At 35.4% G+C, this 144,179-nt stretch overlaps 7 protein-coding genes and 4 pseudogenes across 7 annotated transcripts; 1 reads left to right on the top strand and 10 right to left on the bottom strand.

The window, feature by feature from the left end:
* Nucleotides 1–20,486: 20,486 nt before the first annotated feature.
* LOC101081818 (olfactory receptor 6C2-like) lies at nt 20,487–21,497 on the bottom strand. Its single transcript, XM_011284056.2, has one exon. The coding sequence runs from the start codon at nt 21,423–21,425 to the stop codon at nt 20,487–20,489; it is 939 nt and encodes a 312-aa protein (XP_011282358.1). The 5' UTR covers nt 21,426–21,497.
* A 16,364-nt stretch (nt 21,498–37,861) lies between these two features.
* Nucleotides 37,862–38,341, bottom strand: LOC101087495 (annotated as a pseudogene).
* A 7,137-nt stretch (nt 38,342–45,478) lies between these two features.
* LOC101081560 (olfactory receptor 6C2-like) lies at nt 45,479–46,426 on the bottom strand. Its single transcript, XM_003988900.1, has one exon. The coding sequence runs from the start codon at nt 46,424–46,426 to the stop codon at nt 45,479–45,481; it is 948 nt and encodes a 315-aa protein (XP_003988949.1).
* An 899-nt stretch (nt 46,427–47,325) lies between these two features.
* On the bottom strand, nt 47,326–47,410 carry LOC111561606 (annotated as a pseudogene).
* Nucleotides 47,411–65,917: 18,507 nt separating this feature from the next.
* LOC101087244 lies at nt 65,918–66,879 on the top strand (annotated as a pseudogene).
* A 7,041-nt stretch (nt 66,880–73,920) lies between these two features.
* LOC101086987 (olfactory receptor 6C76-like) lies at nt 73,921–74,856 on the bottom strand. Its single transcript, XM_003988844.1, has one exon. It carries the CDS (start codon nt 74,854–74,856, stop codon nt 73,921–73,923), a length of 936 nt encoding a protein of 311 aa, XP_003988893.1.
* A 14,898-nt stretch (nt 74,857–89,754) lies between these two features.
* On the bottom strand, nt 89,755–90,693 carry LOC101086734 (olfactory receptor 6C75). The gene has a single exon (XM_011284048.1). It carries the CDS (start codon nt 90,691–90,693, stop codon nt 89,755–89,757), a length of 939 nt encoding a protein of 312 aa, XP_011282350.1.
* A 13,855-nt stretch (nt 90,694–104,548) lies between these two features.
* LOC101081313 (olfactory receptor 6C3-like) lies at nt 104,549–105,736 on the bottom strand. Its single transcript, XM_011284057.3, has one exon. The coding sequence runs from the start codon at nt 105,734–105,736 to the stop codon at nt 104,798–104,800; it is 939 nt and encodes a 312-aa protein (XP_011282359.1). The 3' UTR covers nt 104,549–104,797.
* A 6,566-nt stretch (nt 105,737–112,302) lies between these two features.
* Nucleotides 112,303–113,258, bottom strand: LOC105260756 (olfactory receptor 6C1-like). Its single transcript, XM_011284058.2, has one exon. The coding sequence runs from the start codon at nt 113,239–113,241 to the stop codon at nt 112,303–112,305; it is 939 nt and encodes a 312-aa protein (XP_011282360.1). The 5' UTR covers nt 113,242–113,258.
* An 8,703-nt stretch (nt 113,259–121,961) lies between these two features.
* On the bottom strand, nt 121,962–122,897 carry LOC105260751 (olfactory receptor 6C3). The gene has a single exon (XM_011284049.1). The coding sequence runs from the start codon at nt 122,895–122,897 to the stop codon at nt 121,962–121,964; it is 936 nt and encodes a 311-aa protein (XP_011282351.1).
* An 8,073-nt stretch (nt 122,898–130,970) lies between these two features.
* LOC105260752 lies at nt 130,971–131,967 on the bottom strand (annotated as a pseudogene).
* Nucleotides 131,968–144,179: the final 12,212 nt, after the last annotated feature.

Genomic DNA, 144,179 nt, shown 5'->3' with positions numbered 1-144,179 from the left:
TGTAGACTTTGTCCCATGTTCCCCAGCTTAACTGAGTAAGCCTAATTATCATTGATTTCCAGTTGAAGTACCACTTCCCCTGGCAAGTTTTTTGCAATTCTTACGGCTATTTTAGCCTACACACCTACTCTTGTGCTCATATAACAAGCAAAACTTGCTACTATGTTAATGTTTGGTGGGAGAATATATTTGTTGAGATTGTCTTTTTTACTGTGATAGCAGTGACATCTAGCACAGTTCCACATACATTGTAAATCTCTGAAGAATATTTTCTGAGTAAATTTATCCCAAATTTTTGGCACACACCAACAAAACTATTTTTTTCATACTTGGACTTAAATTGATATTGCTCTGATGCTTAATATGCTTATTAAATTTTCTATATTTCTGACTCTAGAAATCTTTTTTCTTTTATTTTTAAAGAGGACTATTTTTATTAAGTCACATTGTGAGGTGATCTTTAGAATTGTGATGAAAGTAATAACTGCCTTCCCTTCCTTTTGGTTTTTCAAAAAAGTAGATGTATTTTTATTGATACTGTGTTTCTATCATCATTGTTATCCATTAATGCAATGTTAAATCTAGAGACCATGATTTTTTTTTGATGCTGAGTTTATGTCAAAAGCTGCTCCACAGTAATTTTCTCAGGCATTGAGAAATAATTACTAAAGTGGAGGCTTGAATGTTTCCAATTTTTAATCAGTGTTTCAATGCTTATAATCTCACATCAGTGAGTGAAACCAATTCCACTTGGGACCACAGTTTATTTCTTTGTAAACAATTGTTCTTCATTTTTAAAAAGTAATCACATCATTAAAGTTATGCTTTTGCTTTTATTTTACAATATGAGGTCGATTGTATAGCTGATGTTATTTCTGGATATTTTATTCATACTGAGATAGGCAAAAAGTCCCATCTGGAGGTTTGCCATTACATACTGTTAAATCCACAGGGTGATGGTCACCAATCCAATAAAGAAATGGTAAAGATGAAGTCAAGCTTTCACTTTTTCCAGATGACCTGATATTATACATGGAAAATCTGATAGACTCCACCAAAAGTCTGCTAGACCTGATACATGAATTTAGCAAAGTTGCAGGATACAAAATCAATGTACAGAAATCAGTTGCATTCTTATACACTAATAAGGAAGCAACAGAAAGACAAATAAAGAAACTGATCCCATTCACAATTGCACCAAGAAGCATAAAATACCTAGGAATAAATCTAACCAAAGATGTACAAGATCTGTATGCTGAAAACTATAGAAAGCTTATGAAGGAAATTGAAGAAGATATAAAGAAATGGAAAAACATTCCATGCTCATGGGTTGGAAGAATGAATATTGTCAAAATGTCAATACTACCCAAAGCTATCTACACATTCAATGCAATCCCAATCAAAATTGCACCAGCATTCTTCTCGAAGCTAGAACAAGCAATCCTAAAATTCATATGGAACCACAAAAGGCCCCGAATAGCCAAAGGAATTTTGAAGAAGACCAAAGCAGGAGGCATCACAATCCCAGACTTTAGCCTCTACTACAAAGCTGTCATCATCAAGACAGCATGGTACTGGCACAAAAACAGACACATAGACCAATGGAATAGAATAGAAACCCCAGAACTAGACCCACAAAAGTATGGCCAACTCATCTTTGACAAAGCAGGAAAATATCCAATGGAAAAAAGACAGTCTCTTTAACAAATGGTGCTGGGAGAACTGGACAGCAACATGCAGAAGGTTGAAACTAGACCACTTTCTCACACCATTCACAAAAATAAACTCACAATGGATAAAGGACCTGAATGTGAGACAGGAAACCATCAAAACCCTAGAGGAGAAAGCAGGAAAAGACCTCTCTGACCTCAGCCACAACAGTTTCTTACTTGACACATCCCCAAAAGCAAGGGAATTAAAAGCAAAAATGAATTACTGGGTCTTTATGAAGATAAAAAGCTTCTGCACAGCAAAGGAAACAATCAAGAAAACTAAAAGGCAACCAACGGAATGGGAAAAGATATTTGCAAGTGACATATCAGACAAAGGGCTAGTATCCAAAATCTATAAAGAGCTCACCAAACTCCACACCCGAAAAACAAAAAACCCAGTGAAGAAACGGGCGGAAAACATGAATAGACACTTCTCTAAAGAAGACATCCGGATGGCCAACAGGCACATGAAAAGATGCTCAACATCGCTCCTCATCAGGGAAATGCAAATCAAAACCACACTCATATCACCTCACGCCAGTCAGAGTGGCCAAAATGAACAAATCAGGAGACTATAGATGCTGGTGAGGATGTGGAGAAACGGGAACCCTCTTGCACAGTCAGTGGGAATGCAAATTGGTGCAGCCGCTCTGGAAAGCAGTGTGGAGGTTCCTCAGAAAATTAAAAATAGACCTACCCTATGACCCAGCCATAGCACTGCTAGGAATTTACCCAAGGGATACAGGAGTACTGATGCATAGGGGCACTTGTACCCCAATGTTTATAGCAGCACTCTCAACAATAGCCAAATTATGGAGAGAGCCTAAATGTCCATCAACTGATGAATGGATAAAGAAATTGTGGTTTATATACAAAATGGAGTTCTACGTGGCAATGAGAAAGAATGAAATATGGCCCTTTGTAGCAACATGGATGGAACTGGAGAGTGTGATGCTAAGTGAAATGAGCCATACAGAGAAAGACAGATACCATATGTTTTTACTCTTATGTGGATCCTGAGAAACTTAACAGAAACCCATGGGAGAGGGGAAGGAAAAAAAAAAAAAGAGGTTAGAGTGGGAGAGAGCCAAAGCATAAGAGACTCTTAAAAACTGAGAACAAACTAAGGGTTGATGGGGAGGTGGGAGGGAGAGGAGGGTATGTGATGGGTATTGAAGAGGGTATGTGATGCTCATCTTTTGGGATGAGCACTGGGTGTTGTATGGAAACCAATTTGACAATAAATTTCATATATTAAAAAAATTAAAAAATTAAAAAATTAAAAAAAATAGCACATTAAAAAAAAAAGAAATGCTGACTCAGGCTCATGGTTTGCTTGAAAACTAGAACACTTCCAGAGAATCTGGGGACATAGTCAACAAATGTATAAGATTAAATTCAGCAGTAGTGGAGAATGATTGCTGCATTCTACCTACTTCTCTCTCATCCTTTCTGTTCATCTCTCAGGCTACATATACATCACTATATACCCTTAGCTCAACATGCTATAGGCATTAATGCTCAAAACATTTTTTTTCTCATAAGATATTACACAGCATTAAAAATGGAATCCAGAAACTGAGAGTGAGATATAACCAATTGATTTCAGTTTATCTTTCAATAAATATTTGAAAGGAGGCAGAGATTTTTATTGAGTGATATTTCTGTACCCAGATTTAGAGTGATAAAAGGAGAAATACACACACACACACACACACACACACACACACACACACTGGGTGTTTTAATTTTACAATATGAGGTTGATAGTATAGCTGATGTTATTTCTGGATATTTCTTATATTAGGATTTTATTTATATATCCACCAATTTACTCTTGAAAAATCTCATATTTTTGGAGGCTTTATAAAATATATGTTATAACTTACATATTTGATTTTAATACAGGCAAGTGAAAAATTTTCTTCTCAGAAAAATATGGCCAAATTTTCACAAAGGGAAATATTACTAATTTTGCAAAATTTATCAAACTTTTATGTCAGATGATAATAATTTAAGTTGTTTGAATATGGTAATTCTTAAAGACACTTAGTTGAAATGGTAGGTTTGATGAAGATTTTCTTGGGAACTTTTCATTTTTGCTAATGCATCCACATTTACTCTCATGGGTTCTGTGAATATGTAGGAAAATGAGGTTGCTTTGTCCAACAAATTGGATTGGCTTTCTCATAGAAGGCCTAAGAAATACTATCTTTTACATTTTAACATTTAAAAGAGGGATAATGATCTTAATGGTAGTGCAATGCTAGAAGCTCTCACCTCTTTTGAAAGAGTTGGTATTTCAATATCCCTGGACAGGGACAGATACCTTGATGCATGCCCCCCAACCTTTTTTTTGCTCTATCTGCAAATAAATGAATAAACAGAAGGTCTTTGGTGATTTGCCCTGAAAAGTCCCTAATGGATCTTTGGAATAATTTTATTTAGTGAAAACAAATAACTAACAAGGGCTGCTTTGACTCCAGTGTCCTTAGAGACAAGAGGACAAGCATCAGGTTATTTAGTTCATTTTCTTAGCTTTCTTAGTAGCTTTATTGAAGGAAACTAAATATATAATAAATTGCACATATTTGCAGTGTACAACTTGATAAGTTTTGTGAAAACATTAAGAATCAAAAGAGTGAACATGTCCATCTCCCCTAAAAATGTTCTTGCTCGTCTTTGTAATCCCTTGTGCCTTCTGTGTGTTCCTCCAGGTCTTAGGCAACCACTGATAAGTTGTCTGTAACTACAGATTAGTTTGATTTCTTGTAGAAGTTTAAGTAAATACAATAATGCAAGATTGTCTCTGAGAGAATGAATATACTGAGAATGAATTTAATAATCCCTGTGTTTATGTGTTAATTTTTCTTTCCTTTTTATTTTTGAGCAGTATTTCAATGTTGTTGGATCTGTAGGGTCTTTCAGTTTGTGAATATTACAAATAAAGCTACTGGAAATAATTGTGTAATAGTAGATTAGTAGTATGGAAATATACTTTCATTTCTCTTCAGTAAATACTTTGGAATGAAGTAGGATGGTTCGTTAGTTTATAAGTTAGGCGTGCATTTAACTTTTAAAGAATCTGTCAAACTTTTCTAATATTCCTTTAGCATTTTACATTCCCTTTATTTGTATGAGAGTTCCAGTTGCTTTACATTAATGCCAACCCTTAGCGTGATGAGTCTTTTTATTTTTATTTTTTAAATGTTTATTATTTTTGAAAGAGAGAGAGAGAGAGACAAAGTATGAGTGGCGGAGGGGCAGAGAGAGAGGGAGACACAGAATCTGAGGAGGCTCCAGGCTCTGAGCTGTCAGCACAGAGACCAATGTGGGGCTCAAATTCACAGATGTTGGAGGCTTAACTGAACCACCCAGGTGCCCTGATGAGTCTTTAATTTTGGCCATTTTAGTAGGTGTGTAGTAACATCTCACTGTTGTTTTGATTTATAATTCCTTAATTACATAAGATGTTGTACATTTTAATATGCTTATTTGACATTTGCCTATCTTCTTTTTTTTATTTTAATTTTTTAAAATTTACATCCAAATTAGCATACAGTGAAACAATGATTTCAGGAGTAGAGTCCTTAATGCCCCTTACCCATTTAGCCCATCTCCCTTCCCACAAGCCCTCCAGCAACCCTCAGTTTGTTCTCCATATTTATGAGTCTCTTCTGTTTTGTCCCCCTCCCTGTTTTTATATTATTTTTGTTTCCCTTCCCTTATGTTCATCTGTTTTGTCTCTTAAAGTCCTCATATGAGTGAAGTCATATGATTTTTGTCTTTCTCTGATTATTAATTTCACATAGCATAATCCTCCAGTTCCATCCATGTAGTTACAAATGGCAAGATTTCATTATTTTTGATTGCCAAGTAATACTCAATTGTGTATATATACCACATCTTTATCCATTCATCCATCGATGGACATTTGGGCTCTTTCTATACTTTGGCTATTGTTGATAGTGCTGCTATAAACATGGGGTGCATGTGTCCCTTCGAAACAGCACACCTGTATCCCTTGGATAAATGCCTAGTAGTGCAATTGCTGGGTCATAGGGTAGTTCTATTTTTAGTTTTTTGAGGAACCTTCATACTGTTTTGCAGAGTGGCTGCACCAGCTTGCATTCCCACCAACAATGCAAAAGAGATCCTCTTTCTCCACATCCTCGCCAACATCTGTTGTTGCCTGAGTTGTTAATGTTAGCCATTCTAACAGGTGTAAGGTGGTATCTCATTGTGGTTTTGATTTGTATTTCCCTGTTGATGAGTGATGCTGAGCATTTTTTCATGTGTTGGTTGGCCATCTGGATGTCTTCCTTGGCGAAGTGTCTAGTCATGTCTTTTGCCCATTTCTTCACTAGATTATTTGTTTTTTTGGGTGTTGAGTTTGATAAGTTCTTTATAGATTTTGGATACTGACCCTTTATCTGATATGTCATTTGCAAATATCTTCTCTCATTCTGTCAGTTGCCTTTGAGTTTTGCTGATTGTTTCCTTCGCTGTGCAGAAGCTTTTTATTTTGATGAGGTCCCAATAGTTCATTTTCGCTTTTGTTTCCCTTGCCTCCAGAGACGTGTTGAGTAAGAAGTTCCTGTGGCCAAGATCAAAGAGGTTTTAGTCTGCTTTCTCCTCGAGGATTTTGATGGCTTCCTGTCTTACATTAAGGTCTTTCATCCATTTTGAGTTTATTTTGTGTATGGAGTAAGAAAGTGGTCCAGGTTCATTCTTCTGTGTGTCGTTATCCAGTTTTCCCAGCACCACTTGCTGAAGAGACTGTTTTTATTCCATTGGGTATTCTTTCCTGCTTTGTCAAAGATTAGTTGGCCATATGTTTGTGGGTCCATTTCTGGGTTCTCTATTCTGTTCCATTGATCTGAGTGTCTGTTTTTGTAACAGTACCAAACTGCATTGATGATTACAGCTTTGTAATACAGCTTGAAGTCTGGGATTATTATACCTCCAGCTTTGGTTTTCTTTTTCAAGATTGCTTTGGCTATTCACAGTCTTTTCTGGTTCCATACAAATTTTAGGATTATTTGTTGTAGCTCTGTGAAGAATGCTGGTGTTACTTTGATAGGGATTGCATTGAATATGTAGATTGCTTTGGGTAGTATTGACATTTTAACAATATTTGTTCTTCCTATCCAGGAGCATGGAATCTTTTTCCATTTCTTTGTGTCGTCTTCAATTTCTTTCATCAGCTTTCTACAGTTTTCAGTGTATACATTTTCCAGCTCTTTGGTTAGATTTATTCCTAGGTATTTTAGGGTTTCTTGTGCAACTGTAAATGGGATTGATTCCTTGATTTCTCTTTCTGTTGTTTCATTGTTGGTGTAAAGGAATGCAACCGATTTCTGTGCATTGATTTTATATCCTGCAACTTTGCTGAATTCATGAGTCAGTTCTAGCAGTTTTTGGTGGAATCTTTTGGGTTTTCCATATAGAGTATCATGTCATCTGCAAAGAGTGAAAGCTTGACCTCCTCTTGGCTGATTTGGATGCCTTTTATTTCTTTGTGTTGTCTGATTGCAGAGGCTAAGACTTCCAATACTATGTTGAATAACAGTGGTGAGAGTGGACATCCCTGTCTTGTTCCTGACCTTAGGGGAAAGCTCTCAGTTTTTCCCCATTGTGGATGATATTAACGTTGGGTCATTCATATATGGGTTTTATGATCTCGAAGTATGCTCCTTCTATCCCTACTTGTTGAGCGTTTTTATCAAGAAAGGATGCTGTATTTTGTCAAATGCTTTCTCTGCATCTATTGAGAGGATCATATAGTTCTTGTCCTTTCTTTTATTGATGTGATGAATCACGTTAATTGTTTTGCAGATATTGAACCAGCCCTACATCTCAGGTATAAACCCCGCTTGGTCGTGGTGAATAATTTTTTTAATGTATTGTTGGATCCGGGTGACATTTGCCTATCTTTTTTGGTCGGGTATTCGTGTATGTCCTTTGCCCATTCTTAGATTGGCTTCTTTTCCTATTATGGAGTTGTAACAGTTCTTTATATACTCTGGATATAGTCTCCTATCAAATATGATTTTTGAATATTTTCTTCCATCGAATGGGTTTTCCAGTTTCTGAATGATGTCCCTTCAACAACAGAAAAAATTAATTTGGATGTTGTCAAATTGATTTATGCTCATATCAGTTGTGCTTTTGGTGTTATATCTAAGAAACCATTTTTAACACAAGGTCACAAGGATTTACTCTGTTTTCTTCTAAGAGTTTTAAAATTTTAGCTTGCTTTATTTATTTATTTATTTGAGAGAGAGAGACAGCACAAGAATGGGAGAGGAGCAGAGGGAAGGAGGGAGGGAGGGAGAGAGAGGGAGAGAGAATCCCAAGCAGGTTCCATGCTGAGTGTGGAGCCCAATGTGGGGATTGATCCCACGACCCTGGGATCATGACCTGAGCCGAAATCAGGAGGTGGACACTCAAATGAGTCACAAAAGTGCCCTTAGAATTTTAGCTTTTACATTTAATCTATGACTCGTTTTGAGTAAATTTTATATATGCATGAGAAAGATGTCTGAATTCTTTTTTTTTTTTTTTTGGCATATGGATATCCAGTTGTCTAGCATCATTTGTTGCAAATACTATTTTTTTTAAATGATTTGTCATGGTACCTTGTTGTAAATCAGTTGACCATTATAGTGGATTGAATAGTGCTCTTGAAAAAGAGTTGTCCAAGTTCTAATCTGCAGAACCTGCAGTTGTGACCTTCTTTGGAGAAAGCTCTTTGAAGATGCAATTAAGCTAGAAATTTTGAGAAGACTCTAGTTCCAATGATTCCAATAATAACAAAAGAATACACAAAGATACATAGGGAAGGAAGCCATGTGAAGATGGAGGCAGAGGTTAGAAACTATGCTGCTATAAGTGAAAGAATTCCAGGGGCTACCAGAAGCTGAAAGCAGTATGGAAGTATTCTCTCCTTTTTTTTTTCTTCCTTGGGGCACAGTCTTTGCATGGGGAGGTTTTTTTTAGTTATTAGACAGTATTTTAGAATAAATTAAATTTTGCATAAAGATACATTATGGGAAGAGCATGAAAGGAGTAGTACAAGAACACACCGGAGGGGCGCCTGGGTGGCTTGGTCGGTTAAGCATCCGACTTCGGCTCAGGTCATGATCTCACAGTCCGTGAGTTCAAGCCCCGCGTCGGGCTCTGTGATGACCGCTCGGGGCCTGGAGCCTGCTTTGGATTCTGGGTCTCCCTCTGTCTCTGCTCCTCCCCTGTTCATGCTCTGTCTCTCTCTGTCTCAAAAATAAATAAACGTTAAAAAAAATTAAAAAAAAAAAAAAAAAGAACACACCGGAAAGATATGATAGCCAGGATTCCTGCAGAATGTGTGCGGGGGACATTTAAGATATTTTTGGTGTCTATTTTACTTATGTTGCTTAGAGGACAATCTTTCTTATTTGTTCTGGATCCCTGCTTTTATCTTAACTTTTATATAATTTTATATTATTGTGGGAAAAAGTGGAAGCAAAGAAGGGCCAGGAACTCCTGGGAGGGGGAAATAGGCCATAGAACACTCTTTACTGCCGATTAAAGTAGGGCAAACGGAAGAACATTTGCCAAACACCAGACATTTAGGAGTCACTTTTATTTGCCTTATAGATCTTTGGGAGCTTGACGTGATCTGACTAATCACTTTCAATGTTAATGGTCTAATATATCAATAAAAGATAGAGATTGTAAGAGTGAATGAAAAAACACGACCCCTGTGAGAAACTTCAAAGTCTTCTGTTCCATTCTTTCTTCCCCTTCACATATTCCTATATGTTGTTTACAAGGAACCAACTGTACATATACATTCAGATGAAGAGTAGGGGGCAAAGAAAACTATATCATGTTACCACTAATCAAAAGTAAGCTGGAGTGGCTATATTAACTTCTGCCCTAATTATTATTATTTCCTTCCATTTGCTTGCTTTGGTTTTGGTTCTTAAAGTGGAAGTTTAGGTTGTTGATATGAGATCTTTCTTATTTTTTAATATAGGTGTTTATTGCTATAAACTTCTCTGCAAGCCTGCTTGAACTATATCCTGTAAGTTTTGATATGTTGTGTTTTTGCTTTCATTCATCTCAAAAAGTATTCTCTCATTTCTCATGTGATTTATTCTTTAATCTATTGGCTATTTAGGAATGTGTTGTTTACTAATTGTAATTTTTTCAAATTTTATTCATTTGTTGATTTATAATTTTATTACATTGTAGTTGGAGAACATAATTTGTGTCATTTAATCCTTTTTTTAATTCTTGTGATATTGCTTAGTATATGATCTGTCCTAGAGAATTTCCATATGTGTTTGAGAAGAACGTGTATCTTGATGTTTGGTGGGTGTTAGGTTTAGTTGTTGTATAGTGTTACTCATATCTTCGATTTACTTGATAATCTTTTGCCTTGTTCTATCCATTATTGAAAGTGGAGTATTGAGGTTTCTAACAATTATTTTTGAATTGTCGATTTCTTCTTTCATTTTGTGAGCTTTTGCTTCATGTATTTTGGGGCTTTTTTGCTAAAGGTATGTTCATAAATATCATGTCTTTCTGAAAGGATTTTGTCATTATGAAATGTCATTGTTTGACTCTAGTAATAATTTTCATCATAGAGCCTCTTTTGTTTGATATTTAATATAGCCATGCCAGCTCTCTTTCAGGTGGTATATGTTTTTTCAGTCTCTTACTTAAATCTTACTTGGGCTTTGAATCTAAAGTTTGTGTCTTGTAGACAGTATTGAGTTAGATAATTTTTAAAAATGCATTCTGTCAATTTCTGCCTGTTGATTAAGGTTTTATTCCATTATATTGAATATAATTAATGATAAGGCAGGATTTATGTTTATAATTTTACTATTATGTGTCTAATGTCTTTTTTCTTCCTTAATTTGTTCATTAGTCTCTTTTTGCTTTAAATCAATATTTCTCTAAATATGTATATGTCTATATATATGTATATATTATATATAATATGTATATACATATACATATACATATGTATACATATACATATTATATATATGTATATACATATATACATATATACATATTATATATGTATATATACATACATATACACATATATACATATATACATATATATGTATACACATGTATATACATATGTATATACATATGTATATAATATACATATATATACATATGTATAATATATACATATATATGATATGTATATATTATACATATGTATATATACGTATTTATATATTATATATATTATATAATATATATTATACAGATATAATATGTATATATCTATGTGTACATATATATATATGTATATATCTCACATCTTTATCCATTCATCAGTCAGTCAATGGACATTATTGTAGATATTCCTGCTATAAACGTTAGGGTACATGTATCCCTTTGAATTAGTATTTTTTTATTCTTTGGGCAAATGCCTAGTGCAATTGCTTTTTGATGAACCTCCATACTGTTTTCCAAAGTGGATTCACCAGTTTCATTCCTACCAACAGTGCAAGAGACTTGCCCTTTCTCCACATCGTCACCAACACACCTGTTGTTTCTTGTGTTGGTTGATTTTAGCCATTCTGACAGGTATGAGGTGATATTTCATTGTTTTTAAAAAATCTTTAATGTTTATTTTTGACAGAGAGAGAGATTGATTGATTCAGAGCATGAGTGGGGAGGGGCAGAGAGAGAGAGGGAGACACAGAATCCAAAGCAGGCTCCAGGCTCTGAGCTGTCAGCACAGAGTCCGACATGGGACTTGAACTCACGAATTGTGCGATCATGACCTGAGCTGAAGTCCTATGCTTAACTGACTGAGCCACCCAGGCACCCCTCATTGTAGTTTTGATTTGTATTACTCTGATGATCAGCCATAAAAAAGAATGAACTCTTGACATTTGCAATGACATGAATGGAGGTAGAGAGTATTATGCTAAATGAAATAAGTCAGTCAAAGACAAATAGCATACAATTTCACTCATGTGGAACTTAAGAAACAAAACAAATGAGCGTAGGGGAAAGAGAGAGAGAGAGAGAGGGAGAGCCAGGCAAACCAAGCAAAAGATTCTTAACCGTGGAGAACAAACTGATGGTTATCAGAGGGTAGGTGAGTGGGCGATGGGTTAAATGGATGATGGGGATTAAGAAGTATATTTGTTGTGATGAGCACTGGGTGTTGTATTGAAGGGTGAATCACTATATTGTACATTTGAAACTAATATGACACTTATGTTAACTAACTGGACTTTGAATAAAAACTTAAAAAATAAATATTTTTCTAGTATTCCCTTTTAATTCTTTTTTTTTTCATTATATGTTTTAGATTTATTTTCTTAGTTGTCATCCTGGGAATTACAATGAGCATCTTAACTTTTGCACTCTAATTCCAGTAAACGAAATTAATTTCAATAGTATGCAAAACTGTTCAATACAGCTCAATACATCTTACCTCAGTACTACTATTATCCTAACATCATATCTTCAGGCATAAGAAGCTTAGAATGCAATTTCATTATTGCTTTATGCAATTGTCTTCATTAAGATAGAAAAGAACTATAAACAAACATAATTTATACTATCCTTTTTATTTCCCTATGTATTTACCATTACTAGTGCTCTTCATTTCTTTGGATTAGTTATTGTCTAATGTCTTCATTTCAACTGGAAGATTTCCTTTTAGTGTTTCTTTTGGGCAGTTCTGTTAGCTACAAATTTTCGGGTTCTGTTTATCTGGGAAATTTCTTTAGATTTGTTGGGAACACATCTCAGCTTTCCTTTGAGAATGTCTATACAGGAATTCAGAGTGTAATTACAGTATAATGTCTTTTGCCAATTTTGGGAAGTTTCCAGCCTTATTTCTTCAAGTATTCTTTCAGTTCTACACTCATTCTCCTCTTTTGGAAATCTGATTGTAGGGATTTAACTGTTTTATTATTACCCTAACGGTCCCTGAGACTCTCTTCAGTTATTTTTCTGTGTTCTCTTCCTATTTTTCAAATTGAGTAAATTATATCAGTCTGTCCTCAGATCTCCGGTTCTCACCTCTGTGATCACTACTCTAGAATTAAGCCCATCCAGCAAGTTTTTCACCTTGACTATTTATAATACTGTAATTTACATTTGATTTAAAGAGATTTAAAAAAATTTTTTTGTGTGTTTGGTTGTAGAGAATTCGTTATTGCTTGTTGAGGTAATTTCATGATGGCTTTTTAAAAATTATTGTCAGATAAATCCACATCTGACTCATTTCAATGTTAATATTTGCTGCCTCTTCACATTTGTGTTGTAATTTTCCTGGTTGTTGGTATGACAAGTGATTTTCTTGTTATATCCTGGACATATTGGGTATTGTATTATAAGACCCTGGAGCCATTTTATTCTTTCTTTCTTTCTTTCTTTCTTTCTTTCTTTCTTTCTTTCTTTCCTTTTCTTTTCTTTTCTTTTCTTTTCTTTTCTTTTCTTTTCTTTTCTTTTCTTTCTTTCTTTCTTTCTTTCTTTCTTTCTTTCTTTCTCTCTCTCTCTCTCTCTCTCTCTCTCTCTCTCTCTCTCTCTCTCTTTCTTTCTTTCTTTCTTTCTTTCTTTCTTTCTTTCCAGGCAGTTTCCTTGTTGAAGTGTAGCATGAGGGCTGGGTGGATGTTCGTGTAGTTTCACATGAAGCCCTGCCAGCACCAACCTGGTAAAATTGGTGCATTGAGTCATATTGCCTTACTGCTGACAAGTGGAGTGGAATTTCAGGTCCCATCAGCCCCACTGACACCTTCCCATTGGAAGAAGGGCAATGACTCTCATAGCCTCATTGCCTGAGTAAGGGTTTATGATTACCTCCCTGCTGGGCCTCACTGCCACCAGGGAAGTGAATGGGAGGTATAGTTCATAACCACTTTGTTGCTATAGCCTGTGGAGAATCCGCTCTTAGTGGGGTTCTGCTGATCAGAGAAAGCTTTTTTTTTTTTTAAGTTTATTTACTTTGAGAGAGAGCAAGCAGGGGAGAGGCAGAGAGAGCAAGAGAGAGAATCCCAAACAGGCTCTACGTTGTTAGAGTGAAGACCAGTGCGCGGCTCCAACTCACAAATTGTGAGATCATGACCTGAGCCCAAACCAAGAGTCAGATGCTTAACTGGCTGAGCCACCAGGCACCTCCAGAGAAAGCTTTTTATAGGCATTATCTCATAGCTCTATGCCACAGTTATAATTGTTATCACTGTTTGCAGATCAAGAAATCAAATTATAGTTGTGCAAATTGTGTAATGTCGTGCATCTAGAAATTGGTGAAGTTTGGATTGAAATTAAGGATCCCTGACTCTAGTGGTTGTGCTCTAGTTTTCATAATTGTATAGTTGTATTTCATGAGTGTATATGCAAGATGCTGAATGCAAATCCTGTGTGTTTTCTGACTGCTCTACCACTGGCCATTTCACCATCTCTCTCCCTCTCCACTGTCCCCACCCCCAGTCCCTGAGACACAATATTGAAATAAACCAGTTAATAACCCTACAGTGGCCTCAAGGAGTTCAAGTAAAAGGAAGAGTCACACGTTTCATTATGAATCAAAAGCTAAAAATGATTAAGCTAAGTAAGGAAGGACTGTCAAAAGCCAAGATAAGCTGAAAGCTAAGCCTCTTGTACCAAATATTTAGTCACGCTGTGAAAGCAGAGAAAAGTTCTTGAAGAAAACTAAAGTGCTATTCCAAATGAACATACAAATGATAAGAAAGAAACAGGTTTATAGCTGATATGGAGAAAGTTTTAGTGGTTTGGATAGAAGGTGAAACCAGCCACAACATTTCCTTAAACCAAAGCATAATCAGAGCAAGGCCCTAATTGTCTTCAATTCCTTGAAGGCTAAGAGGTGAGGAAGCTACAGAAGAAAATGTAGCTAGTTAGTTCACGTTAGAAAATGTAGACGTTAGTTCATGAAGTTTAGGAAAAGAAGCCATTTCCATAACATAAAAGTACAGGGTGAAGCAGCAACTACTGATGTGGAATCTTCAGCAAGTTATCCAGAAGGTCTAGCGAAGATCATTAATGAAGGTGGCTACACTAAACATCAGATTTTCAATGTAGATGAAATAGCCTTATATTGAAAGAAGATACTGTCTAGGATTTTCATAACTAGAGAGGAGAAGCCAATGTCTGGATTTATTTATTTATTTATTTAATTTTTTTTTTCTTTTTTTCAACGTTTTTATTTATTTTTGGGACAGAGAGAGAGCATGAATGGGGGAAGGATTTAAAACTTGAAAGGACAGGCTGATTTTCTCTTGTTAGGGGCTAATGTAGCTGGTGACTTGAAGGCTAAGCCAATGATCCGTGACCATTCTGAAAATCTTAGGGCTTTTAAGGGTTATGCTAAGTCTACTCTGCCTGTGCTCTATGAATGGAACAACAAAGCCTGGATGACGGCACATGTGTTTATGACATGGTTTATGGAATATTTTGAACCCCACTGTTGAGACCTAGGTCTCAGAAAAAAGTTTTCTTTCATAATATTATTGCTCATTGACAATGTATCCAAGGGTTCTGATGGAGATTTACTATAAGATTAATATTGTTTTCATGCCTTCTAACACAACATACATTTTGAAACCCATGGATCAAGGAGTAATTTTGACTTTCAAGTTTTATCATTCAATACATTTCATAAGGCTTGAGCTGCCATAGAGAATGATTCTTTTTTTTAATTAAAAATTTTTTTAATGTTTATTTTTGAGAGAGAGAGTGAGAGCGAATGAGCATGAGCAGGGGAGGGGCAGAGAGAGAGAGAGAATCTGAATCTGAAGCAGGTTCCATGCTCTGAGCTGATGCAGCGCTTGAACTCACAAATGGTGAGATCATGACCTGAGCCAAAGTTGGATGCTTTACTGACTGAACCACCCACCTGCCACAAGAATGATTCTTCTTATGGATCTGGGCAAATTGAAAACCTTCTGGAAAGGATTCACCATTCTAGATGCCATTAAGAACATTCATGATTTGTGGGAAGACGTCAAAATATCAACATGAATAGGAATTTGGATAAAGTTGATTCTAATCCTCATGGGTGTCTTTGAGAGGTATGAGACTTCAGTGGAGGAAGTAACTATAGTTGTAGTGGAAATAACAAGAAAACAAGAATAAGTAGAGCCTGAAGACATAACTAAGTTTCTACAATCTCATGATAAAACTTTCCTGGATGTAGTTATTTCTTATGGATGAGCAAGGAAAGTGGTTTCTTGAGTGGTTTCTCCAACTCCTTATAAAGATGCTGTGAAGATCATTGAAATAAAAAGATTTAGAATATTACATAAACTTATTGATAAAGCAGTGGCAAAGTTTGAGAGGATTGACTGTAGTTTTGAAAGTTATACTGTGGGTAAAGTGCTATCAAACAGCATCACATGCCACAGAGAATTGTTTGTGAAAAGAATTAACTGATGTGGCAAACTTCATTTCTTATTGTAAGGAATTGCAATAGTCACCCCAACCATCAGCAACCACCACCCCTATCAGTTAACAGTTATCAATATCAAGGTGAGGCCCTCCAGCAGCAAAAAGATTATGACTCGCTGAAAGCTTAGATGATGGTTAGCTTTTCTTAAAAGCAATAATGTATTTTTATTTATTAAATTTTTTATGAAAATATTTTATGTAAATATAGTTGACATACAATATTATGTCGGTTTCAGGTGTACAACATAGTGATTCAATTATTTGAAATTCTTTGTTTGGGTCAATAAGTATTACATATTTGGTCCTCTCTCTGATCTGATTACTTACATAGCAGCTAGCTCAAATATTTCCTATCTTCAATCACTGCATACTTTGTCATTTTCCAACATTGTTGAATTAAAAGGTTTTTGCTGTAGAGGTCCCAATTAGATGGTTACATGAAGTTTCACTTTGTTACTTTAAAAAGTTTCTTTCTTCATAATTAGGAAAGGCAGGTATCAGTTCCCACTTTGTATCTAGTCCTGTAGCTTAGTTTAAAGAATATAGAAAAGCAAAATGAGGGAAAGAACAGGTCACAGTTTGTCTAAAAGTTAACCTTGGCACTTCAATACCAGGTTAGGGGACGTAGGCACAACACGGCATTTCCGGTGGTGGTATAGAAAGGGATTGTGTCTGCAGCCTAGACATGTTGCCTCAGTTCCTGTCACTACAATTCCAAATAAATCACTCCTTCCAAGTCACCTCATTCAGCCTGCATGTACTGAGGATGGTATCTTTTCTTCAAGAAATACCACCATTTTCTCCCAGCTGTTAATATTTCACACTATTAAGAACACTTTCATGATATTGACATTGATATTATGACATAGAGATTAAAAATTGAATTTACATGAAAATGTGAGTTAGAGGGCAGGGTCACCCAATGATAAAACGTCAGCAAATAAGTCTCTCAATGGAGATAAAATTTACATGTTTTAGGCATAGTTTTTGTTTAAAATGAGGGCGAGATTGTGGTAGAGGATGCTTAGGAGGGTTGCCCCAAATTCTATGATGGGTAGACAATGTTCATTGTCTTAATACATAAAAATAGGTTGTCAGTGACTGTCATATATTTGTCACTCATGTTGAAAGGCACACTTCATAAATGGTTGTTGAAACCTTTCATAAAATTCACCTTCTGTGAATACAGACTCACACATAGAGCTCACCAGTGTTTCACCACCCACAGAAGATGAACATTTTTTCAGCAGAAAGCCTGCCTCCTCATGAGCCCAGGAAGTATTTCTCTACCCTCCTAACCACAAAGCTTATAATAGTTTAAATGGGTAGGTAAATATCTCTGTTTTGGAAAAATTGATATTCTGATATTTCTAGCAGAGATAAATTTTTCTAAATTGACAAAATTGACCTAATTTTCAGTTCAGTGAAAGAAACAAACATGTTCTTGGTAGTTCTGTCCTAAATATTACTAATAAATCTCTTATGTAAGACCGGGAATCTAGAGGGGGAAGAAACAGAACTGGGGAAAATGTCCTGAGAGACACATATACAAATAACGTTAACATCAGAGGTAGGCCATGTCTATACTAATAAGTAACAGATTGCAAGGCAAAAGTCAACTTTCTTTTATTTTATTTCAATATCATGTTAAATATTTTTAAGATGATAAGGATAGTTTTTCTGATTTATTAATCTTGCAAAATGTGTAATGCTTAGTGTAACATATTCAGATAATAAAAAAGAAAAATCTTCTAATGAAAGAAAAGGCAAAGTGATAAATATGTTGATAGTTTTAAGAAATACCTCTCAGATTTTTATGATTCTTTTGTTTTTATATCTCATGGGCCTTTCTATTTCTATTTTTATAATTAATTGATAAATTATTTTTTTGTATACATGTCTGTTTTTTTCCTGATATATTAGGAATAATTGGCAATAAAATATATAAAGTGCTTAACTTGATAATTTGATACATATGTATGTTGTAGATGGTTACCAAAATCAAGTTAATTAACACATCCATCACCTTATATAGTTAATCTTTGCGGTGAGAATGCTTAAGATCTACTCTCAGCCAATTTTAAGTGTATGATACAGTATTATTAAATATTATCTATACTATGCATTAGATCCTCGCAACTTATTTATCCTTTTTAAAATAATTGTTTTGAATTCTGTTTAACAGACCTCGTAGATTTTCATTTCTTTGGTCTCAGTTACTGGAAAATTACTGCGCTCCCTTGATGGTGTCCTATTTCTTTGCCTTTTCATGTTTCTACTGGCTTTGCACTGATGTCTACAAATCTGAGGGAGCAGCTGCCACTTGGAACCTTTTAAACTGGCTTTGGTGGGAAAAGACTTGCTCCTCCAAATGGCCATGAGGGTGCCAGCTAGGTGTGTGCAGTGTTTCCACATCCAGGGAGGGTGCAGCAGTGCCTCAGAGGGCTGGACACAGAGCAGTCTAGTCATAGCTGCATCTGAGGCCCCAGGGTGTGGGGTGCAGAGCAGTGACAGTCTGACCTTGGTGGTGTTGGTTCAAACTGTGACCTAGGACTCAGGGGGCAGAGTATGTGGTAGCAGAAAGGAAGACATGACCTGGTGAAGTCCTTTAAAAGGGATTAATTAAAGACAGACTTTCAGAGAAACATACTTTTGAAGAGTAAGATGAAAAAGAGATCAATTATAGGATGTCCCTAAAGAATTAAGAGTGAAATATCAGTTGTAATGTGTGAGAAAGCTACTTTAACTCCACATGCACATCTTAAAATACTCATTCAGATTTATTCAACTTATCCAAGCTTGTAAGCGTTTCAAATGTAGTGAGGGTTGTGACTTAGAATGGTAAATTTTTGTACAGGGGGCTAAATTTACTCCTTCAGTTAAGCTTATGGTCTCTGCAAGTGATTGAAGGACCAACATCTACTTGCACAATCCCTTGTAGGGTATCTTGAATATATTTCTTCTGATACAGTTACATTACTTCTACCAATGTACATAAAAAGTCAAGAAAAAGAAAATATTACATAGACATATTATATTCCATAATGCCCTCAATGCAATGGACTCCTTGAAAATGGGAGACGGCAATTTAAACACCAGTCATTCAAAAAAAGTGCTTGACAAACATTAAAAGGCTGGAATTTTATTTAAATGATTGCCCCCTCACAGTAGGTATGAGAGGAAGTAACACAGGCACTTTGCTGGAAAGGTTTATAGGACCAGAAGATGTGAAAGAGGGGTGGGTAGTATTAAAACTTCACAACTTTGTGTATATTATTTTTAATACTGTTTCCCTCATATGGTTGTTTTGGGCTAGATTTGAGTTTATGAGTGTCTGAGGAGGAAGATGCCAATAGTCAAGATAGTATCTATACCATTAAATTTAACAGTACATACTTCTAATGGTACTTTAAGGTGGGTCATCATTTCACTCATTTAACCAGAATAGACCTAAGCTGTGAATATGGCCCCCTTGCTAAGTACCAGGGATATTTCTGTGATACTTCACCTGTCAAATCTAGTGACAACTGAGTGGAGGTGGGGGCAGAGGAAAAGATTTATCAGGCTTGCTGTGACTGTCTGTGCTTTGGATGGAGACTTATAGCTGAGATGGAGAATCAACCTCATTCATTACCAATGCAAAGCTTACAAAAGTCATTTAAACATGGGCATCTGACTGATAGGTGGGGAAAAGGCATGAATGGTGAGTCACATATTGTATGTTTTACAGGCCAGGTCTAGAAATGGTGCTCATCACTTCCATAGCCATTCTGGTAACTATAACTTGGGTACTTAGACACACCTAACAGTGTAGAACTATGGCAGAAAAATGTGGTCTACTGTGTTGCTAGGGATAACAACCAGCATGTTTGGCAAACATCAATATCTGTCAGATAGTAAGAGTAAATATCTTCAGAGTTTAGTTTTTTTTTTTAATTTTTTAACATTTATTAATTTTTGAGGGAGAGACAGACAGAGTGTGAGCAGGGGAGGGGCAGAGAGAGAGGGAGACACATGATCTGAAGCAGGCTCCAGGCTCTGAGCTGTCAGCACAGAGCCCGAAATGGGGCTTGAACTCACAAGCCGTGAGATCATGACCTGAGCTGAAGTCAGACGCTTAACTGACTGAGCCACCCAGGTGCCCCCAGAGTTTAGTTTTAGTGGAGAGTGAAAAATGGAATAGGGTTCACAGTCAGCAAGCTTAAAAAGAAAGTGAGAGTGTCAGTATGACTGGAGAATAAGTGATACAGAGACAAATAGTATATATATAAAGCTTCAGGTTTTGTGTGTATTCACCTTCCCTTTTGGATTCATTGACTCATTTCTCCTTTACATCTTTGAGAGGAATGCAATTTTTTTAATTGAGTCATGAAAAGCTTGCTTCACTTGCTTGTTTCTCAGTGTGTAAATAAAGGGATTCAGCATTGGTGAGATAGAAGTAATAAGGAGTGAAATCCCTTTATTAATAGCCACCTCATCCTTGGCTGAAGGTTTGACATAAATGAAGATGCAGCTACCATAAGTAATGGAAACAACAATCATGTGGGAAGAACAAGTGGAAAAGGCCTTTTTTCTTTGTTGGGCAGAGGAAAACTTTAGAATGCTCCTGATGATATATATGTAGGAAAGAACTACACACATGAGGGTGATGATGAATGTAAACACAGCACATACTATAACCATCTGCTCTATCAACCATGTATCTGAGCAAGAGATCTTCAGGATAGGAGATGGATCACAGCAAAAATGATCAATGATGTTTGAATCACAGAATTCCAGGTCCAAACCTAGACTGAGTGGTGGGAGAATGATGATCAGTGCTGCTACCCAACAGAAGAGGATGAAGTTCTTGCAGACTCTGCTGTTCATAATGGTCATGTAATGCAGTGGTTTGCAGATGGCCACATAGCGATCATAGGACATGGTGGCCAGGAGAAAAAACTCTGTTACTGCAAAGAGGTCTGTAAACAACAGTTGACTGACACAAGCATTATAGGTAATGGACTTGTCACCAGATGATATGCTATATAAGAACCTGGGGATACAAGCAGTTGTGAATGAAATTTCTAAGAAGGAGAAATTTTGGAGGAAAAGATACATCGGTGTTTTAAGGTGAGAATCAATCAGAGTGAGGGTGATGATGGTTAGGTTTCCAGATGCACTCAATATGTAGGAAAGAAATAGAAAGATAAAAAGCAAAATTTTCAGTCGAGTGTCATCTGTCAGTCCCAGCAAGATGAAAGTCGTAAGCGTGGTTTGGTTTCTCATCTTTGATTATTTCTTGTCTCTTGCCCAATCTGCTTGAAACAATAAAGAGGACTATATGAAGAGCTCCAAAGTCCTGGCCAACTTCTAACCTCAAGAGAAGTACATCTAAGAGTGATTCCTATACACTTGGTTAATGGAGAAGTGAGCACATAACACATGGTGATGTTTGAGTGCCTCTTTGTGTCACACAACTATTCATATTTAAATCACATATTTCCTACTGCTGCTTCTAATAAATCTACAACTTAGCTAGACCTGGTGTCAGTTGAACATATCATCTTATAAACATCATTAAAAAAATTCCTCTCTTTATAAGTTGCTTTTGGATCAACAATTCTGCCCTACACCATATTTTCCATCTGCAGACATGCTTCTAGCAGAGAAGACTTGAAAACTAACAATGATCATTGGTCAAATAATCCCAGTACTAAAATTTACATATGTATTAGTTATTAAACTGGCAATGAATATTTATCACATAGTTTATCCTGTGTCAGCTTATTTAGTTCATCTTGGAAGTGTGTTTTTGTTGGATATATTTTCTTAAAGATTCATTTAAGTGTGTTAACAGTCCAATTTTTTTGAGGTTTTCCCCATAGAAATTTTACTTTAAATGTACATATTTAATATTTTTAATATTTACCTTTGGCTGTATTTTCTTTCTACTTTTAGAATATATTATCTACTTAATATATATTGTAGGATATCCTTGTTCTCCAAAGAATTTCTTCTCCAGTTACAAGCTGAAGTCTGGATTTGTATCATCTCATTCATTACTTCTAGGTTTCTTCAACAGTGATGGCCCTAAAGCACTCAAGCTGCTACAGTTTCATATTCTCTAGATCTTAAGAGCTTTTATTCCTCTTTCCCCATCAATGGTTTCTCATTTAGAACAGATTCTTGATATTAAAATTTGAAACTGAATTTCCATTGTTTCTTTCTAAACACATTTGACAGTGACAAATCACTCCTTGCATGTATTGAACAGTAATGTGTTTGATTCAAAATTATTACAGAGAAGTTAGGGAACATTAGGAATATGTTTATAGAGCTGAAGAGCCATAGCCCCAATTTTTTTGTTTTTGCCTACCTTGTTTCAGCTAGAAATAACTTATGGTAAATCACATGTACCAATATCACATGTACAAAGAAGTTTTAGCCTTTTAATTATACTTCCACGTTGTCATTTAAATTTCACCTATGTGATGTCTCCTCTGTCTTATCAACCGTTTATACATCAACTCATCTGATTTTTGCACCATTTAAACTACTCTAGTCAAGGTCAACACTAGCTTCCCTCTTGTTTCACTCATTAAACACAATTCAGCCTTCATTTAGCTCAAACTCTTTGCTGCATATGAGACTATAAACTGCTACCTTATGAAAGTCATTACAGCTTAATTCCTGCCAACTCATATTTCCTTGAATTTCTTCCTGCTACTTTGTCTATTCTTTTTCATTCTCTCTCGTGGCTTCCTTTCCTTCTCCAATCCGTTTGGTTATTGATCCATCTGAAATCTCTTTTCTAGAAAATCCTTTCTCTCACTCTGTCTCTTATGAATAAGTTGAATCTTATAAAAAGGTGACTTCAAATAGACTGATGATTCCCAACTTTGTATCTGCAGGGAAAATATATCTTAGGTGTTTTGACTTCAACATTCAGTTTATTCTTGGACATCTAGATCAGATTTGGAGGGTTTGAATTTAGACTTTTTCTTTTTCCTTTTTGAGTATCCTTGAGTGATTTGCTTAACGTCTTTATCTTGTGCTTTTTTTTTCATGTGCAAAATTCAGGTAAAAATAATATTTACATCTTAGGGTTATACTGATAAATTTAGATACTATAGATAAAATATCTATAACTGCGTTTGGAATATGGCAAACAGTCATTACTATTAACTATATTGAGCATTCTTATTTTGTTATTTTATTGTGTCTTATTGAGAGTCCTGTGGATGTGCACATTTCAAGATTTTAAATGTGCCTCTCACTATTGCATTTACTTCCCTGTCATTCCTAAGTCTCATCCAAGGACAATCTTCATTGTTCCTTTTTTCCTTACTCCCATTTTCAGTTTATCACTAGGTCTTGCCATTTTGGCTATCTTCGGAATTTGTTTCTTTTATTCTTTCACTCACAATACTAATTTTACTCTGGGTGTTTTTATCTCATTGAAACATTGCAAAAGCATATTAATATATACTTAACATATATCTTTGCATTCAAAATTTAAAATCAATATAATCAGAATCATTTTTTAAAACTCCCAAATATGATTAATTCTCCCTTATGTGTTGTAGAAAAATGTTTCTGAAAGATTAACTGACATTAACCCTATACTAGATATTTCCTTAAAACTCTTGATCTGTCTCTCAATTATATGAAAGTTAATTTATTTTGGCTTTAGGTAAGAATTATGAAGGGTAGAAGAAGGAACATATTTAGGGATTTTGAGTTTCAAATGCATCAAGCATTTAGATTAATGGAATCTTTTCATGCAATAAAGATTTTATTCCATGCGTAATGAGTAAGGACAAGGCTTCTCATACTTAGAGAATTTAGGAAATTTGTTTAGCAGGGGATAAAAGAGTTAGGGGATAGGTTAGAGAATTTGATGGTTCTGAATGAGATCTCTATGTTTGGGGCTCTCTGCTATCTTCCACTGATATGAAGCCAGAATAACAGAAGGAAAGAAAATGAGATAAACTTCTGCAGGGTTTTTTCCTTGAAGAGTTCTCAGGAAGAAAATAATAGGAAATAATTAGTTGCTCCTTGAACACAGGCTATAAGGGCATTAGAAAGTCACATGGTATTCCCAGTCTCAAGATGGTGTAGAATTAGAAGAAGGGTGTTCCTATGCTTAATAGTGGCAGGAAACTAAAAAAGAACGTTCAGTCCTTCATAAATTTTCCTGTATTGCAATTTGCTGTAGAGATATAAAAGTGTATTAAGGCTTATACAGAGAACCACTGAACCGTAAGAGTTCTATGGGAAGAGGGACAAGAGATCCCACAGCAGAAAAGCACAGAATAGGTATTTGAGGATATGAAGAGATGATGGATATTTTGATAATGTCAACTCTGATGGATACTGACATTTCTTTACCTCTTAATACACTCAAAGTGCACAGATGTACCAGAATTAGGATGAAGCTGGGTTGAGGGTGACAGCACAGATATATGTTAATGATTCACTAGAATGAGGTGGTGGAGTTAGGTAGGGAGGGAAGACACTGATATTAAGTTGAATTAAAAAAATGAATTTTTATTTTTTTCAGAGTTTGCAAGTAGAATTTTTGCTATCTCAAATAATTAAAATTACTCAAGCCATAATTTTAATCCTTTCTATCACTCCCTTTTACCTTCATCATAAAATTTAAGCTTCTCAGTGAGCATATGGAGATCTTTCTAATATTTCCAGTATTAATACAATTTACTTAATTTCTTCTATTCTTCTAGTGTACTTTTACTGGATGCTGTCTTACTCCCCATAGTATGTATATACCTCTATGATATACAATGGAATATTACTCGGGCATAAAAATGAAATCTTGACATTTGCAGCAACATGGATGTACCTACAGGGTATAATGTTAAGTGAAATAAGTCAGTCACAGGAAATCAAATTACCATATGATTTCACTCATATGTGGAATTTAAGAAACAATAAGTGAATAAACAAAGAAAAAAGAAGCAAAAAAAGTCTTAAATACAGAGACCAAACTGGTGATTGCCAGAGGAAAGGTGGGTGAGGCCTGGGTGAAGTAGGTAAAAGGGATTAAGAGTTACAGTTACCTTGATGGGCACTGAGAAATGTATAGAATTGTGGAATCATTATATTGTAAAACTGAAGCCAACATGGCACTGCTAATTATACTTTAATGAAAAAAAAAAAAAGGATAGTATATCATAGTGATAAAGAGTACAGTCTATAGAGTCAGGCTGCTGGTTTCACATTTCCCGATTCAATTTGCTTCACTTATTTACTAGCAGTTCCCATAAAAGGCCATGCTTAAAATTATCTGTGGAAATTTCCATATGCTGATCCTTTTCTCTTTAGTGATCTCTATACTTGCAGTCTCTAACCTTCCTATCCCTCTTTCAATTTTTGGTTTAGGTATAAATTTCACTAGGAATCTATCTATAACCCTTTAAGTAGAAGTAGCTTTTCCTTGTAGTCTATGACTATTCTTATGATAAGTCTTATGACTAACTTGTCAAATAGGGTAGACAAATTTTATTTTGGACATTATTGTGTCTCCAGCAGCAAACTTATCTCCAGGGGCATAGTAAGTGTTCTTTAAAAGTTTGTAGAAATAAAGAATGACTGTCATATTTGCCTTAAACAACAAAACAAGGTATTTTCTTTAAACTGAGCAGGTTTTAAAATGATTTTATATATAAGATCATTAACATATAAGCTGATTGGGGTAAAAATTAACTGATTTTTTTGAGACTGCCTTTAACATTATGCAGGTGTGACTGATTCTGTTGTCTTCCTGTGGGCTAATGTCTAGTAAGAGGAAGTTTGCTTCCTGTGCTTTATACACTGTCTTTGAAATAAGAGTATGCTGTTCCCCCTTCTCCTTTCCTTTATAGCTTTAGTTTCCTCCATAATACCTACTTTCATGGAATTATTGTGCGTACTGATTGAGATAATTCATGCAGAGTGCCTGGCAGATAATAAGTTAAAGCCACTACCTCTTTTCTCTCCTTCATTTTCTTCCTCCTCCTCTTTTTTTTGTTCCATAACTTCCTCTACTTATGCGAATGTGTGAGGGCACTAATCAATGGCATTACAACTATTGTGTTTTCTTTTCTGAATTCTTTATAAAGCTTGTGAGTTTTGGTGCCTCTGATAACCTGTTCAATGTTCTGTAAAGAAATACTAAGAGCAGAGTTCAGAGAGGCTGCAATTTTGGACATAAGGTAACAGGTATTTCACATTTCTTTCTCAACTATCATTAGGTAATTAATTAAATGAGCAGTTATTTTCTAAATAGAGTCTATATCTTTTGTTTTCCCTCTATTCCAAGGACGAAAAGGATTTCCTAGGTAAAAATTTGTTGATGAATGTTTTTACTTATTCTAGCAATCTGTACCCAATGAGAAACCTAGAGGTGTGCTTTTCTAAGGTCTGGTGAATTGAAGCATGGTATTTCTATTAAGACAGTAACAAATAACAGCATCAGACTCCTACAGATAGGAAATGACCTTGAATTATATGCATCTCTGCAGAAAAGAAGCACTAATCATGCTCAGGGGGAGAAATAACTGATAATCAAGTACCCTTTTAGACAGAATCATATAGGAATTGACCCTTTTGAACCAAACTGAGAACATTCTTAAAGCTCTCAGTGCTTCACTGTGGCATGCTAACTCAGAGCATTGTCCCAGATTCCCAAACTCTCCTTTCATTCTAATCACCAATTTATTTTCTGTGATCTTGGAATGTTAAGTGAGTGTTCTGGTAAACCACTTTAATTTAGGTGTATTTTCAATTTAGTGTAGTTCAAAGAATATTTGTACTTATAAATTTTTTTTTTCTTTCAATGTTTGTTTATTTTTGAGAGACAGAGCATGAGTGGGGGAGGAGCAGAGAGAGAGGGAGACAGAGAATCCGAAACAGGCTCCAGGCTCTGAGCTGCCAGCACAGAGCCCAATGCGGGGCTCAAACCCATGAACTGTGAGATCATGATCTGAGCGAAGTTGGATGCTTAACCGACTGAGCCACCCAGGCACCCTGGAATATTTGTATTTATAATTAGCTCATTGATCACTATAGACAACATTGCTAATAATTTGGCACTGTGATGAAGGCACAATTACAACTTGGTATAATATATATTTGTTGGTAAGTGTGATGTTGTGGGTCAGGTCACTTCTGTTTGCTCCTACTGTTTTTATGACTACTCATGAATTAATTAAAAACATGTACTGAGAACCTATGGTATGATTGATACTGTTATAAGCACTAAGGCTAAAATGAGTGAAAAAGTACTGACTCATCTCTACTGATGTGTGTATTAAATATTTCCAGTGAGTTCAATCCCTTAAAATTTAATTTTTCTAAAATAAAATAATATTACAAATAACTACTTATAACATTATAAATAACTATTTGGTTTTTTTCAGAGATATCCAAATTAATTTATTTCCATCTCATATTTCAATAGATAAGTCTGATATTTTTGCAGAGACCAAGGAGCTAGAATGTTAATTGAAGAAAAACTGAAATTCCCAAATAAGAATATACTTACTCTTGTGGAAGGTAATCATGACTTTAGATGACTCTATGATCCTGATGGTTCCAAAGATGAAACTGAAAGCATAAGTGGAGTCGAATGTGTGCACAAAGGCCCCTCTCATGGAAACATACACATTCACAGACAGTGTTTTACTGCAGGCAGTGTTCTCTGAGTTGCCCAGAAACTCTTGTTAAAAATTCTATCCCACTTTAGTGACACCTGGGTGACTCAGTCGGTTGAGCGTCCTACATTGGCTCAGGTCATGATCTCAAGGTTGGTGAGTTCAAGCCCCACATGGGGCTTGCTATTGTCAGCACAGAGCCCACTTCAGATTCTCCACTTCTTTTTGCCTGTCCCCCACGTATTCTCTCTTAAAAATAAATAAAAACATTAAAAAAAAAAGACCAAAAGAAAATATTCTATTCCACGTTAAACCTAGGAAAAAATTTCTTATATAGCAAACCTGAAAGAAAAGTCATTTATTTTAAATGATGAGAAATCTAAGGTGATTTTTAGAAGATTTTGGTGGATGATTTCTGATTTCTCTGGGCAAAAATAGACTTTTACACAGTGAAGTAACATAGATGTTTTATTATCTCAGACTCATATGGATGTGCAGGAGCTCTCTATGTGGGTAAATAAAGGGTCCTAGGTAACCAAGGTTCAAATATGACTAATGATTATAATATATGCTGAATTTTGGCAAAATACCTAATAGAGGCAGCAGTGGGAATCATGTCCTTGGAGACAATAAGGTGAAACAATTTTATTAGATACATTCTGAGTGCAAAACAATACTTTTCTGATGAAACGGTATTTCTGGCTACTCTTCAACTCATAGATAACAAAATGTTAACAAAAGACAGCAAAATTGCTTTAGGTCTGTACTTTAAGTGGAAAAATGTATAAATATACTTGAAAGTAGTATATATATAATCAATTTCTCAATTTATTGTTAATACTTTTGCATGGTAAAAATATAGATTTGCATCACAATATATTCTTTATGGACAAAACTTTATTTGAGAAAGCTTCCCATATTTAACTATTATAAAGTTATATGTTAAAAATCTTATTTAAAAAAATAAAAATCTTATTGTATATAAATATCATCTATTTCTTTAATTACCAGCATTATTATCAGAAGAGGAATTTCTGAGGCAAAGGCCACTTATATTTTAGAGTTTTGAGAGGCACCTGGGTGGCTCGGTTAAGTGTCCAGCTTTGGCTCAGGTCATGATCTCACGGTTTGTGGGTTCGAGCCTTGCATCGAGCTCTGTGCTGATAGCTCAGAGCCTGGAGCCTGCTTCAGATTCTGTGTCTCCCTCTCTCTCTGCTCCTCCCTGACTCACTTGCTGTCTCTCAAAAATGAATAAACATGAAACAAAATTAGAATTTTGAAGTGTATTGTCACACTTTGCTTCCAATGTGTAATGCCACATGATATTCACAAAAGTGTATGGGTCCCTTGCCACTGTTGGGACCGTAAGGGAATCCCATCCTTATTTTGGTTGATTTCTGAGTCAATTAGAGAAAGTAGGCAATTAAATGGTTATTAAAGTATCAGTTTTGTTACAGATAGAGATGTTAAAAATATGACTTTGGACATTCCAATAAGCATACCTATCAGGTATTGCTAGATCCAAATCTGTCCCATCAACCAGCGTGGGTAACTTATTGAATGACTTCAAGCAGTCTGAAATCTAGTTGTAGAAAAGACAACTTAAAAGAGGAAAGGGAATAGGATAGATCTAGCATACCCAGATCCTTGTTCAAGATCTACTTGTCAGATAAGTCTTGTCAACAACAGGCAAGGATAGGTATGAGACAGGCCAAGAGAATTGCACACATGAATTATTGAAAAAAATCTTCAAACTTTAGAAATAAGGCAGGAAAATGCCTGTCTTTGCAATGTCATTTTATAGACTCATCTAAAAATTATTTAATTATTCAGGAAAATATACTTTGTTATTTACTCTTTGCTTAAAGTCCACATACCTTGAAATGACACATTGACTATAGATTTCTGTTCAGTGGAAAAGATATTCCAAAGATTGCAGTTTTATGGCACTATAGGATATTAATCTGTTCAGTATCTAGTAGATACTAAACAGTAGTCTTTTTTTTTTTAATTTTTTTAAACATTTATTTATTTTTGAGACAGAGAGAGACAGAGCATGAACGGGGGAGGGGCAGAGAGAGAGGGAGACACAGAATCGGAAGCAGGCTCCAGGCTCTGGGCCATTAGCCCAGAGCCTGACGCGGGGCTTGAACTCACGGACCGCAAGATCGTGACCTGAGCTGAAGTCGGACGCTCGACCGACTGAGCCACCCAGGCGCCCCATGAACAGTAGTCTTGATTATAGTGTTTATTCCTTTAAAATATTTTTTAATGTTTATTTATTTCGAGGGAGAGAGAGAGTACAAGCAGGGGAGGGGCAGAGAGGGAGACACAGAATCTGAAGCAGGCTCCAGGTTCTGAGCTGTCAGCACAGAGCCTGATGTGGGGTGACAACTCACAAACTGTGAGATCATAACCTGAGCTTAAGTCGGATGCTTAACTGACTGAGTCACCCAGGCGCTCTTTAAGTTCTCCTTTTAAACAAAGTTACTATCTTACTGGTTTAACTAGTTGAATAAAATATTTTGCAAGTGTTTGTTGAATAATTGTATGAATCATGTATTTTTTAAGTTTTTGAGAATTATTCTTAATGCATCTCCACATGAAGATAATTATGAAGAGTAGGGAGTATATATTTCTTCCTAATATTCACCATATTCACTATATTTCTAAGATTTTCTTTTAACCAATTGACTTAACATTAAACCTCTGGTTAACAAAGCATATGCTTATACTTCTTAAGACAGAAATCAGCTCTCTTTAAGGCAGAACAGTCCACCTTCCCAGTTATACTTTCCCATTGCCAGTTCCTTTGAATATCTTTCTGGGCCTATGTCGAACATTTTGGAATTGACTTCAAGTTAGAGTACCAAATAAATATATTAGTAAGGCCACTCTAAACCTATAATTGAAAACTTACCTTCTAACATTTTCCCTGTATCAAGTATTTAGATATGTTATCTTTTTTCTTTTTAATTAATTAAATGTAAGACAGGAAATCATCAAATCATTTTAGTCAATTAATTAATTTAGATTCAAGTTAGTTAACATATAGTATAGTATTGGTTTCCGGAGTAGAATTTAGTGATTCATCACTTACATATAACACGCAGTGCTCATCACAAGTGCCCTCTTTAATGCCCATTACCCATTTAGCCCATATCCCCACCTACCTTCCTTCCAGCAACTTTGTTTGTTCTCTATAATTAAGAGGCTCTTATGGTTTGCCTTTCTCTCTATGTTTTTGTCTTATTTTTGCATCTGTGTTCATCAAGGATATTGGCCTGTCGTTCTCTTTTTATGTGGACTCTATTTGGTTTTAGGATCAGGGTAGTGCTGGCCTCATAGAATGTGTTTTAGGAAGTTTTCCTTCTATTTCTATTTTTGGAAGAGTTTGAGAAGAATAGGCATTAATTCTTCTTTAAATGTTTGGTAGAATTTGCCTGTGAAGACATGCGGCCCTGGACTTTTATTGGTTGGGAGTTTTTTGATTACTGATTCAATTTCTTTGTTGGTTACTAGTGTGCTCAAGTTTTCTGTTTCTTCTTGTTTCAGTTTTGGTAGTTTATATGTTTTGAAGAATTTGTACGTTTCTTCCAGGTTTTCCAATTTGTTGACATGTGATTTTTACATTCTGTTATAATTGTTTGCATTTCTGTGGTGTTGGTTGTTATTTCTCCTCTCTCACGTGGCTTTATTTGGATCCTTTCTCTTTTCTTTTTTGATGAATCTGGCTAGAGGTTTATCAATTTTATTAATTTTTTCAAAGAACCAGCTGCTGGTTGCATTGATCTGTTCTGTTGGTGTGTGTGTGTGTGTGTGTGTGTGTGTGTGTGTTTTATTTTCGAGATCATTTATTTCTGCTCTAATTTTTATTATTTCCTTTCTTCTGCTGGATTTCAACCTTGTTGTTGTTCTTCTAGCTCCTTTAGGTGTAAAGTTAGGTTGTTAATTGAGATTTTTCTTCCTTCCTGAGGTAGGCATGTATTGCTATATACTTCCCTCTTAGGACCGTGTTTGGTGTTCCCAAAACTGTTGTGGACTGTTGTGTTTTTTTTTTTGTTTCCTTGTATTTTTAAGTTATTTCTTTGTTTTCCTGGTTGACCAATTCATTGTTTAGTAGCAGTTCTTTACCCTCCAGTGTATTTGTGGCTTTTCCAAATCTTTTCTTGTGGTTAACTTCTAGATTCATAGCATTATGGTCAGAAAAGTTGTGTGGTATGATTTCAATATATTTGTATTTTTTGAGGCCTGTTTTGTGACCTAATGTGTGAACTCTTCTGGAGAATGTTCCATGTGCACTTAAAAGAAAGTATTTTGCTGTTTTAGAATGGAATGGAATGGAATTTTAGAATGGAATGGAATGGAATGTTTTAGAATTTAGAATGGAATGTTCTGAATGCAATACACACATCAGTAGAAATGGGTCAGTACCTGTTTACTCTTTTTGATCTTAGTACTCATAGCAATATCGATCATATCATAGGTTCTCAATACATATGTTTTGAATTAATTCATGAGTAGTCATAGAAACCAGAACAAACAGAAGTGACCTGCCCCACAACATCACACTTACCAACAAATATATATTTATACCAAGTTGTAACTGTGCCTTCATTAGAATGCCAAATTTTTAGCATTTTATAAGTCCATCTGGTCCAGTGTGTCATTCAAAGCCATTGTTTCCTTGTTGATTTCCTGCTTAGATGAAATGTCCACTGATGTAAGTGGAATATTAAAGTCCTTTACTATTACTGTGTTTTATCAATTACTTCCTTTTTGTTTGTTTATATATTTTAGTGCTCCATGTTGGATGCATAAATATTTACTATTGTTATGTCTTCTTGTTGGATTGTCTCCTGTATGATTATATAATGCCCTTCTTTGTCTCTTTTTACAGTCTTTGTTTTAAAGTCTAGTTTGTCTGGGGGTGCCTGGGTGGTTCAGTCAGTTAAGTGACCGACTTCGGCTGAGGTCATGATCTCATAGTTTGTGGGTTTGTGCCCTGCGTCGGGCTCTGTGCAGACAGCTCAGAGCCTAGAGCCTGCTTCAGATTCTGTGTCTCCCTCTCTCTCTGCCCCTCCCCTGCTTGTGCTCTGTCTCTCTCTCTCTCAAAAAAATAAATAAATAAAAATGTTAAAAAAAATTAAAGTCTAGTTTGTCTGATATAAGTTTTGCTATTTGGACTTTCTTTTGACCTACGTTTGCATGATAAGTGTTTCCCTGCTCCCTCTCTTTCAATTTGCAGGTATCTTTAGGTCTAAAATGAGCCTTGTAGGGAGTACCTAGATGGGGCTTCCTGCATTTTGACATGCTATGTCTTTTTATTGGAGCATTTAATCCATTTACATTCAAAGTAATTATTGATAATACATTTGTTGACATTTTATTACTTGTTTTGCCATTGTTTCTGGAGGTTTTCTGTAATCTTTTCTAGTCTTTGTCACTTTTAGTCTCTCCTTTCCCTTAAGCCAAGGCCTAATTCAGAGTAAGGTCCTAACTGTCTTCAATTCTCTGATGGCTGAAAGAGGTGAGGAAGCTGCAAAGAAAAAGTTTGACCCTAGCAGAGGTTAGTTCATGAAGTTTAGGAAAGGAAGCCATCTCTATGACATAAAAGTGCAGGGTGAAGCAGCAACTACTGATGTGGAAGCTTCAGCAAGTTATCGAGAAGGTCTAGCTAAGATAATTAATGAAGGTGGCTACACTAAACATCAGATTTTCAATGTAGATGAAACAGCCTCATATTGAAAGAAGATGCTGCCTAGGATTTTCAAAACTAGAAAGGAAAAGCGAATGTCTGGGTTCAAAGCTTTGAAGGACAGGTTGACTCTTTTATTAGGGGCTAATGAAGGTGGTAACTTGAAGTCAAAGGCAATGATCACTGACCATTCTGAAAATCCTAAGGCCCTTAAGAATTATGCTAAATGTACTCTGCGTGTACTCTATAAATGGTACAATAAAGCCTGGATGAGAGCACATGGATTTGCAATACGTTTTACTGAATATTTTGAACATATTGTTGAAACCTAATGCTCAGAAAAAAAAGGTTTCTTTTAAAATATTACTGCTCATTGACAGTGTATCTGGTCACCCAAAAACTCTAATGGACATTTCCAGTGAGATTAATACTGTTTTCATGCCTGCTAACACAATATCCATTTTGCAGCCCATGGATCAGGGAGTAATTTTAACTTTCAAGTCTTCAAGAAATACATCTCATGAAGCTTGGGCTGCCATAGAGAATGATTCTTCTGATGGATCTTGCCAAATTGAAAACCTTCTGGAAAGGATTCACCATTCTAGATGCCATTAAGAACATTTGTGCTTCATGGTAAAAGGTCAAGATATCAACATGAACAAAAGTTTTAATAGATGTTGATTGTCTTGAGGGGTGTGAGCCTTCAGTAGAGGAAATAACTGCAGATGTGGTGGAAATAACAAGAGAACTATAATTAGAAGTGGAACCTGAAGATGTTTCACGGTTGCTGCAATCTGATGATAAAACTTACCTAGACATAGAGTTGCTTCTTATGGATGAGCAAAGAAAGTGTTTGTTTGTTTGTTTACTTGAGAGAGAGAGAGAGAGAGAGAGCGCGCAAGCAGGGGAGGGGCAGAGAGAGTGAGAGGGAGAGAGAGAGAATCCCAAGCAGGTTCCACACTGACAGCACAGAGCCAGACGTGGGGTTCAAACTCAAGAACTGTGAGATCGTGACCTGAGCCAAAACCAAGAGCTGGAGGCTTAACCAACTGAGCCATCCAGATACCCCAAAAGTGGTTTTTGAGATGGAAGCTACTCCTAAGGATGATGCTGTAAGGATAGTTGAAATGAGAACAAAGGATTTAGAATATTACATAAACTTAAGTGATAAAGCAATGGCGGATTTTGAGAGTATTGACTCCCAATTTTGAAAGAAGTTATGGGTGAAAAGTGCTATCAAATAACATCACATGCTATAGAGAAATTATGAAAGGAAAAAAGTCATTGATGTGGCAAACTTTATTGTTGTTCTACTTTAAGAAATTGCAACAGCCACCCCAACCTTCAACAACCACCACCCTGATCAGTCAGCTGCCATCAACACTGAGGTAAGACTCTCTATCAGCAAAAAGATTATGACTCTCTGGGAGCAGTGATGATCGTTAGCATTTTTTAGCAATAAAGTATTTTTAAATTAAGGCATATACAGTGTTTTTTAGACCTAATGCTATTGCACACTTAATAGACCAGAGGATAATGTAAACATAACTCTAATGTACACTGGGAAACCAAAAATTCATCTGACTCACTTTATTATGGTACTTGCTTTATACAGTGGTCTGGAACTGAATCCACAATATCTCCAAGGTATCCCTGTATATTACCTTTACCAGAGACCTTTACAATTTCAACTTGGAGGATTCCCTGTAGTATTTTTTTGTAGGGGAGATCAAGTGGTAATGATTTTTCTTATGTTATGCTCATTTGGAAAGTCTTAATTTCTCTTTGATTTTTCAAAGGACACTTTTGCTGAATATAGTATCATTGTTGCCAGTTTTTTCTTTCACAATTTTGAATATATAGTCCCACTCCCTTCTGGCCTGCAAAGTTTCTGCTGAGAAATGCCTCGATAATCTGATAGGAGCTCCCTTGTGTCTGACAGTATTTTGCTCTTGCTGCTCTCTAGATTCTCTCTTTATCTTTAACTTTTGACAGTTTGTTTATAATGTCTGTCAGGGTGGGTCTCTTTGAGTATCTTATGTAGACTTCTTCAACCTTCTAAAATTTGTGTGCCCATTTCTTTTTTTCAGATTTGGAAAGTTTTCAGCCATTATTTCTTCAAATTTGCTCTCTGCCCCTTCATCTCTCTTCTCCTTCTGGGACTCTCATAACGTATGTATTTGTCCACCCGATGGTGTCTCATAAATCCTTTGGGCTCTCTTCACTTTTCTTCATTCTATTTTCATTTTTGCTCGCTGACTCAAAAAATTTTTATTGCAGTATATTGACACACAATGTTACATTAATTTCAAGTGTACAACATAGTCATTCAACAAGTCTATATATTGTGCTATGCTCACCACAAGGGTAGCTACCATCTGTCACCATATAATGCTATTATAATGCCATTCACTATATTCCCTATACTGTGCCTTTTATCCCTGTGATTTATTCATTCTGTAGCTTGAAGTCTGTATCTCCAAGTTCACTGATTCATTCTTCTGCTTGAATAAGATTACTATTTAACCTCCCTAGATAATTTTTTAAAATTCAGTTGTTATATTATTCAGGTCCAAAATTTCTGTTTGGCTCTTTTTATAGTTTCTGTCTTTTTGTTGATATTTTCACTGTTGTTCATGAATCCTTTCCTGATTTCATTTACTTGTCCATATTCTTATTCAGCATCTCAACACTGTTATTTTGAATTGTTAGGTAATTCAGCATGTTTCCTTAGGGTAACTTGTTGGAGATTTAGTTTGGTCTTTGAGCCATCATTCCCTGTTTTTTATTTACTTGCTTACTTGTTTATTTAGTATTGTGCTCTTAAAATTTGGACGTTTGATGTTTATTTATTTTTGACAGAGAGAGGGGAGAGGGAGAGAAGCAGAGAGAGATGGAGACAGAATCAGAAGCAGGGTTCAGGTTCTGAGCTGTCAGCACAGAACCTGATGCAGGGCTTGAACCCATGAACCGTGAGATCATGACCTAGGCCGAAGTTGGACAGTTAATTGACTGAGCTACCCAACTGCCCCAAACTTGGGCGTTTGAAAAAGAATGGAGTTTGGATGAAAGATGCTAACATTTTTGTATATGTATAAAATGTCTATGGAAGGACATATAAAAGGACACATAGTGAATGGCTCTATGGCAGACTGAATAGCAGGGGAAAATGGTGAAGAAGAGACTTATGCCATACTGTTTATAATTTTATTTAAAATTTTATTTTATTAACACTTGCATGTAGTCCATGTGAAAAAAGAAGGATGAAGTAAAATGTATACCATAAAAAGAATGAAATTATCTCCAGCAATACAGATCAATATCAACTATTTTAAGTAACTTCATTCAGATATAATTCATATGATACATGACTACTAGAGGAAATAGGAAATGAAGATCAGAGTGGTGTGTGACTGATCAAGGAAAATTTACTGAAAGAAATCATTTCTAGCTTGTTCTTGGAAGACATTTTGCTAGTCATAATTATCAACTTAAAAATAATGATGCCTAGGAGTGCCTGAGTGGCTCAGTTGGTTGGGTGTCTGACTGTGGCTCAGGTCATGGTCTTGTGGTTCATGAGTTCGAGCCCTGTGCTGGGCTCTATGCTGACAGCTCAGAGCCTGGAGTCTGCTTCAGATTCTCTTGTCTCCCTCCCACTCGTGCTATGTCTCTCTCAAAAAAATAAATTAATTAAAAAAAATGATGCCTCAAATGTACATGTATTTCATTCACATTCATATTACCTGTTGGTGGGAACCAGAGGAAATATACAATGATAAACAAGTGAAAGACTAATACACTGAAAATAATATGACATTTGATGAAGGACATTAAGGAAAGTACAAATAAATGGAAAGATATCTTATGTTCATGGACTGGAAATCTTAATAATGTTAAAATTTCCATACTATGAATGGACAGTGATCTGTAGTGATCTACAGAGTCACTGGAATCCCTATCAAAATCTCAATGGGACTTTTCTAAACATAAAAAAAGAAGAAAATTGTCATTAAAAAAATCTCCTATGGAATGGGAGAAAATACTTGCAAACCTAGTATCTGATAAAGGGTTAATCTCCAAAATATGTAGGGGACTCTTACAACTCAGTTGCCAAAAACTCATTATATTACTTTAATGAGGAAAGGCACATATTTATTGTCTTTCATACAATAAAAGGGAAGGTAATGATATGAGGGTAGATTTCATAATGAACGTTAAAATTTTTTTGAAAGAAGCCTACACTGACAAATTTTGGATGCAGCCAAGTTGACTATTAAGAGGAAGTATTTCTGAGTGTCTTCATTCTTACTTTGATAGGGATTTCATTCTTTTGATTGAATTCTTGAAACCTTGCTTCACTTGCTCATTTCTCAGGATATAAATAAAAGGACCACAGAATTAATGAGTACTGATACTCCTTTATTAATGGTCACTCCTTCTTTTGCTGAAAACAATCTAGATGAAGGTATAGCCGCCACTGGTGATAGAAATTGCAATTATGTAGGAAGAGCAGATGGAAAAGTTTTTTTGTTTTTTCTGATGAGAAGGAAACCTGAAGATAGTCTGGATGATGTAAATGTAAAGCTGCACCACAGAAATGAGGGCCATGATTAATGTTAGTGAAGCACAGGTAATGATCATTTTCTCTATGTACCGTGTATCTTAACATGAAGTTTTTAGGAGAGAGGATGCATCAGAGCCAAAATGATCAATGACAGTGGAGTCACAAAATTCTACCTGAAAGCCCACACAACATCGAGTAAACACAACAATAAATCAGTCAGCCAACAGCCAAGGATAAGGATAGTACAGACCCTTTGGTTCATGATGGTCACATAATGCAGGGGTATACATTAACCACAAAATGATGTATGACATGGCAACCGGGAGAAAAAATTATATTGCTCCAAAAATTATGACAAATATATTTGAGTAGCACAAGCATTGTAAGTAGTGGTATTATCACCAGTGGATATGCTATAAAGGAATCTGGGAACATAAACACTTGTGAGTGAGACTTCTAAGAATGAGAAATTTCTGAGATAAAATACATGGGAATTTTAAAATGAGAATCAATAAATGAAAGCATGATGATAGTCCAATTCCCTATTATTCTCAACATGTATGTGATAAGTAGAAAAATAAAAAGAACCTTCATCTCTGAATTATTAGTCAATCCCAAAAGGATGAATTGGTTTCAGCATGGTGTATAGTTTCTCATTACTAACTTCTGACTTCTCTCCAATCTGCAAGGACAATTTGAGAAATTGAATTTGATGAGAGAGGGGTCTCTCAATATCACGTGGTAATGAATAATGGGTGAAACATAAAGGCATGCCAGATGATATGTGATTTTTTTTTTTTTTACTTCTTTCACTTAATCATGTACATTGTCAGTATAATTTTGGCCCTGTCTTTGTTGCAATTAGCAAAAAAAGATTTGCTTAATAACCCTTGCTATCGAATTACATATGAAGCACAGCATTCTTCCACTTCTTTCGTTGTTTTTTCTTTCTAGGAAGAGTGAGCTAGATTAAATGAACACTCTAAGGCAACCTGTTCGCTTTTTCTTCACCTTTCATTATTTTACTTCATCTGATTGACTTACCTGATTGGTACAATTGGGCAAAGACAGAAGAATATTTCTGGCTCAGGTCCCCACTTCACCTAACGGAATGGGTATCCTTCAGTCTCTTTTTAACTTCTCCAGGACAGTTTTCATACTTGTGGACACTGCCCTAACCCAGTGTGGTCTTCATAGTACTGTAATTACTATTAGAATTTAAACCTGATGGCAAATATAAGTGTTGTTCGTCAATCCTCAAATTTATTCACATTTGAAATGCAGATACTGAGATGGTAGTGATGTTTTCATAATTTGGATCATCACCTTATCTAGAATTTGCCTTCTCTCACCATTATTTCAGTTGGACACATTTTTTTCTGTTTTTCTGTTTTCTCACTTAAAGTGATCCAGAAGAGATTCTTCCAGTTAAAAGTCATCTCTTGGCTTTGGACCCTTTCTCTTGGATCTTGAAACTTTTCTACAAGTATTGATACTTCACAACATATCCTAGGAATCTTTGCACATGTAGATTATTTTGATTCTCATCCAGGAAGAAATGTTGGATCCAGGCTAAAAGTATCGTCACAGAAATTGCATACTTTCAGATAGCTTGCCTCAAATTGAAATTTAATGTTACTTTAGTTTTAGTGTCACTGAGGCAAAAATCATAAGCACATTATTTTTTTTATTCTCTCTTAAGCTCCATCCAGTCTACCCATTACAGTCTCCACTTCAATGCCACCGTCTCAATCTCTCATTCACTGCCCTATTCACAACAATAAGGTTCACTGTAATAGCAGAGATTTATGACTATATTTCCTCTTTTTCATGTCTGTACTCTGATTACCTAAACTTTAAGCATCTCTAAGATTACTAATTTCGGTGTCCTATTTTCCTCTCCTCATACAGGTAAGTAGAATTCTAAGAAAATATATTTACCACAGAAAGACGATTAATCATAAAGATGAGCATAATTGATCACACCAGTGCATGATAAAAATTCCATCATGTTGCCGATAATCACTTTTCTGTTCCTTGGTTATTCCATTTTCCTATCCTTCTCCAGCCATACTACCTATAGCATCTGTTCTCTAGGTTTTTACAACCAGTATGCCTATGCTCTTAAAAATATAATCATATTTTATATCCATTACATTTTAAGAAATTTAATAAGATTCGGTGAAGGAAGATAATAGTATTATTAATTACATGCTATTAAGAAATGAGTGGATTGATAGTTATGAATCAAAGACAGTCTTTACATTTTGAATAATTTGACTTGGGGGTCTGTTGTGTACAACTCTTTGGCTTTTAAGTATGGTTGTCTGTATCCATCCATCCATCTTTTTTTTTTTTTTTTTTTTCTATTCTGAGTGAGTAATACTGCCACTTCATCTTTCATGATTACTCAGCAAACCCCTTTACTGGTTTCTGGTGAAAACTTGCCTCCAAAGGCAGTAAGATTAATTTGGATAGTGAGATAATTTAAGCTTGCATAATTTTGAATTAGGCCAAGTAAGCCCCTTGTATTTTCAGTCAACCCCTTTCTGTAACTTTTTTTCACTTTGCTTGTTTGGCCTGAGACAGGGAACTTCACTGGGGATCATGCTTTTTAATCTTCCTTTACCATATTTATTTGGGGGTTTCATTTTTTCGTACTAACCCAGATGCAGAATAAAAATAAACAACAAGCTTACTAAATTGTATGTCCTGCTTTATTTTTGCTAATGCCATTTTTGACTGCTTAGTGTTTCTTTAGAGAAGAAAGGAAGCCAGATGTTGGGGACTCTAACATACACAAAGTGGGATAATAACTGATACACAGCTTTCCTCAGCTATTGCTAACTCATTTGTATTAGTAGCTATTCAGATGTTTCCAATGTTCAATCAGTGGTCCCGGGACTGTAGATTTTTCTTTATGAAGACAATCACTCATCCTATAGCCCTGGGATTTATTGGCTTGATCACAAAAGGGAGGGGGTATGGGACTTGACTCATGGAAAAGACTGCATGTTAGGATAATTATACCCTAGAATTTATTGCTGAGCCACTCAAGGAATGATAAAAAGGCTAATTTGTGTTGTAGGATAGGATTATCTCTCTATTCCATCCATCAACTATTTGGCAATCTCCTGAATCTGCTCAACATCCAAGGATTCACAATAATTATTAGGAGGAAATACAGGCAAATATGATGCTCAGAGTGATGAGTAATTTGTTGTTTATCATTCCAATTTTGCATTTTTTTGGTAAAAGATAAGATTTTTGACCTTTTATCAGCTGTTGTGATATATACTGAAGGACTGAAGAATTTTCATTCACTCCAGCAAGATTTTATTCTAAAGTGTTCTTCCCCATTCCTCTGCTCAGTCCAAATCTACCAACCAATAGCTACTAAACCATGGCTCCAGGCTTGCAACCCCTTCATTCTATCCCATGATTAACACAGATCAGTTTACTCGTACTTTGTGAGAATTTGAGTGGCAAAAACTTTTCAGTAAATAGGTGAACTTTGAGCCATTTCAAAAATCTTCCCTGTAAATCTTTAACCTTCTTTCTCATCTCATAACGGTTGTCTTGAGTTGTCCTTATGTTAAAACCTTTAAATAGAAGTGTAGGCTAATAAGTTTTGATTTTTTCTTTCTTCATATTGTTTGGCGATAAGGAGGTGGGAAGAAAGTTAATGCTGGTAATCTTATATTTACTAATAGGCAAAGCCAGCTTTGCTCATAATGTAACTTACTTACAGGTCAAGTGCCATTTGGAAATAGCTTAAAAGTACTGTGAATTCACCTCATGAAATTTCCAAATTTCTACACAAAAATTAAAGGACAAGCACAAAATATGCCCCCAAATGAATGCTACTCCAGCCTAGCAACATTTATTTTTCAATGTTTATTTATTTTTGGGACAGAGAGAGACAGAGCATGAACGGGGGAGGGGCAGAGAGACAGGGAGACACAGAATCAGAAACAGGCTCCAGGCTCTGAGCCATCAGCCCAGAGCCTGACGCGGGGCTCGAACTCACGGACCGCGAGATCGTGACCTGGCTGAAGCCGGACGCTTAACCGACTGCGCCACCCAGGCGCCCCAAGCAACATTTAATCATTTTTTTCTTCCTGAAAATTTTCAAAGTAGTTATTAAAACTTAAAGTGTAATACTGTTTTCTGACAGTAATTCATAGCTTCTGTTGAAAGTTTCACCCAAAATGACCTTGGGACCTGAGTGCAAGTAAAAGTTACAATGAAAGGTTTTTAGTAGAGGTGTATACATACAGTGACTATGTGTTTTCAGAAAACTACATTCGCAAAAGCCCTAAGAATGCAGAGATCTTAAAAATGTTTTATTCAGGTACCGTCACTGGAAATTGTTTCCCATTGCAAAGTTAGGAAATAACTTTTTACATTTAGTAGGTTACGGGGAAGTAAAACTGACACAGAGGGAAAGGAATATCAAAAATGGATTATGGAAGATTTGATGGCCTGATCTTTTCTGAACATGGAGATAGGGTATCTGTAATTTTTAAACTATCAGTGACTTCTATTATATTTGTTCAATATGCTATGGGTGCATAAGAATCAAGTGAAAAATAAACAAGAGTGCCCTTTGTGATTACTATATTAGAGCTGGTAATGAATCTTCTAATGAACTTGGACACACACAAAAATACATGTAGTAGTGGGACCATTTCCTAAGAGACATAGTAGCATACCATAGCATTTAATATATAAAGAACCACAACAATAATATTAAAACAAAGTAAATGCCTGACTTCTCTTCTAAGGCAATCGGATGTAAGAATTTATTATAAATAGTGCTTCTATGATCATTCAAGTATATATTATGTTTTCCTCCTTGATTTTGGTATGGTGGATTTTTTCTTTTTTTAATTAAAAGTTTACTTTGATATAGTTATAGATTCACATGCACTTATAATAGATAACACAGAATAAATCATGCATGTTCTTTCCGGTTTCTTGCAATGGTCACATCTTATGAGACACATCAGGACGTTGGCAATCGCACAATCTAAGTATAAAAAAGTTTCATTATCACAGTGTCCCTCATTTTGCTCTTTTGTAGTCATTGAAACCTCCATTTTCCTTACTCATTCCATCACTGGCATGCACTAATTTGTTCTCCATTTCTGTAATTTTGGTGTTATATAAGCAAGTTAATAGAATACATGACTGTTGGGATTGGCTTTTTCACTTGGCAGAATTCCCTGGAGATTAATCCAAGCTGTTGTATCAGTAACTTGTTTCTTTATACTACTATGTATGATGTCCTTCTGGAGAGAACAAACAGTCCTGGTGGCCTTCCGTCCTGGGAATGAAACTGCTTTCAGTTCCTTACTGCTCCATCCGTTTCCTTCAGGACATTCTTATGGCGCCTCTGGCTTCTTCTCCAACACTGTGGCTTGATTTTCAATTGCACATATAGAACTTGGGGAGTTGTGAATAAGGATTTTTTTTTTCAGGGGAAGTTGAGGTGAGGTTGAAGATTTATAGGAATTGGTGGGCTGAACAAAATTTTCTATTAAATGGCAAATAAGTGAATTCCCCATTTGTTATAAAACATTGATGTAGTTCTAACTTGAGTTGTTAGTGTGAGATATAGGTGGACAGAATGCACAGGCTTCTTCACATTTTCATCCTTTCAAGTACAGTCACGGACAAAGAGGGAAATTGTAGAGGGATGGACGAATTCGATTTTCCTGGCTGGCCAACAAGTTTAAAAGTTACCTTCTAGAGACATCTGGGTAGATGAAGACAATGTAGCTGCATAGCAACCTGCCTCTCATTATTTCTTCCCAAATGATACAAAAAATAGAAAAGTAAATTCTACACCAGAGGTGGGCAAACTTTTTCTGTAAAAGGCTAGATAGTAAATATTTTTGGCTTTTGGGGCCATGAGGTCTCTGTTAAGCTACTCAAATATGCCATTAAGAGCAGCCATAGATAACATGCAGATGAGTGGGGGTGGACATGTTTCAATAAAGGTTTATTTACTAGACCCAGTGGTGGATAGATTTTACCCTCAGCTCTTATTTTTCTCACTCTTGCTCTAAACTGTGGCCCTTACTGTTGAGGTATTCCTAAGTGGCTTTCCTGGTGTTCAGCTAGAAGTCTGTGGTTTGAAGAGATATTAACAAGGTCTTTTCACTTTCTCTGGGCCCAGACTCCAAGCCCACAGACTACTCAGCCTCTAGTATCTTTGTTGAACTCTCAGCCTTATTACTCATGTGCAAACACGGACTATACTTGTTCCTCAGCCAAGGCATAAATGGGGAACTTCTGTCCAGATTCCAGCTCAGTGTAGTCTTGACCTGAGGGTAGTAACCACTTCAGCTGATTTGATCTTTGCCAACTCAATTCAGAGAGACTATCATGTTGAGGTTAGTCTCTGTGTCACACTGTAGACTAAGCTAGTGTTAATTGTGGATACGTTTATTGAAATCTCTCTTTCTAAAAAGATACAGTTTTGAGTTTCTTGTCAAATTTCTTCATAAAATTGATTCAGTTTCATGATGACTTAAAGCAGAGAACATGGGCTCAAATTAGTTACTCTGACAGAGCTGGAAGCAAAAGTCTTCTTTTTAATCTTGTTTTATTTTGTGTGTGTGTGCATGTGGGTATGAGTGCTTGCATGTTGTCAAGCAGTTGTGATCTAAACTTTTCTCCTCTTTCTTGATGAAAATCTAAATATTCTAGCTTGCTTATGTCTTTAGTATATCATATTTGTTTCCAGATTCCTAGTATTTATTTTCTTACTTTGGTTGCAATATGTTTTAATTTTACTTGATAGGCCCATTTTGAGTTCTTTTATTTTAGAGTTTATCTTAATACCTTAAAACATAGATGGGGGCGCCTGGGTGGCGCAGTCGGTTAAGTGTCCAACTTTAGCCAGGTCACGATCTCGCGGTCCGTGAGTTCAAGCCCCGCGTCAGGCTCTGGGCTGATGGCTCAGAGCCTGGAGCCTGTTTCTGATTCTGTGTCTCCCTCTCTCTCTGCCCCTCCCCTGCTCATGCTCTGTCTCTCTCTGTCCCAAAAATAAATAAACGTTGAAAAAAAAAATTAAAAAAAACAAAAAACAAAAAACAAAAACATAGATGAAACATTTTTTTTATATTTCAAATGTTTCCTTTGGCATATTTACATATGCAAATTGAAGGAGTTTAGAAAAGCTATTGATCCAAAGATTTCTCAGGACTCATAGACACTATATTTCACATTTCATATAATCAATCTCTTTTTGAATAATATTAGAAAAGCTTAGAAATGGAAGAAGATTTTATTTCTTGGAAACAAAATCTCATGTTCCTTCAATTGAAGAAGTAAGTCAACCTGACTGAACTAGTTAGGACTTCCAGAAAAAAATGCTAAGGAACAAATCATTGTTTTCATTAATTTTTCAAATTCAATGTGCTCTTACTTGTAAGGTAAATGCAATTTTTTTTATTGTGTCATTGAAAGCTTGTTTCACTTGCTTGTTCCTCAAAGTATAAATGAACGGGTTCAACAAAGGAGCAACAGATGTAGTAAGCACGGATACCCCTTTATTGATGCCCACCTGTTCTTTGGCTGAAGGCTTGATATAGATGAAAATACAGCTGCCATATGTGATGGAAATAACAATCATGTGAGATGAACAAGTGGAGAAAGCTTTTTTCCTTTGGGAAGCAGAAGGGAATCTTAGAATTGTCCTGATGATATATATGTAGGAAAGAATGACACCAATCAGTGTAATAATGAATATCAATACTGCACAGATTATAACTGTCTGTTCTATAAGCCACGTATCTGAGCATGAAATCTTAAAAAGAGGAAATGGGTCGCAGCCAAAATGGTCAATGGCATTGGAGTCACAGAATTCCAGCTGGAGGCCCATACTGAGTGGTGTGACGATGATCATCAACCCAGAGATCCAGCAACAGAAGACAAAGATGGTACATAATTTGTTGTTCATGATGGTCATGTAATGAAGGGGTTTGCAGATGGCCACGTAGCGGTCATAGGACATGGCTGCCAGGAGAAAAAATTCTGTGGCCCCCAAAACCCCAATAAAAAATACTTGACTAACACAAGCATTATAAGTAATCGTTTTATCTCCAGTTGATAAGCTGTACAAGAACCTGGGAATACATACCGTTGTGAATAAGATTTCTAAAATGGAGAAATTTCGAAGAAAAACATACATAGGTGTTTTAAGATGAAAATCCATGAATGTAAGAATGATAATGGTCAGATTTCCAGTCATGCTCAGCACATAGGTGAGAAATAAGAAGATAAAAAGGAGAACTTGCAGCTGTGGGTCCTCTGTAAGTCCCAACAGGATGAATGTTGTTATTGCTGTGTGATTTCTCATTGCTACCTTTGATGTTTTAAGCAATCTACGTGTAAAACTGAAACGTCAAAGAGGAAGTGTCTGAACAGAAAACAAGACAGAAATCAATGAAACAGAAAACAAAAAGCAAGAGTGAAGTTTAAAGGAATCAAGAGCTGATTTTTAGAAAGGATAAATAACATTCATACAACTGTCATGAAAAAAAAGGAAAAGATAAGATTTATCAGGAATGAGAGCAATGATAACATTACATGTTATAAAGTGTTAAGATAAAAATGAAATATTTCGAAAACATCTGCAGAGTAGATTTGATAACTTAAATGAATGAATTCTTTGAAAGGTACAATTTACAAAGCTAACTCAAGATGAAATATGTAACCTAGATAGTCCTGTATCTATTGAAGTAAACAACCATATAGTTAAATCATCTGACAAAGAGAACTCCAGGCTCAGGTGGCTTAATTGTAGATTTCTACTGAAAATTTAAGACAAAAACACCAGTTCTGTATAATTCCTTTCATAAAATTGATTGTTGAAAGCAAAAATTATAACATTATCTAATGGAGTTTCTGATGTATATAAACATAATATAAATGATAATCACAATAAAAAGGGAAGAGTACAGGGTCCTATATAGTAATATATTTTCCAAATTCTACCTCCATTGGTAAGATATTGATTCAAGTTTGTGAAATGTTTACTGTTTATATTATAAGTCACAAACTTTTAAGAAATGATACAGTCAAAAACATATAAGTTAAAATGACTACACTAAAGTGGTTAATTTTAGTCCAGAAAATAGGAAACAAAAGAAAGAACAACAATGGGGACAAACAAAAATCAAGTAACAAAATGATAAACAGAAGTCGAAACATAAATGATTACATTATATAAAATAATCAAAACATACCACACTGATTAAAAGGTAGAGATTATAAGATTTGTTTTTTAAATTGATAAGAACAGATACTACACTTGATCTTAGCCAAAAGGCCAAGAAGCAATAAGATGTGTTTAAAAATCACCCACCTAGATGCTATATTTAAACACCTCACTTCAAATATTACTTCTGTAAAGAATAAAACAATGAGTACCATGTGAACCATAATCAAGAGAATGTTGGAGTAGCTATGTTAGTATCACCACCAAAGAAAATTAACAAGCATATAGAGGAAATTACATATTATCTGATAAATAAGCCAATTCACTAAGAACACCAAGAGATTCTAATTATTTGTGTATTTAACAGAGCATCAAAATATAAAAAGAATAAACTGGCATAAATGAAAGAAGAAACAGGTAAATTGGCAATTATAGTTGGAGATTGTCTTACTAATTGATGGAACTAGTTGGTTTTAAGTCAATAAAGGCTTAGAAAAACTATACAATTTATTTATTTTGAGAGGTGGGGAGAGGAATAGAGAGAGAGAGGGAGAGGGAATCCCAAGCAGGGTCTGCACTGTCAGTGCAGAGCCTGACGTGGGACTCAATCTCAGGAACTGCAAGATTATGACCTGAGTCAAAATCAAGACTGAGATGCTTAACCAAGTCAGCCACCCAGGTACTCCTCCATCTCCTTTTATTAGGCAAGTATTACTATGATAGCAAAACCAAACAAAGACATTACATAAAAAGGAAAACTACTGAATGATATCGTCTACACATAAGATAGAAATTTTCCACAAAAGAATAGTAAATCAAGCTCATTATACTCAATAACTTTATAAGAATAATACATCATGAGAAGGTGACATTTATCGCAGGAATTCAATGTTGGTTCAATATTTATGTATGTATGTATGTTTATTTATTTTCAAGACAGAGACAGTGCATGAGCAGGGGAGGGGCAGAGAGAGAGAGGGAGACACAGAATCTGAAGCAGGCTCCAGGCTCTGAGCTGTCAGCATAGAGCCCGACATGGGGCTCGACCCCACAAATGGTGAGACCATGACCTGAACTGAAGTCGGACACTCAGCCAACTGAGCCACCCAGGCGCCCTTTTATTTATTTATTTTTTAAGTTTTTATTTAAATCCTAGTTAACATAAGTGTAATATTAGTTTCAGGAGTAGAATTTAGTGATTCATTACTTACATATAACAACTAGTGCTCATCACAAGTTCCCTCCTTAATATCCATCACCCATCTAGCCCATCCCCTGCCCATGGTTCAATATATTTTAAATCAATGTATTCTCCATAATAACAGAAAAAGGGAGAATGAATAATTTCTTCTGAATAGTTTCAGGAAAAAAATCTTTGACAAAATTCTACACTTATTTAGGTTAAAAATTTCTTGGAGCAGCTGGGTGGAGCAGTTGGTTAAGTATCCAACTCTTGGATCTCAGCTCAGGTCATGATCTCATAATTCATGAGCCCAAGCCTCACTTGAGATTCTCTTTCTCCTTCTCTCTGACAATCCCCCACTTGGGATCTCTCAATCAAAAATAAAGAAACTTAAAAAAAATTAAAAAATTTCTCAGTAAAGTAGAAGCAGAGAAAACTATCTCAATGTGAAAAGGACACCTACTTATAAAAAAACAAAACAAAACTTCTGCTAATATCAAATATAAGGAGAAAAAACTAAAAGCTTTCCTCTAAAATCATGAACTGTGCAAAGATGACTACTTCATAGTTCATATTCAACAATGTGCTGGAGTTCCTAGCCAATAAAATAAGGTGAGAAAAAATGGTAACATTGTGATTAGAAATAAAGGAGTTAAATCATGTTCTCTTGATAACATGATTGGGTAGATATAGAATCCTAAGTAATCTACAAAATATCCTTTAATGAGTAAGTGAGTTTAGCAAAAGCAAAAGATAAGAGGGTCAATATAAGTGTGTATATATCTGTATTTATGTATATGAACAATAAGCATTTGACCTTGACATTTTTTTTTGTTTTTTGAACTCGAAAATATTTAAAGATGTCATTTATAGCACCATTTAAACATGAAATACTTGGGCATAATATGAACAAATTATAATATAGCAATACAATGGAAATTTTAAAACACTGACATTGAGATATGAATAAACATAGAACTCATTGGAATAGAACAATGTATATTGAAATAGAGTATCGTAAGGCAAACTGAGGAGAAAAATAATGTCTTCTCACAAATGGTGCTACTACAATAAGATATACATATGGATAAAAATGAACACAATGAAAAATAAACTTGAAATAGATTATAGACTTAATAAAAAATGATTTTTCAAAATATACTGTTAAAAAATGAAAAGAAATGCCCTGTACTAAGAGAAGAAATTTATAAAACATACATCTGACAAAGGTCATGTATTTAGTGTGTGTATATATAATATATATATAGAAAACATATATGCAAAAATATTATGGGTATATTTTATATATATGAAATGTATATTATTTTAATATATGTATGCATAATATAGATACAAAATAACATCTATATGCACATACTCATATACACATACTTAACTAATAAAAAATGGTCATATTTGAACATATACTTCACATAGGAAGATTCACGAATATCAAATGTGCACATGAAAAGATGCTCAACATCATTAGTCATTAAGGAAATAAAAACTAAATGATAATAAGACATTACTAAACATTGGTTAGAATAGTAAAAATTAAACGTACTAACAATAGCAAGTGTGGTAAAAATGAGGTAATTGAAATTTTTGTGTATTTCTGGTGGAAATATAAAATAGTAAAACTACTTTTTTAGTTTTATAGTTTATTATAAAATTTAAAATGTATCTATTATATAATACGGTAAACCCATCCCTAAGAATTTACCTAAGAGGAAAAAAAAAATATGTTCTTAGACTTAATAATTGCAACTTTATTCATAATAACCAAAAGAGGAATGTAATACAAGTAAACATCGAGAAGTGGAAAAATGGTATATTTTTACATGGAATGCTACATAGCAATAAAAAGAATAAAGAATTCGTGTATGTGATAATGTGGATAAATCTCAAAGTAGTATGCCAAGGGAAAATATGTACACATTAAAGAGAAAATACTTTAAGATTTAATTTAATCAGAAAAGACAAACCAAATCTATTATGAAGGATTAACTGGGAAAGAGCACAAACATTTACAAGTGATAGAAATTTGTGTATCTTGATTGCATTAGTAGTTATAAGGAGGTATATATACATTTGTCAAAACTCAATGGAATGCTACACTTAAGTGCATTTTATTGTATATATGTACGTTATACTTGAATAAAAGTGATTTAAATAAGACCAGTCACACAGTGGGGGAAGATATTTGTAATAATCATTAAGGACTGTAATAAGAATTTATAAAATTTATTATAAACCAATAGGAAAACAAAACCCAATCTAATAACAATTAGACTAATTTCTTCACTAAAAAGCATATCTAAAGGCCAGTGAACATGTGAAATGTGAACTTTCTAGTACTTAGGGAAAAGGAAATTAAATTCACAGCTACTGCACAACCATGAGAATAAGTGACATTAAACAGATGGACCATACCAAGTACCTTGAAGATTAGAGTGTACATTCATATAAACACTATGAGAACTTTTTGAATATATTTATTATGCTGCTGTCCAGATAACTGTGAAACAGGAAATTATGATCCTAGGTATTTACCCAATCAAAATGTATACATATGTATGCAAAATATATGCATGTTTAAGAAAGGTTTAGCCTCATTCTCAATAATCCAAAAACTTGAAATATAAAAATGTCCATTAATGATATGAATCAGTTTTTAAATTGTGATGTATTCATAAAATGGACGAGTATAGTAATGAAGATAAAACTAATATTGCTACATGCAATAGCATGAAAAGTTCTCACAAACATAATTTTGAATGAAGATACGAGACACAAAAGAATATGTAGAGTATGATCATTTACGTGAATTTCACAAATAAGCAAAACTTATCTCTGGAGTTAGAAATCAGGATAGTGTCTCTATTCAGTGAGGATTGTGAGGGTATGGACTAGGTCTAGGCTTAGGTTATAAGGCTTAAATGATGCCATTCGTGTGCTATATACAGAACTGTGCCATTATGATTTGTTCACTTTTCTGTAATGTTAAACTATTGCAAAATTTAACAATTAAAAAAAAGACAAACCCTGAGATTTTACCATTTTATCTGACACTTTAGTGTTCTATAATAGTTCCTTATTTCTATACTTCTTAGTAATGCACCAAACCCTTTTACATACGTTCAGCTTATTAAAATATGAGGCAATGCTTGTCACAAGTTGTATTCATTAGCATAGCTCAGGTTAACATCCAGCCAATCACTGAATTTCAAAGACCATGCCATTTAAGTGAATTAATATATCTGTGTGTGTGTGTGTGTGTGTGTGTGTGTGTGTGTGTGTGTGTACACATCTTTATTCAGTCTCCTCTCCTCTACCCCCCTATCTTTCATTCATTACTCAGGCTGCCAAAACCTGGCATATTTATCCACTAATGTACTATCACCACTCTTGCTCAATTCATTATTATTACTCTGCTTTTAGAAGGCCTCCTTCCATCCTATTGCTCACATCTGGCTAAGGCTATTTAGACTCTACATCCTTAATATGTTATTAAAAAAAAAGTTCATGTCTTCCATTCCTACTTTAGATCACTTTGATCTCATATTCGATATGAAGCATTCATACTCTAATTGGACTTCCTGTCTCCTGTTTTGATCATTTTAATTCTCACTGCACCTAGAGTAAGTTCTGAGACACCATCTCAATTCCTATAGACTAGGCTGGCTACATCTCCACCGTATTCCTATATCCATCATCCCTACATCAGAGCTGTATTGAATGACTTATTTACTGTTTGTCATCCTATTAGACTGTGACACTCTTGACAGAGCCCATCTTATTCTTAGTAGTAGACTCAGATCTTATCACATTTCCTGGAATATAATAGTTTCTCTGTATATTAATTAAACACATAGATATCTACAAAGACCAGGATATATCCTCTACTTATATTTTAAGGTTCTACTTGACAGAAGTCCTTTAATTCCTGTGGTTCATATAGAAGATACTACACTAATGTTGAAAGATCTTCCTTCCATATAAGAATTGGTATCATGCTCCCCTAACCCTTCAGTGCCCCATTTTTTGAGTATTAGAATATAGTCTCTCAGGCTGGGCGTTTCATCGACTCTGCCTGGTCAGAGTTCCATGGGACATTTCATTTAAATTCTAATGTAGACCATGTGAAAAAAAATAGACATCATAAAAAAATAAGGATAAGGTAATGAGGTCTTTAAAAAGTTCTAGATATGAGCTAATGATAGTTTTCTATAATATTCTATTTACCTGAACTTGTTGCTAGGAAGTCCCTTAATTGTATGGGGTTACTCTTTGATTTCACTGACTATATATAGGGCAAACTACTCAGACTGTAGTTCAGTTAGAATGGACTTAGCATTTCTGTTGTATGGTGTGGTCTGAGATAGCTAGTTTCAACCAAAGCCTGCTCCTGGGTTCCTTCTTTGACAAAACGGTCTTGGATGGACCTATGTAACCAAAAGTAGCATTCAGATTCTCTAGACACTATCAGAGAGGATGAATGCTGAATTATGCTTATGGGCAAAAAACTTTGTCTAAATGCTGTTATTCTATTCTCTTCTGCAGAGGCACACCTGAAACATCTGTAGTAGCTCAAATAAGCAGCACAGAATTGTTACCCAGAGCCCACCTTCCTTTCTTCTTCCAGTCATGCTTCCTTCATTCCCTATTGTAGCCTCCAGTAAAAGTCCCTGCTGATCCTGGATATCATCCTAGGATGCAGAATAACCCTTTGCCTTCTATTTACCTGCTTCAGAAACATGCCTCAGAAACATTCTGACAAATTAATTATATTGCAGATGTAACTTATTAATTTTTAACATGCCTAGACATCAAAACTGTTTAAAAAAACAAGATCTTTTTTAGTTGAAGAGATGTATTTGTACAATTGAGATTGCGTGTGTGTGTGTGTGTGTGTGTGTGTATGTGTGTGTGTGAGTGTGTGTGTGTGTGTGAGTGTGTGTATGTGCATGTGTTGGCAGTTAGGGCAATAGATACTGCATTATATGCTTATCAAATGTGACCATTTTATTGCTCACATATTTAACCAATTCATAAAGCAGGCTTAGAAATCTCTTCATTTGCTTCCATGATTAATATTCTCGAGAAAGAAATAACATTCAAGAGATGAAATTAATTTCTCATACCCTTATGAACTATCCAAAATTTTCAACGTTTTTTTTTTTAATTTTATTTATTTTTGGGACAGAGAGAGACAGAGCATGAACGGGGGAGGGGCAGAGAGAGAGGGAGACATAGAATCGGAAACAGGCTCCAGGCTCTGAGCCATCAGCCCAGAGCCTGACGTGGGGCTCGAACTCACGGACCGCGAGATCGTGACCTGGCTGAAGTCGGACGCTTAACCGACTGCGCGGCCCAGGCGCCCCTGAACTATCCAAATTTTTAATACACACATGCATTTATAAAAATGAATGTTTGTATATAAATGTGTATATATGGAAATATATATATATACACACATGCACACACACACACTTAGGAAAGTGACAGGAAATATTTTAATTACTTTTTCAAATTTCATAATAGAAAAAATTGATTTGAGAAATATGAACATACTTACAGTTTAGTCTCTCATTCAGGCCTCAGTTTTCTTTCCACACAGATCCTCAGTGGAACTCACAATTAAATAAGAATTATCAGTAGTGACATGGGTATAATGTAGTCATGCTTTCTCACTTTCACTCAAAGGTAACAGTAGAAACGCATACACAACCTATATCAATTTTTATATCCTTAGGTCTAACATTTATCACAAATTACAGTATCTGCCTAAATTAGAAAAGGAGCTATTTCTGCATAATCTGATTAGCTATATAGAAGGAAAGACTAGTAAACAGGCAAGGAAAACCAGAAATTCTTTGATTTTTGAAGTCGATGATGTGACCAATTTTAGTGTGGGGTGGTTTCCTTAAAGTTTCACCAAGAAATGATTGAAGATGCTTTACATAGGCAACCTGTTATGTAGGTAAGATCACCTAAGTTAAAAAAAAAAACACAAAAAACAAGTATCCTTGGTGAGCCTACTTTGAAGTCACTAATGAATGGACAATGTAATTGGTATAGAAAAGTAAAAGAAAACAAAAGCTGACTGATTCACCTAGGAATAGGGACATGTCCTTGGAGATTGGAAGATGCATTAATAACACAAGGTCAGGGTGTATTATCAGTGTATTAAGTCTTTGCCAAAATTATGATCTGAATAATATTATGTTCTTTTGTTCACTTTAATTCACATTTTGTTGACTGCTCATGATATATAGCAATTTTCAAATGTTTATTGGCAATTTATGCTTTATTTATGAGTATAATACTACTATTCTTTCAATGTTATTTTAACAAAAGTGATACCTTATTCTTTTCTAAGATATTTTTATATATTCAGGATATTAAGTTTATGCATGTCTTAATGTGTTACAAATCCTATTTAATGGTTTGTTATTTAACATTTAATATAATTTAGGGTGTTGCTGGTATAAATAAAATTGGGTTAATATGTAGTAAAATATATATCTTTTGTTTTATTATTTTTGAATCTGTTGCCATTACTTGAGAGGCTTTACTGATTCTGATTTTATCATATGTTTACTTATATTTTCTTCCAGTAGCTTTATGACCTATTTACATTAGCTTCTATAATGTGTCTGGATTATATGAGGATATAAAATTTTCCCCCAAATGATTAAACAGTTTTTTTAATGCCATTTTAGGGGTTGAGAAAGATACAATCTGGCAGAAAAACCTGTGGTAATATTTTGCACATAAAATGCTAATTTTTATCAGTATGTTAATAATGTGTATGTGTATTTTGTATTTTTTAATATTTATTTATTTTTGAGAGAGAGGGAGAGAGAAGGAGTGGGAGAGGGGAAGAGAGAGAGGGAGACACAGAATCTAAGCTGTCAGCACAGAGCCCAATGCGGGGCTCGAACCCATGGACCATGAGATCATGACCTGAGCTGAAGTTGGACATTTAACCATCCGAGCCACCCAGGTGCCCCAGTATGTTAATAATATATTAACTAAGGTTGAAGAATTTGAAAAAACAGCATATCATGAATTGATGTTCAACACTCTTTTCTCATATGCTAGAAATTTAATGTCAGCATCTTTGCTTACTAAAATAGTTAGTAAAATGTAAAAATTAAAAAAAAGGTGGTTTTAACCAGAAAAGTGGCAATGTAAATAGTGAGATGTAGTTAAATTCCACCAAATAGATGGAACATGAGACTGAATAAGAGAACTTTGGGAATAAGTGTAGAAAGAAAAGAGAAAAGATCAAAAGATTGAATGAACCTTGGGCCAATCCAACATGCAGAAGTCAGAAAAAGAAGGACGGATCCATAGAGAATTTGTCCTTCAAGAAGTCTCCTGTGTCATTTGTAATGTACCACTTGGTTTTGAACATAATCTGTCAGAATGCTTTCTAGGATCTTTTAAAGGACAAAGCCAGGGTAAAAAACACACGAAGAAATCATTAGTTGACATTGCTGCCTGTAATTCTAATCCAACACTGCTGAATTATTTTCCCATTCATATTTGATTCTTCTACCCCCTTTTTTCTACAGTAAGATTCCTAGTTGTCAACATCAACATATTTATTAATTTGCCCAGTGCTAAAATTTTTATAAGATGAAATCAGAATTTCTCCCTCAGTACCACCAATGATAACAAAGATTCATTCGTTAATTCTTTTACTCTTTAGAACATATCCCATGGACAGTCAAGGATCAGAGCATGATATTTTAAAGAGTTACACACTAAATTATTTTTGTTTCTTTGCATTTTACCCCTGTGGTTTGTTCAATGTAAATTACTGTTAACTTCATTTGTTTCTGTTTTGTTCAATTATAATTTTCCCCATAATATGGTCCCTTAAACTTTAAAATATAGTTGAAAAATTAAAATTTTATTTAAAAGGTATACTCAAAAGAGCTTCATGAGTTCATTTCATTTCTTGAAAAAGTTTTTTGGATTTATGGTATAAGGATGTCAATTTTTCAATCATGTATCTATTCATTCAAAAAAAGGTTCAGTACTCATATCCTAGGTATGGAATCAGGCATTAGATTATTGATTATTTTCCAAATTCTCATCTATCTATCTATTATCTATCTATATATCTATCATCTATCATCTATTATCTATCTATTTTCATCTATCCATCTAATCATCCATCCATCTATCTGTCTATCATCATCATCTATCATTATCTGCCTGTCATCTAACTATCCATTAACCTAATTGGAAATATTGCATAATGGTTAAAAAACTACACTTGGAATTAAAGCTCTAATTGCACTCCTGTCTCTATAATTTCTAAACTTTGTAATGAGTGTGAGCAAGTAAAACGATTTCCCTAATTCTCAGTTTTTTCAACAACCAAAAAAATTCATTATTATGTATACTTTGCCTCTTACCATGATTACATTGAAAACGTATATACAATTAGCATAGTACTTCTGCATAGTAGAAATTCAATAAATGATAGGTGCTACAATGATTAGTAACTCTACAAAAAGTTTGAACTTAAAAAAAAAACAAGTTTGAACTTAGGTGTACATTGTCAAGTCACTGAAGAAAATATTCATTCTCAAATTACAATGTGCAAAACCCTATTTCTTTTCTTAATATTGAACACAATTGCTTGTTAAAAAAAGATAAGTAGGAGTAGTATTTGAGTTAGGTACCCATATGCTGCTCTTCTAGTGATAGATTTACATGTTCGAAAAGAAAAGACTCAAAAAGCAATTAATTTAGCACATATTATTGCTATTTTGGCACATATTACTATGTATGATCCAAAATAATCTGCTAGTTTACAGCCTGATTGTCTTGATGATTGTCTACATGATTGTTTTAATGTGACAACTCAAACAGTTGTCTATCATCATGCTTGAAACAATAAAGACAAAGGCCATCTGGTGTTTTGTAGGCTCTTCTGAGTATTTTTTCATCTTTCTTATTTCTCCTTAGAGACACTCTCCCCTTAGATTTCCTGTAGAAATGTGTTCATTCCTTTTAGATCATTTGAAACTAATAAGTATTTCCCAAGTTTCAAGCTAATCATCTCAGCTATTGTAATCTTCATGAATGATTGCCAAGTGGAATTAGTTTTATTGTCAAAATGGTTTCCATACAACACCCAGTGCTCATCCCAAAAGGTGCCCTCCTCAATACCCATCACCCACCCTCCCCTCCCTCCCACCCCCCATCAACCCTCAGTACTCAGTTTTTAAGAGTCTCTTATGCTTTGGCTCTCTCCCACTCTAACCTCTTTTTTTTTCCTTCCCCTCCCCCATGGGTTTCTGTTAAGTTTCTCAGGATCCACATAAGAGTGAACACATATGGTATCTGTCTTTCTCTGTATGGCTCATTTCACTTAGCATCACACTCTCCAGTTCCATCCACGTTGCTACAAAGGGCCATATTTAGTTCTTTCTCATTGCCCTGTAGTACTCCATTGTGTATATAAACCACAATTTCTTCATCCATTCATCAGTTGATGGACATTTAGGCTCTTTCCATAATTTGGCTATTGTTGAGAGTGCTGCTATAAACATTGGGGTACAAGTGCCCCTATGCATCAGCACTCCAGTATCCCTTGGGTAAATTCCTAGCAGTGCTATTGCTGGGTCATAGGGTAGGTCTATTTCTAATTTTTTGAGGAACCTCCACACTGTTTTCCAGAGCGGCTGCACCAATTTGCATTCCCACCAACAGTGCAAGAGGGTTCCAGTTTCTCCACATCCTCGCCAGCATCTATAGTCTCGTGATTTGTTCATTTTGGCCACTCTGGTGTGAGGTGATATCTGAGTGTGGTTTTGATTTGTATTTCCCTGATAAGGAGCGACGTTGAGCATCTTTTCATGTGCCTGTTGGCCATCCGGATGTCCTCTTTAGAGAAGTGTCTATTCATGTTTTCTGCCCATTTCTTCACTGGGTTATTTGTTTTTCAGGTGTGGAGTTTGGTGAGCTCTTTATTAGATTTTAGATACTAGCCCTTTGTCTGATATGTCATTTGCAAATATCTTTTCCCATTCCGTTGGTTGCCTTTTAGTTTTGTTGGTTGTTTCCTTTGCTGTGCAGAAGGTTTTTATCTTCATAACGTCCCAGGATTCATTTTTGCTTTTAATTCCCTTGCCTTTGGGGATGTGTTGAGTAAGAGATTGCTACGGCTGAGGTCAGAGAGGTCTTTTCCTGCTTTCTCCTCTAGGGTTTTGATGGTTTCCTGTTTCACATTCAGGTCCTTTATCCATTGTGAGTTTATTTTTGTGAATGGTGTGAGAAAGTGGTCTAGTTTCAACCTTCTGCATGTTGCTGTCCAGTTCTCCCAGCACCATTTGATAAAGAGACTGTCTTTTTTCCATTGGATGTTCTTTCCTGCTTTGTCAAAGATTAGTTGGCCATACGTTTGTGGGTCTAGTTCTGGGGTTTCTATTCTATTCCATTGGTCTATGTGTCTGTTTTTGTGCCAATACCATGCTGTCTTGATGATGACAGCTTTGTAGTAGAGGCTAAAGTCTGGGATTGTGATGCCTCCTGCTTTGGTCTTCTTCAAAATTACTTTGGCTATTCGGGGCCTTTTGTGGTTCCATATGAATTTTAGGATTGCTTGTTCTACTTTTGAGAAGAATGCTGGTGCAATTTTGATTGGGATTGCATTGAATGTGTAGATAGCTTTGGGTAGTATTGACATTTTGACAATATTTATTCTTCCAATCCATGAGCAGGGAATGTCTTTCCATTTCTTTATATCTTCTTCAATTACCTTCATAAGCTTTCTATAGTTTTCAGCATACAGATCTTGTACATCTTTGGTTAGATTTATTCCTAGGTATTTTATGCTTCCTGGTGCAATTGTGAATGGGATCAGTTTCTTTATTTGTCTTTCTGTTGCTTCATTGTTAGCGTATAAGAATGCAACTGATTTCTGTACATTGATTTTGTATCCTGCAACTTTGCTAAATTCATGTATCAGTTCTAGCAGACTTTTGGTGGAGTCTATCGGATTTTCCATGTATAATATCATGTCATCTGCAAAAAGTGAAAGCTTGACTTCATCTTTGCCAATTTGGATGCTTTTGATTTCCTTTTGTTGTCTGATTGCTGATGCTAGAACTTCCAACCTATGTTAAACAACAGCGGTGAGAGTGGACATCCCTGTTGTGTTCCTGATCTCAGGGAAAAAGCTCTCAGTTTTTCCCCATTGAGGATGATGTTAGCTGTGGGCTTTTCATAAATGGCTTTTATGATGTTTAAGTATGTTCCTTCTATCCCGACTTTCTTGAGGGTTTTTATTAAGAAAGGGTGCTGAATTTTGTCAAAGGCCTTTTCTGCATCGATTGACAGGATCGTATGGTTCTTATCTTTTTTTTTATTAATGTGATGTATCACGTTGATTGATTTGCGAATGTTGAACCAGCCCTGCATCCCAGGAATGAATCCCACTTGATCATGGTGAATAATTCTTTTTATATGCTGTTGAATTCGATTTGCTAATATCTTATTGAGAATTTTTGCATCCATATTCATCACGGATATTGGCCTGTAGTTCTCTTTTTTTACTGGGTCTCTGGTTTGGGAATCAAAGTAATACTGGCTTCATAGAATGAGTCTGGAAGTTTTCCTTCCCTTTCTATTTCTTGGAATAGCTTGAGAAGGATAGGTATTATCTCTGCTTTAAACGTCTGGTAGAACTCCCCTGGGAATCCATCTGGTCCTGGACTCTTATTTGTTGGGAGATTTTTGACAACCGATTCAATTTCTTCGCTGGTTATGGGTCTGTTCAAGCTTTCTATTTCCTCCTGATTGAGTTTTGGAAGAGTGTGGGTGTTTAGGAATTTGTCCATATCTTCCAGGTTGTCCAATTTGATGGCATATAATTTTTCATAGTATTCCCTGATAATTGTTTGTATCTCTGAGGGATTGGTTGTAATAATTCCATTTTCATTCATGATTTTATCTATTTGGGTCATCTCCCTTTTCTTTTTGAGAAGTCTGGCTAGAGGTTTATCAATTTTTTTTTTTTTCAAAAAACCAGCTCTTGGTTTCGTTGATCTGCTCTACAGTTTTTTCAGATTCTTTATTGTTTATTTCTGCTCTGATCTTTATTATTTCTCTTCTTCTGCTGGGTTTAGGCTGCCTTTGCTGTTCTGCTTCTATTTCCTTTCGGTGTGCTGTTAGATTTTGTATTTGGTATTTTTCTTGTTTCTTGAGATAGGCCTGGATTGCAATGTATTTTCCTCTCAGGACTGCCTTCGCTGCATCCCAAAGCGTTTGGATTGTTGTAGTTTCATTTTCGTTTGTTTCCATATATTTTTTAATTTCTTCTCTAATTGCCTGGTTGACCCACTCGTTCTTTAGTAGAGTGTTTTTTAACCTCCATGCTTTTGGAGGTTTTCCAGACTTTTTCCTGTGGTTGATTTCAAGCTTCATAGCATTGTGGTCTGAAAGTATGCATGGTATAATTTCAATTCTTGTATACTTATGAAGGGCTGTTTTGTGACCCAGTATATGATCTATCTTGGAGAATGTTCCATGTGCACTTGAGGAGAAAGTATATTCTGTTGTTTTGGGATGCAGAGTTCTAAATATATCTGTCAAGTCCATCTGATCCAATGTATCATTCAGGGCCCTTGTTTCTTTATTGACCGTGTGTCTAGATGATCTATCCATTTCTGTAAGTGGCTTATTAAAGTCCCCTGCAATTACCACATTCTTATCAATAATGTTGCTTATGTTTATGAGTAGTTGTTTTATATATTTGGGGACTCCCGTATTCGGCGCATGGACATTTATAACTGTTAGCTCTTCCTGATGGATAGACCCTGTAATTATTATATAATGCCCTTCTTCATCTCTTGTTACAGCCTTTAATTTAAAGTCCAGTTTGTCTGATATAAGTATGGCTACTCCAGCTTTCTTTTGGCTTCCAGTAGCATGATAAATAGTTCTCCATCCCCTTACTCTCAATCTAAATGTGTCCTCAGGTCTAAAATGAGTCTCTTGTAGACAGCAAATACATGGGTCTTGTTTTTTTATCCATTCTGATACCCTATGTCTTTTGGTTGGTGCATTTAATCCATTTACATTCAGTGTTATTATAGAAAGATACGGGTTTAGAGTCATTGTGATGTCTGTATGTTTTATGCTTGTAGCAATGTCTCTGGTACTTTGTCTCACTGGATCCCCCTTAGGATCTCTTGCAGGGCTGGTTTAGTGGTGACGAATTCCTTCAGTTTTTGTTTGTTTGGGAAGACCTTTATCTCTCCTTCTATTCTAAATGACAGACTTGCTGGATAAGGAGTCTCGGCTACGTATTTTTTCTGTTCATCACATTGAAGATCTCCTGCCATGCCTTTCTGGCCTGCCAAGTTTCAAAAGAGAGATCAGTCACGAGTCTTATAGGTCTCCCTTTATATGTTAGGGCATGTTTATCCCTTGCTGCTTTCAGAATTTTCTCTTTATCTTTGTATTTTGCCAGTTTCACTGTGATATGTCATGCAGAAGATCGATTCAAGTTATGTCTGAAGGGAGTTCTCTGTGCCTCTTGGATTCAATGCCTTTTTCTTTCCCCAGTTCAGGGAAGTTCTCAGCTATTATTTCTTCAAGTACCACTTCAGCACCTTTCCCTCTCTCTTCCTCCTCTGGGATACCAATTATGCGTATATTATTTCTTTTTAGTGTATCACTTAGTTCTCTAATTTTCCCCTCATACTCCTGGATTTTTTTATCTCTCTTTTTCTCAGCTTCCTCTTTTTCCATAATTTTATCTTCTAGTTCACGTATTCTCTCCTCTGCCTCTTTAACCGAGCCGTGGTCGTTTCCATTTTATTTTGCATGTCGTTTAAAGCGTTTTTCAGTTCCTCGTGACTGTTCCTTAGTCCCTTGATCTCTGTAGCAAGAGATTCTCTGCTGTCCTCTATACTGTTTTCAAGCCCAGCGATTAATTTATGACTATTATTCTAAATTTACTTCCTGTTATATTATTTAAATCCTTTTTGATCAGTTCATTAGCTGTTGTTATTTCCTGGAGATTCTTTTGAGGAGAATTCTTCTGTTTGGTCATTTTGGATAGTCTCTGGGGTGGTGGGGACCTGCAGGGCACTTCCCCTGTGCTGTGGTGTATAACTGGAGTTGGTGGGCGGGGTCACAGTCAGACCTGATGTCTGCCCCCAGCCCACTGCTGGGGTCATAGTCAGACTGGTGTGTGCCTTCTCTTCCCCTCTTCTAGGGGCGGGATTCACTGTGGGGTGGCGTGGCCCATCTGGGCTACTTGCACACTGCCAGGCTTGTGGTGCTGGGGATCTGGCGTATTAGCTGGGGTGGGTAGGCAAGGTGCACGGGGGCAGGAGGGGCAGGCTTAGCTCACCTCTCCTTAGGCGATCCACTTCAGGAGGGGCCCTGTGGCAGCGGGAGGGAGTCAGACCCGCTGCCGGGGGGGTGGTTCCACAGAAGCACAGCGTTGGGTGTTTGTGTGGAGCAAGCAAGTTCCCTGGCAGGAACCGGTTCCCTTTGGGATTTTGGTTGGGGGATGGGCGAGGGAGATGGTGCTGGCGAGCGCTTTTGTTCCCCCCCAAACTGAGCTCTGTCCTCCTGGGCTCAGCAACTCTCCCTCCCTTTGTCCTCCAGCCTTCCTGCTTTCTGAGCAGAGCTGTTAACTTATGACCTCCCAGATGCTAAGTCCCGCTTGCTTTCGGAACACACTCCATTTGGCCCCTCCACTTTTCAAGCCACACTCAGGGGCTCTGCTTGGCCGGCAGGCTGCCCCTCCGGCCCGGCTCCCTCCCGCCAGTCCGTGGAGCGCGTACCGCCTCGCTGCCCTTCCCACCCTCTTCCGTGGGCCTCTCGTCTGCGTTTGGCTCCGGAGACTCTGTTCTGCTAATCCTCCGGCGCTTTTCTGGGTTATTTAGGCAGGTGTAGGTGGAATCTAAGTGATCAGCAGGGCGCGCGGTAAGCCCAGCGTCCTCCTAAGCCGCCATCTTCCTCCAATCTCTTTGCATGATATTTAAAAAGAGGAGTATACAAAAATCTTTATTACCCAGGGCATAGTACCATATGTTTAGATGTACTGACAGTGCAGAAAAATCACATTCTTAAAATATTCGCACTATATCTCTCTGCTTTGAATCAATATGAGGATATTTTATATTAATTTTTCTGCCTACAAAATGAAATATCATTTCCCAGTGAGTATGTTTGCCTTTCATTATGGTCGATACCATAGTAGTTTCCAGAAAAAAGAGACCAACATGTACTGCTTATGGTAAGTAAAATAATGGTGTTTCTTTCAAAAATAGAAGAATAATTACAAATACTATGTAAGTTACATACAAATAAGAAGCAATGATTTAAAAGTGATATTTTGTTATTACTCCTTGTATAAAGCATTATTTATTCCTCATTTTCTAAACCCATAAATACAAGAGCTTGACATTTGATTTATGTGCTTGCACCTGCATTTCTAATACTCTAGTGATATAAACCAGACACTGTACTACAATATTGTAGAGGGATTGAAGAGTATCCTAGTGTTCTCTAGAGAAAGAGTGCCTGAACAACTCTACAAGTCAGTCAAATGTAACAGAGTTGGAGGATATTTTTCTTCGAGAATTGGCTTCACATATGTTAATATGCTTTTTTTAAATAGGAAAAATAGCTCTTTTGGAGGTGCTAATTCTGATGAACACTTTGAGCAATGAAAACTTATCATTGATAATTAGTGGGGTTTGTGAATTTTTATATGAGGTAATTGGCAAAATCACGTAAAAGGAAAAATATTATGTATTCAATAATAAAAAGAATGACTTCAGAACAGGTAAAGATATTGATTGGCAGAATTAAGAAGGATGTAGTTTGAATATTTTTATTTAAAATAAAGAATACATATGATATAGTTTTTTTTTTCCTCTCTGCCAGTGCTTATGTTCTAAGTTTATTTGGGAATAGCTTACTTATTTAGCAATTATTTAGCAAGTTGATAACAAAGATTTCCTCGGGTTAAGAGGAATGTAAAATGCATCACTAGATTTATTTTAATTGAAATATGGCTCTAAAATAAGTAACCAATTAGTGTTTTGAATTCACAGTACTTTTTATTTTGCTTTTATAAAATAATAAATTAGAGAAGTTTGAAAAAAACATGTTTTTTGTATGGTTTTTATGGTAGGATGTGTTACTAAGAATGACTGAATTCTTGATGAAAAATATAAATGCCCTATAATTTAACAACTTACTGAAATTCCTTTATTTTTAATTACTATTATTTTTGTATATGTTTGCAGAAATCATACTTTCATGTATCCTATATAGACATTTATAAAAATGGGGTCAATTTGTATAGACTTTTTTGCAATTTTGCATCTAAAATTACATTTAGAATATTTGTAAAGGGATTATATTCGTCAATGCCCTCACTTCAAAATGAAATTATCTGCATGAATAAAATTATTTAAAGAATTGATTATTTTAAAATATTTAGATCGCTTTCTACTTGTCACTCAAACTCCGCCATGACATATGGCTTATATGTAAGATGGAAATTGAATTGCCTTTTGAGAGAGGTGAATATCCCATTATATATTCTCAATATTTTTTTGCTTTTTAGAAATTTGTGTTTTTTTCACATTGCTGAACTTGTAATAGTTTCAATTTATTATTTTGGATATTCTTTAAATATTCATTTTTTTAAAAATAAATGTTTATTTATTTTTGAGAATGAGAGAGCAGGGGTGGGGCAGAGAGAGAGAGGGAGACAAAGAATCTGAAGCAGGCTCCAGGTTCCAAGCTGTCAGCACAGAGCCCCATGTGGGGCTTGAACCTATGAATCCTGAGATCATGACCTGAGTCAAAGTCTCATGCTTAACCGACTGAGCGACCAGGCACCCCTTACTTTCTTTTTCTTTTGTCATTTTCTATGTCTTTATCAGTAGTTCATAGAAAAGTTGAAAGAGGTGATAATGGGGCTCTAAGCAAATACAACTTTTAATATGAAATCTAAAATTTCAGAATTTAACTGTAGGTCTTAATTCATTATACTGGCATATTTTATACCTACAAAGTCAATAATTAAAAATGAATGAATGAATTTTGAATCTGGAACCAAGATTGTATCTAATGTATTTAAAGAAATGGATGAATTTGGAATTAGTTACAACTGAGTTGGAAGTTTGTAAGTAAGGGCGAAAAAGTATTATGGATTTTGCAGGTCAATTTTCAAAACTGAGTTGACTTCTATAGTGCTTTTTAAAAATAGTTTCTGTTGCATGGTTCTAGATTGTATCTTCAGCCTCTTAGAGTTTTACCTCATAAGTGGGTATATTTGTGAATATGGAACCTTTCATATATCATTGTCTACGTATAAAGCTAGATAGTATAAAGCTATGTATAAAACTCAGATAGTTTCTTATTATTGTACCTTTTTGTTTCTAGAATTTGTTTGACATCACAAAAGAGAAATGAAGCACCATACAAAACAGATAAAGTTTATCCTTCTGGGACTGACAGATTATTCTCAGTTAAAGATTGTAATTTTTTTATTTCTACTTCTAAATTACATGTTGAGTATGATAGGAAACTTAACCATCATTGCCCTCACACTACTGGATTCTCATCTCAAGACCCCAATGTATTTCTTCCTATGTAATTTCTCTTTCCTGGAAATTTCATTCACAAGTGCTTGTTTCCCCAGATTCCTAATCACCATTGTAACCAGAGAAAAGACCATTTCCTATAATGATTGTATATCTCAGTTATTTTTCTGCATATTATTGGGGATTATAGAATTTTTCCTTCTGGCAGCTATGTCCTATGACCGCTATGTTGCCATCTGTAAACCTTTGCATTATACATCTATCATGAACAGCAGAATTTGTCATTAGCTTGTACTCAGTTCTTGGGTAACTGAATTCCTGGTGATTTTCCCTCCACTGATCTTAATTCTTAACCTGGATTTCTGTGCCTCAAACATCATTGATCATTTCATTTGTGACATTTCTCCTGTCCTGCAACTTTCTTGCTCAGACACACATTTCCTAGACCTGATTGCTTTTTTCTTAGCTGTGATGATCCTTACTGTCACATTGTTCTTAGTAATCCTTTCTTACTCTTATATCATCAAGAAAATTCTAAAATTCCCTTCAATTAAGCAAAAGAAAAAAGCCCTTTCTACCTGTTCTTCTCACATGATTATTGTATCCATCAGTTATGGTAGTTGTATATTCATGTACATAAAGCCATCTGCAAATGAGTTACTTCAAGCAAAGGAGTAGCTGTGCTCAATACTTCAGTTGCCCCTTTGTTGAATCCATTCATTTATACTCTGAGAAACCAGTAAGTTAAACAAACCTTCAGAGACATATTTAGAAAGATACTCTCTGCTTCAGACAAGTAATACTGTTTTTGAAATAATTAATATGAAAACATCAAAAAAAAAAAACAGTGAACAAAAACTGTTTAGACACTTCTAGTTTAAGAAATGATCTTTTGGCACAAAAACAGACACTCAGATCAATGGAACAGAATAGAGAATAGAGAACCTTTCTTCCCCCTACCCCCACCCCCATGTTCATTTGTTTCTTAAATTCTACATATGAGTGAAATCATATGGTATTTGTCTTTCTCTGACAGACTTATTTTGCTTAGTATAATACTCTCTAGGTCCATCCACATTGTTGCAAATGGCAAGTTTTCATTCTTTTTTATGGCTGAGTAATATTCCATTCTACATATATACCACAACTTCCTTATCCATTCATCAGCTGTTGGACATTTGGGCTGTCTATGTAATTTGGCTATGTTGATAATGCTGCTATAAACAAACATCAGGGTGCATATATCCCCTTGAATTAGTATTTTTGTATCCTTAAGAAACCATTATTCTAGAATTATGGAGAAGCTTAAAAAAGAGTATATGTTATTGAGCTTTTATAGGTCTTTTCTATAATCTGACTTCTCCCTGCTAGTGTACATTAAAAGTAATTATAACTCAAGCAGAACAGTTTAGTATCTAAACCATGTAGTTTTGAATACTGGCTCAACTACCTGAAAACTGATTCTTTAAGATAAGTGTATGAGACAGTTTCACTGTTGGCTTTGCAACAGAAGTATTCCTCAGGGGCTAAGTTGATATAATTATATTTGACTCTATAAGATAGAGAATTATTGATCAGTGCCCTTCACAATTACGTTAAAACCTATGAGCTAGTCATAAATAAAGTAACGATGATGTCTATGTAATTTAAATTCTCTTTAATTAATAAGGAATTAACAGGCATGTCTGAATAAGAGGGAGATGTTGTAGCTGCTTAATTGTAGTATGGAGATCATGCACCTTAGTTTTCTCCAATCTGTGGAATTCCTAAGTCTTTCCTTGTTTTTCATGACCTTAATGTATTTGAAGAGTACTGATCAGGTATTTGGTAGAAAGCTTGCCAATTTGGTTTGTCTAATGTTTTCTCATGTTTATATTGAGGCTGTACATTTTTGTGGAGAATGCCATGGAGGTGGTATCCCCTTTTTAGGGTATTGTATCAGGGAGTATATGATATCTACGTCTTATTACTGATGTTAAATTTGTTAACTTGGTTAATGAGTGTCTTCCAGTTCTTCCTATCATAAAGTTCTCCTTTGAAATTATTAAGTATTTTGGTGGAGAAACTTTGATATGTGTTGCTGTGGTTGTAAATTGTGGCAGAGGGACAACATTCTATAATTTTATGATTAAATCTCAGTCTTTTAGTGGGCCTGTGTTCTTTGGCCTTCGTAAGTGTTTCTCATAAAAATCTTTTCCCTTGGAGTACAGGCCTTTGTGTGAAGAGTATTCTGGGATTATTTCAGAATAGTTACTCTTCCCTATCCTTGCCTGAGTCAGGGGGAGATCCTTGGTTTTTCAGCTTGAGAAACTGGTGGGATTAGTTGGAGGCAAAACCTAAACAAATGTGGGGACCCCCTTTCACAATGATCTTCAGTATCTTCTAATTCTCATGGTGGTAAACACTCCATCTCCAGCAATTTGCCAAAATGACTATTAGTGGAACCATTACCTACATGTAGTTCCAGTGATTTATATTCTATGAAAGTAGATCTCACCTGTGACTCTGGACTTTCCAGTCTCTTCAGATTTCAGGGTGTTGTTTCTGTGCAATTTCACTTCTACAATGGGTAAAGTTCAAGTAAGTTATTGACTTTGATAAAGCAGAAGTGATGACTTTCAAACGCTAAGTGATGGAACTGAAGCAGGAAGTCCATAGGGTTTTCTATAAAGGTGCTTATGTTGTCTGCATAAATAAAGTCAGTTTTGCTTCTTCCTATTTAATATGAATACTTTCTTCCTTTTATTTTACTTTACTACATAAATTAGAATCTACAGTACAATGTAGCAAGAGTGACCATCTTGATCTTACTCATTTTCTTAGGATGAGATCATTCAGACTTTCACAATGAAGTAGTATGTTAGCTATAGTATTTCTTTCCTTTTTCTTTTGTTTTTTACTATATTTTGGATGTCCTTTGGTATCGTAGACTCTGGGTCTAGAGTTCTTTCTTGTCTAGCAAGAAAGTGGGACACAGGATTAAAATCAGGGAGATGGCTAATGTCCAAGAGAAGACAAGAGCCCAGGTTAAGGGTCTTTGCTCTGTTTTTATTATCAGAAGGTTCACAAAACATGGTGATGGATATGCACAAAGAGACAATGAAACTGTAAACATTAACTCATGGATGTGAAGAAAAGGGGGTTTTGAAGAAATGTGGGGTTAGGGATTTGGGTTAATATAAAACAAAATCCTGACGCCAGGTAGATGGTTGTTAAGGGCAGACATGAGGCTCTGCCTCGGTTTACCTAAAATGGCCTAGGGGACAGGGAGGGGGACAAAACAGAAGAGACTCATAAATATGGAGAACAAACTGAGGGTTACTGTGGGAGGGTTACTGTGGGAGGGTGATGGGCTAAATGGGTAAGGGGCACTAAGGAATCTAATCCTGATATCATTGTTGCACTATATGCTAACTAATTTGGTTGTAAATTAAAAAAATAAAATAAAACAAGGTAAATTAAAAAAACAAAAAACAGAAAACAAAACATGCTACCGCAGGGTCAACGAGGCACCTTTCTTTTGCTAATAACTGCCACTCCAGGCAACTTCACCCTGCTGTGGTCTATAGCCCTGTTTACCTGTTTACCTAATTTGGTCCTTCCTTCCTGTGAAAGCAGCTTTCAGCTATAGTACTAAATTGGGGGGTGTTTCAGCCTTGAATACCTAATCTCGTTTACCTCATTTATCTTTGTTCTATTTTGGGGCCTTTGCCCCGCCCTCTCTATACTTATTTACCTAATCTTGTTTTCCCAAACTTGGGTGTGAGCATTCTATGGTTTTGTAATTCTTTATGCCTTGTTAACTCCATCAGTGCAGGCTCACGGAATTCCTAAGCTTGTTCCCCACAGTTTGGTATTTGTCATTCATTAGATCTACTCGCTGAGAGGTTTTTGTTTTTTGTTTTTTTTTGTTTTTTTTACATTTTAACATTAGTTTAAGGTGTACAATGTAATGATTCAACACTTATATACAACACCCAGTACTCATCACAAGAAATACACTCTAAGAGTTTTTATTAGATATGCATACTGACCATTTCAATTGTTCTTCTGCAACTATTGAGAAAAATTCCACTTGACCAAAATTAAACTTTTTATATATTGCTAGGCTTATATGCCATTTATTTTTAAATATTTACAACTTACTCATGTGTGAGATTAGTTATCTATAATGTCTATTTTCTGATTTTTCTCTTAGGATAAGGATAATTTATTTTCATAGGATGAGTTGGAAAGTATTCCCTACTCTAATATATCCTGGGGGAGCAGTGTGTAATTATTAGTATTGCTTCCTTAAATATTTTGTGGAAATTACTGGTGAATAAGGAATTTTCTTTATGGAATATTTCTTTTCTTTCTTAATGTTTATTTATTTTTGAGAGAGAGAGCATGAGCAGGGGAGGAGCAGACAGAGAGGGAGACACAGAATTTGAAGCAGGCTCCAGGCTCTGAGCTGTCAGCACAGAGCCTGACACAGGGCTTGAACTGCAAGATCATGACCTGAGCTGAAGTCAGTCACTTAACCTACTAAGCCACTCAGATGCCCCATCTTTGTGGAATATTTCTTAATTATAAGTTCAATTTCTACAACAGATATAGACCTATCATATCTTTTTTCCCCCCCTTGACTGACATTTTATTGTGATTGTCTTTCAAGGGATTTTCCATTTCTTTAATATTTTTTAATTAGTTGACCTAAATCTGTTCAAAAATCTCCATGTTATTGTTCACTAAGAATGTCTGATAGTGGTCTTCTCTGATACTGACTTCTCTGATACTGGTAATTTGTATCTTTTCTGTGTTTTTCATCTTCAATCTCCCTATAAATTTATCAATTTTGATGATATTTTTTGGGAATCATATTTAGTTTTATTGATATTTTCTTATTTTTTTGTTTTCTATTTCACTGAGTTTCACATTGATCTTTATTATTCCCTTTCATCTGCCTACTCTGAATTTTCTCTACTATTTTGATAGTTGATTGAAATGGATACTGGGGTTATTGATCTGAGAATTTTGTCCTTTTCTTTTTTTTTCTTTAATGTTTATTTTTGAGAGAGAGAGAGAGAGAGGGAGAGAGAGAGAGCACAAGCAGGGGAGGAGCAGAGAGAGAGGGAGACACAGAATCTGAAACAGGCTCCAGGCTCTGAGCTGTCAGCACATCGCCCGACATGGGGCTCGAACTCACAAACCGTGAGCTCATGACCTGAGCCAAAGCTGGATGTTCAACCGACTGAGCCACCCAGGCGCCTCATGTTCTTTTCTAATTTTAGAGTCTTAAGTTTCTTTTTAAGTTATGCTTTAGCTGCATCCCACAAATTTTGTCATAATTTTGTTTACATGGCATTTTTTCTTTGATTTCCTTCAACCCATGGGTCATATATGTGTTATTCAGTTTCCAAATAATAGTGGGTTTTCCAGATATCTTACCATAATTGATTTCTAAGTTAATTACATAGTGTTCAGTAAATATACTATGCATGACTTGAATATTGTAAACTTATTATGACTTTTTTGTCACTCAGATTATGATCTATTATGGTAATGTTTTGTGTAATACTGGAAAGAATATTCTGTTGATGTTGGATGGAGCATTCTGAATATGTCAATTTGGTCAATTTCATTGATAAGGTTGTTCAAGATTTCCATAACCTTCAACCTTTTCTATCAATTACTGAGTGTGTAGAAACTTCTGACTGTAATTGTGCATTTGAGTGCTACAGTGTTAAATCAGCTGCATTTGTCAAACTATGGCTGATTTGCAAACTTAGATTATTATGGAGATGAGTTTGGTAAAAATTTCTGAAATCATTCTGTGAAAATCAATTGGTTACATAGAATTTCCAATGAAGTTCATTGTATGTTTCATTATTATTTGTAAATTATATTAGTAAAATTTATAATATGTCTGTGTATTTTTTTTCTGATAATTTGTTTTAAATACAAACACACTAGTTCTCTCTCTGCCTGTGTGCATTGAATGATCTGGACTTTATTGAGCACCACACTGATTGAGTCATATCTGCATCAATAGATGCAAATTAAGTATTTAGATTTACATAGAATCCAACTCCAAAGCAACAACTGAAAAATGAAAAGCTTTGTAAAGCAAAGAGGGAAACAAGAACATAATTCTGGAATAGCTGGATAATTCACATTTCTGATGCCTAAGAAGAGAGTCCACTGTACTTTCAAATTTAATTAAAGTTACTATCAAATTGAGTAAAACAGTTTTTACCAGCAGATGTAGTAAATGTTTTTGTTGAGACACAATTGTAAATATTATACAGATGTTTTAGACATTCATGCTTTCAGGTAGAATTTAGTTTTCAACTGTTTTTGATTATGTGTAACTCTGTTTCTATAAACACTTATTAGAAGAACTCATTCTTTTTATGGTGAGAAAAGGGAACTCAAGCATTGAAAATTCAAATAAACAGTGAGGAAAAGTGTTCTGATGGTAAGTTAAATGATTTCATGTGTTCATGCATTGCTTGAGGAAGAAGAGAGGAAGGAAGCAGATAGACAAATATTAATTTAAGTTTTCTTAAAATATAGAGCAATAATTAAAAATTTCTTAAAGGAAAGATTTCTTGTAAGGTTTGGATGGTGCAAGCATGCTTAAATCCATATCCTTCAATGTCTGCAAAAATTCTGAAAGAGATATATTTTTATATTTTTTATTTTAAAATTATTTTTAAATTATTATTTTTTAATGTTTATTTTTGAGAGAGAGAGAGCACAAGCAGGGGAGGGGCAGAGAGACAGGGAGACACAGCATCTAAAGCAGGCTTCAGGCTCTGAGCTGTCATCATAGAGCCTGATGCAGGGCTCAAACCCACAAATTGTGTGAGATCATGACCTGAACTGAAGTCGGATGCCACCCAGGTGCCCCTATATTTTTCATTTTTAAAAGAATGAAAGCATATGAACACTGGAAAACATTTTGGGGTACCATCATTGTACCAGAAATTTTGAGAACTACCTGAGAGAAAGAAAGCATATGGTTTAATTTCCAAAAAAAACAAAACAAAAGAGACATTGGATCATAGGAAACCAAAGGCATGCCTGACTCTTTCTAAGAGAGCCTCAGATAAGCTCCAGACTCAGCATTAGCAAATTAAAAGAACATAATGGGCTGTGTAACAATCATCAGGGTAGTTCATTCAAGATGCTTTGTGGTGAAAATATTGAGATCTTACAGAAATGGCAATGCCATACTTCTAGTAACTTTCAAATTTAGTCCAAAAAGGACATTATCAATGCTTATGCACTGGGAGAAATAACTTTTTAGAATTGCTTAGGGGTGCCTGGGTGGCTCAGTCTGTTAAACATCCGACTGCTGACTGGCTCCGGTCATGATCTCAAGGTTGGTCGAGCCCCATGTCAGGCTCTGTGCTGACAGCAGGAAGCCTATTTGGGATTCTCTGTCTCCCTCTCTCTCTGACCCACCCCCACTCACGCTCATGTGTGTGCATTATCTCTCTCTCTTTCTCTCTCTCTCTCTCTCTCAAAGGAAAAAAAAAAGAACTGCTTAGAATTTTATTTAGCATCTGTTTGGTGTGCAAAGGGAAAGTTCTTCAATGATTAAAACTAAATATTGGCATTGTTAAATGTTATTCACATTCATGTGACATCAAATCACTCATCCTCAGAAAATTTTCAGGGCATGTAAATGTAAAAAGATAGTCGAACCACGTAAGGTCAAAATAGGATAAATGGAGAACAAAAGCTGAAGGAAAGGAAGTTGAATATTGTAGTGGGTGGAGAAATGTAACAGTGTTAATATTGTGTTAGTCATAAGATTCCATTTAAAGTTCAAGTCATGAATTTCTTAATGATTAAGGTTTATTTGAGAAGCATTTGTTGACTAAGTTCTTGAAGGACTGCTTTACCTGTTGGTTCCTTAGGGAGTAAATAAAAGGATTTAGCATTGGGGCAACAGAAGTATTGAGCACTGCTATACCCTTGGTCAAAGCCACTCCTTCTTTTGCTGAAGTTTTGATGTACATGAAAATGCAACTTCCATAAGAAATGGAAACTACAATCATGTGTGAGGAACAAGTGGAAAAGGCCTTTTTCCTTTGCTCAGGCGAGGGGATTCTCAGAATTGTTTTAAGGATGAATACATAGGAAAGAGTCACTAATATTAAGGTCACCATGAGTGTGAATACTGCTAGGAAGAATCCCAGGAGCTCTAGGAATGCTGTGTCCGTGCAGGAGATCAACAGCATAGGAGAAGAGTCACAGGTGAAATGGTCAATGATGTTGGAGTCACAGAAATCCAGTTGAAGTCCCATCATGACAGGTGGAAAGATAATGAGAAATCCAGCCAGCCAAGAGCTAATTACAAGCTGGTTGCAAATTCTGCTGTTCATTATTGTTGTGTAATGCAATGGCTTACAGATAGCTATATACCGATCATAAGACATAGCAGTCAGAAGAAAAAATTCTGTCGAGCCAAGGAGTATAAAGAAAAACACCTGGACCATGCAAGAATTATAGGAAATAGTCATATCCCCTGTTATAATGCTGGCCAGAAATCTAGGAATGCAAACTGTTGTGAATGCGATTTCTAGAAAAGAGAAATTCCTAAGGAAGAAATACATCGGAGTTTTAAGGTGAGGATCTATCAGAGTGAGGGTGATAATTGTCAGGTTTCCAGTTATACTCAGTATATATGTGAAAAATAGAAATAGAAAAATCAAAACATTTAGCTTTGGGTCATTTGTTAATCCAAGAAGAATGAACTCTTTTACAGATGTTTGATTTTTCATTTCTCATTGCTGACTTCTCCCAAGTCTATAAATGCAAACAAGAAACAATGATTTGTGTGAGTCCAGTATTATTTTTTATCACTTCTGTGTGATAGTTAAGAAATATATAAGATATGTAACAGACCAATAAATTAGCCACCAAATTGTACTGAATTCTGAAAATCTGTATGAGCCAGGACAAATAAACTTATACCTAGTATCTTCTTTGTAGATCACTAGCCATTTAAAATTGACTGAGTCACTTGACATCTGTATATGAAAATATACTTAAATGTGTTTTGTTTTCTTTTAAAAATCTTATAGTGTATATGAAAACTATAAAAAATATTTTATTTCTATTAAAATATTTTACCAATGACTACATGTTCTAATAATTTTTCTCAAAATAAAACAATTGAAGTTTCCTTTTTTAAATAGTTTCTACAAGTTTTTCAAGATGTTTCATGTCAGTCCTGCCTATACAGAGAATTACCAACTTAAAAGAATCAGGGCTATAAAATAAAAAAAATTATATAATCCTAAGCAAAGTAAGAATTAAACATTTCCCTTTCTGAATTAAATAATAAGCTATTACTTTTTAGAAGACAAACTTGAGTGATTTAAGTTATAAATTGATCAGAAAATGGAAAAAAAATGAGGTAAGAAATGAAAAATATACTTACAGTTATATAATCCCACGTGGTAAAAATGTAACTGCTCAAGTACAAATGTTCTGTTGCCTTACTTTATTTTTTTCTTTTAATTTTTTTTAACGTTTATTTATTTTTGAGACAGAGAGAGACAGAGCATGAACAGGGTCAGAGAGAGAGGGAGACACAGAATCTGAAACAGGCTCCAGGCTCTGAGCTGTCAGCACAGAGTCCGACACAGGGCTCGAACTCACAGACCGTGAGATCATGACCTGGGCCAAAGTCGGCCGCTTAACCGACTGAGCCACCCAGGCGCCCCTGTTGCCTTACTTTAATTGAGGGTCAGTGTTGGCGGCTTTACTTTTGGAGCATTTTATAGACTTCACAATTTGTTTCTGCCTTTAATTTTATGACGCAAGAACCTATTTCTGTAGCATGTAGGTGGAATTTGGCAGGATAATCCTGGTTTCGTAGAGTGAGGTGGAACGTACTGAAGAATAAATTCAGGAGAAAGTTTATTCCTAAAGTCAGGGAGGCCCTGATAGAAAGTTGACACAGTCCCAGTTGCAGGTAGAAGGTGCAAGTATTCAAGAGGTTCTATAACAGGTGATCCAGAAAAGAGTTGGTGACACACATGGTGGAACTAGCTCTATGGTTAGTCCCACGTAGTCAATCCATGTTAAGTCTGGAAGACCGAGACTCAAATGGTATTGCAAAAAATTTTCATTGGGTAGCAGTGTCTCCGGCACTAACTCATTGCTTAGGAGTAGAACTAGAGAGGTGGAGAAGGAGGAGCCAGCAGCAAAACAGACCCCTGCTCTAAGTTTCTGGCTGGTTACACAGCAGAACTAGAGACTAAACTTTCCTGGAATGTGGGTAAGACTCTCAAAATAAAGAAAAAGTAGTTACAGTGAAATAGGGGTGACAAAGTTGTCCATTTTGCTCGTTAATTAAGTAAAGCTCTTTGTTCATAAGAAGGAAAGGCTCAAACCATGAGTGAAAATCAAGGTATAACAGCTATAGGAAAGAGGTGAGCTGCATGGGAATGGATAAAAATTTGTGAGACAGAAACTCCTTGAAATGTAAGAAACTATCTTAAATTGCACAATCCAAGACCACACATTAAAATCCCTTGTTTTCCAGAATTTCCATAAAAACAATATCCTTCCTAACCCTAGATCCTAGGAAGACCTACTAATATAACATTTACCTGATTCACAGTAACTTTTATAAAATAAACATGAGTTCATTTTTGTAAACTTTTTATTACCTTCCTGTGGTTTTCTAACCATTGTTACTAAAACAAACAGGTATCTTTTTTTCTAAAAATAGTCACAAGGGATCACTTTGGTATGCTGGTGAAATGTAATTTCAAAAATTAATCATCTTTCTTGATGTTCAAAAAAAGTAGTCACAGGGGATTCAAAAAAAGTAGTCATAGGGGATTCTTGTAGGAAACCAATTAAAATGTCTCTGGAGAGAGATGTTCCTGATGAATGTACCCTAAAGTTTAGTTGAATAATTTTGATTAGGTATCCTTGGGAAATGATTAAAAAAAAAAAACCACATTCCATTTCAGAGGGGTATATAAGTGCAAAGAATAGCAGTGAGGAAAAAGCAGTCTTAGAATTCTTTAGGATTTCCTATCGTCAATGTTATTTTATTTTGACCTTAGATAAGTGTCTGTTGAGGTACTATAATCCAATTACATAATTACATGTAAACTTGTAAAGAAACAGAAAAAAGCAAGAATAAAGGGCTACAAGTGTATAAAATGCTATTCAAATATTTTGTTAATAAAAGTATATTGAGAATAAACAAACTATTGGGACTACACCAAAATAAAGAGCTTTTGCACAGTGAAGGAAACCATCAACAAAATGAAAAGGCAACCTCCTGAATGGTAGAAGGTACTTGCAAATGATAAATCTAATAAGAGGTAATATTCACAATATATAAAGAAATTATACAAAGTCAACATCTACAAAAGAACAAGGAATCAATAAAAAATGAGCAGGGGATCTGAGTAGGCATTTTTCCAAAGAAGACATAGAGATGGCCAAAGACACATGAAAAGGTGCTCAACATCATTAATCATCAGGGAAATGTAAATCAAAACCACAATGAGGTATCACCTTACAACTGTCAGAATGGCTAGAATCAAAAAGGCAAGAACTAACAAGTGTTGGTGAGAATGTGGAAGAGAAAGGGAACCGTTATGCACTGTTGGTGGGAATGTAAAATTGTTGCAGCCATTGTGGAAAACAACATGGAAGTCCATCAAAAATTTAAAAATAAAAATACCGTATGATCCAGTAATCTTCAGAAAGATATATGCACCTCTATACTTATTGCAGCATTATTTACATTCACCAAGATGTGGAAGTAACCCAGTGTCCTTTGATAGGTAAATGGATAAAAAAAGATGTGGCATATATATAATGGAATACTGCTCAGCCATATGAAAGAATGAGATCTTGCCATCTGCAACAACATGGATGGACTTACAGGTTATTATGCTAAGTGAAATAAGTCAGAGAAAGACAAATACTGTATTTTACTTATATGTGGAATCTAAAAAAAAATGAACAAACAACAAAAAAATAGACTCTTAAATGCAGAGAACAAACTGGTGCTAGAGGGGAGGTGATTGGGGGAATGAGTGAAGTAGGTAAAGGGGATTAAGAGGTACAAACTTCCAGTTACATAAGTCAAATAGGTGAAAAATACAGCATATGGAATATAGTCAATATTATTGTGATAATATCCAGTATAGTACTTACTTTGGTGAACAATGGGTAATGTATAGAATTTTTGAATCACTATGTTGTACACCTGAAACTAATATAACATCGAATGTTACTTCTGCTTCAATAAAAAAATAAACTAATTCTTTGTCATGGAGAATAAAAAAATAGCATAATAACTAAACAGAAAGCTATGAAATCCTCATGCTTTAGAAGGCTCAATATTTTCAAGGTGTCAATATTTAGCAAATGTATTGATAGATTCAACAACATTCCAGTCAAGATATCATCAGGGTTTTTTGGATACATTTTTTATTTAAGACAGTTTTAGAATTATGGAAAAATTGTAAAGATAGAACAGAGAATTACTACATATCCCTGACACAGTTTCTCCTATTATTAACACGTTAATATGGTATAGTCATTACAATTAGTGAACTGATAAGTTATTAATACATTATTGGGTTAACACATTATTATTAGCTAAAGAACTTAATTTATTTAGATTTCCTTGATTTTTACCTAATATATTGTTTCTATTCCTGGATCTCTTTGAGGATATAGTACAGTACTATAATCATCCTTAGGCTTCTTTTGGCTGTGACAATCTCTCAGAATTTTGATGATCTTGAGAGTTTTGAGAACTCTGATCAAGTATTTTGATCAACTGGGATTTATATGATGTTAGTCTTGGATTAAATTAGGGTCATGTGTTTTGGGGAAGACCATTGAGTTAAATTTACCATTTTCATCACATCCATGTCATGAGTTGGTACAATCAATGTGATTTATCACTGCTGGTGTGAACTTTGATCACCTTAGGTACTGATAGTTAGATACTTCACTGTTAAGGGTGCTACCTCCACTTTCCACACTGTACTCTGTAGTATGTGCAGTCCATGCTGCATGGTTGGGAATTACACTCTGCCTAGAAGATGGAGTAAATTATTTGGGATTCCTTTACATGGAAAATTTGTGTATTCTTTCTCATTTATTAATTTATTCAATTATTTATATCAGTATGGACTCATGGAACTGTTTTGTACTTTGAATTATATTCAATACTAATTTATGTTGTTGCTAAATTTTTCTAGCTTTGGCCATTGGGGGCCTTTCAAGTTGGCTACTCTTTCATTTGACATCCATCCATCATAGTTGTTTTTAAAAAATTGCTTACTTATTTTCTGGTACTGTAAGATGCTTCAGGATCATCTTGTATATTCCTTACCACAGCCCTGTAATCAAACATTTCTGCAGTAATACCCAGTTACTTTTATTGGCGAATAGTATTAGAAACCAAGATCTGGGCTCTAGGTGTGTTGATTGCTACCATAGTGTCATTGTTTCTTGACTAAGAGGACAGAACCAGGAAATACATGTGATCCTAATAACCTGTGTATAAATACATATGTATAAATATTACTATATGTAACTTTCCTTCCCTTCTTCTCTGTAACCTCCTATTCCAAAAGTGAGAATTCTGACTCTACCACCCACCATCCAATTACTTATTGTTCAAGTTTTATAGTAGGTCTATGATCCATTTTGAGTTAATTTTGAGAAAGGTCTGTGTCTAGATTTATTTAAAAAAATTTTTTTTAATGTTTTTATTTATTTTTGAGACATAGAGAGACAGAGCATGAGCAGGAGAGGGGCAGAGAGAGAGGGAGACACAGAATCCGAAGCAGGCTCCAGGCTCTGAGTTGTCAGCACAGAGCCTGATGTGGGGCTCAAACTCACAGACTGTGAGATCATGACCTGAGCTGAAGTCGGACGCTTAACCGACTGAGCCACCCAGGTGCCCCTAGATTTATTTTTTTTATATGGATGTCTAATTCTACCAGTACCATTTGTGGAAAAGATTAACCTTTCTCAATTAAATTGCCTTTGTTCCTTTGTCAAAAATCAACTGACTGTATGTGTGTTATTTCTGGAATCTCTCTTCTGTTTCATTGATCTTTACATATATTCTTTTGTCAATACCATGCTGTCTTCGTTAATTTTGATCTTTATGGATATTCTTTTGACAATACCTTGCTGTCCTCATTAATTTATTTTTATAGTGAGTGTACTGTATTTTACTTTTAATTATTTTTTCTTCAGTGTCCCTCTTTGTGTAGAATAGGGTTTCTGATCTGTATAATTTTCCTTTGGAAGAACTTTTGAAAAACTTCTTTCAGGTCAGGCCTGCTGATAGTGAATTCATTCAGTTCGTGTTTGTCTGACAAAGTCTTTATTTCTCCTTAACTTTTGAAGTATAATTTAACTGTGTATAGTTAGTGCTTTTTCTCTTTAAACACTTTAAATATTTCTCTCCATTCTCTGCTTGCTTGCATATTTTCTGATTAAAAATGTGTTGTAATTTCACTCTTGTTCTTCTCTAGGTATGCTGTATTTTTCTCTGGATTATTTCAAGATTTTCTTTCTATTTTCTGCATTTGAATATAATATGAGTAGTTGAAAAAAATTTTTTTTATTTGTCCTGCTTGGTGTTCTATTAATTTTCTTTTATCTGTGTATTTGCTTCTGTCATTAATTTGGAAAGTTCTATTTACAGCCACTATTTCATCAAATATTTCTTTTTTCTCACTTTTCTCTTTCTGGTATTTCAGTTATGCCTATGTCACAAGTTTTGGGATTGTCCCATATTCTCTGTTAATTTTTTCTTTTTTTCTTTTTTCTCTTTGCATTTTGGTTTGGTAACTTTTCATTGAGCTGTCTTCAGAAACCACTGATTCTTTCCTCCGCCTGGTTCAATCCACTCATGTGCCTATCAAAGGCATTCTTCATTTCGGTTACAGTGTTTTAGATTCCTGGTATTTCCTTTGATTCTTATAATTTTCATTTCTTCACTTAATTTTGTCATCTGTCATTATATGTTTTCTACTTTTTCTTTTAGAGTCCTTACCATATTAACCATAGTTATTTTCAATTCCTTGCTAGATATCTTTAACATCTGTGGCATATCCACTCTGATTCGGTAGCTTGCTTTATCCCTTCCGATGGTACGGTGTTTTTGTTTGTTGGTTTTTGTTTGTTTCCTTTGCTATGTATTGTAAATTTTTTTTTGTCATTGAAACGTAAACTGATGTAAATAGGCCATTAGTATGAAGATTTAGTATAATCTTGCTAGGATAATTTTGCTTCGATGTGTTTACTAATTGCTGTTGCTGAAGCTGTAGGTTGAAGAAGTTTTCATATCTTTTAGTGTCTTTGCTTTTGTCTCCCCCCTCTTGACTTCAGGCTTCTTTCCAGGAATGAGAAGAGCTCTGCAGCTGTAATCCACTGTTACTGTATTGTATATTGTGTGATGGTAGTTGTGGCAAAGGGATAGTGTTCTGTAATCTTGTGATTACACCTCAGTATCTTAGGCCTGTGTCTCTAAACTGTGATTTTTCATGACTGTTTCTCCAGTGGTATAATTGTCCCAAATACTCGCCTTTGAGTTGAGACATGAAGTTTAGAGAAGATTGGACTGTGAGTAAGGTGCTTTGCCCAGGTGGGATAAGGATATAGTAAAGTTCCTTGAAAATTTTTGTGATGAGGAACAATTTTGGTGTGTTTTAAAATGGTTACTTCCTGCGGTGCCTGGGTGGTTCAGTGGGTTAAGCGGCCAACTTCGGCTCAGGTCATGACCTTTGGCTCAGGTCATGACCTTTGGCTCAGGTCATGGCCTGTTTCAGGTTCTGTGTCTCCCTCTCTCTGACCCTCCCCTGTTCATGCTCTGTCTCTCCCTGTCTCAAAAGTAAATAAAACGTTAAAAAAATTTTTTTAAATGGTTACTTTCTGAGGCACCTGGGTGGCTCAGTCAGTTAAGCATCTGACTTCAGCTCAGGTCATGCATGATCTTACAGCTCATGAATTTAAGCCTGGGGTCTGTGCTGACAGCTCAGACTGAAGACTGCTTCACATTCTGTGTCTCCCTCTCTCTCTCTGCCCCTCCCTTGATCACACTCTATCTCTCAAAAATAAATAAACATTAAAAAAATAGATTGGTTACATTTCCTTTAGCATGAAGGGATTTTCTTTGTTTTTCCCAAAACAAAAAGTTACCCCTGGAGGTAACTTCCATGTAAGTGTCAGGTCATTCAGAATTCTCTGATTCTAGTCTATACTAGGCCCCTAGCAATTTGTAAAACTTACCGTTTAAGAATTCCTACCATTTAATGGCTCTAGCAGTTGTGTTCCAGGTAAGCGGATCTTAGCCATGACTCTGAATTTGTTCCTCTCTTCAGTTTGCAGGGTGGCAGTTTATCCTGTGACCTCAGTTCTCTGAATGGTCAAAGACAAGTCATCAATTTCAGTTTGTTTAGCATTTTATGTTCTAAGAATGGGAACTCCAAGTTCTTTACACCTCAAGCTGAAACTGAAAGTCTTTGTGGTGGTGGTTGTTGAAATTACAAGCCTAATCTAAAATTTCCATTGAAAGCTAAAAAACCTAAAATACTCCAAATAACTTTGAAAAAGAAGAACAAAACTGGGAAATATGCAATATTTAAATTTTAATATATCCTTTAAGACTTAAAGATTTAATGCATGTATTAGAATGTCAGAAATAAGAGTACTAGACATGATTTTATTTATATTTACTTTTGTGAATTTTTATATAATAAAATTATTAAATCATTATTTCTAATGTGATTATATGAAATATATATATTTTAGGTGCCCCAAAGATTCAATGACAACACATTATTTTTCAGCAAATGGTGCTGGAAAAATTGGACTTCCATAAACAAAATCTGAACCACAGCATATATATTTTATTATACAAAAACCTCAAAACAGATCTACCTAAATATGAAACCTGAAACTTTATAATTTCCATCAACTGGTGAATCCATGTATTCATACAAGGAATAAGCTAATGATATATGCAAATCATATATATATATTCATACATAGATGAATCTCAAAAGCATTTTATGAGGTGAAAAAGGAACACTTAAAAGGTACATACTATATGATTCATTTTCTATGACAATACAAAATAAACAAAACCATAGGACAATGGATCAGTGGATTCTTGAAGAGCTGTGAGTAAGATGTAGGGATTGGCTGCTAAAGTACACAAGAAAATATTTTGGATATTTTTTCAAAATATATTTATTTCAACTGTGCTTGTGGATACACAACTGCATACATCTGTCAAATTTTATAAAAGCATGCAGCTGAAATTTACTGTTTGTAATTTTTAATTCTCTAAAACCTGACCAAAACCCAGGAAAGAAAAATATAAAGAGTTAATTTTGGTAGTGTGAAAAGCAAAGCAGTGTCAGTACAGTCGACGTGTCTTTTGAAATCTGTATTTTGGAGGACAGAAAAGTTGGGGGGGTTCTATGTTAATATGGTGTTTGGTATGTTAGCCTGGGAAGTGGAAGTATGCATGTTTTTTAGGTATCATTTTAAATGAACATCATTAACTTCCTATGTATTTCTCTACATAGGATACATTTGACAATAAATACAAACCAGATGGTAATGTAAGGGTTTAATCTTAAAATCTCAATATTTTCATCATACCTAGATTATTTAATTTTGGATCTGTTTATGTTTATGATAAAAATGTCAAATGTTAAATTAAACTCTGCAATGGGTCATATGGTTTATTTTCAAATTATTTTTAGATCTGTTTGATTAAAAATTATAAAGTTACTGTTTTTCACTTATGAGTGTGAGTACATCTTTTGTATATAGAAAGCTGACTTTCAGACCCAGCGCTTCCATTTGTGAACTTGACATCTGTTGGAATTTAATTCTCCATGAGTTCCTGTCCCCTCAAAACCTTTGCAATATTGTATGGTCATGGAAACATAATAATACCATGAGGTTTGTGGTTGGAGGAGAGGGAACATGACAGGCAAGGCTGATTTTACTTACCTGAAATACAACGATGATGATAAGATGCCTGTGAGAATGAAATGTGATAATACATATGCAGTGATCAAATAATTGTAGAAACTTTCTGCTTTCATTCAATGCATGAAAATTATTGTGACTGATATCAATGTAGAGTATGGATTAGTACCTCATGCTTTAGCCTAAAGTTTTCTTGGTTATTGCTATCAAACTAAGAATAAAACTTTATTTATTTATTTATTTTTTTAATTTTTTTATTAAAAAAAATGTTTTTTCAACATTTATTTATTTTTGGGACAGAGAGAGACAGAGCATGAACGGGGGAGGGGCAGAGAGAGAGGGAGACACAGAATCGGAAACAGGCTCCAGGCTCTGAGCCATCAGCCCAGAGCCTGACGCGGGGCTCGAACTGCCGGACTGCGAGATCGTGACCTGGCTGAAGTCGGACGCTTAACCGACTGCGCCACCCAGGCGCCCCAAGAATAAAACTTTAAAATGCTGTTGCATGAGTAATACTCTCCCTTATATAGTAATGGAATTGACTACATAATATTGTTCCAAGGCTTATGATGTACTCAGATCGTGTAATTTGTATGTGGATTCTAGATGTCACTGATTTTGATGAGTGTACAGAAAGACTCTTTTTCATTAGGTAAGAGATTAATTCTTTGCTCAATATTTATATAATTGGGAAGGAGCAACATAAGGAAGGAATGGAACATTCCTGGAGAAAGGCTCTTGTTCCTTGATAGCTCCTTCTCCCTTCCCTTTTTTCCATTAATTTTGAGATGCAGTGTCATTCAGACTATGTCATCCATATTTATTTTTAAAAAATATTTGTTTATTTATTTAAGTTTGAGAGGGGGTGGGGCAGAGAGAGAGGGAAAGAAAGAATCTCAAGCAGCCTCTGCACTGTCAGCACAGAGCCTGACATAGAGCTCAAATTCATGAGATTATGACCTGAGCCAAAAGCAAGAGCCAGAGGCTTAACCGACTGAGCCACCAAAGGCACTCCCCAGGAAAGTTAATTCTTAACTAATGTATAGTTTCTAATAATAATTCTTTTCATGTGGAATTTGCCAAATAGAATGTTTGGTCACATAAAGGGGGAAGAAGACCATGATTTATCTGATATTCTCTGAATGTTATTTTAAATGGTAAATAATTTCATTTGTGCATCCAACTCAAACTTTATTTACTGCAAAACTTGATATTCTTTCTGTGCTCTTAGGCTCTTCCTCCTCTGCCTTTTCACCCATTTCTACCTCTCCTCGTGAACTTTATTAATGACTTCAGTTTAAGGAGGGATTTAAGATAGAATTCTTAAAAGATTGAATTGAAAAGTTTCCCTTAGCGCATTGCATGTATTAGAGATAAAAAAAAATAGCTGAATATTTATGAAAGCAAATGGAAAATATAAAAAGTAGTTCTAGAGAACTGGAAAATATCACACCTCTCCTGAGTTATAAAGTTGCTTCTAAAAAAAGGAATATGTAGTTTGCCTTTTATAGAAAACATAAATGGAATGCCTTAGAAAAATGTTATCACATTTACTGTATTAGTACTTAGAGGAATTTAAGTACAGGCAGCCTGGTTAAGATCAATGCAGAAATGTTGTGGAAGGTACAAAATAACTGATTTCTTCCTTTTCTATTCTAATTATCTATTCATTAGCTCACTTTTCCTTCTGAGCATTAAAAAATTTTTTTTTTAATGTTTATTTATTTTTGAGAGACAGTGCGAGCAGGGGAGGGGCAGAGAGAGAGGGAGACAGAATCTGAAGTAGGTTCCAGGCTCTGAGCTGTCAGCACAGAGCCCTACAAGGGGCTCCAACTTATAAACTGCAAGATAATCACCTGAGCCAAAGTCTGACGCTCAACTGAATGAGCCACCCAGGCACCCCTGAGCATTTATGAGACAAAATGAAGGCTTTTCCAAAATTGTCTGATTGTGTGATTCTTTCTTAGATTTTGTGATCTGTAAGTTTTAGTGATTACTTTTTCTTTAGCCAATCATCACTTGGTATTAAGATCCCAAGAGATTCAATGGCCCGTGAATGGTTAATACTTTTTGGAGAGTATTTTGTAATCTCTAGAGCTTGAGGAATGCTTCATGGGAATAGGAGTCAATGAAATTCCAATTTGCAATGCTATTAAGAAATTTTTATTCTAAGCTCCCACTTTTTGTTTCATAGAATCAACTTTTAGGATGATAATTCACCAATGAAAATAAATGATTTCTTATGTTTTCAATAACCACAAAACAGTAAAGTGACAGTAACTGTGATTTGATTTTAAAAAAGGTTATGGCACAAGTGTGTTTGTGTGATCATTACATACATGTAATTTCCCTTGTCGTTAAAGGGAAGGCGTTTTAGAAATATTAGTGTGAAAAATAATATGAACTTAATACTTTTGAAAGCCTCTAAAACATAACTATATCTGATACATTTCTCACCAACCATCACATTTGCAATAAAAATTTCATTATTTCATAATACTTTACAATAATATTTCACCTTACGCTTATGAACAATGTGAATACTAGAATCAACTTTTTCCAGAGAAGTTTCTGTCAATCAAGAGGATCACCTTTCCCTTCCCTCTTATTTTTGTTCCTCTCTTTCTTATGTCTACCTACATACCTATTATATATACCATATGTATAGTATATATTCATTTAGTTAACATTTTCATGTTGTTTGTATACACGCATATATATATATAATCAGTTTTATAATTTAAATGTTTTTATTTAAATTTAAGTTAAATACAGTGTAATATTGGTTTCAGGAGTAGAATTTAGTGATTTATCACTTACATATAACACTCAATGCTCATCATAAGTGGCCTCCTTAATACCCATCACCCATTTAGCCCATCACACCACCAACCTCCCTCCGTCAACTCTCAGTTTGTTCTCTGTTATTAAGAGTCTTTTATGGTTTGCTTCCTTCTCTGTTTTTTTCTATGTTCATGTTTTGTTTCTTAAATTCCACATATGAATGAAAGCATATTGTATTTGTCTTTCTCTGACTGACTTATTTCACTTAACATTATACACTCTAGTTCTATCCATGTCATTGCAATGGCAAGATTTTATTCTTTTTGATGGCAGAGTAGTGTGTATACACACACACACACACATACACACACACACACACACATATATATATATATATATATATATATGTATGTATGTATATAGATGCCACATCTTTATCCACTCATCAGTTGATGGACATTGGGCTCTTTCCATAATTTGGCTCTTGTTGATAATGCTGCTATAAACATCAGGGTGCATGTACCCCTTCAAATCAGTGTTTTTGCATCCTTTAGGTAAATACCTAGTAGTACACTTGCTGGGTTGTAGGGTTGTAGGGTTGTTTTATTTTTAGCTTTTTGAGGAACCTCCATACTATTTTACAGAGTGGCTGCAGTAGTTTACATCTACACCAACAGTGCAAAAGTGTTCCCCTTTCTCCATACCCTCATCAACATCTGTTGTTTCCTGAGTTGTCAATTTTAGCTATTCTGACAAGTGTGATGTGGTATCTCATTGTGGTTTTGGTTTGTATTTGCCTGATGATGAGTGATGTTGAACATCTTTTCATGTGTCTGTTAACCATCTGGATGCTTGGAAAAATGTCTATTCATGTTTTCTGCCCATTTCTTTTGTTTTATCTTTTATTTTTTTAATGTTTATTTTTGAGAGAGGGAGAGAGAGGCAGACAGAGAGAGTGTGAGTAGGGGAGGGGCAGAGAGAGAGAGAGGGACAGACAGACAGACAGACAGAATCTGAAGCCGGCTCCAGGCTCTGAGCTGTCAACACAGAGCCTGATTCAGGGCTCAAACCCATGGATCGGACCATGAGATCATGAGCTGAGCTGAAGTCAGATGCTTAAACAACTGAGCCACCCAGGCACCCCTTCTACCCATTTCTTAACTGGATTATTTGTTTTTTGGGTATTGAGTTTGATAAGTTCTTGCTTTTGCATTTCAGCTTACTTGTTATTTTCTTACAAAAGTAAACCTATATAATTTCATTTCTTACAAATTGCCCCAATATGGAATTTATAATTGAATAAAATGATAAATTAATTTTCATTTTGTGGTAATATTATGTTGAATCCTTTTTTAAAAAAATGTAACCCATTCCATGAAAGGACAATGGTAAGAAATAAGTCAGTGTTCACAGACACTCTTGTCTATGAGATACAAGAAAGGGTATTTCTGTCTGGGAGTTAGAAACTATGTACAGCTCTTTACATTAACCTATGTATCAGACCAAGCTGGAAATCAAGAAACCAGTCAAATCCACTTACCTAGTATCTAGTTATATTCACAACTGCTGTCTTAAGACAACCAGTTTTCTTAGTGATACATAGGTGCCAAAGGGGATATTAACTGTAGGAGCCAGGCTTGGACACATTTTTTTCCAATTCTGAAGTTGTCAGAGTCGTTTTCTTGGATATTATTGAGGGAGGTAGAACATGCTGTAAAAGAGGCAAAGGACAGATAAACACAGTGTGTAGATTTGCTAATAAAGGAAAACTAAGGCATAAATAAGTCATGTATCCTCATTTCCAAGAAACTCTTTGGAGTCTATATGTCCTATCATTCCAGATTATGAATTTGTTGTTTCATATCAGGAGGAAAGACCATTTTTGTATCAGTTGAAAGAGTTTGAATATAAATATGACATTTATCAGGATAGCTTAATTTACCTTTATATACCATGCTTTTCCCTTTCAAATATGATTGGCAGATAGGGAATTCTTCAGTTAATCTATTTTCTTTTAAGAACATATCAGTGGATGGGGCGCCTGGGTGGCGCAGTCGGTTAAGCGTCCGACTTCAGCCAGGTCACGATCTCGCGGTCCGGGAGTTCGAGCCCCGCGTCAGGCTCTGGGCTGATGGCTCGGAGCCTGGAGCCTGTTTCCGATTCTGTGTCTCCCTCTCTCTCTGCCCCTCCCCCGTTCATGCTCTGTCTCTCTCTGTCCCCCCCCCCCCCAAAAAAAAAACAAAAACAACAAAAAACATATCAGTGGAAGAAAAAGGTAAATTTCATGTCTTGTACTGAAACTTCTATATTTTCCTACAAAAACTAATATAAAATAGATACCATCTCATTTCAAATGGCAAAGATAAGGCTGACAGCGGATTTGATCTTAAATTTCTATTTGATTTTTCAGCATGTTTTAATTACATTTTATTGATAAACTCATGGAGATATTTTAATAATCCTTTTAATTTTAAACGTTTTATTGATGACACAGAAGTAGAAATTTAAGAAATATTAATTGATACATATTATTATTTCTCATAAAATACATTTCATAGTGCTTGTGGTTTTTAGTAGCTTCTTATAGTATAGCAATATGTATCTTTTCTATGAATGTTTAAGCTGCTTTGCTTTGATATGAGAAACAATGGAGATTATTGACACATGAATTTGAGTTACACAGGATAAGATTGACTATTTTCTATACAGAAAGCCAGTTAAGACCTGGTTTTTAGGCTAGTAAGAAAAAGAGGCGTTGTTTATATACATATGTCTAACTGAAAGAATGAATTGAGGTGTTTGAAGAATTTATGTAGAGAAAGGCAGAGAGTTCTTCATTCAGCTTTACTTTTAAGGGTATACTTTTTTCATAATAACATTCATTTATTTGAGTAAAAGGCCATTCTCTGGACCACATTCTTAAAGGCTTGCTTCACCTGCTGATTCCTTAGTGTATATATGAAAGGATTTAAGAGAGGAGCCACTGAGGTATTGAGCACAGCTACTCCTTTGCTTAAAGTCACCCTTTCCCTTGCAGAACGCTTAATGTACATGAAAATGCAGCTTCCATAAGAGAGGGAGACCACTATCATGTGGGAGGAGCAAGTGGAAAAGGCTTTCTTCCTTTGACTTGTGGAAGGAATTCTCAGAATTGTACGGATGATGTATGTGTAAGACAGAATAACTAGCGTTAAGGTGACCATAAGTGTTACCACCGCTAAAAAAAATGCCATGAGTTCTAGAAAGCGAGTGTTTGTGCAAGAAAGCTGTAGAATTGGAGAAGCGTCACAGATAAAATGATCAATTACATTGGAGGCACAGAAATCCAACTGTAGAAGCAACAGTATTGGTGGAAAGATGATCAGGAATCCTGCAAGCCACGAGCTAAAGACAAGAAGGGTGCAGACTCTGTTGCTCATGATGGTCATGTAATGGAGAGGCTTGCAGATGGCCACGTAGCGGTCATAGGACATGGCAGCCAGAAGGTAAAATTCTGTCACCCCCAAGAAGATGAAGAAAAATAGCTGAGTCACACAACCATTGTAGGAAATGGTTCTGTCCCTTGTCACAAAAGTGACAAGGAATCTGGGAATGCAGACAGACGTGAATGATATTTCTAGGAATGAGAAGTTTCGAAGGAAGAAATACATTGGCGTCTGCAGGTGGGCATCTGAAAGGGTGAGGGTGACAATGATCAGGTTCCCAGTCACACTTAGCATGTAGGTAGCAAGAAGAAATACGAAAAGTACAACCTGCCACTGTGGGTCATTTGTCAATCCAAGAAGAATAAATTCTGTTACTGAGGTGTAATTTTTCATTATCTTCCTTGTTTATAATGATATTTTTGTGTAGCTGTAAAATAGATGAAAAAATGAGAAAAGTTTCGACACCAGAAAAGAAAAACATACACAAACACATAGACACACTTTTAAACAATGTTTATTTATTTTGAGATAGAGGAAGGAAGGGGCAGAGACAGAAGGAGAGAGAGAATCCCAAGCAGTCTCCGTGTTGTCAGTGCAGAGTCTTACCTGGGGCTTGATTATATGAACTGTGAGATCATGACCTGAGCTGAAATAAGAGTCAGGTGCTTAACCGACTGAGTCACCCAGGCATTCCAACTTAAATAAATAAATAAATAAATAAATAAATAAATAAATAAATAAATAAATAAGTTTTAAGTCATTGCTGCCTTATATTTTTAGAGAAACATGATACTGACATTTATAATAATAATTATATAATAATATATAATAATAAATGTTAGTATGTCATATATTCATTATTCTTATATATCTTTCATTGTATTCTCACATATCTTAGTATAAATCCCTGTCTTCTGAATATTTTGGTATATACCTGAAAACAAGAAAAAAAGATTAAAACCTCTAAGATGAAAACCTTTTCTAATAAAACTCAGCTTACTCCCAGCATACTACAAAATTTTGAAGGTATTTTTTGTTACTTTCTTCATCATATATATTTTAACTTTTCTATTTTGAATAACCATTTGTCTTCTCCCATTCAAACTTTTGCAATCTTCAGAGACCACTTACTTGCCCATCTGGTAGAATAATGTTCCATGATAACAGTATACAGACACATTTAATGCATGGGAGGGTAGTCCCAATCGAATTCCAATGTCTGTGTCACAAGACATTCTAGTTTTAATTAGTAATTTGCCATAGTGGTCTTTTCTAAGATTATAAATATATTCTTAAACATATTTGTATTTACTATCTACCTATCGTGAGTCTGCTCTCTGATACATAAAGCACTACTGTTTCTTAAGTCCTAATTTTATTTTTGTAAATTGTAAATTGTAAATTTTGTAAATTCTAAAATGATTTTGGGGCTCCTGGCTGGCTCAAAGGAGCGTGTTACTTTTGATTTGGGGTTGTGAGTTCAAACCCCATGTAGGATGTAGAGATTACCTCAATAAATAAAACTTAAAAAAAAAATAAAATCATTTAGCACTTTTCCATAATATTGCCTATTGTTTTCTTGAGGGAGACAAAAGGTACGCTTTTGGGAAGCAAGGATTATTTCTTATTTCTTTTATTTTTCATCTTTGGCTTTAATGCAACTCTTGATGTTTATCAGGATTTGATTTTTTCCTGTTTAAAGTTTTTATTTTCCATAAAAGCTTTAGATGCGCTGTCATCTAAGATCATTTTAAAAAATGCTTAATTGTCCATACAGCCTAAGTCTGTAATATCTCCTTTGTTTTCTACATCCTTCTGAGATTTCAGAGCTTTCAAAAGGAATGCTATTTTCTGAGGATTAGCCAATTAATTTAGTGTGTTAATGAACAGATTAAAATCTTTACCTGATTGCTAGGAGGGGATTATTCCTACTTTCCATCATCTGTCCTCCTCGTGGTCATAAGATATGCATGTTTTTTTGTTTTTTTGTTTTTTTTTTTGTCTTCTGCCTTTACATGATGGATGCTAACCCTCACTGTATAAAATTCACATTGTGTAAAATTAAAACAGAAAATGTATCTGCTCAGCCTTAAGACACATGAAATGGTTTCAAATCTTGCACAAAAATGATTACATGGTATCTTGATATTGATTATATTAAAAATAATTATTAAAAGACATTTAGATTAAGAACACAAAAATATGTAGTCTTATCCATCACTGAATATTTACATTATAATGAACAAAAATGTTGCATGAAACTATTACATTGTTGCAATTTAAAAATTTCATTTATATATTTCATATAAATTGTGTGGTTTAATTTAGTCATATATAGTATTGTGCATAATTGAGAAAACTTGCATAAAGCATAAATTTATCCTATTAAAGCAAAATTGCATTCCTGAAAGAAACTACTAAAGACATACTTACTTTTTTTTTAATGTTTATTTATTTTTGAGAGAGAGAGAGAGAGAGAGAGAGAGAGAGAGAGGGAGAGGCAGAGCATGAGTGGGGGAAGGGCAGAGAGAAAGGGAGACACAGAATCTGAGGCAGGCTCTAGGCTCTGAGCTGCCAGCACAAAGCCTGATGCAGGGCTTGAACTCACAAACCATGAGACCATGACCTGAACCAAGTCGGACGCTCAACCGACTGAGCCACCCAGGCGCCGCAAGACATACTTACTTTTATGGTAAATATGGTTGGTTTAGTCATTGTCATTTCTAATGGCTTATTTAATTTGTTCAAATGTAAGAATTTTGGGAATTTTCAAAAGTCTTTGCAATCTGTTTCTTCTCTGTAATCTTATACTTGTAACCAAGTATTCAAAATATTGATAAAGCATAATTCAGGGAGCTTCTCAGCAATTTTTATAAAAAGGGCATACATCAACTTATTTCTATGCATTAACCCAGATTTCTCGAAGGATCTGAGTTCTCAAGATATCCTACCTATTGCCACTTTAAGAAGTATTGTCTTGATACTTGAAATGAAGTAAGTTATAGTTGAAATAAGTTATAGTTGAAATGAAATAAGTTATAGTTGAATGAAATAAGTTATAGTTGAATGAAATAAGTTATAGTTGAAATGAAGTTATAGTTGGAATGTCTTTCCAGGTATGGTGGGCAAGATGATATGATCTTAGTAATGTTATTCAGGCTAGTTATCATTTTATCTGCTCCATTCACAATGGACTCAGGGGGATTAGCTGAGTAAATAAACAAAAGGTACCATGGAGATTGGTGTTCTCCAGACACCAGCATTCAACAATAGTCCAAATTAGTAAATAATTTAGAATAGATTATTTTGTTGATTGTGGCCTGAAATCAGAGCAGAAAAAATACATAGAAGAATTTAAATTATAAAAATATTCACATTGTGCAAAACTAAAACTTAAGTATACCTGCTCAGTGTTAAGACACAGTGTTAAGGGGCGCCTGGGTGGCGCAGTCGGTTAAGCGTCCGACTTCAGCCAGGTCACTATCTCACGGTCTGTGAGTTCGAGCCCCGCGTCAGGGTCTGGGCTGATGGCTCGGAGCCTGGAGCCTGTTTCCGATTCTGTGTCTCCCTCTCTCTCTGCCCCTCCCCCGTTCATGCTTTGTCTCTCTCTGTCCCAAAAATAAATAAAAAAAAAAAGTTGAAAAAAAAAAAAAAAAGACACAGTGTTAAGACACAAAAGTAAATTATAAAAAGAACCCATAACTTCACAAGGAGAAGAAATTTAATGGTGTAAGAGATAAACAATTTCTCAATGGCAATAGATTTTAAATTGTGAACAAGTGGGCTTTTCTCTAATCTTCGGGAAAATATTAAGAATTCACTGTGATGTTTTAGACTGGGGCTGAGGTCTCAATCATTCTATACCTTAAGAAATGCCATGTTTTTTAAGGTTTTACATTTTTACACTGAATGGTGACATAGAAAACCTGTCATGATTATAATCATTACCATTTATTCACTCCATGATTACTTTTGGGATGTTTTCTATGTGTTGGGGTCAAGCTTAGGTTCTGAGGGTAGAGAGATGTAAAAGACAACTGTGTGCAAAATTTTCACTTCTTACAACAGAAGGTGAGAATTCTACGTCATTTTAGAAACCTCAGATTCCTTTTCTCATGTCCAAGATAAGTGATATGTCCCTCATCCTGTGCATCATTTTATTTTTCAGTGCAGTGATCCGAAAAGATGTCTGTAATATCCCATTTACATTCATCATTTGGAACTTATATTTAGTTGCTATTTAAAAGAGGACAGAGAACAAACTGAGGGGTGATGGGGGCAGGGTGGGAGAAGGGAAAATGGGTGATGGGCATTGAGGAGGGCACTTGTTGGGATGAGCACTGGGTGTTGTATGTAAGCGATGAACCATGGGAATCTACCCCAAAAATCAAGAGCACACTTTACACACTGTATGTTAGCCAATTTGACAATTAATTATATTAAAAAAAATTAAAGAGGATTTCCATAAGACATATAAATAGTTTAAAATCAGTGGAAATTTGGATTACTTGATGATCTTAAAATGTTAGACAATTTCTGAAGAAAGATTTTAAGATTTTTTTTTAGAGACATGAAATTATTCAAGGTATATGACTAAGTAATAAAGAGTACACACTAAAGAGACTATTAAAGCAAGCACTTTAAATTCAAAGTATATTAGTCTGTTCATGAGAAAAGTCAAGAACTTGAATACTATGCCATACATGTGATCATGTTTTTAAAAAATTTTCTAATGTTTATTTATTTTTGAGAGAGAGAGAGAGAATGAATGAGAGTGAGCAGGGGAGGGTCAGAGAGAGTGGGAGACACAGAATCTGAGGCAGGGTCCAGGTTCTGAGCTGTCAACACAGAGCCTGACACAGGGCTTGAACCCACAGACTGTGAGATCATGCCCTGACCCAAAGTCGGGCGTTTATCCGACTGAGCCAGCCAGGCATCCCTGTGCTCATGTTTTATTATAAACATTGTCAGAATAGTATCTACATGACGTTTATGTGTAGGTCATCATATTATTTAAAATTTTATGTTATATAGAAACTGTTGTCACATCAAGATACATGGAAATTGCTTTAATGTATATGACCTCAACTTGATTATGTATGGGAGGAAAGATGATTTTCCTTTTGCTCTTTTAGGTTCTTGGCTGAGAGCCCTCCCCTCCCCCCCCCATAATAAAAAAAAATTAACAGGAGAAAAATAGAAGTTTAATAGCATGCGTACCTCCTGTATACATGGGAGAGATCCAGGAAAACGGAGTAATTCCCCCAAATGGTTCAAGCCACCACCTTTAATAATATCCTCACCTGTAGCCAAAAGAAGATGTTGTGGAGTGGGGAGGGAGCCAGTTATAGGAAATTATCAAGGGAAACACAGTGAAGGAGGGTATGGTTGTTGTACAGATTTGCATTGCTGCCTTCTCCTTTGGTAAGAGTTTCTAGAGATTTGATTATCCTCCACTTCTTGGTACAGAGAGGGAGATACCCTTACAAATGGAATTTTCTTACATAATGCAAATACCTTACAAAAAGGTGACTTCTCATCTTCCCAGAGCTTTTCCTTTGTCTGTTATTTCTTAAAACCAGCAAAGAGACATATCAGGGGGTGACATAGTCTGCTCCCCTTCAGTACTTCTGCAAAGACCCTATTTCCAAAGAAGGTCATATCTGTAGGTTTCAGATGGGCATGACCTTTGAAGGGCACTATGCAAAGCAGTACAGGACCCAAACAGATACTTCTAATAACAGTTTAAGCAATAATGTATTTCCAGGGAGTAGAGCAACTTATGTGCGTCAAACTTTTTAGCAGAATTTGCTTTTATATCAATATTTTCAATAATAGATTATAGGGAGATGCATAAAGATTGACAGAATATAAGTAATAAAGCTGTTACATTAAGCATAACCTTATCAATGAAGAAAAACTTAATCTTTTATCTTTTAAAGACATATCCATCAAAGATTAAAGATTGTCTTAAATCAATGGCATGCAATATAAGTTATTCATGATAAGACCTATATGTTTGTATTTTAGCTTTAGTTTACTTTTAAATTCACACCTGAGACCATCCCTCCCACCCCCACCACCAGTGATTAAAGTGATACACTTCATCAGTTGGCTATCCACTATGCATAGTAAAAATATTAAATATATGGATATCTAGTATTCACCTTCATTTAAAGTTGTGAAATAAAAATGAATACAATGAATATATACAAAATTATAAATAAGCAAAAAGACAGATGGAAGAAATGAGTCAAGTTTATATATGGCATATTAATAAACTCCTTTCTACTCATGTGGCTCAGTAGTTCATTTTACCTTCTGTTGTAAGCAACACGATGCTTCTTAGACATCTAAGGGCTTACCCCCAATCAGAAAAAAATGTCTTAAACAATATTTTCCTAATTTTATCATTCTACAATGATCTCGCTGCAGAATTATCACATGGTTTTGTGACTTGAAACTGGGTTTGCCTTTAGGTGGATGTTGAGCCAAAAACAATGAGCAAGTTAAAGAATAGGAAAGGAAGGGTTTTACTTGCAACAAGTAAAGGAGAACACCTGGGATATTTCCTAAAGCGGTGTGTCCTTCATCAACAAAACTGGAGAAATTTTAAACCAAGGGTGAATACATATTCATCCAGAGGCTTGCAAAATGGGAAATTCAGCATGGGATTGGGAGAAAATTCCAAGGTGACTGAGTTAATTGAAATCACAAGGGCTGTCAAGGGTCACTTCTCTGGCTTTGGTTGGTGTGATCTCTTAAATTGTTCAAAGGCATTTAAATCCTGCAAAGATAACAAGAATGCATCAGGCCGATCTTTACTTTTGAATCAGCCCTGGGAGTTCTACCACTGATTTATTGTTTCGCATATGACTATGCTGTCTCCTGACCTTATAGTGGCTATTTGGTCTTACCTTGTTTTATTGACTATTGAAGTCTATTCTTCTGCAATTTCAACATATCCTAGGAAGTTCTGCAAGAAATGTGCTTTGGACAAGTAGTGCTGCTCAGGTATAGGTCCCAAGATGGCAGGGGGCCTAAAACAACTTTTCTTATGTCAAGAAAGCTATGTCTCATCTTTTTCAGGGGACCCCAAACTCTTTCTGCTTATAGTTTTAAGGTAGTGATTTTGTATTTGTCACTTTTTTCCTGTATTTGTTAATTGGCATTATTCTGTAAGAAGGACTCACTTTTTTCCACTTTTATTTAACTATACAATCATTTCTTTATAGTATGTACAAATGATTATTTTAAAAAGTTTCAAACACTTATTTATTTTTGAGAGAGAGCGAGCGAGTATATGGAGGAGAAGCAGAGAGATGGAGACAGAGGATCTGAAGTAGGCTCTGCGCTGTGAGCACAGAGCCTGATATGGGTCTTGAACTCACAAACCCACCATGAAATCATGACCTGAGCCAAAATCAAGAGTCAGCTGCTTAACCAACCCAGGTGCCACCCAGGCGCCACCCAGGCGCCCCAACACTAATGAATATAAATTGTATCCTTTGGATTATAATATAATACTAGATTCTTTATTTTTTAAATTCTCTATCTTTGGCCTTTGGATCTTTCAATGGCTCTTGAATCCTTTCAACCTGACTCCATCTTAAAAAAATTTTTTTTTTTTGAGTTTTGAGGTTTTCCTAGGGTCTGTCAGTGGACAGTGATGAGAAATCTTTCTGTGCACACTAATCCATGTATACAAAGCATCAGCATGCATTTATGTATCAATATACCTGTATATACACATGTACATTTTTTTAATGTTTATTTTATTTTTGAGAGAGACAAAGTATGAGCAGGGGAGGCTCAGAGAGAGAGGGAGACACAGCATCTGAAGCAGACTCTAGGATCTGAGTTGTCAACACAGAGCCCGACACAGGGCTCAAACTCACCAACCATGAGATCATGACCTGAGCTGAAGTCAGACGCCCAACCGACCCAGCCCCCCAGGTCCCCCTACCAATACAAATACATTTGTAGAGAGTATTGATTCTCCTTATTCCAGGTAGTTATGCTCCATAAGCTTTCCACACTGAATTAGCAATATTGAGTTTTTGTTCCTAGGGGGAATAGAAAGGTACATTCCTTCAAGCCTCTGTCACATCATTTTCACCAACTCAAACCACTTGTTATTATATAGGTTATATACAATTTGTGCTATGTGGCTTAGTTTTCCAGTGTCCTTTTATTTTTTTATTTTTTTATTTAAAAATTTTTTTTTCAACGTTTATTTATTTTTTTGGGACAGAGAGAGACAGAGCATGAACGTGGGAGGGGCAGAGAGAGAGGGAGACACAGAACCGGAAACAGGCTCCAGGCTCTGAGCCGTCAGCCCAGAGCCCGACGGGGGTGGGGCTCGAACTCACGGACCGCGAGATCGTGACCTGGCTGAAGTCGGACGCTTAACCGACTGGGCCACCCAGGCGCCCCTCCAGTGTCCTTTTAGAACAGACCAGTCTAATTAGCACTGAAACCCTGCTCTACATAATCATTTTCCTGTATGATATCTTAGAGATATTTAAAAATTCTTCCACAGCCTCTTGATCTTCAGAGCTTGCCTAACCTGCAAATTTAACATTTCTTACACCTTGTCACCTTTTGAAAAATGTTAGTCAACAGCACTAGCTCTGTAGAGTTTAACATTTCCTAATAATGAGAAAACATGACCATAAATTTCTTCGGCTTTCAGAGTTACAGTGTTGTCATTATGCCCCCCCCCCCCGCCCTTTTTTAAAATCTGTTTTCAGAGAACAAGCTGAGAATTGCTGGAGGTGTTGGGTGGGGGAATGTGCTAAATTTGTGATGGGCATTAAGGAAGGCACTTGTTGTGATGAGCACTGCGTGTTCTATGTAAGTGATGAATCACCAAATTCTACTCTTGAAACAATTATCACACTATATGTTACTAATTTGGATTAAAAAAAAAAGTATAAAATCTGTTTTCATGCGTCTACAAATTTGTCTGCTTTTCATCTTCTCTATGGCTTCATGACACAGTAAAGATGCTACTTTAGCATTTTCAATAGAAGCCTCACGTACAGAGTGACAAAATTTCCTCTTCCTTTTTCTGAATGTACTATGTTGTTGATCTATTAGCATTAAGCCAACAGTCCTAGAACTCATGCCTGGCCCAAACTTACCCAATAGATAGGTATTTTCTCTGTAAGTCACATCACAGTTCTTGCTCTCAAGACACTTAGTGCTATAGCACTGTGCTCTGGGTTCATTAAAAGCAGTGAAATAATTAAAACAAAAAAAAGTGAAAAATGTGGCATTATGTAGGCCTTGACAAAGACTTTGTTTAAGGTATGAGAGCTGAAACAAGAAGGCAGAGCATCACCTTGTTTAACCTCTGCTGGGAACAGGTGTAATGGGTAACTCAAACTTTTTACTGCTCTGCACATGTCCTGGACTGGCTCAAAAAGTGTCCCGTAGATTGATTTTGGGGTTGCAAATACATGCTAGAGAGTAGGAAAATGTACAAATAAGGAGTCTGAATAAGGAGGAACAACTTTATGTAAAACGAATGTAAGTTCATGATCCCTCCAATGTCGGTTCTTCAGACTTCATTCTTTATAAAATAGATTTATTTGTCAGTGTATGTCCCTCTTGATTTCCACTGACATCCTGGGTGATTATTTGTCGCTTTCATTTGGTGAACTCACATGCTATGGGTTGTTTACTGTTCTATGGGTGGTTAAAATTGCATGGATATAAAATTGCTAACTGTAAAACTATTTGTATAATGTATGGCTTAAGGAATTATCAAGACAGCTGAAGGCAGATTTTAGGATGAGCTTTCTGGAATGATCTCAAAGCTGCCTCACAAAACTGAGCCCATGAGAGCTGCTCCTCAGGAATGTAGTACTATTGCTACAAAATGTAGAGTCATCTGAATCTACTATGATCTATACTAGCAATACAGATATTTAACTGTTACTAAGTTTAGAGTTTGTACCTTTTACAAATGTATCTCATTGGCAGAACTAAAATTACATTTAGAATCCTAGCTTCAAGGACAACTTAAAATGTAGTCTTTGCAGTCCTTGCATATAGATAGACATATTTGATGGAATTTGGAAGATGCAAAATGTTTAAGTTCATAATGTTTTTAGAGTAGTGATAGACGAAAGATAAATTTAAATTATTCACATCAATAAATCAAGTAAGCGTTATTGTAATCCTCAATTTACAGATGTGGGAGTAGCATATAATGTACTGTAGAAGGACAGTTTTCCTGCAGACACTGTTGTGATACATAAAGCTGAATTATTTTTGAGTAAATACCATGTGGTTAAAACTGACATTGTGTAAAATAATAGTATTAGTTTTAATTTATCAGGTGCTTGGAAGGTACCAGGCATGTTTGTAAGCCATTTATAAGCCTTGTCTAAATAAATATTTACAACTACCACCAGAGGAAATCGTATTATTCTCCTTAATTTTTATGTTAGGAAGCTGAAGCTGACTCATTGAGAGTTGCGCTAATTCTTCCAAAGTCTCACAAATGGAATTGTGTTTCTGGGGATTATATCGAGTGAATGATAGAGTAGATGAGCTGCTGAGACTTGAAGAAATCTGTCTCAAGGAAGCCACTTATATATGCTAAGTAAAAAATATTATTGAGCACCATTGTGATGTTTCACTATTGTCTATATGAAAACATCTCAAGTTAAGAAAACATTAAAATTGTGATAACCATGATAGTCTAATCATGGGGTTCCATATGGTACCTTAATGATTAAAAGATAGGATTTTGCCCTAAATATGTCTACAGTGGAGATCCTGGGAGGTAGACCTATGAATAAAAGAGAGGTCCTATCTATTGAGTAAGGAGTTTAAGAGGTGTTGGTATTGTTTGAAGGGGTATAGCAATTTCTGTCTTTGGTTCTAAACACAAGGAGTCCTAGAAAACCCAGATACAGAAACTTATTCAAACAAGATATCAGCAGAGGAATGATAATTTCAAGGCAGGAGATACCAATCATTTAGATAGGAAGTAGGCATTTTGACACTTTCATCCATTTGTTGATTAACAAATATTTGAGTAAATGACTACACTACAATAAACCCTTTGGTAGGCAATAATGGACATAGTATTCCCTTTGCTAGAAAAATGCTCATGGTCTATTAATATAGTCATGAAAACTGAAATTCAAGCATATTGCGAAAACTTCTAATTATATTGATAAGTATACTGTACCACGCGGATCATGTAATCCTATATGACTGTAAATTATAACAATCCACGTCCAGTTTTATAGATGGAGCCAAAAAGGCAAGTGAGCTTGAGAACTTTAGCACTGGAGATTTACCATCAGAGGGTGATGTAGGGCATGATGAACACCAAAATGTTCTGATTATTTAAGAATACAGAGGTTTACTCTGACTCAAATCAGAATGATGGAGAATGACTAAGTAATATCTATGAGTGAGATAATGAATTATCAATTGCATATTCTATGGTGATGGCTGCAGTTGTTGTTGTGGATAACTCAGTGTTCAATCCAAAAATAACAGAGAGTCTTGCCAATTGAGTGTCTATATTATCATACAGGTATATGTTGTATCTGAGACTACCAATGGAAAAGTTTGGGATTCTGAGTTTCTTTGGCTATTTTTCTGGTTTTAGGTTTAGGGATTTAATTTTAATTTCAAAGGAGTGCTTGTCTTCTGAATTTTTAATTTTCTGAGAGATGTTATTTTGAGAGAAATCCCCATAAGCCAAATGTGGCATTTTGGTGGACTTATTTAGTACTCTTGTGAAAGAAAGTACTTTCGTGAAAGAATGCCATCCTATTCTGAAAGTCTGTTTCTTTGTATATGTTTATATTGCAAGATTTCTCCCTTCCCACAGGAATTGGCACAATGGCTTATTTGGGGACATAGCTAGATTTGAATCATGGTTCTAATATATATTGGCCATATATACATTATTTGTTTCCTGTGAATTTCTATGTCTCATTCTTTGAAAGGAGAAGAGAAACATACCCACTTGAGGGGATTGTTAACACTCATAGGGGTAGATAAAATGTTTAATATCATTTAAAACATACAATACTCACATGAGGAAAGTGATTATTGGTTTTATAGCATTATTTTACCTGTGTATAATAAATTGAATCAATAAAATTAGCTTTTCAAGGAAAACATAAAAAAGAAGTAGTGGCTACTTGTTACCTTCCGTTTATTTCCATATGGTTCACATTCACTTCTCTCACTTTTACAATTGTGTTTTTTGCAATCATTATTCTCCTTGTCCAGAATATCCATTTGATTATATTTCTTACATCGAATTGGCATTCTTACTTCATTACTGCAAATATTGTGAGCAATCCCATATTTTATATTGATATAGCCCTTGGTATATGTTTTTATAAAGATTCATTCTATATCTAAATGTCCACCTTTAAATCCATTGCCTGAAATTTTATAAGATGGAGATGGTATATCTTATTAACCAAATGGCTAGCCCATGCTTGCAACATTTTAAAAGTATTTTTAGAAATAACATCTAAACGAATTTTCAATGATACAAGAATTAGGAAGAAATTATATTTGTGAGATTCTTATTCTGCTTATAGGAAGCTGTTACTATCCACGTATAGGTATTAAGTATTGTTACTGGTTTTTCTTTCTGTCTGTTTTGTTTGCATGGGTTTAATTTGACAAATACACCTCAGTGTTCACTAGATGTAAATGCCTGAAATAGTCCTAGAAATCTAGACTGTGGTCATTGATATAAATTCTTTCAAATAGATCCAAGAGAGGAATAGAAATGGAATGGTAATGGGTTAAACTTTGTATAAGATTAATGTATGATTCACAATGCAGTTTGAGGGTAGAGGGAGCCTTGCTGGAGAGTGTCTTGGAGAATATCATAATCCTATTTCTCAAAACCCTTTTTTACTCAGGAAATAATGTGACTTTGTGTATAACATGTATGCTAATGACCAAGAAAGAAAATAAAAGGGAAGCTAAGATGACAGCCAAAGCAGGCGAGTTTTATCTTATGCATGTGACTTTAGGGTTAAAAAGAACCAACATTTAGCAATTATTGTGAAGTTGACTGTAATTGTGCTAAGAGAAAAGGCAGGAAAACTGCCATTTTCTTTGATGATGATAACATCACCTGGCCTATAGGTTTTTTAGGCCTAAGCTGCTGCATTTATCAAATTAAATTTTAATTATATGTTGTTTTTCTCCCCCACTAGAATTTGAGATAATTTAGGGCAATAATCATTCTTTTTCATTATTATATCCCCAGTGCCTGTCATAAGTAAGAAAAACCTGGAGTTCACCACACATTAAAAAGTCCTTTAATTTAACAATTCTAATATTGACTATGAACTTTTGTTCATAAATTATTACATGTGAAATTCAATGTGAAATGAAAGTAACCCAGTGGTCTGGATTTTGAGATGAAAGAAAAGTGATTTACATCCCAGTTCTGAAAGCTGCAATCTCTGTAACATTGAAGTCTCAACCTCAATTTCATTGTGTTTGTTCACCTATAAATTAGGAATAATAATGTTCATTTTCAAAGAGTTTTTGTAAAATAAATACTTCATGTGATTTGCTTAATACAAAGAAAAGTGTGTAGAATATTGTCAACAGATGTTATTTCTGTTCCGTACTTCCAAAAACCCTGAGGTCGATTCTAGATGCGACAATTAAAACTCAGATCTCCAGAAAGATGAACTTTTACCAGTTTATCATAGTTTCATACATTTTATACATTTGCTATGTTTTACGTTGCCTGTTCTCTACCCAGTTTTTAATTTTGGGGCATATTTGATCTACAAAAAGAAAAATACCTCTAACTAAAAGAGAATAGTAATTGAAAGTACATCATAAGGTTGTTGTCAGGATTAAATGAGTTAATACAAAGAAAACAATAGATTTTGAGTGTAGGAATTGCTGAAAAATCTTATATTATCTTCTACCCCGTCTCTCTTTCTTCTTCTCCTCATTAGCACTATGATTAATATTATAAAGATTTTTTAATATGTATGAGTTTCTAATTTTTAAAATATTTAAGTAGATATTTATATATTATTTCCAATCCCTAATGGTTGTGTTCATTTGATTTCATGGAAGTGACAAATAGAATCAAAATTTTCTAATGACATTCATTTCTATTAGTAAGAATGAAAAGTTCAGAAATCTGCATGTACTCTTACACACTTACCATCAAACTAAAGCCCATGTCTCTTCAAAATCAAACCACTCCCATTCAAAATCATAATCATCAACCCAATTTTATTACTTCATTCAAATACATTTGAATAAAACTTTTGAATGTACAGAAAATTCTGACACGATATTCACATTATCAAATTTATTGAGTTCCATGATTGGGAAATTGTAATAGGGGGATGGACAAAAAGGGGAAAACACATAACTCGAGTAAAGGAAAGGGAGTTTTGAGAAAGTGTGAATAGTAGAAAGCATTTCCAAGCACTTCATTCTTGTAATGCTACTAATGCCTTCAATTACTGGAGAAAAACAAAACCTTTTGGACAGTATCCTTAAAGGCTTGCTTTACTTGCTGGTTCCTCAGGGTATATATAAATGGATTCATCATAGGAGCCACAGAGGTATTCAGAATAGCTACTCCTTTGGTCAATGATGCCTTCTGTTTTGCAGAAGGGTTGGCATACATGAATATGCAGCTTCCATAAGAGATGGAAATGACAATCATGTGAGAGGAACACGTAGAAAATGCCTTTTTTCTCTGACTGGCGGAAGGCAGTTTCAGAATTGTTCTCATGATGAACATGTAGGATAGAATTATTAATGCCAAAGTGAAAAGCAGTATGACTATTGCAGAGTAAAAGCCAATCACTTCTAGGAGCCATGTGTCTGAGCAAGATAACTGCAAGAGGGGAAAATAGTCACAAGCAAAGTGATCGATGACATTGGAGCCACAGTAATCTAACTGGAGAAAAAGAATAACTGGTGGGAAGATATTTAAGAATCCTGCCAGCCAAGCACAAAAGACAAGTAAAATGCAGACTCTTTTGTTCATGATGGTTGCATAATGTAGGGGTTTACAGATGGCTACATAGCGATCATAGGACATGGCAGTGAGAAGATAAAACTCAGTTATACCCATGAAGATGAAGAAAAACAACTGAGCTGTACAATTATTGTATGAAATAGATTTGTCTCTGGTGATAATTGTGCCCAGAAACCTAGGAATACAGACAGTTGTAAAGGATATTTCTAATACAGAGAAGTTCCTGAGGAAGAAATACATAGGGGTCTGTAGATGGGAATCCACCAAGGTGAGAGTGATGATGGTCAGATTTCCAGTGACACTTAATATATATGTGATAATTAAAAAGAGAAAAATCACAGTCTGGAGCTCTGGGTCATCAGATAGCCCTAGAAGAATGAATTCTTTGGGTACTGTGTGATTTTTCATCTCTGAGCATTTTTCCCCACTTTCGAACAGAGACTGTATGTTCCCCTATAGAAAATAAAAGAGTTAAAAGAAGATTGAGGATAGAATATAAAATCTTAAAATGTCCATGATGGTGAATAATCTATGAAAGCCAAAAACACATGTTCCCCTTCAGCAACTCTGTCCAATTTCTACTGGACCTTACATTCAAGTAATAACATGATCTGAAGTTAAAGATTGATCTTTTATTGTTGAGTATACACAATCACAGGCCATGGATTAAAAAAAATGTCTTTTGCTAGCATTTAAGCAGAAGCTATTTCTTCTAATGTTTCTTTAAGATTAAGCTGCTAATCATTCTCTTTCTTATAAAACCATGAAAATATTCTGATTGATCTTTTCTTTTCCTCAGTACTATAAAACTCGTCTGGATTATGGATAATCTAAATATAGAGTTTGAAATCTTACAGGGGTCATTTAGGCTATCTCCACATTTTCTAATTTGAAGCCCACATAGTTGAGGGAACTCTCACAAGGTTAAACAACTTGTCACCATAGTGATCATCTCACAAGTTTATCCATGGGAATGTTTTGTTCCAATTCTCTTGTTAATTACTTTCTTAAAGGTTTGGTTGATGCTACCCTTTTCTTATCTTTTTAAATCCTTTTCCGATAAAAGTCCAGAAGGACAAGAAGGCAGTCTTCTTCTATTACTAAAATAATTATAGGCTAGAAATAGTTTAATTTATACAATGTAGAATTCTTTTTTTTTGGTTTTTTACAGTATTGTCATGGAAAATGAACAAGTAGGTGATCAATATAGCATTTACTGGGAAACAGATAACCTTTCCAATTGGGAATTTTTTTTTTTTTAATTTTTAAATTTTTAATGAAATTCCAGTTACTTAACATATAGTGTAATAATGATTTCAGGAGTAGAATTTAATTATTCATTACTTACATATAACATCCACTGCTCATCCCAGCAAGTGGTCTCCTTAAAGCCCATCCCCCACCCAACATAGTTTATGTAACAAAAATGATTATAATATAGATCTACCTTTAAAATTAAATGTAATAAGTATATTTACACTTGAATTTAACATAAAAAATAAGCAATTAGAAATATTAAACTAGGAAAACATTTTTTTTATTCTAAGAAATGGTAACTCTTAAAAGGGAAAGTATGAAAGATCCAATAGGGAATAAAAAAAATTGTATTTTTATAACAGACCACGATTTCAAGTTAGAAAGAAAGAACAATCCAGGATTGATTTGTGTGTTCCTTCTTTAGCATTTTATTAATAGTCTCTTGGTAGTAAACAATTATTTAATTTGTAATATTGAAAGATTTGTGAATCCACAAACTTATATACAAATAATATTTTTAAAGACATTTGAATAAAATGAAGGTATATATATTGAAGAAGAAAAAATTGACTTACTTCTTGGTCTTCTTGATGATTTAATCTCAGATTTTATCATCTGATTTGCTTAAACATTTGCGTAATTTCAGAGCTGCTAAATTGAATTAGCAAAAGATTTAGTTTCTATTGTGCTCTCAAAACAAGCATATTGATTTTTAAAACAAACAAGTATACTGATTTAGCTTTGTCATGGTTTTAAGGATCATAATTCTCTTTGTTGCTAGATTAGTTATATGTGACTCACAATATCCTTCATTACTGATGCTATGAATTTCTGAAAACATAATACAACTCATTCTGGCTTTTCATCTCTTATCAAGCTCCATGTACTAATTCACTTACTCCTGGGTTGACTAGTAAAGTACTCTTCCATTTGCCTCTTTTCATATAGTACAAAACATGATTTATTAAATCATTTTCTTTCTATTCGTGTAAACATTTAAAATCAATAGTTTGTAATTCTATGATTATGCATCTATAAAACCTAAGTAGTATTTTCCTTAGGTTCAGGGACTGCTATATTTTCCTGCAAATGCTGTTTTGAAGAACAGAAAATAAGGAATGTTCTTCTCTATGCATGCCATACACATGGAACTGGACTTATTTTATGTGCCTTTTTGTTGGCCCAGGGGAATTGATTAAGTAAACTGAGTGCCAAGGAGAAGAATCATTAAAGATAGGGGTGAATCATTTTTATAAATATTGATTAAAAAATATAAAAAGCAAACTTATAGGCAAATGTACAAACAACATTAGAATGAATGTGTGGGAGCTTGACTTGGAATTTCACCCTTCTGATTATACAAGGAAGTCACATTTTTCTTCCAGAAACTTTGGACTTTTCCTCAGTAGAATTGGTGCCCGTAAATCCTTTGAATTCTGGCAACCCCGAGAAGAATTCTTTAGCAGAATGAAATGGTAGAAAACACTGCTGTTGATTTCTAGTGTGAGTTGATTGCCTTCTGAAATGGACAACCAATTAAAGACATGAGAAGGTTTATCCCTGTATTGGGCCTTTGAATTTAGGGAAACCCTTCCCATAGCTCCTGCTAATGTGGCTTTTATTACCTTTTGACTACTTTCTTCCATTATGTTATTTACTTACATTAAATTCTGGTTTATATTTGTGCATATGACATCTTTTTGTTGTGAAAATATTTTTGAACTAGTAAAATAAATATCTGGGAATCCAGCATCGAATATTTTTAACTTGTTTATTTTCACATTTTCTTCAATGAGAGATGCTGTTTTCATTACTAGAAGAATACGATATTTGAATATCATATATGTAATGTACACATATATGTACACATATGTAATATAATTTCACATTTGATGACTTATCTTTATTTTCTTCAGTTAAAAATGTGGGCATAAAACATGCATGCATTAATTCCAGAAATGCAGATAATATGCAGGATTGAAAGATGAGAAAATTTGAAAGTGGGACAAAAGAAAGTAGTGAGAAAGGATGAACAAACAACTAGCTAACACATAGAACAATATATAGATGCTGAGATGTGTTGAATTTATTTATTTTTTAAAATATTTACTTATTTTGAGAGAGAGATCGTGAGCAGGGGAGGGGCAGAGAGAGAGGGAGAGAGAGAGAATCCCAAGCAGGCTCTGCTCTGTCAGCACAGAGCCTAACACAGGGTTCGAGCTCATGAACCATGAGATCATGGCCTGAGCCAAAACCAAGAGTCGGTCGCTTAACCAACTGAGCCACCCACGCACCCTGAGATGCATTGAATTTATAATTGATACATATTAAAACAGTAATTGAAAATATTCATTCAATATATTTCAATAGAGATAGTGAAACTGATTTTCTACTTATGAAAATTCTATTCCTTTGCCTTTATTTTTGTTTCCAAATAGTGATTCTGTTTTGTTCTGAGCTTTTATTGATTACCAGGCGCTGACCATACACTTAAATTATCTCAATTTAATTAATAGCTTAATTAATAGCTGTCTAGCTTTTCTCTGGACCTCCTCATAATTTACTTTTAGTTAAGGCTGATTATACCTGCTACGTATCCAAAAGATACTAGGACATCAGGTTTTTAGTAATGTGTCCATTACCTTCATGTCTTGTGAGGTTGATGAGTGACTATGTTTAAGGCCAATGAAACATTGTTCAGCTACCAGGTTTCACTCTCCTACAGTTACAAATAATGTTTTACTGTAACATGTTCAAAATCATAAAATAAAATTTATTAAATCAAGTGGTTAAGGGATCCAAATAATTTAAGACTTTCTTAGAAGGACCTCTCATAGAGTTCTGAGCCTGGGTGGCTCAGTCAGTTGAGACTTGATTTTGGCTAGGGTCATGATCTCAGGGCCAAGGGATCAAGCCCCACTTTGGGCTATATGCTGAGCACAGAGCCTGCTTGGGATTCTCTCCCTCTGTCCCTCCCCGCCTCTTGCTTTCTCTCTATAAAATACATTTAAAAAAATTATTAAAGACTTTCTCTGAAAGCCTGAACTGACATCATATTACTAAATAATTCCAGTGCATATAACTAATTATTTTCAGTGATATATTAACATCCTTTTTTTAGGTAAGCTATCCTGCCCCTGCAGGATGTGTGATTGATCTCCCATTTACTGAATACTATCAGTTAATTGACCTATTATTCTATAAGTTGAATTTATAATTTCAGAAGTGTATCAATTGACAGATGATGTTGGATTTCATACATTTCTTGGTGTATCCCAAATAGTTATAAGAATTTTTCTATGAGGAAAATAAGGGTTTGCATCATGGGAATTCCTACTATTAGAAAGCTCAGTAGGAAAACCTTAATAAGAAGTGTTATCATTGACTTCATGAAAAGTCAAAGAAATAAATTTGTATGTAGTTTTTAGATGGCCTAATGTAAAATAAAAGAAAATGAACATCAAATGCATTAGAAATATTCAATTATTTCTTTCTCATTGAACGTTGTCTAGTTATGATATACACATTTTATTTGAACATTGTTTTAAAAGCTAACTCAGTGTCATGTACATTATTATATAAATAGCATGTGTTTCTGTTGGACAAAATAGTGCTCTGATTGCTAGGACACTGGAGCCATTCTACATTATTTAAACTTATTTATTCAAAAAATATTTATTGAATACCCACTACATGGCAGACACATGTGCTAAATGAGGAGGAATAGTGACTTCCAGTAAATGTTTAACAGCTGCCTCTCAGTGAGTGGAGGTGAGGAGCCCATCGGTAGAGTTTATCAATTTTTAAGATGTAAAGTCCCGCACCCTGGCAGGTGATGTGGCCTTTCTGAATGCAGAATTGAGGAGACACAAGCACAGTTGGCTGTTGGGAAGTGTAAAGGCAGGTGCCAGCACAGCACTGCTGGAACACATCACTGTGTGTACAAAGTGGACAGAGATCCCTGCTTTCATGGGGTGAGGGAGGGGTGTGAGACAGACAATAAGCAATGGACATGATTGATTAGTACATTATATGGTCTCTTGTAAATTAATCAATGTTTTGTAAAGGAAGAGAAAATTTAAAAACCTTGGAAGTGGGGAGCCACTAAATTTTAAATAGCGTCATTGGGGTGGGCCTTATTGAGGGGACATGTGGATGTCTGGCCTATCCCATGCAGATATCTGGGAGGGGAGTATGTCACGGTTAAGAAACATTTAGTGTAAATGCAGTAAGGCCGTAGGAGGAAAATAATGTTCTTTGCAAAGAAAGATTTATTTGTTTCTTCTTTTCCAGTAGTTTTAAATGTATTTATTATTCTTGTGCTAATGCCCTGGATAGAAATGTCAGTGGAGTGCAGAATAAGAGCAGTGATGGTGGGCTTGTAATAGATTTTTGTTAAATAAGTTTTCTATGAACAAAGTATATATATTATGAACAAAGTATATTGTGAAATAAAGAAGGCATCATTTGCACTTTAATGAATTGTTCCTGTAAACTGTTATATCAAAATAGCCAGTAAAGATAAGAGAAAGTTATAACTCTTAGGCATTGATTATCAAAAAGAGCAGTTTAAGATTAAGCACTGTTGGGGCGCCTGGGTGGCTCAGTCGGTTAAGCGTCCGACTTCAGCTCAGGTCACGATCTTGCGGTCCGTGAGTTCGAGCCCCGCGTCGGGCTCTGTGCCGACAGCTCAGAGCCTGGAGCCTGTTTCAGATTCTGTGTCTCCCTCTCTCTCTGCCCCTCCCCCATTCATGCTCTGTCTCTGTCTCAAAAATAAACGTTAAAAAAGAAATTAAAAAAAAAGATTAAGCACTTGTTTAAATATACCCCTGAACCATATGTAGTCATAAGTGGTATCTAGGAATATTTATTTCTTCAGGTTTTTTTTTTTTTTAAACTGGTATTGTGTATCTGATAATTATGGAATTCCAAAAAAAAAAAAAAGGATTAATTCAAGTTTTCCTAATTATGTTTTAAATTGATAAATTATTTGGCACAGAAAATTTTAAACTGGGTAATGAAAGATGGTTTTTGATTTCTCAAAATATATATAATTACACTTCTCTTTCAGTGGTACTGTATCTTATATAATTACTAATAGTGCTATAATATGGAGAGGATAGTAACTGCAATATTCTAATAAGGCTGTCAAGCTGTATTTACAGTCTTTGTATAGTAAATTTAAAATAATGTTAAACTTGATTGAATATTTTCTGAATTTCTAAAAAGAGTATTTCCTGATGAAATTATAAAACACATCTTTCTCCCCAATGCTCTTGCTCTGTCTTTTTCTGTGTCTTAATTCTCTAAGAATTACTGTGGAAAACCTGGAATTTAAAACTATTTAAAAGAAGGAACTGAGGCCAAGCTCATAGTTACAGAGTGGAAAGACTAGCTCAAAGGTGGGGAAATGAATGAAAGAGGGATGGAATTTGAATAGAAAAAAATATATATATACATATATATATATATACACACACACACACACACACTATATATATATATACATATATATACATATATACGTGTATATATATATATACATATATATATATATATATATTCAAATATCCTCAGTAAACTACTGGCAATAGAAATAAAAGCAATGAAAAATAACTCCAGTGAGGCTATGTGTATTTAATAGATTTTTGAGGGGCCCTATTTTTTTTAACTATTCTTCATTATGCCTTTAATTTATGACAGTACTTTTATTTTTTTCATTTTCTTGAGAAGAATACAATCTTTCTTGCCCTGTCCATGAAGGCTCGCCTGACTTGCTGATTCCTTAGGCTGTAAATAAAGGGGTTCAGCATGGGGGCCACTGAGGTGTTTAGCACAGCAACTCCCTTGCTCAGAGACACTCTGTCTTTTGCTGATGGATTAATATACATGAAAATGCAGCTGCCATAGGAGATGGAGATGACGATCATGTGGGAAGAACAGGTGGAAAAGGCCTTTGTCCTCTGACTAGCAGAAGGAATCCTCAAAATTGTTCTGATGATATATATGTAGGACAGAATTATTAATGCCAAAGTGAACAGTAGAGTAAGCACAGCACAGGAAAAACCCACTATCTCTAGGAATTTTGTGTCTGAACAAGAAAGGTGTAGTAAGGGGAAATAATCACAGGTAAAATGGTCTATAATATTGGACCTACAGTAATCAAGCTGTATGAACAGCATAAGTAATGGGAATATGATTAAGAATGACATTAGCCATGAAGCAAAGACAAGGAGTATGCAGACTCTGTGATTCATGATGGTCATGTAATGGAGAGGTTTGCAGATGGCAATGTAACGGTCATAGGACATGGCGGCCAGAAGGCAAAATTCAGTGACTCCCAAGAGAATGAAAAAAAAAAACTGAGTCATACAATCATTAAAGGAAATGGTTTTATCTCCTGTAATCATAGTGCCCAGGAACTTGGGTATGCTGACAGTTGTGAATGAAACCTCTAATAAGGAGAAGTTTCTGAGGAAGAAATACATGGGGGTCTGGAGGTGGGAATCCAGCAGGGTAAGGGTGATAATGGTCAGGTTGCCAGTGATGCTGAGCATGTAGGTGATGAGCAGAGAGACAAAGATCACCACCTGAAGCTGTGGGTCATCTGACAATCCCAGGAGGATAAACTCTGTTATTTCTGTGTGGTTTCTCATATTTTTCTTCTCTTGTATAATCTAGAGGGAAAAGCACAAATAGAAGGATTAGAGGATTATTCATGGATACTGCTGGAATATGTCTCCGGAAGTAAACATATTATACCACACTGATTTAATTTAGGAGATCTTTAAGACAACTTAATAAAAGTAGGTAACACGTTTTAAAGTACGTTTTTGCCATACGGCAGACTCTGTATTTTACGTAGAATGTTTCTTCTTAAAATCCTTATTTTACAGATTGGAAACTGAATCTAAAACAGTTATTAAAAATCCTCTCTGAGTCATATACCCTAAATGAGAAAACAGGGATTTTAACCCAGCTTTTTCTGAATGTTTGATAACTGGAATAGAAATCCTGCCTGTTGACACAGAAATACTTCTCTCAAGGGTTGCCTTCTTTTTGGGAAACTCCTTGTCCTTTTTCCAACCACAATAAAAGTGTCTCATTTGCTCATTCCTCACACTGAATTTTCTGTATTATCACTTACTTGTAAAATATAGAAAGACAGATGTGTCAGGAAAAAGGTCCTTCAAATGGGGAGGTCTCCAAAATTTGAAAGTCATTGATGTTAAATCTTTAACAATGTGACAAATTTCTGTTTTCATTCTGGCTCACATTCTCCTTTCAACCACCTACTCCTCATCTCAAGCCACAGATAATGAATTCATTGCCATAATGTTAATGTCCTCAGATTCTACAGTGTACAGAATACGGAAAAGGCAGAGCAGAAATTTAGTAGATTGGATTTACGTATTTCATGGGCTAAGGAAGCAAAATTGTATGAGTATCTAAAATAAACATTATCTTCTACAGAACTTTTTTCCTTCAAAATTTCTTCCATCTAAACCTTGTAGTGTATTCTCTCTGTATATATATTCTGCTTTCTATCACGTATAGTATTTTTATATTTTTCTTTCTATGTACATTAGGCTTTACTTGTAGAAGCTTTATTTTGTCAACACCTGGGATAATCAAGGAAATAGCACATGAAATCCCTTTATTTTCTCTTCCCGAATTATAATCATCATCATCATCATCAATGCATTTTAGAGAGAAGCTAAAAGTTCCCTCAATGAATTGAACTAGTCCATTATCATATCCCTTACTCTGGGCATTCTCATTAAATAGTTAGGTTTTCAGTTCTGTGTCCCGAGAGAAGTTTTGCAATAGAATATTTAGTTTAAAGATGTCAGATTGTTGATTTGTAGTATATAATGCGTGATAATACTGTGAATTTTTTGGTTTTTTTTCTCTTACATGCTTGAGCTGTCTTCTCACTCACTTCCCTGTGTAGCCAAAAATATTGCTGTAGATTAGAAGGTAAATTTCAGATAAGATGGATAGTGCTAATGCTATTGGGAAAGTGTGTGAGATTTCACAAGAAATGAGTATTTCTTTTGTTATTTCTCAGGGGCTGGAGAAAACAGGCCGAAGAGCACTTACTTGGGGAAACAGACATTATAATGACATATTTTGTAAACAAACTTATGGCAATTCAAGTGTATAATAGATATTTCAATTAGGTCATTGTTCTTGAGGTGCCTGGGTGGCTCAATTAGGGTCTGGTCTTGATCTCACAGTTCATGAGTTTGAGCACCACAGCAGCTCTGTGCTGTCAGCAGAGCCTGCTTCAGATCTACCCTCTTCTCTCTGCCCCTCACCTGCTCACACACTCTCTCTCAAAAATAAACATTAAAAAAATCTTTAAAAAAATAAAGGTCATTGTTCTTGGTTAACAATCCTCTATAATTAATAGCTGTATAGATCCTTTGATCTCTCAACCATTTCTGTGATGTTTTTGGTGGAGTAATGAAACATTTATCCAAGAATCTAAAACATCATTTTAGGCTTTCCTTCCTGACCACTCGTCCATATTTCTTCTTCCCCGTCACATGTAACTTATGATCACAAATTTAGTATGCTCCCTGCCCCTTTTTGTTTCAATGAATTTTAACCCATCCTGGGTATCTTTGTTGAACTATGTTGGGTGGCTCATGAAAGTGAAAATTAACCTATTTAATGAACAAATACTTGCTGTTGTGCTAAATGAAATAACTGATGCATGTGAATAAAATAATAAGCACCAACTAAATATTTTATTTAAATAAATGACTTTTAGGACACCTCTGCCATTTCATATGAATTTTAAGGATGGCTTTGTTGAGAAGAGAATAGCGTCTTCCTATGTCCAACTTAAAATGCAACAACGTAAAAAGACCTATTAAGGTATAAGAGCTTGCGTTTCCTTGTTTTGTTTTAATAATTAGGAGAGATGGTTAGAGTCTCCCTAAATTCCACAATTTAGTTGGAAACTAACTGTATCATTCTGCATTCTCTATGTGTGCTGAAATCTCTCAAGTTAAAACTCCCAAAAAAGGTATGAATGCGTATATCCTCAAGGCAATTTGTACCCACAACATTACTATGCAGTTTTCCAATTCTCTGTGTCTCTCTCACTTGACGGTCTTTTTCTTGGTAGTAGGTCTGTATGTTAGGCCAGTTTGTCAAAATAGAGAGCAAAATGCTGGTTTAATCTGATATCTTGAGTAATTGGTTTACACCAAGTACTATTTTTTTTCTGGAATGATTCATTCCATTTTTTTTTTTAATTTAAAAAAAAATTTTTTTTCCAACGTTTTTTATTTATTTTTTGGGACAGAGAGAGACAGAGCATGAACGGGGGAGGGGCAGAGAGAGAGGGAGACACAGAATCGGAAACAGGCTCCAGGCTCCAAGCCATCAGCCCAGAGCCTGACGCGGGGCTCGAACCCACGGACCGTGAGATCGTGACCTGGCTGAAGTCGGACGCTTAACCGCCTGCGCCACCCAGGCGCCCCAATTCATTCCATTTTTGACGTATGTTTGGTGACATCTAATATCATGTAAGAACTTCATGGTGACTGAATGCAAACAATCTCATGAGATGAACCAATTTAGATTCTTTTTCGGATTATTATTTTAGTAATGCCTTAGAGTATTCCTAAAGTTTGTTCAGAATGCAGTTTACCTGAGTCCTCTGAAAAAAAGATATGACCTTGCTTTTTTATTCTAATAGAAAGGGGATATTTAAATCCCAAGTCAGATCAGAGCACCAACCAATATGAATAGGAATAATGAAGGAAAACAGTAATCATCTAAAAACTTCTAAATCTGTAGGTTCTCATAGGTAGCTATTCTACTTAAACCCTGATTATCTCAGTCTGTTAACCAGGTAACTATATTTGTAGGTCATTTTCAATTTAAAAAGGGGAAGGACTTCTTATAAAACCTAAGGCATCAGAATTTAATATTAATTTATAATGCATGGTATTATTGGGGCAACCTGTGGGCTTTGCACTCAAAGAGAAATTAAGTAAAGTTAAAAATACAACTTAGCTACATTATAGTATAGTAACTTTGGACAAGTTACTTAATCTCTCTGAGTTTTAGAATATTTTTAAATTTTAAAATGAGAATAATATATAATGGATATAGAGCTAATTTAAATACAAAGTAAAATTAAATTGTACAAAAATTTTATAGCATGTACTCCCAGACAGCAGTTACTAGTATCTTTATTATTCCTAAAAATAAAATCAGTGATCACATGAGGAATAGAGCCCCGGTGCAAAATAACAAAAACTATTTTTGTAGTCCCTCATGTGAGAGACTGCTAATGCTGTATGTTCTTACCTCATTTACTAATGTTTATAATCCTGTGTTGGTTAAAAGAAACTGACAATGAGAGGTTAAATAACATAAACAAGGTCAGACAGCTACTAAATGATAGAATTGAGTATGGGCTACCTAGTATTCAACACCTATATTCAATGGGGGAGACCAAACTCAGAGAAAATAATTTTGAAAATTAATAAAGGAATAAATTATGAGAAACAGGAAATGTAACATGCTCATTTTTCATAATCCTTGATACATTCAGAAAGAAATAGCAACCCCTAATTTTTCTATATGATCTGATGAAAAGTTGAGTTAAGAATGAATGAATCAGGGGTGCTGGGTGGCTCAGTCAGTTGAGCAACCGACTTTGGCTCAGGTAATGATTTTGTGTCTCCCTCTCTCTCTGCCCCTCCCCCACTCATGCTCTGTCTCTCTATGTCTCAGAAATAAGCATTAAAAAAAAAATTTAAAAAAAAGAATGAATCAGTGCTAAGAAAAGGAAATTTTTCATTGGCTTCAACTTTACAGCCTTACCTCTACTTGTCATACAAATGTTCTGCATCAGCTGGTTGAAATGACAAAAATCCACATTGACAACTATTTCAGTTTTAGGTTAGGAGATTCAGTATTCCTAAAAATCATAGTTTATATTCTATTACTCATTTTCCATTGTAATTATGGGAGCAAAAATAGTGAAGACAAGCTAGGTTTGGAGGTGCTTTGGCCTTTCTGGACAAAGATTCTATATGGACTTTCACCTGCATAGGTACATGTTTTATCTACGATAACTACCTATCTCTCATGGCTATTACTCAAGTGAATCATATGTGCCAACAAGGGCTTAGAGGAAAGGACACTAAGGGATTATAAAAATGTTATCAACATTTGCACCAATATTGGAACAGCAAACTTTTGTGATAATACCCAAAGAGTTACAAAGGGCATGTGAAGTAAGCCAGAAACGGATGGAATATTTTGCATATTATCTAAGTGAGAAAATAACTTGGTTGCAAAGCTTTTGGGAGAGGTCTCCTGAATTTCCTAAATCAGAATTTCTTTGACAAATTGAGGCCCCCACTTCTTTTCTTGCTGAGTTAAATACTGGGACAACTTAATCTTACATGAAAACATTACATTTTTATCATACACTAAAATGTCTCCATTAAAGTGACTCTCCAAGCTAGTAGTATCACATAAATTGTTCAGAAATGCTGAATGCAGAGCAATAAAAAGAGTGGGATAGAGTTCAGTGCTCCCTGGATTCCCATCGAAAGGCGTGAAAAAATATGGATTAAATACTCATTGAACTCTTCAACACTTTCCAAGAATCATTCTCGCAAAATAGAAATGGTGCTAATTCTTGAGAAGGATCTACAATCCAGAAGGTCCTTTCCCATTTGAAAGATGTGCTGGGTTTAACCCTGTAATTAATGAAAGCATAATATCTGGAAATGTGTCCTGATTTTACAATTCAGATTCCTTTTTGTCCATTTTAGCAACAGCAAAAAAAGAAGCTTGTTGACTCATGCACTATTTGTTTTCATTCAACAAATATCTTTCCAGGACCTGCTATCTTTAAATAGTATACAAAACACTAGGAATAAAATGGAATCAAAATAGATACGAGTCCCACTGCCTATAATTACCAAAATCAAGGGTAAACCGATGAGAGAAAATGTTGTGACAGATATAAATAAAGTAACCTGTTTCTCAGTTCAGAACTTTTTCTACTACACCAAGCCAGTTTTTAATCAGCAAACTTACTCCATTATACTAGGTAATATGCCCTATTGATCCCATTATTTCTTAGTCATTTTTCTAACATGAATTTATACAAAAGTCCACTTTCAACATGTTCTAAGCTTTCTGTTGAATCACATGTTCATCAAAAGTTTCCCCAAAATAGTGATTCTTTGCTTGTTAAACACTCTAATTTATTCTGATTCAACCCTCATATCTAATAAAATTATATTTGGAGATCAAAGTAATTTGGGGCTGATGATCTAATTATTCATATCACGACTAATCAGCATAACCACCATATCTATTAAAAAAGCTATTTTAGGGGCGCCTGGGTGGCGCAGTCGGTTAAGCGTCCGACTTCAGCCAGGTCACGATCTCGCGGTCCGTGAGTTCGAGCCCCGCGTCAGGCTCTGGGCTGACGGCTCAGAGCCTGGAGCCTGCTTCCGATTCTGTGCCTCCCTCTCTCTCTGCCCCTCTCCCGTTCATGCTCTGTCTCTCTCTGTCCCAAAAATAAATAAAAAACGTTGAAAAAACGCTATTTTAACAGATTTCTTTAATTTCTACTCACGTTTTCATGTATACAAAACTTTGTTACATTAGGGCTCAAAATTTTCAAAAAAAATTTTTTTGATTGATATATGTGCTTGTGATATACAAGAACACCAATGGGAGGCAGTTTACCAGAAAGATTTTTAAAATGGCATCCTAGGTCCAAGAGAGAGGTTCAAATGCAAGCTATGATATTTATTCATGTTGCAATCTTGGAAAATTGTTAAAGGCCTTTCTTCATTTATAAAATAGGATTAACAATGAATTTGCAAGTTTTTAGAGAATTAAATAAAACATTATGTGGAGCCTTCTGTTTCTGTAAGGAGTGGCTTGATATGCACCGATACTCATGAAACAAACATATGGAAATGTGAGATTAAATGGAAAAACAATGTGTTTGAAGACAGAGGACACCTTCAGTTTTCAGTTCTGCAAGTAAGGAGTTGCAAATCACCACTCAAGTCTAACAATAAGGAAAAAAGATGAGCAGATTGAAAAATCCACTCTCTTTTTATCCTTAGGGAAGGCAAATCACTGTCCTTAAGATTGAAAATCAAACAGATAAATACAAGAAGTGAAGGTTTAAGGCAACAGAGACCTGGGAGCCAAAACCACCACAAGGTCCAGTGCCAGCACAGGAAAACCTGAAGTAAACTGATAATTTGTGGAGGTTCAGGGAAGAAACTCAGTGTTGAAAGCTCTGGGGGGACCAAGATATATGAGGCCCCCGTCCCATTTTTGAGATATGCTTCCAGGAGCTCAACCAGGTTCAGATAGTGAATGTCAGAGAAAAATCACCTCATGCTTCTGTCAGGGGCAGGAGAAAAGGAACCATTTTGAAATGCACCAGAGCACTGTGTTGTTGTTGAGAGAGCCTGCCCTCACAGAAATCTTAGATGGCCAGAGACTAACCTGCTGGAACACTATCAGAGCTTAACTGACCCAGGGAGTAAAATACCCAACTCCAGTGTCCTCTAGCCTTCCACGTAGGACAAGGCAAATACCCAACTCTAGCCCACTCTAAGTTTCCTGTCTGACTTAACTGGGGAGAAAGAACTGAGAACCCCTTACGAAGTTCACAGTCCAGAGGCCTAGGCTCACTAAGAGACTGAGACCTAATCATAGGACTGTGGAATGCTTCTCCTCCCTCGATGCCTATCACAGCCCCTAAAGGGTATTTGCTCCAGTTCTTTTCACCCAGTGCATCATGTCTGGTTGTTAAGAAAACAGTACAGACTTAAAAAAGGAAAAAAAAAAAGTTTTGAAGAGGCAGAGAATGATTCAGAACCAGACATGACAGAGGTGGTAGAATGATTAGACTGGAAATTTAAACCAACTATGATTAATATGATAAGGGTGCTTCTGGATAAAGCAGATGCAATGTAAGAACAGAAAGGTGACATAAGCAGAGGATTGAAAATCTAACAAAACAGAAGAAAACAAAACAAAACAAAAACACCCCGAAGAAATAAAGAATTCCTTGGACAAACAGAAACTTAAGTGTATGTTTTGTCAGTGTTCCAAGCTTGAAGGAAATGTTAAAAGAAATGCTTTAAAGAGAAGGAAAATAATAGAATTCACAAAGTCAGATTTCCATAAAGTAAGGAAGAGTGTTGCAGAAGGAATAAGTGAAGGTAAAATAAAAACATTTGTTTGTTAACTCAGGGAGCCTGACATACTCTAGGTGACTATGGGCTGCTGAGGACAAAAAGGATCTGGATGGCCTGCTGTTGCTTGCAGGGCCTGAGTTACCCCAGACAGAAACAGAGTTCAGAAAGAAATTACAAGCTCCATCAAAAGCAAAAAATGAGTAAAATCTAACTAGGAATATCCATGTGAAATTCTGAGAATGCACATCCTTAGAAAAGGCTTGAGAGGCCCCCAGAATCTCTAGGGGGACTGAATGGTGATGGTCTTGCTCTGCACAAATCTGGTTTTACAAGACTGTGAGAGATGGTTGTGTTTTCAAATGTGTACATAACAGTAAAAAGGTAGTAGGAACGTGAAGAAACAGAGAAAAATGGTTCAATCAAACAAATGAAATCTTCATTAGCCGACCCTGGAGAAATATATGCACTACTGACAAATTATGCTCAATGAATTAGGAAAGTGGCATGTGTTTTAGTTTTATCGGATTCATTTTGAATTTTTAACAAATATATATATATATATTTAAATAACAAAGAACATGGAAATTCTATAAATAGTGCTCAATATCATGATCAATATTTTCCTTGATGATATGCACTAAATTTCACAAAATATAAAGCTCTACATTTAAGGTGTAATTCACTACTACATATTACTTCTAAGGACTGAATGTAACATACGATATATAGGAAGTGTATATTTTTAAATGTTAAGAAATTACCGATGAATATCTTGAAAACACAAAAGAAATAACACACTGATTTTGAAACTCTACATTCAAAGTATGATATGCTGTTATATGTATTTTTTAGGGATTTTTTATTAATAGAATTAAAACTATTTTTCACATTCTGTTATAGGGTATGTCTTAAAGAATTCCATTCCCAAAAAATTTTGTAGGAGAAATAAAGTTTACCATATTTTAAAACAAGTGAATAAACAATGCATTGGGGAAATCTGGGTGTGGAAGTGGAAATGGACTGGAAAAACATTAAGTTAACTGTAAGGTGGCATATAAGAGACTATGGGAACAAGCATACAGATACAGATATTTAGGAATTTTAAGATTTTACCTACTTACTCTTTAGCATGTCCTTTGTTTGCCAAAATAAATATTTCATTTATTTGAAGAAAATACTACTTTATGGACCACATCTTTGAAGGCTTGCTTCACTTGCTGGTTTCTTAGAGTGTAAATGAAGGGGTTCAGCATGGGGGCAACAGAGGTATTGAGAATAGCTACTCCCTTGGTCAATGATGCCCTTTCTTTTGCAGAGGGATTAGCGTACATGAATATACAGCTTCCATAAGAGATGGAGATGACAATCATATGAGAGGAACATGTGGAGAAAGCCTTTTTTCTCTGACTGGCAGATGGGATTCTCAAAATAGTTCTGATAATATACATGTAAGATAAAATCACCAATGCCAGAGTGAATAGCAAAGCAACCAACGCAAAGTAAAAACCGATGACTTCTAGAAACCATGTATCTGAACAAGACAGTTGTAAAAGGGGAAAATAGTCACATGCAAAGTGATCAATGACATTGGAAGCACAGTAATCCAGCTGGAGCAGAAGCATGAGGGGTGGGAAAATGGTCAGGAACCCTCCCAGCCACGCACAGAGCACAAGCCAGGTGCAGAGTTTCCTGTTCATGATGGCGGTGTAATGCAGAGGCTTGCAGATGGCAACGTAGCGGTCATAGGACATGGCAGTGAGAATGTAAAATTCTGTCACCCCCATGAAAATAAAGAAAAAGAGTTGGGCTGCACAATTGTTAAAGGAAATAGTCTTATCCCTGGTGATAATTGCTCCTAGAAATCTAGGAATACAGACAGTTGTAAATGAGATTTCTAAGAAAGAGAAGTTTCGGAGGAAGAAATACATTGGTGTCTGTAGATGAGGGTCCACCAAGGTTAGAGTGATGATAGTCAGGTTTCCAGCGACACTTAATATGTATGTGATAAATAAGAAGAGGAAAATCACAATCTGAAGGTCAGGATCATCAGAAAGGCCAAGCAGGACAAACTCTGTGATCACTGTGTGGTTCATTTCTCTGTGTCTCTCTCTCTCTCTCTCTCTCTCTCTCTCTGTCTTTCTGTCTCTGTCTGTCTCACTCTCCTTTTTTTCTCTTAAAGATATTTAGGTGGCAAGAGTATTAAAGGGAGCAGATGAAAGATATAATTCATGATGATCAATATCACCATCATCGATACAATTCTAAAGTATGTTCTATAATCCATGCTGATCTTATTTTCAATTGAACTCTCTTGTTTGCATTTAGTTTTCATACACATTTGTGAGTTTTGCTTTATTTACTAGTTTTCTTATTTGAAATGTACCAGAAGTTTGAAAATCTTCATACAGTAACTCACATCATTGAGAGTGATGATTTATCATCATTGAGAGATGGTAAATAAAACCAGTACTTTTTGCTTTGTCCAATTTATGCAAATCATTACAATCTTCTTGAAAAATTAAGAGAAATATGCATTTTCTTTCTTTTCTGTCAAGTATTTATTAAAGGATGCCACTACCTCGAAGCATAAATGGATAATCTTAATTCCATCACAAGGTAAAAGTGAAATTTAGAATGGTTAAAGTAATAACCATTATACTTTGTATGATATAAATAATCAATTAATAACTTTCTTAACAAGTAAAATAGGTTATAAATTACTAATTATTAATTTACTTCTACATTAATATTTTTGGTGTAGTCATCAATATTATGTGAGAACATTATATTTATATATTATGTAATAATACATATGTATTTACTCTATGATTGAATAAATAACCTAATTATTTTATTTAACAGAACATACTCACTTACTGGTTTGTCTTGTAATTCCATTGAAATCATTAATGTTTGACATCTTCTGTGACTTGCTAGAAATGTACATACAGAAACATTTTTACTTTTGAGCTTAAAGGGACATGCATTATTTATCCATTTTGTGTATTACACTGTGGCACAAACTGGGAAAGTAACTAGTTGCCTCAGATCTTACTAGCTCTGTCGGTTCTATATTCTGTTTGAATCTTCCTTCTGAGCTCTTAGCTTTATGAAAAAGTGTTTGATTCTCTTGTAATTCTGCCTCACACTTATCTTTTACGTGAGACCTCTGGTCCAATAAGGATATTCCAGAAACATAAAGAAGAATGTCTACCATTGGTACTAACCTATTCAGTTAATTCCCAGCTGTGCTATGCTGTAGATTTGGTTTTGTAAAATTATCACAGTTAACTCCTTTAAATTTTAAATAGTCAAACTTGGGCTGTGAAGATTAGAATGCACCTCATTGCTTCTCTGCCAGACTTCAGCAAAGTTCACTCTGATCAGATTTGATTTGTTTTGTCTCTATTTTTGATGACTCAAAGGAAATAGTTCAGGAAATAAAAATACAATGTCAGAAAGCTTAAAAATATATTGAAATAATATGACAGTCCTCTTCAATAATGTTGATATAAAAACTTAAAGCAATATTTAAAGAGAGAAATGACAGGGATGTAACATCGTTGGATTCTGAGGACAGATTCTTAAAATTGGCTTCCCTCTGGTTGCACTCATAGCTCCAATTTTCCAAGTCTACTTGTTTTGACCTCAAAAGAAAGTTGTTCGTTGATCTCCTGGGAACAAAGCCAAGTCCAGGCCAGATCTGTGCTATATGGGAGACCATGAGGGATTTCTGGAAGCCTTGCATTTCTCAGTAGCCTTTTAGCTCTTCTCTATGGTGAATCTCCCTTGAGAATGGTTATGTTCACCTTCATATCCCACAGAGAACCTGAAATGTTGTCTTCTATAAAATAATTACTTCCATTAATCACAATTACCTAATATTTCATGAGTAATAAGTTGTGAAACCGACTTTCTTACAAAAATAAAACTCAGAATCTAATTTATTTTTAAGCTTCTGGAAACACGAACTTTTCAACATATACCCTTTTTGTTGTTGTTTATCCCTAGGCTTTGTTAGTGTTGAGACATTGAGAAGTAAGGCCATTTCATAATTCTAATTAAATAATAACTATTATGATGCACATATCATACTCACATTAAAAAAAATGCTATTATACTGATTAACCAACTGAGCCACCCAGGTGCCCCATAGCTACTTAATATTAAATGTGTTTTATATCTAAATAAAATAACAAAACATGCATTTAATGTAAAATATACATAATGATTTTATATAATCAAATAATACAGTCACTAGTGCAGAACTAAATCACAGCTGGGATGCATATTTGTTTGGGAATTACTTACTGGAAGAGGGGAATTAAACAGAGTAGGCAGAAAAATGGAAGAAATAGGTAGGCCTAACTCAAATTTATGACCATGTGTACTTCATTTATTTGTCCTAGTTAAAGGAGCACTTAGTAAAAGAGAATTTTTGCAGATGTGGCTGTATGTCATAGAGAGTGATACCCTGGTCCAAATCACTTTTTTTTTTTTTTTTAGTTTTATTGAGATATAATTGACATGTAACACTGTGTAAGTTTAAGGGTACAGTGTTTTGACTTTATACAGTTGTATGTATGAAATGATTACCAGGATAGGCGTACTTAACACATCTATCACTCATATATTTACCTTTTTTTTTGTGGTGAGAACATTTAAGGTTTACTCTCTCAGCAACTCTTTATTTAAAAAAATTTTTTTAATGTTTATTTATTTTTGAGAGACAGAGAGAGACAGAGCGTGAGTAGGGGAGGGACAGAGAGAGAGAGACAGAATCTGAAGCAGGCTCCAGGCTCTGAGCTGTCAGCACAGAGCCCCACACAGGGCTTGAACTCATAAGCTGTGAGATCATGACCTGAGCCGAAGTCGGACACTTAACTGACTGAGCCACCCAGGCGCCCCTCTGCAACTTTCAAGTATATAATATGGTAATCTTATAGATCAGTTTTGTTGCAGTAATGAAATGGTATTTTGTTTTTACCCTAAAAGCCCAACTAATAGGCAACAAGAAAATCTATTATTATTTATAGAGGGCAATGTGCAGTCATGCTTCACTTGATTGCAAGCTCGTCTTCATGACTGCCTCTAGTTGCTAGTTAGATTTAGAGGCTCAATCCAGGTTTAGGTTTGGGAACGTTTTTTTGTAAGACTACTCTAGAGATGGAATTTAAACTTTTAGCAGGACATACATGTCTAATTGTCGTCTTCTTCTTCTTCTTCTTCTTTTTTTCTTAGCAGGCTTTGTTTATCAATGGCTGGATCATTATTTCATTATGTACTGCAAGACGGTTCTGTTCTTAATCTGTCATTTTCCAGGTGAATGCCTACTTTATATGTATTCTGTAGTTAGGGTTGGTTTTCTAGTATCTTTTTGTGAGTATTGTTATGAATTCATGGCTTTATAAATTTTGCTTTTGTTGTGGGTCACATTAGAAATTGACTTAAACATTTCAAGAGAGATTTAAATTGGGATCACTATCTCTTTGGAGTGCATCTGCTGAGGGAAAACTCTTCCCTTTTGGGCAGTACACTTTTCCTCTTTGATTCCTTCCTTCCCATCTTGGATGACAAGTGTTCCCAGGCTCATGCTACACTTTTTTGTATTAGAACTGGACTGAGTCATTTCTCTAAAGAGTCCTCCTTCCATTGATTAGGAAATCTGGGATTGATGAGGAACGTCAAGAATCTGGGCACTAGCTGTGATAATTACTATGAGTTCGATCATCCTTTCTAGGTATTTTCAGTGGAGAGGGCCAGCAAACACATATATTTTATTTTCAAATAAAATGTCTATGAGCGTAATTTAAATGTATCATTCAAACTTAAGACTACAATACTTTTAGGCTCGCCCCCCCCCCCCCGCCTTTTATCTGTTAAACATTTATGTTTCCTTTATTTCATGATTAGAGCCCTGGCTATGAATAGCATTAGATAAAATAGTAATATCACGTTAATTTTCATTTGCTTCTTTTCCTCATGTTGCACATACAGCAGTATTAGAATAACAGCCCTAGCATCCACAATATTATTCCTACCTAGGAACAGTTTAAGATATTTTAAGCTATTTTTGTTGTTGTTGTTGTTGTTAGATTAAATCCCACTTGTATGTCTGGTCCAGTTACAGCATTTAAAATCTCTTGGAAGGGTGCCTGGGTGGCTTAGTTGGTTAAGTGCCCGACTTCAGCTCAGATCATGACCTCATGGTTGGTGAGTTTGATTCCCCCATCGGGCTCTCTGCTGTCTGAGTAGAGCCTGCATCGGATTCTCTGTCTCCCTCTCTCTGCCCCTCCCCGCCACTTGCACACTCTCTCTGTCTGTCTCAAAAATAAATAAGCATTAAAAAAAAGTTTAAATACAAAATAATAAAAATAAAATCTCTTGGAATAATTTAACTTCATGTGGTTATCTCACCAACTAAATGTACATTAAATAATACAATAAAAATAACATACTTTTTATGAAAATATACATTAAATGTATACATTTTAATTGTATTCAGTTAAGTGTAATGGCTTATTCTGTTAAGATACACATTTCCTTCCATTCTTTTCATCACAATTAAGTTTGATGTGCCTTTTAAGGATTCCTGTGATTCACTGAGATATTTAAAATTGAAATTTAAAAATAACATTTAACATTGGCAAATAAGGCTAGAAAGCATCTTCATGGCTTTAGTTCTTAAAGCATTTCGATATCCTGCCCTCCCTAAATCTTGACCATCAAGTAAATATTCGCAATGGCCCTCTGATAAACTGGTTAATGGCAATTTCACTGATGCTCAAGGTAAGAAAATGACTCTGTTTAAAAAAAAATACATGAGAATCAAAGTCCAAATAATGTCCCTTCGACAGTCTGAGAGAGGACCTTTTGAGTGGTTCTACTTCATCTCAGGTGTTTTAAATGAAATAAAAATTTTTTAAATAATTCTTTCTGTTGTGTTGGGTGGAAGTCTCCCTTAGTAATGCATTAATATTGAAAGTGGTTTTTTTTGCATCTTATGTATTTACTCATTTATCTCTTCTTTCATTAAAGCTCATTAAATGACATCATGTTCAGAGAGTTTCTCCCAAGCAATTTGCTTTACTGATCATGTAACCCTGTGTCTTTTTCCTTTATTAAATTGTTTAATAAAGTAGTTGTTCATGTTCCACTTAATATATTAGAGAAAAGGAAAAGAAATTAATTCAGTTAATTATGGGCAACATCTGGTTCAGCTTTGTAGTTACACTGAAATTCACTTCTGGTACTGCTCATTCATTCTTGACAAATTAGAGTTCATGTGAAACATTTTCTCTGCCTGAATTAAAATCTCTACAGTGGACTTCACTGAGTGGTTGGAAGAATTATAAGAAATGTCTTTTAGTCTCTTCATAATTATTTTAAGTGACCATTTCCCTGGAGAAATCAGAATATTTTACATTTATTCATTTCATTAAAGATGAGCAGATTCAGTTTTTAGAATTCATACAGTTGTGTATAGTAAGAGATCAAGGGAAAGAGAGATCACCAAATCACATTTAATAATGTTTTCAGAAATAGTAATAATCATATCTGTAGGAGTTTATGCTGAATATCAATACATAACCTCATGCTTTTGGTTTATTATTTATTTATTTGTTTGTTTTTCTTTTCTTTCTTTCTTTTTTTTTTTTTTATTTTCAAGTTAGTTAACATACAGTGTAGTCTTGGTTTCAGGCGTAGAACCCAGTGATGCATGTCTTACATATGACACCCAGGGCTCATGCTTTTGGTTTATTAACTAGCTATCTAAAATATGAACAAGGAAGGAAAAGTAAATAAATTGTTAATAAAGTTATGGCATTTAAACTTACTATAAACTTGTGCTTAGGACATTATAGGGTGAGTTTATTATAGAACATGTATGGCTTTTGCCATTAGGAACACATGGACTGAAAAGGCAAATGAGCCACTTAATAGAATTTGTGACTTTGGATGTTACTTGATTGTTTTCGGCTTCAGTTTTCTTTGTTTGACGTGGAGTTGAAATTTCAAGTGTTTTAATTTTTAATTTTTATTTATTTTTGAGAGAGAGACAGAGTGTGAAGGGGGGAGGGGCAGAGAGAGAGGGAGACACAGAATCTGAAGCAGGCTCCAGGCTCTGAGCCTTCAGCACAGAGCCTGACATGACACTTTAACTCAGGACCTGTGAGATCATGATCTGAGCTGAAGTGGGACGCTCATCCAATTGAGCCACCCAGGCACCCCTCAACAGTGTTTTTGAGAATTAATTGAAATAATATAACTAACATGCTCTATATTTTATGTAACACTTACTAACATACATGAATAGCCTCTTTACTTATTTTATTTTTTTAGTTGGAAATATCCTTTGGGAAGGATATTCATGGTAGTTGTGATTTCACAAAGGCGTTATTTATTTCAGTGATACTTAAGGACTTTTATTATTTATTTCATTTAGTCCTTTAAACACAGCTATGAAACTTTTATTCTCTGATTCTACATTCCCACATGAAGAACTGAGGCTGATACAGATTGTATACCTTCCACCAATTCACACAGCTAGCAAGTGTCCAATATGATCTTAGACTTCCTAAAATTAAAGTCTGTTTTCTTAAACACAATACCACATGGACTATATCCAATTGGCAACACACGTAGATAGTAACTTCTTGTTTTTAACTGAGGATGAATTAATTGATATAATAAAACAAAATATACTATTTTGTTTTTCTACTTTTTGATATTTCCAGTTGTAAATTATAACCCCAATATTTTTTTCCCTTGACATTGTTTTTTAGAGATTAGCAACCACATATCTCAATTCCTAATGCAGATCTCTACTGAATGCATCTCTACTCAATGCCATTTTTTAAACTGCTAATCTACTACATTGTACTAAGTCTATTCATTAACTCCATTATTTTTAGTCTAACTTCTAATAAGAAGTCTGGGTATCGTAATACTGCTAATACTTTAGATTTTTTCTTGATCATTCTATTTCACACTAGCAACAGCAGTTGAAGAATTTCTTATTTTGATTAATGTTCTAATTTATATGCCAAGTATAATATTAGGAGTTAGTACCGACATGGGCTAGACTATAATAATATGATCATGTCCAAATGAGAAAATGTGAGTGAAAAACACCAGTAAGATTGTGTAGGTCCTTAGTAAAAGCTATGCAAAATATGGATGTCTCTCTCTCTCTCTCTCTCTCTCTCTATATATATATATATATATATACATATATATATATACATATACATATGTATATATATGTGTGTGTGTGTCTGTGTATAAGAGCAAACAAGTTTTTGTCTGTTTTGTTTTTCAAATCAAGTTATGATATTGGCTGTTATAGCAGAAGATCGCAGGCAACTTATATAACTTTTCTGAGCATCTATTTACTCACTTGTAAAAAAAGAGATAATTAGTCTAATTTACTATCTAGCTGTGAAGATTAAATATGATATGATTGAGGACATACGTAGTTCAGCATATGGCACAATATAAATGTTCTCTATAGAAGAAATTTTATTAAATTTTATCAAACTTCCTGGTGGCTTAAGTTTAGTGATAATTGCCTAAATATTCATGTGTTAAATATTTTTAAAAATAATACAGATAAACAAGGAAAATATGTTAAAAAAAGATACATAATGCATGCCTGAAGGATAACTGGAAAACAGAAGACATATGATGTTCAAATCATACGTAGTAAAATAAACACTCAAGTCAACTAAATGAGTTAGAAGAACTGGACAGATACTGAAGATAGTGTGCAAAAAATATGGTTGTTACACATAATTTCATATATTTTTAACTTTACAAAAGAAACTGATATTATTAACAAAAAAAGACTAAGTTGATGAAATCAGTGTTTACTCCTTTAGCCATTATAATGTACAAAGTTATTATTCAGAACAATCAGGAAAATGATTTATATTTTATAGCCACTGGATTTCTATTTAGAATTGTAAATCAATGAGAAAATGGAACCCACAGACAGTTTGAAAGACACAACATAGTTACTTTCAGTGTACAAGAAAGCTTAAGCAAATGAGCACAGCTTTGCAAGTATCTGTGAGATGGATATGGGAGCATATTGTAGAAGTCAAAATTTTGTTTTTCCTTTAGTGGATCTTCCCAATAACATCCTTTCTTGTTAATACATACTTTCATTTGTTTCTAGAGAACACTGTTTTATGAAGCAAATTTTTGAAAGTTTGTTTTACTTGCTGGTTCCTCAGGGTATAAAAAGGTTCAACATAGGGGCAATTGAGATTTGAGAATAGCTACCCCTTTGATCAGTGATGCTCTTTCTTTTGCTGAAGGCTTGACATACATGGATATACAACTCCCATAAGAGATGGAAATGACAATCAAGTGAGAGGAACATGTGGAGAAAGCCTTTTTCCTCTGAGTAGCAGACGGGATTCTCAGAATGGTGCTAAGAATGCACATGTAGGAAAGAATCACGAATGCCAACGTGAAGAGGAGAGTAACAAAAGCAAAGTAAAAGCCAATCATCTCTAAAAGCCATGTATCTGAGCACGAGAGTTGTAAAATGGGGAAATAGTCACAGGAGAAATGATCGATTACATTGGCAGCACAGAAATCTAGCTGGAGGATGAGCATGAGTGGTGGGAAAATGGTAAGGAATTCTCCCAGCCATGACCCAAAGACCCAATTTTTGCAGATTTTCTTGTTCATGGTGGTGAAATGAAGAGGACTGCAGATGGCAATGTAGTGATCAAAAGACGTGGCCCTGAGAAGAAAAATCTCTGACATATCCATGAAGGTGAAGTAAAATAGCTGAACTAAATAATTGTTATAGGCAATGTCTTGACTTTAGTAATGATCGTACCCGCAAATCTGGGGATAGACACACTGGTGAATGTAATTTCTAAAAAGCAGAAATTCCTCAGGAAGTAATACATAGTAATCTTGAGATGACATTTTGTCAAGGTGACATTCTGTTAATGGTGGTTAGGTTTCTGGTGACATTTAATACATAAGCCATAAATAAAGTTAACCTGAAGCTTTGGGTCATCTGAGATGCCCAAGAGAACAAACTCTGTAATCATTGTATGGTTTCTCATACAGATTTTTATTTTCTTTAAGCCAAATATATGGCTGAAAAATCCTCACAGAGTAAATTTGGAAGTTTTGTTTCCATTTCTAGTTTTTGGAATAATTTTAGAAAAATAGGTATTTACTCATCTTTAAATGTTTTGTAGAATTCATCTGTGAAGCCATTTGGCTCTGGACTTTAGTTAGTTGAGAGATAATGGAATACTGATTCAATTTCTTTGCTGGTTATCAGTCTGGTCAACTTTTCTATTTCTTTTTGTTGAACTTTTGGTAATTTATACGTTTTTAGGAATTTATCCATTTTTTTCAAGTTGTTCATTTTGTTGGCATGTAGTTTTCATAATATTCTCTTAAAATTGTTTCTATTTCTGTTGGTAGTGATTTCTGCTCTTTCATTTGTGACTTTCTTTACAGTCCTTTTTTTGGATGAATCTGGCTAAAGGTTTATCAGTTTTATTAATTTTTCAAAGAAGCAGCTCTTGGTTTCATTGATTTGTTCTATTTTTTTTCTATATCTTTTTTTCTGGTTTAATATTTATTATTTCCTTTCAGCTGCTGGCTTCAGGCTTCATTGGTTGTTTATTTTCTATCTCTCATAGGTGTAAGGTTAGGTTGCTTGTTTGAGATTTTTCTCCTTCTTGAGGAAGACCTGTATTGCCATATACTTCCCTCTTAGGACCACTTTTGCTGCATCTCAAAGGTTTTGGCCTGTCATGTTTTCATTTTCATTTGTTTCCATTTATTTTTAACATTTCTTCTCTAATTTCTTGGCTGGCCCATTCATTCTTTTAAAGATTATTTATTAATTTTGAGGGAGACAGAGAAGCAGAGAAAGAGGGAGAGAGAATCCCAATGAAGCTCTGCTCTGTCAGCATGGAGGCTTGATCTAATGAACTATGAAATCATGACCTGAGCCAATATTAAGAGTCAGATATAGGGCTCCTGGGTGGCTCAGCCGGTTAAGCATCCGACTTCAGCTCAGGTCATGATCTCATGGCTTATGAGTTTGAACACTGTGTCGGGCTCTGTGCTGAAAGCTCAGCCTGGAGCCTCTTCAGATTCTGTGTCTTTCTCTCTCTCTCTGCCCCTCCCCTGCTCACACTCTGTCTCTGTCTCTCAAAAGAGTCAGATATTCAAGTGACTGAGCCAGCCAGGCACCCCGACCCCTTTATTCTTTAGTAGAATGTTCTTTAACCTCCATGTATTTGTGGTCTTTCCAATTTCTTTCTTGTGGTTGACTTCAAGTTTCACAGCATTGTGGTCTGAAAATATGCATGGTATTATATATATAATATATATATATAATAACTATATAATATATATATATATTATATATATATATATATCTTTTTGTACTAATTGAGACCTGATTTGCGACCCAGTATGTGATCTATTCTGGACAATGTCCCATGTGCACTTGAAGAGAATGTATATTCTGCTGCTTTAGAATGAAATGTTCTGAATATATGTGTTCAGTCCATCTGGTCTGGTGTGTCGTTCAAAGCCATTCTTTCCCTGTTGATTTTCTATCTAGATGATCTGCCCATTGATGTAATTGGGGTATTAAAGTCCTCTACTATTATTGTATTATTATCAATTAGTTCCTTTATGTTTGTTATGAATTGGTTTATATATTCGGGTGTTCCAATTTGGGAGCATAAATATTTAAAATCATTAGATCTTCTTGTTAGATAGACCCCTTTATTATAGTGCCCTGCGTCATCTCTTGTTAGTCTTTGGTTTATAATCTAGTTTATGTGATATACATATGACTACCCTGGTTTCCTTTTTATATCTGTTTGCATGATAAATGTTTCTCTGTCCCCTCCCTTTCAATCTGCAGGTGTCCTTAGATCTAAAATGAATCTCTTGTAGGCAGCATATAGATGGGTCTTGTTTTTTAATCTACTCTGACCCTAAGTCTTTTGATTGGAGCAGTTAGTCCATTTGCATTCAGAGTGATCTTTTTTTTTTTTTTTTTGAGAGAGAGAAAGAGAGCAGGGGAGAGGTAGAGAGGTGGGTAGAGGATCTGAAGCCGAAGCGGACTGTGCACAGCAGAGAGCCCAATGTGGGGCTCGAACTCAGAAACTGTTGAGATCAAGACCTCGTAGGAAGGCAGACACTTAACCAACTGAGCCACCCAGGGCTCCCACATTCAGAGGGATTATTGATAGATACGAATTTAGTGCCATTTTGTTATTTGTTTTGTCATTGTTTCTGGAGGTTTTCTTTGTTCCTTTATAGTCCTTGTTGCTTTTGGTCTTTCTTTTCCTCTCAGTGTCCCCTTTAGTATTTCTTGCAGAACTGGTGTAGTGGTCATGAACTCCTTTAGTGTTATTTATTTATTTATTTATTTTTGTCTGGGAAACTATCTCTCCTTCTATTCTGAATAATGGTCTTGCTGGATAGAGTATTCTTGGCTGTAGATTTTTTTTTTCCCATTCAGCACTTTGAATATATCATGCCACTCCCTTCCAGCCTGCCATGTTTCTGTGGAGAGGTCTACTGCTAACCTTATGGGTCTTCCCTTATAAGATAGGGACTTCTGTCTTACTGTTTTTAAGACTTTTTCTTTATCTCTATATTTTGCAAATTTACAGTATGTCTTGGTGTTGGCCTGATTTTGTTGATTTTGATGGGAATTCTCCATGCCTCCTGGATTTGGATATTTGTTACCCTCCCCAGATGAGGGAAGGTTTCAGCTATAATTTCCTCTAGTAAATGTTCTGCCCCCTTTTCCCTCTCTTATTCTTCTGGGACTGCTATAATATGAATGTTATTACCCTTGATGGTATCACTGAGCTCCCTAAGTCTACTTTAGTTATCCAAATTTTTGTTTCCCCCTTTTGTGAAGCTCATTATTTTCCATAATTCTATCTTCTATATCACTTATTCATTTCTCTACTTCTCCATCACATTCAGCTGGTTTTGAATCTCAGTTATTGCATTTTTCATTTTGGCCTAATTAGTCTTTAGCTTTTTTTTATCTCTGTGGTAAGGGATTCCCTGGTGTCTTCTATGCTTTTCTGAAGGACAGCGAGTACCCTTATCCTTGTTGTTGTAAATTCTGGATGTGATATATTACTTATATCTGTTTCAATTTCATCCGTGGCCATGACCTTTTGTTGTTCTTTCTTTTTGGAGGAATTCGTCAGTCTTGGCATTTTCTTTAGGCACATGTCTTCTTCTATGAGTTAGAAAAGCCTTTTTATGTTTCCTTCTCCTGAGAGGAATGGTTTTATGAAGAAGATGTCATATATTGCCCAGGCCTGATCCTTCAGGAAGTGTCTCTGGTGTATGCTTCGTGCACTCTGCTGTTGTGTTATGGCTCCTCTATCCCTCAGGTCAGTTCTCTGCAGAGTTTCTCCTTGCGTGCAGTGGGAAGTATTTGGACCTTGGCCAGAGTGTGGTGAGTTTTAAGTAGGTGTGCTCTGATCTGCTTGCTAAAAGAGACCTCACAGTATTTCCACTAAAGCTGAAACTTTGCACAACTCTGTGGTCAGTAGATGTGGCGATGTGGTGGTTTGTGCTGGTTTTCTTTTTTTTTTTTTTTAATGTTTATTTATTTCTGAGACAGAGAGAGACAGAGCATGAGTTGGGGAGGGGCAGAGAGAGAGGGAGACACAGGATCCGAAGCAGGCTCCAGGCTCCGAGCTGTCAGCACAGAGCCCGACGCGGGGCTCAAACTCACAAACCGTGAGATCATGACCTGAGCCGAAGTTAGACGCTTAACCGACTGAGCCACCCAGGCGCCCCTGTGCTGGTTTTCTTGTGGAGGGGCCTGCTGTGCTCGTCCTAAGGCAGACTGGGCCTAGAAAAGCGGTCCTGGTGGATCACAGTGACTTGGGACTTGGTGTAAGCAGGTTGAGTTGCCAGTATTGGTGCTGTGCTGTTTACTGAAGTTGGGTTTTGCTGAGGGGTGGGGGAGGGAACTGGCACCAGCCTGCTCCTTTGTTCCTAGTGAGGGGAGTCCATGCTTGCTGCTCTCAGGGAGTGAATTATTAAGCAGTGAAACTGCTTGCAGTTTCAGAGGAGTGAATTGTTTCCTCTGTGGCGTCCCAGGCATTTTTTAGATCGCTGAATTCACACTGTATCTGGGTCACTTGCCTGCCTGGAGCAATGCGGTACACCTTGAGCTCTACACTAGCTGGGCCTGCTGCCTTTTAAAACTCCAAACTTCAGGGACCTGGTGTGATGGGACCTGTGCTTCTCCTCAGGGAAGGGGTCTTTCCATTCTGGGACTGATGCTATCCTCTAAGATCATCTTAAGAAAAGTTTAACTGGGGGTGCCTGGGTGGCTCAGTTGGTTGTGTGTCCGACTTCGGCTCAGGTCGTGATCTCACAGTTTGTGAGTTCGAGCCCCGCATCGGGCTCTGTGCTGACAACTTGGAGCCTGGAGCCTGCTTCAGATTCTGTGTCTCCCTCTCTCTCTGCCCCTCCCCCACTCACACTCTGTCTCTCTCTCAAAAATAAACAAACATTCAAAAAAAAAAAAAAAAAAAAAAAAAAAGAAAGGCTTAACTGCCCAGACAGTTTGGTTAAGTCTGTAATGTCTCCTTTGTTTTCTATATCCATCAGAGGTTTCAGAGCTGTTAAGAGGATCGATATTTACTCACGATTACCAATTAATTTAATATGTTAATGATATTACTATAGTGCTTTACCTACAAAATTGCTGGGAGGGAATTATTTCTACTTTCCATCATCTATCCTCGTTGTGGTCACAGATACATATGTTTTTGGCTTCTGCCTTTGTGTAATAGATGCTAACCTTCACTATATAAAATTCACATTGTGCAAAAGTAAAACATAAAATATATCTGTTTAGTGTTAACACATGAAATAAATTATTTTGAATCTTGTACAAAAATGATTACTTGGTGTCTGATATAGACTATATGAAAATAGTTATTAAAAGATTTCTATATAAGAACACAAAACATCATGTAGTCCTGTCAGTCACAAAATATTTATGTTATAATGAACACAATATAATGTCACACAAAACTCTCAAATTGTAGCATTTTAAAAATGTTTTCCTTTTAGGGGCACGGAGGTGGCTCAGTTGGGTGAGTGTCTGACTCTTTGTTCAGCTCAGATCATGATCTCACAGTTCCTGGGATGGAGCCCCGAGTCAGGCCCCTCCCCTGCTCATGGTCTGTTTGCCTGTCTCTCTCTCAAAATAAATAAATAACTTTTTAAAAAATGTTCTTCAATTTTATATTGCCTATTAATTTGTGTGGTTTAATTTTATTCATATATAGCATTATGCATAATTGACATTACTTGTACAAAGCATAAATTTATCTTATTAAAGTAAAATTGTATTCCTGAGAGAAAATATTAAAGACATACTTACGTTTATGATAAGTATGGTAAATATGCCTGGTTTGGACAATGCCATTTCTTTAAATTTTTTTTTTTTTTTTGCATTTTATTTATTTTTGAGAGAGAGAGAGACAGAGCACAAGTGGGGGAGGGGCAGAGAGAGAGGGAGACACAGACTCCAAAGCAGGCTCCAGGCTTTGAGCTGTCAGCACAGAGCCCATCGCAGGGCTGGAACCCACGAACCATGAGATCATGACCTGAGCCAAAGTCAGTTGCTTAACCAACTGAGCCACCCAGGTGCCCCTAGACAATGCCATTTCTAATAGCTTCTTTAATTTGTTTAAATGTAAGTATTTTGGTATTTTTCAAAGGTCTTTGCAAACTGTTTCCTGTATGTCATCTTCTATTTGTAAGCAAATACACAAAATACTGATAATAAAGAATAATTCTGGGATCCACTGTACAATTTTTACAAAAAGGACATACATCAACTAATTTCTATATATCAACTCACATTTCTCTAAGGATCTGAAGCCCCAAGATAACTTGTGTATTGCTACCTAAAGAAATATTATCTTGGGGTGCCTGGGTGGCGCAGTCGGTTAAGCGCCCGACTTCAGCCAGGTCACGATCTCGCGGTCCGTGAGTTCGAGCCCCGCATCAGGCTCTGTGCAGACAGCTCAGAGCCTGGAGCCTGTTTCAGATTCTATGTCTCCCTCTCTCTCTGCCCCTCCCCCATTCATGCTCGGTCTCTCTCTGTCCCAAAAATAAATAAAAACATTGAAAAAAAAAATAAAAAAAAAAAGAAATATTATCTTAACATTTGAAATGAAATGTTATGTTAAAATGAAGGCTCATGTAATGTCTTTACAAACTGGTGGACAATATGATATGATCTTGGGAATGTTATTCAGGCTAGTCATAATTTTATCTGCTGTCTTCACAATGGAGTTGGGGGATTCGTTGAATGAATAAATGAAAAGTACCATGGAGTTTGGTGTCCTCAAGACACCAGCATTAAACAATAGTTCAAATAGTATAAAATTTAGAATAGAATATTTCAGTGATAATAGCCTGAAATGTTTATAATAATCCATAACTGCACAAGGAGAAGAAACATAATCAAGTAACAGAGAGTAGCAGTTTCATAATGGCAACAGATTAAATTGTGAACGGGTGACTTTTTTCTCTAATCTGACGAAACTATTAAGAATTGCAATGTTTTAGGAATGGGAAAAGATATTTGCAAATGACATATTGGACAAAAGGCTTGTATCCACAATCTGTAAAGAGCTCACCAAACTCCACATCCGAAAAACAAATAACCCAGTGAAGAAATGGGCAGAAAACATGAGTAGACACCTCTCTAAAGAGAACATCCGGATGGCCAACAGGCATATGAAAAGATGCTGAACGTCGCCCCTCATCAGGGAAATGCAAATCAAAACCACACTCAGATATCACCTCACGCCAGTCAGAGTGGCCAAAATGAACAAATCAGGAGACTATAGATGCTGGCGAGGATGTGGAGAAACTGGAACCCTCTTGCACTGTTACTGGGAATGCAAATTGGTGCAGCCACTCTGGAAAACAGTGTGGAGGTTCCTCAGATAATTAAAAATAGACCTACCCTATGACCCAGCCATAGCACTGCTAGGAATTTACCCAAGGGATACAGGAGTACTGATGCACAGGGGCACTTGTACCCCAATGTTTATAGCAGCACTCTCAACAATAGCCAAATTATGGAAAGAGCCTAAATGTCCATCAACTGATGAATGGATAAAGAAATTGTGGTTTATATACACAATGGAGTACTACGTGGCAATGAGAAAGAATGAAATATGGCCCTTTGTAGCAACATGGATGGAACTGGAGAGTGTGATGCTAAGTGAAATAAGCCATACAGAGAAAGACAGATACCATATGGTTTCACTCTTATGTGGATCCTGAGAAACTTAACAGAAACCCATGGGGGAGGGGAAGGAAAAAAAAAAGGCGGTTAGAGTGGGAGAGAGCCAAAGCATAAGAGACTCTTAAAAACTGAGAACAAACTGAGGGTTGATGGGGGGTGGGAGGGAAAGGAGGGTGGGTGATGGATATTGAGGAGGGCACCTTTTGGGATGAGCACTGGGTGTTGTATGGAAACCAATTTGACAATAAACTTCATATATTGAAAAAAAAAGAATTGCAATGTTTTAGACTGGAGCTGAAGTCTTTATTATTCTACACTGTAAGAGATGTCAGGCTTGTCTTTAAGGTTTTACATCTTTCGACCGAATGATGACATAGAAAACCTGACCATGATTAGAATCATTATCATTTATTCATTCAGTAATAACTTTATAGATGTTTATTATGTGTTGGTCTCAAGCTTAGGTTTTGAAAATACAGAGACAAAGTCTCTGTATGTGTGCATAATTTTCACTTCTTACAGCATGGGTGGGAATTCTATATTATCTCAGAAATCTTAGATTTTTTTTCTCACGTCAAGTATAAGCAATAGACTTCACCCTACACATCATCTTGTTGTTCATTGCATTGATCTGAAAAGACATCTATAATATTCCATTTATATTGGTTCTTTGAGACTTCTCTTTAGTTTCTAGTGCAGCCAGAGTGCAAGGGTACATGGGCAACTGGCTCCAGGGCTCCCAAACAGACCAAGTTTGACCACTCACCACTGACAAAATCCAAAAGCAAACAAGTGAGTAGTGGTGAAACAAGAAATAAATTTATTTCACCGAGCCCAACATCAGGAAGATAGTGGACTAGCATCCACTAGTCTGTCTCCAAAGTGCCAAAAATACTTCTAGATTTATGCCAGGGAAATGTGGGCAAGTGCAGGTAAGCAGTCAATTGAAATCAATCATTGTCTTGGGGCCATTCATGCAGAGTAGTGCTGGCTCAGGGCAGTTCTTATTGCTTGAGGGGTTAGTTTTGGTTCCCCTCAAGACTGCTTCGCCCACAGGGCCTTTGTGTGAGTTAAGAGATAAGCTGGAAAGAAGAATTTCATCAGTTAGAAAGTTTGAAGTTAAAGTAGAAGTAGTTGAAGTCCTCCTTTGCTACTTAGTTCTGGAGTTCCATAAGTCATATAAATAGTTAAAATTAAATGGAAATTAGGGTTATTTATAATCTTATTGCTAGAGATTCTGAAGAAAAATTTTACAATATTTTTACTGTTTCTTTGGGAAACGTGAGGTTTTTTAAGGTATGTGACTAAGTAGTACTGAATGCACACACTGTAGGAAGACACTGTTCAAAGAGACCGGCTATTTTAAGCTCAAAGTATAGTAATCTATTAATGATAAAAGTCAAGAACTTGAAGGATGTGCCATAAATATGCTCGTTTGATTACAAACATTGTCGCAATATTTATATGATGTTTACATGTAGGCCAAAATATTATTTCAAATTATATATTATTGGGAAACTGTTATTACATTAAGATCCATGGAAAATTGCTTTAATGTATATGACCTCATCTTAACTTGATTATGTAGGGGTGGAAAGATACTTTTCCCTCTACTCTTCTAGATTCTTGGCTGAGACCATGTTGTAATAAAAGACAGGTTAACAGAAGAAAAACAAACAAATTTAATAACATGTATACCACCTGAATACATGGGAGAGATTCAGGAAAACTAAATGACTCTTTAGAATGGCCCAATGACACCACTTTAACTAACTTCTTCAGTTAAAGACAGAAGATGATGTTCTGGAGTGGAGAGGGACTAGGCAAAGCAGGATAATAGAGGGTATGGTTGTTATGTAGATTTGAATTGCCACCTTCTCGTTTGATAAGAATTTCCAGAGATTTGATCATCCCCCACTTTCTGATACAGAAAGGTACAGAGACACCCTTACAAATAGAGATTTCCCTTATAAATGTAGATGTCTTAGAAAAATTGACTTCTCAGTTTTCAGAGCTTTACTTTTGCTATTTCTTAAAAAAGAAAAAGCTCAAAATAATCCTACACAAGAGAGACATGTTTTGGGGTGGTATAGTCTGCTCTCTGTCAGTTATCTCTGCAAAGACCCTGTTTCCAAATAACGCCCTATGTATAGGTTCCAGGTGTGCATGGATTTCTGAAGGGCACTATGCAAAGTACAGTTTCCAAAAGAAATACACTTTTTTCCCAGAAGAAATACACTTTTAAACAATAATACATCTCCAGTTAGCATAACAATTTATGTGCTTTCAAAACTTTTAGCAGAATCTGTTTTCATGTCAATGATGCCAGCACACTATAAAGGTGTTTACGTGATTGTGTTTTCCATAATACCAGCTTTATTCAATCATACAGCAAGGTTAAAGCAGGTTTCGGATTCCAAACTCAATGACATTTCAGTACACATTTAACTTGGCTTCATACAAGTCACCCAAAGCAAAGCACAATACAAAGTCATAAAACAAACAGTATATACAACAAGGGGTAATAAATAGAGGAACCAAAATGCAAAGTCAGTCCATGAACGTGCAGTTGAGATGAGGCCTTGGTCTGGGCCAGGTCAGCTCTAGGCACAATTCAAGCAGTGGAGCATATCTATTATGTTCAGGTTTCAGTTGGCAGAAACTCTGACGGCGGTTGCATTTTCAGTGTGGTCAGACATAAGAGGGTCAGCGTCTGGAGAGTCTGACAGTTCCCTGCAAAAGTCTTGCCCTTTTAAAGGACTTTAATCAGTCTTGGGGTTTTGTAGGCCTCTTCTGGTTCTGCTGGCTTTCGTTTCTGGGTGTTGTCAGTCGGTGCTGGTGTCAGTGATGTCTGGTATCGGCTACAGTGTCCTCGGATGCTTTGTCATTGCTTGACATGGGTCACTGCTTGACATGAGTGACCCCATTTGCTCTCTACAATGATCTTTTTCAATAGTAACAGATTGCAACGTGCATAAAGATTGATGGAATATACATAATAAATCTGTTAATTAAGAATAACCAAATAAACAAGTAACTTAATGTTTTATTCGTTAAAAATAAATCCATTAAAGATTGAAGACTGTTAAACTTTTGGTATGTGATATCACTTTACTCGTGATAGGACCCGCATGTTTGTATTTTAGCTTTAGTTGACTTTGAAATTCACACCTGAGACCGTATTTTCCCCTAGTGATTGAAAGTTACTATTCATCAGTTGGTTATCCAGTATGCAGACCAAAAAAAAAAAAGAAAAAAAGGGAATATTTAGTGTTTGCCTTCATTTTACAAAAGAAATACAAATGGAAAATAATAAATATATGTAAAATTATAAAGGAACAAATGAAAACTGAAAAAAAAAACAAGCAAAATTTATATATGGCATATGATTAATACACTCCTTTACACAAAAGAAATACAAATGGAAAATAATAAATATATGTAAAATTATAAAGGAACAAATGAAAACTGAAAAAAAAAACAAGCAAAATTTATATATGGCATATGATTAATACACTCCTTTCTGCTTGTGTGGCTCTCATAAAATGTTCATAAAAAGTTCATTTTATCTTCTGTCATAAACAAAGCCATGCTTTGTAGCACATCTTAAGGGCTTTTCCTCAATCAGATCAAATGTCTTATAAAATATTTTCCTAATTTTAACATTTGACAGTGATCTTGCTTCAGAACTATTATTGTGATTTTGTTCCTGGTGAGAAATGAGGACACCTTGGGTCCTAAGGCCTTTACCCAGTCCATCCAAAAGATGCCACCAGAAGCTCTTGGTCTCATCATGAGAAAGAATTCAAGGACAGGGGCGCCTGCATGGCTCAGTTGGTTAAGCGGCCAACTTCGGCTCAGGTCATGATCTCACAGTCTGTGGGTTCGAGCCCCCCAACGGGTTTGGTGCTGATAGCTCAGAACCTGGAGCCTGCTTCCCATTCGGTGTCTCCCTCTCTGTCTCTGCCCCTCCCCCACTCCCCAACTCATGCTCGCGTGCATGCGCACGTGCACGCGCTCTCTCAAAAATGAATAAACATTAAAAAAATTAAAAAAAAAAGAAAATTCAAGGACAGACACAACATAGCTCATTAGCAGTACAAGCAGGAAAGTTTATTAAAGTGAGAGTACACTCTTGACAGAGCACCTAGGTGGCTCAGTCAGTTAAGCCTTCGACTTTGGCTCAGGTCATGATCTCACGGTTCATGAGTTCGAACCCCGCATTGGGCTCTGTGCTGACAGCGCAGAGCCTGGAGCCTGCTTTGGATTCTGTATCTCCCCTCTCTCTCTGCTCTTCCCCTGCTCACATGCTGTCTCTCTCTCTCAAAAATAAATAAAGATTAAAAAAAATTTTTAAATAGTACACTCTTGAGATGTGAAAGCAGGAGAGGTCAAAGGAGAGCTACATCCCTGGGTTTGGGTCTCTATCTTTTATTGACAGTTGTTAACAAGGGGTTGGGATATTCATTACTTGAGGCAAGGATTTCTTGGAGGCAGGGTGGTCTCTTCAGGAATGTTGGTTGTATGTGCTTTTTCTTCCTCATTTGTTCATGGCACCGTTAGGTAGAAGATTTTAGTATGGCAATGTGGTATAATGAAGGAATACTGTAAACTTTGGCCTGGTATGTCAACCATCTTGGGCCTGTCTGGTTTGATCTGGTTCCTTGTGATTTTGTATTGGAGTGCTGCCAAGACGGGCCTCTGACTTCTTCAGAGTTGTCCATGTCTTCCTCTTTGCTGGTTTCCAGGCATCCTGTTAGAACCTAATTAACTACCTCATCTAACAATTTTAAGACAGTGGTTTTGTATGTTGTTTTATTTTTTTCTGTTTACTAATTGTCATTCTTGTGTAAGAAAAAATTAACCCTTTCCACTTCCATTTAATTATACATTTATTTATTTCAGTATGCAGTAATGAATATGATTTTTATTCTTTAGGTTGTAATTCAATACTACATTCTTTCTTTTGTTTTTCATAGTTTCCAGTTTTGGCTATTGGATACCCTTTCAATTGGCTCCTGGGTCCATTCAACCTGATTCCATCTGTAAA

This window comes from Felis catus, chromosome B4 (genome assembly GCF_018350175.1).
Source record: "Felis catus isolate Fca126 chromosome B4, F.catus_Fca126_mat1.0, whole genome shotgun sequence".
Taxonomy (NCBI): Eukaryota; Metazoa; Chordata; class Mammalia; order Carnivora; family Felidae; genus Felis; species Felis catus.
The sequence above is the reverse complement of the archived record's forward strand: the minus strand, read 5'-3'. Positions and strand labels throughout refer to the sequence as shown.

What these genes read in the sequence shown, in the direction of transcription:
- LOC101081818 (XM_011284056.2), bottom strand. Translation starts at nt 21,425, where the DNA reads ATGAGAAACCAAACCACGCTTACGACTTTCATCTTGCTGGGACTGACA.
- LOC101086734 (XM_011284048.1), bottom strand. Translation starts at nt 90,693, where the DNA reads ATGAAAAATTACACCTCAGTAACAGAATTTATTCTTCTTGGATTGACA.
- LOC101086987 (XM_003988844.1), bottom strand. Translation starts at nt 74,856, where the DNA reads ATGAAAAATCAAACATCTGTAAAAGAGTTCATTCTTCTTGGATTAACA.
- LOC105260751 (XM_011284049.1), bottom strand. Translation starts at nt 122,897, where the DNA reads ATGAACCACACAGTGATCACAGAGTTTGTCCTGCTTGGCCTTTCTGAT.
- LOC101081560 (XM_003988900.1), bottom strand. Translation starts at nt 46,426, where the DNA reads ATGAGAAATCACACAGCAATAACAACATTCATCCTGTTGGGACTTACA.
- LOC101081313 (XM_011284057.3), bottom strand. Translation starts at nt 105,736, where the DNA reads ATGAAAAATCACACAGTACCCAAAGAATTCATTCTTCTAGGGCTATCT.
- LOC105260756 (XM_011284058.2), bottom strand. Translation starts at nt 113,241, where the DNA reads ATGAGAAACCACACAGAAATAACAGAGTTTATCCTCCTGGGATTGTCA.